We start from the raw sequence: 124,470 nt of genomic DNA on the forward strand, positions 1-124,470 counted from the left end.
CCACTGATTTACATGCTCCTTATATCATGTTCTAAGATATCATCTCCCATTTAATAAAAACACACGAAAAATTGAACCTATTATGTGTTGCTCTCCTAGCTAATATAAAATGTATCCAAAATCAAAGATGTGGAACATATTCTATCATAATCATTTGGTAACCAATGCAATAAGTGTGTCATGCCCGTCTTGAACATAAAAACTAAATATAAAATAAACAACACTCCTAATGCTCAGGTTGGTTGTCATCCTGCAACACAGTTAAACACCATATAGGAAAAACATAGAACTACTTTTATTATAAAACACTGTCAAACATCAAAGCATACTATCCACACTCATCTGTGTCCACGCTTGTTTGTTATATCAAATTAATAATTTGTTATATCAAATTAATAATTTGTTATATCGAGTTTATAATTGTATGTGGTGAGACTTTAATAAACTATTGAATCTGAATCTATATCAAATTGTAAAAAGTAGACTAGCATGGCCCTAAAAGGCTTCCGTACATTCTACTTTGTAACCAGAGGTGTGCCTTTGTCAGGAAGGATGTTCACACAAGACAAGACAATGGCAATGTGTAAAGGTTTGCCAAATGACAACCTACAGGTCACAGGCACTTGTTTCTATCCATTGGAAGACCCACTATCAACGTATATTGCACTTGTTTCTATCCATTGGAAGACCTACTATCAACGTATATTAAATGTACGTTGATAGTGGGTCTTCCAATGATCTCCAATGGATAGAAACAAGTGCCTGTGCTACAGGTGTATGGTATCATCTGGGACATGTAATGTGATAGTATACTTTTCCCAGGTATCCTGCAACAGGATAATTCTCTGGCACTGGCTATGGTTACATTGAAATTTGAAATTTTGTTATATTGGAGACTGATCTCCGGAATGCAAGCTACCATTTGATTTTTATTTGTTGGATAGGATGACAAATTTTGACCTGCTTTATTATTTTTTACTCTATTCAGTCCTGGCTTTTTTTTACTAGTTTATCCTGACTTTTATACATCATCTGTCATTCAGCCTTTTTTAGTGTCAAGTTGCCTATTCTACCCTTTTTTAGACTTTCATGTGTTTTAGCTCACCTGGCCAAAAAAGGGCAAAGTGAGCTTTTCTCATCACTTGGCATTCGTCTTAGTTGTCTTCAGCTCACCTGGCCAAAAATGGCAAAGTGAGCTTTTCTCATCACTTGGCATTCGTCTTAGTCGTCTTCAACGTCATCCGTTAACTGTTTCATAAATCTTCTCCTCTGAAACTACTGGACCTTGAATCAAACCAAACTTAATTTGGCCTCAATCATCCTTAGGATATTTAATATAAAAATATCAATCAAGATGGTCACCATGGCTAAAATAAGAACAAGGGGGATGTAGTTTTTGGCTTATATCTCTGAAACTAAAGCATTTAAAACAATCTGACCTATGAAAATGTTCACATCATATCAAGACCTATCTGCCCAGAAATTTTCAGATGCATCAGACAACCTGTTGATGGGTTGCTGCCTCACAATTGGTAATTTTATGGAAATTTTCCAATTCTTGGTTATTATCTTGAATATTATAATACATAGAGATAAACTGTAAGCAGCAAAATTAGATCTACAAATAAGTCAACATAACCAAAATGGTCAGTTGACCCCTTTAGGAGTAATGGCTCTTCATAGTAAGTTTTGACAATTTTTGTAATCTTACAAAAATCTTCTCCCCTGAAACTACTGAGACAAATTTAACAAATCTAAGCCACCATCATCAATAGGGTATCTAGGTAAAAAGTGTGTCAGATAACCCAGACAACCAACCAACATAGCTGATATATCTATAAAAGAACATAGGGGTAAAAACTGTTTGATAAGGGACTTTCCGTTTTGAATTTTCCTCAGAGTTCAGTATTTAATTTTTTGTGATTTTACTTTTTTTGTTATAGGAGTTATTGCTCATAAATGAAAATATTTATGATTTTATTTTTCATTTGATCTTCATCATGAAAACTATGATATGTAGAGAGAAACAGATTTTTATGCCCCACCTACGATAGTAGAGAGGTATTATGTTTTCTGGTCTGTGGGTCCGATAGTAGAGAGGTATTATGTTTTCTGGTCTGTGGGTCCATTTATCCGTCTGTCTGTACCGCTTCAAGTTATAGTTTTTGGTCAAGGTAGATTTTGAAGAAGTTGAAGTCCAATCAACTTGAAAACTTAGTACACATATTTCCAATGATATGATCTTTCTAATTTCAATGCCAAATTACAGTTTTGATCCAAATTTCATGGTCCACTGAACATAAAAAATGATAGTGTGAGTGGGGCATGGGTGTACTATGGACACATTCTTGTTTTTTTCTGTTATGCCTCTTGATGAAAGATATGTAAACAGTGTAAATTACAAAAATAGATCAGCAAGGTAAGATCTATTAATAAGTCAACAAAAATAGAGATTTTTATCATGGTCTATTCTCATCTACCATGTTGGAGAGTGTCCTCTGTTTTTGATATTCCTATAGACCCAAGTGAGAGACACAGGCTTTCCAAACTAATCTGTCCTTTTTTTCCAAATGTCACCCTAGCCCCCCCCCCCCCCCCCCCCCCCCCTCACCCTTAAAAATCAAATGGTAGCTCCCTAAGGAACCAATTAATACAATTGTAACATAACATAATATTTGCCATGGAAATTACTTTAAATGCTGTTTTCTACTACAGTTAAAAAACCTGATGCTATCATGAATACCAAAGTATTGATACTATTGATCACTAAGAGATTGATCATAAGATTTTGACCAAAATAAAAATTACAGTCTCAATAATTTACCTGATTTATTATTAAACACTATTATGTGTTGCATGGACATCGGCATGCTGATAATAAATACTATTTTGTGTTCATAGACCACATGATAAAGAAACTGGTCATTAACTGGACTCAGGTTTGATATCCTCAGGATGATGATGCTTCATCATGTTGTAGGAAATAATAACCAAGGAAACAACATTGTTTGAGACATAGGAGACTGACCTAAAACATAATAAGGAAAGTTTAATCTGGAGCTGACTATGGGGAAAACCTCACAATTAGATGCCATCTCTGCTGTGTGAGAGACTTGATGCGCTAAGCCTATTTGTTGTATGATACTCTCCTTTTGTGCTTTTGCAGATACTATTTTATATATTAAGTTGACACTGCTTCCTTGCTCAACTTTGGCTATACTTTGTCGTCCTTTTCAGTTAATATCTTATTTTTAATAAGCTTTGGATTTTTTGAGACATTGATATTAATATGATTAAACCTCTTTATAAATCAGTAGAAGTTAGATATCAAAATAACTACAGAGGTATAGCTATTTATAGTTGTCTAAGTAAGTTGTTTGTAAAGATCCTATGCAACAGATTAGATTTATTTGAAATTAACAAGATACTATGTAAAAATCAAAGAGTCTTTAGAAGAGCTAACAGAAAAACCTACGATGTTTATACCTTTAAATCTATTGTGAATAACTTATGTTTTAACATAAGGGCAAAAAAGCATTTATATTGTTGTTTTGTTGACTTAAGGAAAGCCTTTAACACAGTACAGAGGATTTTTCTCTTTTCTTATATAACACCATCATGTGTTAAAAAAAGGTGGTACATGATATCCCATAAATGCTATATTTTCAAGATAACCCTGACTTAATAAAGTATTGAATGCAGTTCTAACATTTGTTGTGTTTGAGTTATGTCCCTTGGAATGTATATTACAAACTTTGTTTTAAACATGTTGTTAAATATGTCAAAGTAAAAATAACCTACTGTACATAGAATAAAATTGTTTAACAGAGATGCATAAGGAAAACTGGAGAACTACATGTGGGAATTTAGGGAGAAAGATTTTGTAATTTAATACTGGTTAAAATGTTTTGTCTAGCATGTGATGAAAGTTGCAGTATGTAAGACAAAGGTATTACAACCAGGCCACATATTTGTATAAAGCTTTATATTTGAGGAGGTAGAACATATGGATACTTCATATTTTGTGTGAAGATACATGTACCTAATGTTAGGAAGTTTCCATCAATTATATGTCCATTTTCCTCAACCTTGTGAACCTCATTTCCATGGTTCAGCAACTGCTTGAGAAAAAATTTGATTTTTTTTGTCCTTGGATTTTCTCACTTATGAGGTATATGGATTCCTTGCAATGTCTACATTTCACTTGGACCTCAACCTTATTTCATGGATCAGTGATATAGGTTAAAGTTACCTGATAAGGTCTGTTTCAAAAATGTTATAAGCAGTAGGTCAACAATACGGAATGATTAAAATGGGTACATGTCAGACTGGCAGGTATCATATGACCTTGACCTCTGACAGTTTCATGTTTCAACAGCAATGTTAAATTTTTGTGTTTTGGACTGTTTTCAAGTAGTAATAGCAATTAATCTGAATCAACTATTTTTGTTCAATTAAATAATTGTAAGATTCACATGTCTGTCTGGCAGGTATCTTCAGACCTTGACTTCATTTTCATGGTTCACTGGTCAATTTGAAGCTATTGTGTTTTGGTCTGTTTTTCAATTAAGCATATGCAATAAGTCTCTTATATTTGGTGTATAAAACAATTGTAAGGTAAACATGTATATGTCTGTCAAAATCTATTTATCTGACCTTGACCTTATAGTCATAGTTCTTTAAAATTGTTAAGTTTCTGTAATGCTTTAAGTAAAACCACATTTAACACAAAAGCATTGGGTTTTGTATAACAAGTGTTCATTTTCAAATCACATATTGATTAACTTATTCCCTAGCAGTATTTGCCACTGGATGTTAACCACATACACAACATAATCAATGTTACCATTGATCAAGTGCACTTTGGTCTAGTTATTCAAAAGTTTTGGAGTAAATCTCAAACATTGCATTACATGTATCGAAAAATGTATAGATATTTTCATTTCACATATACTTCATATTTCTTTCTTTTCAGTTTGTAGATGTAAGCTGCAGTGGTAACTGTTATGGAAAGTGATGGTGAAATATAATAAAAGACTGGTTCCCATGGTATACTGGTACCAGAGAAAAGACAGCAGCATGATTCACAGTAGAGTAATTCGATATATATGAATGATTTTAAACCTAACTACTTTGTTGAATAGAGGAGTGAAAAATATTATATTTATTTTATTTCAATTAAAAAGCCAAATTTTAATACAGTCACATAGTAAGTTACATTTTAAAGATATAAATTTTAATAGTAGAAAATTTCACAGCAGTTTGTATATTTTCGTTGAGTTAATAAATGTCAGAACTGTTTGTTAATTCTATTTATGAAAGGTTGACTAGCTGAGACTGACCACCGTTGACTCTTTGTAGCGAGTTCATCCTGTCAAATTTTTGTTTCTTTTTCCTGATAAGAGCCTTATAATAAAATCTGTCATATAGAGATGAAAATAGCTAATGGTTTGTCTAACAATACCTATATAATTATATTCTATGTGTAACATGTCATTATGGTATATCACATTTCTCTCTCTCAGTCAACTTTACATATTTCATTCTTTTGCAGTTAAGAATTCATCCGTACCGGTGTTATTTGAATCGGTGGGCCGAGACAGCTTTAAACTGTTTGATGCCAGGGTTTCATTGGACCATCCGTGCAAACACTGATGAGAAACAGATTATACTGATGAGAAAAGAAGCCAAGCAGAGACAGAATTGTGTAAAGTTATAATCACCAAGGTAGGTCAACGCTGATGAAAAAATTTAATATGGATGTACCCAGCTTACAGATGTGATACCTAATATACTTATGGTAACAGATGTTCCCAATTTAAATTGGATTTTTTTTTTTAACTCAGACAGTTTATAAGCAAATTACTTAGATTTTTTGTAAGCATTTCACAGATTGACACTTGCACTGCACATTAAATTACAATACCTGTTTAGTTTCTGACTTTTGAAAGAGAGGAAGGCATTAAGTTTTGGTTTGATAACCATACCAGGAAAGAAATAAAAGTATTTAAATCACTTTTCACTTCAGTTTAAATGCTGTCAAGTTTTTTAATCAGTGAAAGTTGACAGGACTTCATTATTTAGATACTTAGATGGTATTGATAGATAACATTCAAATTCACATTTTACCAGTTAAATTTAATTGGTGCTTTATAAACTAAATCCAAAAGTACCAATTGACTATATACAAATTGCATGTTAAAGATTTGATACTTGTTTCCTTAATTTTATAATTGAGATAATATTACATGAAGATTTTAAACTCCTTTGTCATTTAGAATTTTATGGAAGACTGATATGAATTTTTTTTTTAATCAAAGTCTTATATTTTTCAAAGCTTAGAAACTTGACTATATTTTACCCATCATTTAGGGTAAACTTGCATTCTGAAAATTAATAGAAAATGGTGATTCTTGTAGAATTCATATAAATAATGTAAGAATAGAAGGAACACAATAAGTTGAAAACACCAGTAAACTAAATTTCATTATTTACACATCATGGGAAGTGACTTGTGAGACCATACAAACATAGTTTTGCCTGTCCGATAGATTATAGATATTATAAACTGGTTTAACCATATGTTGTGTCCAGTTCGATAGATTATAGTCTATATAGACTAGTTAAGCCATAGCCAGTTTAGCCTGTCTAATGAGTGACTGTTCTTATAAATTGGTTTAACCATATGATAAATGATTTTGTCTCGTTGATATATTTGTTCAGCCAGTATCTGGTTAGGTCTAGTCTAATGTACCAATGTACAGCATTAGCATCTTGTTTCCTAATGACTCATTTAGAATTTGCTTTGGCATTGATTTTTTAAGAATAAAGGAAATGATAAATATCTTTTTTTATGCCCCTGCTGTAGACAACATCAGAATTAAGTGTTACCCTTGACCATTCTTCTGTCCATCTTTCCATCTGTACTTCCTTCAGTCTCATTCTCATTTCCACACTTAAACGTTAGTTTGCCTTACCCAAAGTTCATGAAAATTAAAGATATAGATTCAATATGGGCAGTAAGTCACTTACCGTTGTAGAGTTATGCCAGATTAAATATGGACAGTAAGTCACTTACCATTGTAGAGTTATGCCAGATTAAATATGGACAGTAAGTCACTTACCATTGTAGAGTTATGCCCCTTTATAATTAAAAAAATTGCAAAGTTTGAGCATGGGCATTTGTGTCCTCAGACACATTCTACTTTTTATGAAATTTGACACATTTTGTGTCCACTCTGAGAAACAATTCATTTCAACTGAATAATGAGATTTATAGAGAATTATACACCCAATAGTGGACTATGCAGGTGATAGATTGAATATCTGTTGGAATTGATCAAAGATTTAAACATTTTATTTTTTTATTTTAATTACTTGCTTTTTATCTTGTTTGGAATGATGTGTATCAGCTAACACACCTGTGATAAGCTGATTGTCATCTATTTGATTGGTTGATTAAAATCTACATTGTGTTCGTAATTATGAAATCTTTTAAGTTCAAAAACTTTGAATTTGTTTGAAATAAACAAATTAGTGCTGTGGAATTGTGTAAATAAATGTACCATTTATGATTTTATTTTTTAGAATTTTAAACAAACTAGAAATCAATGGAACTTTGCGCATTTTCTTTTTTACAAAAAATACTGACTTCAAATTCTCTTAATTGATTTATGACTAGAACAGTGGTGTACTACTCCTGTCTTTATTCATAATAGAAACTTCCATGTATTTGAAAGTTCCTGATGACAGGTACTGTCTGACTTTTAAATAATGTAGAGAATAAATCTATATAAAGATGTCCTACTGAATAAAGTAAGAAAACCAACTACATGCATAAACTATTGAAAGCAACTTGTACAAAGGGGAGGTTATTCAAAATTGTGGAGACATCATGATACATTTTCATATTCATGATAGAGATTCCATATATACTGATTTGACTAACAGCTTCTTATTTATGACTTTCTGTTTTTTTAGTTGATTAAATCATATCCTTAATTGAAGAGCTATATTCATATTTTGTTTACATCCGTTTAGTAATATAAATAGTTACAAGCAGTTTGTATTGTATAAAAAAATCAATGAAAATACTTAAAAGTCTGCATTCCAGAGAGATGTGTTATTAAAACATGTGGGTCTAAATTAAATGCAGAAATGTTATTTTATTTTATGTATTATGAATTATAACTTAGACCTTACATTTTTAAAGTCCTTTAAACTTTGATGTTACTATTAAATGGTAAATTATTCTTTTTTTTCTACATTAAACTGGTGTTTCTACATTTGCCCATCCAAATTTGTAGGTCTTTTAAAATATTAAAGTGCAATTCAAAGAATCATAATAAATGATTAAAGCACAAAGTTAAGAGAGAAAAAACCAATAATGATAATTAAAATACTTTGTGTCTTCGTTACTTCGTTAAAAATGAAAAATTGTGCATTATGATTCAATGGTACAAGTTAATGAAGACTAGGTTCATCTTTCATCATGATACAAATTGACACGCAAGTTATAAAATCATAGATAATATTTGACTTAGCCCTTTTAACTCCTGATGAAAGAGATCAATTATAATGGAATATTTTCTATAACTGGAAAAATCAATTATATTTTTTATTTTATTTGCTGTTTGGGAATTAATGTCTTATTTTGACGACAAATGTACAAGGGTAAACTTAATGGAAAGACCATTTTCTGTTTATTTTATTTATGTGTTTTCAGAGGGGACAGTATATTTTGTTATTGGCTGTGATATTTTACAAGATAAAAGAAAGAAAAAAGACATTTTATGGGATTTTTTTCCATCACTGTTTTTAAATCTTATAATCAATTTGGTTTAAAAGGCTTTATTAAAAGGAAAGACTTCAAAGTCATAACTTTATAATTATAAACTCTATTTGGTTAGAAGGTTTAATACTTTTTATTTAGTTCTTTACAATAATGTTTATCATTAAAATTCACTTTTGTTGAAATTTTTGTAAAATTGGTTATATTCCTAATAGAGATCTAAGATTCTTTTCCTGTTGTTAATTTTCCTTTCCCCAAAGTTTACTGTTCCATTGATGTTCTAAGAGTGTAAATTTCACAGTTTTACACTAACATCATAGTTATCAATTCATATAATAGTTACACTATTGAAAGTATTTTACAACAAGGATGTATGTGTTAAAAATTCATATTTATTTCATGTTATCCAAATTTGTAGATTATTTTAAAATCTGATTTGATTCCCACTCCTATGAATGAAAAACATGATTTCTCTCCTAGACCTTTTGATAATATGGATAAAAGGAGTAATCTTCAAATAGACAGTAACCCAACAATACATAATAAAGAAAGACATCTAAAGGTTAATAAACAGTCTTCAGCTATAGACTGAAAGGCTTAACCCTGATTCAACTAGAGTGGACAATATCATGAATGAATTTTAGTCAAACTATCAAAGAATTGCATTCAATGCTGAGTCCCTGACATAAAACATTTAGATAATAAGATAGTCAGCCACTGAAAAGGTTCCATATGTTGGAAGTTTATTGACAGTTTCTGGTAGTAGGTATCCTTATTGGCACAATTCACACTCCTTAAGGTTAATAGGAGATTTGTTATTAAAGTATGGTTATGAATCACATTATATGGCCAAACTCATTAAAGATTCATTTAATATTAAATAACATCTATTACTAAATAGCATTCTCCAGTCATGCTGAAGAAAACTGACTTCCATAAAATCGAATGACAACAGTTAAGACTCCTTTCCACTATAAACAGGTCTACTAATTATTTAATTTTTTTAAGAAGGGGATTTTTAAATGATAATGTTGGAGATATGAGAACTAGAAGAACTGCCCTTGAAAATACAGGAAATAATTGTGCATTAAATGTCAGATTCAAGCTAATTTTCTGTGTCTTTTCAAGTGGTATTGCTGAAATGATCTTATTTGGCTACCAATTAGCCAGCTCATTACTTAAAGACAAAAAATGTTTCAAGATTATAATAAATAAACATACAAGACAGTGAATAAGATATAATTTTATTGTACAAAAATTAAGGTCTGTACAATGCCTGTAATAATTAATAGATTAATATATTTTTTTATGAATATCTTGACAATATTTATTCTTAACAAACAGTAGTAAGGCTTTTTTCGTGATTTAATGAAGAGTCAACATGAATAATTTGAGTAGCTGCAAATGTCACCCACTTTTACACCATCGTCCTAATGAAGTTTACCAAATGACTTTTTTTTTTTAATTGTCACCTAAAGAAGCAATTATACAGCAAACAGTCATATACAAAGGCAAAATACATGATTTGATTTTATTTCATTTATACAAGTGTTTTGTCCTCTGTAACAGTTGAATATTTCAATCTCCTTCTGAACTTAATCATAACAAAACCATTACACCTGAATTACATGTACAGACTTTTACTTGTAAATCGTCATAATGTACCGACACCTCTTGAAAGTAAAATAAATTTCTATTTCTGTAAAACTTTTTGTTGTAAGATTTGTGTTAAAAGTTGTATTCATATGTTTGAATAGCGGGGGCATCCCTATCATTATAATTGTTCCTGGGTCAATATTTGACCAAGTTCGACGAACATTTTCTTTTCAATCTGAGTTGGTAAAATTATGTATAGCGACAGAGTTAAGTGGTTATTTATTTACTTTTGTAACAAGTATAGCTTGTTGTTAAATTGCTACTGGCGGCATAAAAAATATCTTCAAAAGTCATAACTATTGTAAAAATTGACAATTGATCTGGCGGTTTTTGTTCACAACAATCAGGTTTTATGGCATGAGAACCACAACATATCTTTTTATCACAATATAAGATCTGTTTAAGTTTCCGATGAAATCATTCACGACAACATAAGAAATGGATTATAATAGTTTTTAACTACTTCTTTCATTTGTGTAGGTTATGCTCTTGTAAATAATTAAGTTTGATATGGCGGACCAAACGTAACACAAGGTTTAGGGGAAAATTATATATAAAATTAGAAGATGTGGTATGATTGTCAATGAGACAAATCTCCACAAAAGAGACCAAAATGACACAGAAATTTACAACTTTAGGTCACCTGAAACAATAAAATTTGAGTCTTCTAAGTTTTTATAATAGCAGGTTATTGAAATCCTTCATCTGTATATATATATAGTCTCTTCTAAATCACCAACTAGATTTCATTAAACTTTCAAAAACTATTTCCTACATGGAGCTGTGGTGCCCTCTTAATTTTTCAAAAGCAGTCTTTCAATCACCCCGTTTTTTTGGATTTCTCATAGCAGAATCTGAATTTTGCATAGTTGTTGGCTTTTTGATAGTCCCAATTTATTACATACCTAAATAATACTAATTTCAGTAGAGGGCTTATAATGAAGGGTAATGTCCTTAGATGGTTTTGGTTCCTCGTCATGCTTCTTCATGTAGAATTGTTACTTGCCATATTATTTTGCATGTTTGCCTCTCAAATATTTGCTCTGTGTGTGTCAGATGATGATTATTTCATGAAAATATCTTTGTTTTTACACAAAATCTGTTTGGTTTTACTCAAATTTTAATTGACTATGATTGCCAGTTTTTCAATACATGATGGCTGCCACGATATACTAGTAGTCAAGATTGATGAGAATGATGTTAAACACCAACATCAATCAATCAATCATATTCATACTTTTGCTACCAATAGTTTCAGGTGTGATAATTGTGAGGTATTTTGTCTCTTTTCTGCTAGAATGATTCATCCAATCCTTAGCAAGCTTTCTATTTAAAAAGGAAGTTCTTGATGTCAGAAAAATGTACTGAGTTCATCTACTGTCTCAACAACCTCTCAATTCTGAGGTTGTGAGTTCCAACCCTGCAAATGGCATGTTGGTTCAACTCCAATGTAATTGACTATATAGGCTTGCAAATTTTTCTTCCAAAGATGGAGGTTCTCTCCATGCTTCCCTGGCTTTTCCCACCAATAATAGGCTACCTGACCCCAATAGTGATCCAAGTAGTGTTAGACATCAAAATCTAAAATATATCTCCTGCTGTTATATTAGTTATGTATCCAGTGGCAACTTGACACTTCTGGGTTTTGTTGGAATTTCTTCAATATTAAAAGGGCTGTCTATATTTTTTTCATATATAACATATAAAACTTGGTAAATTTTGTATTTTTTTTTGAGATATTGACACTGTTAATCTTCCATAGTTTTTACAATTGAGACAAGATAAAATAAATGGACAGGTTGATTTCCTTTGATGTTACTTTTTATGTACAAAGTCAGGTTACCTGCAGAGATGTTAGAAAACTTTCATTCTGTTTGTAACATAATTGGTTAAGTGGGGTCTAATGTTGAGAGTTGAGTAGAGAATAAGATATCTTGTCTTCTGTAATTTACAGAGTTTAATTGAGTCATTAGTAAATACAGCTTAAAAGATAGAATTGATCTGATGGTATTTAGACATACCACTTCAAATGATCAATGGACAAAAGTTAAGTTTGAAATATTAATGAGTCAGTTTTTCATTGTTAGAAGATATTTGGTCTTTATTTTTACAGATCAGATTACTAATTGCTTAGGATTCTTACTTTTTTCCACTCATTTTCCACTATTTTGAAAAATAGTTCTACTATTGCACTTGCATGCACTAGCTGTGCACACCTCATTATGTGCTTTACCAAAAAAAATCTTATTAAAAAAAAATCTTCAATTTTTGATGATTGTATTTGCATACTTTGTGCTACTAAATTTTTCAGTCGATAAGATATTGTATTAAACAAAATATCAGATATCTAAACTGATATAAATTATTAAGGATATCTCATCAAGTATATAAGATACCTTTGTTAAAGTTAAGATATCTTGAAAAGAGAACTAATAAAAAGAAAGGTGTAAGTAAAAGGCCTCTAAACTGGTGTCATTCATAATAGCATAGGCTTATGATCTCTCTGAAATAGAAATATTAGACCAGCTGGATTTCCATTAGAATTTTGAATATTGCTTTCATATTAAAAATTTAAAACCTAAACCTTAACTTAAAAATAAAAGTATTGTCCTATACCGGTACTTTTCTCTTGTTAAAACTTGAAATTGTGAATTGTCATGCAACCATCCCGTAAAATGAATATATCGTAGATATTTTGTGTTTTGTGATAATTAGCTGTAAGGAAGAGTGTCAATGTTTATAGTCAATACATTTCACTGATTATTGATCAAATTAGCTCCGATGACATGATAATTAGAAGTGTGAACAGGTACGTCCCTACAGGTAACAACTGTATCATTCAAACATATGCTAATTCTTTTTAAATAGTTTGGTGTATTTCTTTTTTTTAGTGAAAAGATGTCAAAATCAGATGTTTAATTTCTTTTATTTACGCTCAGTTTGAATGTGATATTGCATAAATCTTTAATTTTTGTCAGAAAATAAACCCCAGATGTACTAAGAAATTGGAACAGATTACAGATTTAAGGTTTCGTGAAAATTGAAATAAAAATTATCACGCTATGACCTTTTGTTTCCAGTCTTTACTTTATATGCATACCAATGTGTGCATACAAGTCTGGTGTATACCCAGTCACATTTGTACTTGTACCAAGTCAGACCCTCTGGACTCTGGGTTATTTATTCTAACTTGTGTTTGTTTGTTAGTCTTTTTTCATCAGAAAGTCTGGTTCTGGTTGTTGGTGTAGTCTGTTGTGTACTTTTTATGATACTTCTTAACTTTTGATATATATATGCTGATTTTCATAAAAGGTCAAACTCTATCCCATGCAGCTCATATAATGAAACAATATAAACATTATAATAAATATGTGCTCCAAAGTTTTAAATAATCACATAGTTTATTACAGGACCCACATTAAGATGCATCAAGCTTTGCATGACATAAACACATTCAATACTATATGTTTAGCAGTTTATAACAAAAGGGTACAAAATCTTGTCAAAACCATCACCCTAGAGTAATTGTCAGGTTCATATACTCCAAAACTTATCTCTTAAATTGTCAGGGTTTTATGTATTGTGACCAGTGACACATGTAAAATATTTAACCGTCATTTCTGTTGAATATGTGACAATCTTTGTATCTTAAATGTTTTTTAGAAGTGTTCAGAGATAAAGATCCAATATACTTTAATATCTTTTAAGATCTATCGATACTTTATCTTTAGAATGAGTCAGGTCCCTTCCTTTGACTTCTTTATGTTTGTTGTTTATAAGCCACAAATCGCTACAGTTCTTTGAGGAACAATAGCGTAGACCGCACGAGCACCAGTTGATCACCATTGATTTATTGAAGCTGTTCAGTACTTTGGTTTGATATCTACACAGGGAACGACACGGTTGACATAGTATAATCCTGACTTTAGATTAATTGATTAACGAATATCTAATTAGTAATTTATATTTGAGATACAGGGTCATTTCTACATTGATTTAGCGTAGATTGAGGGGAGATAATATTTATTTGTTTGATTGTTGTTCCAAACTGTCACAGTATTGTTAGAAATAGAATATTAGAATTCAGATGTTTAGGGAAGTTTTTTGTGATTCATAAAGCAACAAATAGTTTGGCAGGAATATTATTCATGTCTTTAACTTTTCATTCAAATTTATTGTGAGTATTGAGGAATCTTGATTGAAACTTTATAAAGGTTAATTCTGAGAATTATATAAAAACAAGATCTTCTTGTGTGATCTTTTTTTTTTTAATCATTTTCCTTAAGGTGTCAGAGATTGCATAGACTTCCATTTATAAATTAATTACTTATTAATTTATGATTAAAAGTTTAATTTCATTCTAAATCTATTAATATTTATGGGTTATATATCAACTAAGTAATTGCTGTAAAAGTTGCTGACTGAATATTGGAATTTAATAATTTATTGTTACTTTTGTTAATTTGTCTAAGTTTACAATTTAGCATCAAATTATAGAAAATATGTATCCTTTATATGAAATTAACATGGCTATATATCAATTATTAATTTGATAATATATTTTGCATTTTATCTGTTTTTCCTGCCAATTATAACTACACTTATAAGGGTACTGTTGACGATTCCATGTGATTGTTTGTCAATAGTTTTTAGAATCGTCAAGTTTATTTTTTTGGTAATGCATTATCAAATTTGTGTGAAACGTACTTCACCAGTATCATAAACGATAAACTTAACTTTGTCATACAAGGACATATATAAAAAATTATCAAAGAATATCAGAAAATTGACAATAGGTCTTTCTTGGCCTCTTGTTCATGATACTCTTTCCTACTTTAACACTATTTTTAAGGGATACAGAATTCTTTCTTATATCTATATGCGAAAACTTACTCTTCATGTACCGTCTCGCATATAACATATATTGGAGATCTGCATATGCATGTTGAGTATGAAAGTTGTTGCAAACTTGTTGCTTGTTATATTCCATATTACTGATAATCAGTTAAAAAAAAAAAGTTAATTAAATTAAACCAACCACAAAGGAAGATTTTAATTTCAAGATGTTTTGTTATTGCACCTGTTTTAGTATCAGAGTATAGAAGTATCAATTTTTAGGTTTGGTACTTTTCAAAAGGAATATTAATAAAAGCACTTGTCATGTCAGTTTACTGTTTCACTTACATATGAGAGCATTTCGTGTGGTGACGAGATATCGTAGTAAATGCACACCACCACAAGTATATGGAAGACATGTTTTGTTTGTTATTTTGTCACAAAGTTTCTCCTTGGTATTTGAGGTTTGGAATTATATATGACAATTTTCCATATTTTGAACAATATCATTATTAAAACTTGCAGTTGAATGTGGAGTCATCCTCAGGTATAGACAATCTTATTTTACGTTTCATGGTTTTGGATTACGCCTAATGATTTGTTGGTGTCTACTTGACTGATTTCTAAAGTAAAACACGCCATTCGTTAACCAAATAATTAATTTCTGAATAGGATAAGTCCGGCTCAAATGACTGACCTCTCGACAAGTGCAGGGGATAAATTACCTTAAACTGAGCTGAACACTCACGTTAATTGAATTAACAACTACGACAGTTGGATTTATTTTGCTTTCCATAAGTGGAACATTACAATCACATGTTTAAACATAATCAGTATAGTACATCTAAGATTACTTGATACCAAGGACCTTGGATGGGACTGGTTTTACTTGATACAGGGGTATTTCTTTGGGGACTTGCATTCCTTCAAAGAGAGGTCCATGGTATTCAAAGCCTTGTGTTACCTGGAAGAGAGGTTCCTTCTACCTTGTTTTGGACTGATATAATTGAGGGAGACCCATGTTTGGATAATTTCTTCATTCAGAGTCCTTGTTATGGAGACTAATATAACTTGATAGATGAGTCCCTTATTTGTGATCTGGTATTATTTTGAGACTGAGGTCTAAACAAGTATTGTGAATAGGTGAACCATGGTATTACTTACTAGAGCCTCAAAGGAACTCTGGTCTGTTGGACTAATGAATAACTAGTTAAAGAGGTCCCTTGTTCTGGGGACTGATGTTACTTGATAGAAAGGTCCCTTGTTCTGGGGACTGATATTACTTGATAGAAAGGTCCCTCTCAAATTGGTGACATATAATTGTATCACCAAGGACTTATTAAGTTTTTGTTTTATTTCACATATATTTGAATAAACATAATGGCTATAGTTGAGATAAGAGACAAGGTATGCTTTTATTTTCAAGTAAGATTACCTTTTTTGGCAGCTGTCAACTTTCTAAAAAGTATCAAGATTTAAAAGAACAGCAATTGAAACACTTTTTCTGCAATCTACAGTAGACGTCAACATACAGTTAAAACAATATACCAAGCTCTTAGTCTTCCTTATTCTGTATATATTGTAAATAAAAATTCACCATAATTATCAGAGATATGACATTGATCTCAAGTAACTGTCTTTTTTTGGCCAAAAAAAAGGGGGAGGGGGTCTTACATTTTATTCAAATTAAAGAACAAGGTTTTGATGATAGAACATGTTGATATGAAAGCCAACAATATGATGCAGGAAAATTTATTACTCTATGAGAAGTGTTAAAATTTGAAATAATTTTATAATTTTAAACTATATGTTATGGAATTTAATTTCAAATTAAACTAATAACCATAAGTGTATCAGTATAAAAGATTTTATGGTATACTTTGAGTCATTTGTATAAATTTTGAAGTAAGCCATAAAATTGTTCCTGTAAAATTCCTTTCTTTCATAATATTAAAATATATTCCACAGCTATATAGTAAATTTGAAATCATAACCATAAAAAAGGTATTTAAAATGAAGAAATTAATTAATAAGAAAATAATATTGTTGTTCTGGTTGGTGAAACAGGTGAATCATGACACCTGTTACGGAGTTAACCACACCTGAATAAAGCAGGTACAAATGTTTACATTAACGTGTGCGGTCAACACCATTATAAACTGGCACCATTAAGATCTACCTGTCCGATAATGTCCAGTCCCATGTCCATCTTTCATTTAAATTTTATGTAACACTAAAATTAATTTCTTTATAAAGTCACTTTGCCCTGGTTGTGAACTTTTTAGGTCAATGGTTTGTTTAAGATGTTGTTAAGGTTAATTGGTATACAAATTATTCCAGGTCATTTTGAATTGTGAACTAATGTCATTTTCAATTAAACCTTATGGTTTAATAATTGATCCAGCATTATTTTACTTTCTGGACAAACTGTAATCATAGATATAAATAGAAACATCTATTTCTAGACTTGTTTTTTAGGCAAAAGCATATATTATATTCCAATCTTCAATCAGCTTGGGATTAGAAGTCTGTAGAGAGATTCATATTTGTAAGACCTGGCCTCTTCAAGTTGATATTGCATAATTTTAAGATCCTTTACTTCTGATTATAATTACCTAATTTTCAGTACATTAAGAAATTATACATTTATTCTTTTCTCAGAAGTACTTAAATAGAAATAAAACTGCCTGCATGCAACTGCACATTTTAAAATATAATTTAAGGGGAAATAATTTCCATGCCTTAACCTTAAATGCAAATTAAAGGCACAATTTGCTGTAAGAATAAAATTTTGTGATTTAGATTTGCTGTTCTATTGACCAATACACTTCATTGTCTTTATAATTATTCCCCTGCTTTAAAAAGGTGGGGTATACTGTTTTACCTCTGTCTGTCTGTCTATTTTTTGGAGGTGAATTGTCTTATAATAATTTCTTGCTATGATAACCAGTTATAATAATTACCAATTTTGTAACCTAAAATAATGTGGGAAAGCAAAGTAACATTTAAAATTTGTGATTGAATATAGCATAAAGCCAAGAATGGATGACCACCAAAATAAATCATATTTGTTACATTGGACTCTAGTCAGATATCTTAAATCATTATGAAATGTCAACTCCTCTAAAAAGTTTTGATTTAGAATTCCAAACTGATATCATTGAATTTAGAAAAAGTTATTGATAAGAGTATTGAGGTTTGATTGGTTGATTTTGGTTCTTTGAATTTACCAATATTGGTCAGAATAGACTACAGCTGCTGTACCATCAATAACTCATACTAGATATAGTAATTAGATGTTCAAAACGTCCGATAAAAAAAAAGATGGAGAGACAGCTGACATATTCCGGCAGATTACAATAAATATTCTAAATTATGCTTTTATTCGTGTCAAGCAGTAAGGTTTCTTCAAATCTTTGACATGCCTTGAATGTTTTAAGACTAATTGAAAAAACATTTTGTGAAAATTAGCATAACTCAAAATTGAAATTTAAAAGATAATTTAAAGTATCTAAAAAAAGCCACCACTTAGGTGACATTAGCTAATATTAAACCAATATCCAAATTGATATTTCATAGATTTATATTGTAAAAGCAAGAAGGAAAAGAGTCATTATTTTCTCATAAAATTAAAATTTGTAAGTTATGGAAGATCTGACAAATAAAACCATCCCATATGGTTGTTGACATGACTGGCCTGAAGACTGGTACAATACTACGCTAACACAGCCGAGCAAAGAGAAAACTAAAACAGTTATTAATCATAAGTTGATAAAATCTGACCGGTAAAACTTTTAAAGGGCTGAAAAATGTTATAACATATCTTAATCAACCCTCCCATCTTAATGCAGGTTGTCAAAACTTAATGACTGTTTGCCTGTGGCTTATGTATCTATCTACTGTAGTACAATATGTTCATTAAGATTGCATGTAGTACAATTATACAATATTATGCCACTTTTTACTGATGACAAAGTGTGCCATAACAATTTGTTTTCATGTAATAATTATCTTTGAATTATATTTTTTTGAATTTAGAGACAACAGCATGTTTTTAATTGATTGTTTGGGGAAATGAGAAAATAAATCATCCTTCAAATTGACGATTTTTTAAAGAATTGAAAAAGCGTTAGGGTAAAGTTGGCAGGATTGGGAGGTTGTTATTTTGTTGTTTTATTTTACATGCTTTAATGTGAACACTGAATTATATGAAGGTATATATGATATAAAGTGCCTAGAAAATCAAACTAATGATGTTAGAGTAGATCGGATTCGTAACTTCCTCCCCTACATGGGCTGGACCTGTACTTTTTATTTCTAACTTCTACGACAACACCGCCTAGTATTGCACAGAGACCTTATCCCCTCCTCTAACTCTAGCTTATAAAAATATGCTTTGGTTTCGGAAGGTGTTAACTTCTCATTGGAATTAAACAAGGATCTTTGATACAATACACAAAGTATTTTTTTAGTATACAGAAATTATCATCTCCTCATCTCTTCAGTAATAGCAGGATATATGTTCATTTGAATACTGTTACATGTATTATATTATTCACTTTTGATGTTCAGATCTAAATACATGGATCATGGTGTTGTACAACAAAACATATATGGAAATAAACAGCCCAGATCACTATTTTCAGCCAGTAGCTCTATTTGATATTCACCCATGTCTAATTTTCTATAAAGAAAGTATTCAAACTTTAACAATATAGATCAAAATTACAGTATTTTTTTTTAATAAAAGATGTAATAATGAAACGAGGCATGGAGAATAATTCTTCATTACAGGCCAGCTGGACCAATAAGCAGTAACTTAAAAATAAAAGTCCTTAGTGAGTGGCCTGAGTAACTTTGAATCTACCATTTGAATAGACCACTTTGGAGTTCATTGGTCACCGGGAAAACTTGTCAATTATGCATGCCTTTAGGATGTTATTTACCAGATAGAGGGGATCGCTTGTATCCCTGTACTATTAACATTCAGTGCCTCAATGATCGTTATTGTGCAGGATAAACTAGAAATAAAGTTTGTTTTGTAAGTACTTTATCACAATCCCCTAATGACAGCAGTGCTAATTGTCAATTATAAGAATTTAATTTGCCAAATAATTTGTGCAACATAGCATTATAGTTTTCCAACCAATAGCTCAACATTGAGACAGAAGTGACGATGCCCCTAAACGCACAAATGATGCTCTAAAACCAGAGTTTTTGACAGAAATGCATCAAACTCAAAAGTTGTCTATTTATATGCATAGTGAAAGGCATTATGTGAATATATCATTGCATGCATGGTATATTAAATAATTCTTGCTAGTTGCTGACTCTCCTGTAATACACATGCTGGTATTTCTAATTCTCAAATCCTTTCAGTTCTAATTCTAGATCTTTATGATATCTTAGTAATTTTGTTTCTACTCCAACTTCAATGTTATGATATTCCATCATTTACTTTCCTGCCAGAGTTTTTATACGCCCGTCAAAATTTTTACAGGACGTATTATGTTATACAAATGTCCGGTGTCCGTCCATCTGTCCGTCTATCCATCTGTCCCGCGTAAACATGTCGCACCATAACTTGAGAATAACTTATCCAAATTTCATGAAACTTATTATAGTTGTTTCTTATGATGGTCAAATGATCTGTATACTTTTTGGTGAAAAAAAGATTTAAAGTTTTTGAGTTACGGCAGGGGTGTGTTTTTTCCCATGTCGCACCGTATATCAAAAACTATTTTTGATTATTGCTTAAAACTTTACACACTTTTTAGTTATATTAATCTTAAGATCTGTATACTTTTTGGTGATGATTCAAAATTTCCTTTTGAGTTATTGAGTATTTTGTAAAAAAGGGGGAGGGGGTTTTTACATGTCGCGCCGTATCTCAAAAACGATTTATAATTATTGCTTAAAACTTTACACACTTTTTTGTTATATTAGTCTTAAGATCTGTATACTTTTTGGTGATGATTCAAAATTTTATTTTTCAGTTATTTAGTATTTTGTAAAAAAGGGGGAGGTTTTTTTTACATGTCGCGCCGTATCTCTAAAACAATTTATGATTATTGCTTAAAACTTACACATTTCTTTGTTATATTAATCTAAAGATCTGTATACCTTTTGGTTTTGATTCAAAATTTTATTTTAGTGATATTTAGTTGGTTTAAAAAAAAAAAAGAGGGTGAGGGTTTCATATGTCCCAATGTATCCCAAAAACAATATATGGTTATTGCTTAAAACTTTGTCAGAAACTATTAATGATTATTGCATAAAACTTTCACACAAGACGACAGGCTTATCATGTGCTCATGGCGCAGCTGTTTATTACTCTGTCATATCATTGAACAAGCTTCATAAATTATTCCTAGATTGTTTGTGATAATTATTAACTAAGGACTATTTATAGACTACCATTCCTCCAGATTTGTTAATCATGTGTTCCGATACATTGGTGACTTGGTCATACATTTGCATACAGGATGCTTACTGTCTTAATTAAAAAACAACATAACAGATTTTTTATCTTGGTTATTTAAGGAACATATGTTTGGGACAATATGTTACAGAATTGAGGCCTTTTATCGTCAAAAACATTTTAAAATACCCTGTTAATCTGCAAAGAAACCTGGGATTGCATGAATAGTGTCATTAAAATTATCGCATCCTATCTTAAAGAGGATGACCTGTATGAATCAGAAGAAAGAAAAAAACAATTATCGTCTAAGTAACACAACTAAATGTGGGTATCAAATATGTTTTTAACGTGTCAGCAAAAACATGATAATCCAGTAAGTCATTGAAATTTAAAGAATGAAAAGATTGTTACCTAAAGATGGGTATCTTGTTATATCATGATATCAATATGTTAAGTCAGTATTATAATTAAAGAAAGAAGAGAAAATCTATAATAACATCTAAAGAAAGATTCTATTTTTATTTGAATAGAAAGCAAATCTTTCTACCATAAAATTAACCTCATTAAATGACAATTTATCATTATGATTATAGCATTATCTTAGGGTTGATAATTTAAGATTTGAATATAAATGTAAGAAAATTCAGTTTTCTTTGTGATAAGGGGGACTTAAAATTCATTTAGGTTATAATATCGGAGGTCTTTCCTATGTTGACATTATGTGTATAAATGTCAAATAAATAGTTCAGATATACATTATTCGAAATTCTGGTCACATATGTATACCTAGGCCATTAGTATTGATATCAGTGTTATTGTCCACAGATAACCATTGATTCAGTTTGTATATAACTTATACCGTGATAAAACCTTTCAGCTGGTGTAAGCGTGAATTACTCTGGTTACTGGGTACTTACATGAATTAAGTGATCTATTCTTTATATTGTCAATGAATGTTGTATATTATATAGAAACTCTTAAAGAAACTGTCTCCATTCAGATAAGGTTGGCCTATGACTATTTGGCTTTTCTGTTTTGGTCCTTGTTGGTTTTTGTACTCTGAAATGCTTGATGCATTTGTATATTGAAGAATTTTTATTTTGAGAGAACACTAATATTAGTATGGCTGAACTAGTAAAACATTAATTCTGTCATACATTTGTATTGCTATATAGATAGTAGCAAAAATTAACATTGATGTTTCATGCTGTATACCCTCTGATTCCTGTAAAATGTAGGGTCTCTCGACTCTTGGTCTGTTTTTAGACTTTTTAGATGTCAAATGTTAGTTTCAAGCTGTCAGAGATATCAGTGATACACTGTAGACAGACTATATGAATGATCTTTCCGAATACTGAAAGCATTATCAAAACAATGAAAACAAAACTATCTTATTTGTGTCACATCTGATACTTAAATTTCCTCTTGACTTCTGTTTATTTTGTTTTTGGCTGACTTTCAATTCTAGACACTATTTCCCAACTGCAATATAAAAAGTCTACTTGTAAGTAAACATAGGATGAAACATTTCAATTCTCACTTATTTGGGGTATAGAATGTTTTCAATGATAGTGGGCCTGTTGACACCTTCATGAAAGAGAACTCATTTCAGATGTTAAATACTGTCATATTGTTGTACAATAGACTTAACAGTACTGGTCATTTGTCCAGTAAAGATAGTCCAAAATGTCATCAATAACTATAATTACATCTATTTATAAAATCACCTGATATTATTTTTACACCCAAACTAAAGAATATACCTGATGGTTAAAATGGGGTTTGTTTTCAATTTACGTGTACTGGTCAAAATGATTCACCAATAAAACGTTCTGTGTAAACAAAGGCTGTCAGAGATACATCTTAAAGAACAATAGTTTTCAATTATATTAAGAAAATACTGTACCAACAATTGGTGGTCATTTTGGCCCTCCAGGTAATTTGAAAATTTCACCCTTTCAAACTGACCACAGCTAATTTCCCATATAGATAGATATTTTGGTTGGTTCCATTTCAGTGATTTAAATTCTGATTTCAGAGAGTAAACAAAATATGTTCATGCATGGGTACATTGAAAATCACCGATACTCTCTCTCCCCTCTCCACATTTGATAAATGTATACCTTGTGCACAAGAAGCTTTACAGGGATTTAATTGATTCATTTTTTCATGTTTTTTTACCTAGACTAAATTTTTATTCCTGTAATCAGCTGATCAGGTATGTTTGCAATATTCGTGTAAAAGGACCAGTAAATAATACTGTTAATTTATATATATTTAAAAGATAAATGTAGACTGAAAAGTGTTTTAAATTGAAAATATTTTGGGCTTAAACAGAAATCTATTATAGACATTTCAATTGGTCCTAGAAAATGTTATATTTTATTTTTCATTCTATTGATATTATTTTTTCTGTTTCAAAAATCAGTTTTTATATTATCAACATAAAATCGTCATTCTGTAATGGGTGTGTTATATTTTAGGTTAAAACTAAATTGAAAGTTAATCAGATAAATGGCATAAAATGTATTTAAATTTTAAAAGTTATTTAAAAGGTATATTAAAAACATGTCATAAAATTGAGAAAGGAAATTGAAAATGTGGCAAAGACACAACAACCCAACCATAGAGAAGACAACAGGAGAAGGTCACCAACAGGTCTTCAATGCAGCGAGAAATTCCCGCACCTGGAGGCGTCCTTCAGCTGGCCCCTAAACAAATAAATATATATACATGTATGCATAGTTGCTGTGGAGAGAAGGATAAGACACAATTTTTCATTTATTTTACAAATTGTTTTGTTTGTAAACTTTGCTTCTGTTATCAAAGTTGTTAAAAGATTACAATTTACTTTAGTTGAAGCTGAATTTTGAAAAGAAATTTTTGGTCTTGCTTGAGATTAATATTTCCGAGTTACAGTCAAATACTGGATTTATTTATTGACACAAAAAGAAAACAAAAAAAAACAGCATATATAAAAAGTTTATATAGTAGTACAAATCATATCTTTTAAATGCTTGTAAAATAGCACTTAAAATTTATTAAGAATAGCTGCATAAAAAGTCAAGCTAGCCTAAGAAAAAAGAAAATATTTCTCAAAGTTTTTTTCCAACTTAAATACATTTAATGAATTGTTTGTCTCACATACTATTTATTTAACAGATTCTATTTACATGATTTAAAATGATATGTATTTAAAAAAAATTGAAAAAAGTTTGAAAAAAATTGAAAAAAGATTGGCGTTTTATAAAGTGGTTGGGAATTTGATCTATATATATCCTTTTTCAATTTTATTTACTCTAAACCCAAATCATTAACCATAAGTTTGCCTCTGGCATTTTTGTTATGCATTCTCGAAAACATAATCTGCTTTGAGTTATGATATTGTCCTAAATTTCAGCACAGAAACTCTTCACACAGAATATGTAAAAAGGATAATGGTTCTATTGCTTTCAAAGAATTTTAAGTTTGCTCATTGTTGTAGACTAGTTAGAACTTTGAAATTTTTGTAAATTTTATTTGTACAAGTATATGGTGAAAGAATGTGACTTGTTTAATGTTTTTGTTCATTGTTGAAGGTGGTATGGTGAATTATTGGTGTTAAATTCTATTTCATTTGGTCTTTGATGGATAATTGTTTCATAGACAATCACACCACATCTTCTTATTTTTATATGTCATGTAATAATTTATCCAGTCTGAAATGGACTACATTTGATTTGATTTTGACCAAATATATGTTTCCTTTGAAGTTCTGTTGTTTACATGATTACTGACCCCTGGTCACCTTTCAATGGCATATTGTGGTAGGACAATAACTTTGTATAGTTTTATAATTTTGGATTTTTTTACTATGGCTCCGAATAGGATTTAATTTGGCTTATTGACTTGAGAATAAAGTTCGAAAATCATTTCTTTGAACAAATTAATTAGAGATCAGCATGGCCAGGAGCATGGCCGCTATCCTGAAGGAATAAATGACTAACATGGTCCTTGTTCTTTGAAAAGAAAATCAACTAAATAAACTTTTAAAAAATAATTTTGCCGCAAATGGATTACAAAATCAGAGCATTCGGTAAATCTAAAACTGCCTTAACCATTACAAAGTAAAATTTGTAATCTTCTTTAAGACTTAAAGTTTAAATTTGAAACTTCATAATTTAAATGATTGAAATTAAATCCTTTTAATCTTTGATCAATCTTATAACATTGTCATTATACAGATTATCCGTAATCTGTCGGGTGCTGGCCCTTCTTTTTACTTTGTTATATTTAGTGAACCTAGGATTTAGATAACGACTATATGAGTGTGTTTTAAATCTATGATTGATATTTCAATTGATTGTTGCATATAGCAGAATTAAAAGTTTTATAAAGATCACAAATATGCACAGAATCATTGATTTTATTTCACACTTTGTTAGGGTGCCTAACGTGGTGAGTAAAATATTTAAATGTTAAACAAATTACTTGTTATAACTAGGAAAATAATTTTTCTTTAAACATGAAATAATCATTATGCAACAATAAACAAAATAAATGATAATTAAGAACCAATTACATAAACGCAGAGGGACTTGAATGAACATTTCTTTAGGTAAGGTCTTTAGATAATTAAAATAACCATAAAGATTTTAATAATTTGTTCTGACCATACTAAAGACACTTTGTTTTATGATACAAATTATTCAAGAAATATTTGACGCTGGACATTCAGGGAACAAATATTTATCTTTTGCATCAATTTGATGTCTCAATTTTCCCTGGAAATACCCAGTAAAACTTGTTAATATTGTAACCTTCAAAGGAATGATATACATTATGTAAATTAATACATTTGTATATATAACTTGAGTTGCTTCAAGTCTATTTTGCACTCTCATATTTGTTGATTGTTGCCTTGTGAATCGCTTTTAATTATGTAGAGTGTAATTCTCTTTGAAGGTATTTTCATAGAACACCTGAGCAATAAAACAAATTTTTCTGATTGAAAACCAAAGTCATTAAATCCACATTTTCATTAGTAACAGTTCACTTCCTTTTTCAATAATTGTATTTTATGCAAATCATTTGCAGAAATGTATTTTTTCATTGTTATATTTGGCATATTGAACTTGTTGCAGTGTCGGTCAGTCTTGTCTCTAAATAGTTCACAAGACAATACCATGGTCAAAGTTCCTTCTAAATTGCACCTTTTCCTGACAGGCCTCAATTTTGAAGTTCCCGTCACGATTCATAAATATTGTATTGTAACAAACGATACTGTTACAGACTTAATCATCCTTAAACGACAACAATCCTTCTGACAGCTGGGAAATTTATCTTCATTTGACTCAACTTAAGGGCATAAAGTCTCGCCTTTTCATCTATATTATTTTGCAATAAGTGGACGGAAATTATTTCTTATTAATTGATGGGTTTAAAATAAATTTATGCTCAGTTGAGCACTTTCTAAAACGGTTCTGTCATAACGATGAATATCGCCTTCACTAATATACGAAATATTTGTCACGAAAATCTGATTCTTATTTCACCATAGTGATGATGGTATGAATAAAAGATGGTAAATATGTAGAGTAGATTTTAACCACTTGGTGCGCAGTGACAGCATTTTATATTAGAAATACCTTTCCAATTTAATATAAATCATTGTACAACCTTAAGTTTAATTAGGACTAAAATGTGTTAAATCTACGATTATATCATATAAAAGGCTCCTTAGTATTTCACAAGTCACAAATGTTTGTCTGACTTGGAATAACATTTCAAATTCTTCTTGATTGTTAAACATTCAAAATTGGATATCAAACTTGCATCAGTATGTTTTTTGTTACATATTTTGATAAATTTGCATGTTACATTTTCATTGAAGTAAAAGTTGAACAACAGAAATTTCTTTTTGATCTCTTATTAGAAAGTGTTTAAATTGTACAATGTATATGTATTTAGAATTTGATGGGGATAACTTTAAGAGGAATATAATATTTCAATCTTAAATTGATATATTTGAAACTTGGCAATATTTACAGAAGATAAATTAATTTGATTTTAATTGACTACTAAAGAAAACTTAACTTTGATCACTCTTTTTAAAAAATTCGAATTTTTGAAAAATGAAATATGTTAAATGAAACTAAATTGAAAAGATTTAATAAATGTGAGAGAAATTTGTTAAATTCAATTAAGATTTAAAATCTGTTTATAAAACTTATCAGCCTACTAGTCATAGATCTTGTATACTATAAATTTGATTGATTTATGTTTGCCTAACATACAGTGGTGTAATTTCAAGCATATTCCAGACAAAACCAATAGGCAATAAATCAGTATACTTTGTTTTGTGTTACACACATCAAACCGAAACTGACCTGTTAATTGTTTTGTGCTAGAGGTATCAAACCAAAACTAATCCGTGATTTTGTGTACAAGTATCAGGCCAAAACAGAACATGAGTGTTTTGTGTACAAGTGTCAGGCCAAAACAGAACGTGAGTGTTTTGTGTACAAGTGTCAGGCCAAAACAGAACGTGAGTGTTTTGTGTACAAGTGTCAGGCCAAAACAGAACGTGAGTGTTTTGTGTACAAGTATCAGGCCAAAACAGAACGTGAGTGTTTTGTGTACAAGTGTCAGGCCAAAACAGAACGTGAGTGTTTTGTGTACAAGTGTCAGGCCAAAACAGAACGTGAGTGTTTTGTGTACAAGTGTCAGGCCAAAACAGAACGTGAGTGTTTTGTGTACAAGTATCAGGCCAAAACAGAACATTAGTCTTTTGTATACAAGTATCAGGCCAAAACAGAACATTAGTGTTTTGTGTACAAGTATCAGGCCAAAACAGAACATGAGTCTTTTGTGTACAAGTATCAGGCCAAAACAGAACATTAGTGTTTTGTGCAACAGGTATCAAGCCAAAACTGACCAGTGATGTTTTTGCTACAAGTTTCAAGCTTAAACTGACCAGTAATGTTTTGTGCTACAAGTTTCAAGCTTAAACTGACCAATAATGTTTTGTGCTACAAGTACCCGTCAAAACTGACCATATGTGTCCTATAGGGAGGATTGAAGTCTTAAAAACTCTGTTTAATAGAGATATTTCCATTCAAGAAATATTGGCATTGTATAATCAGAGTAATTGTCTAGTTTTCCAGCTGGAAATCTGGAATAACCAACTAGAATGTAACACACTACAGTAACCTCACAACTATCCTCTCAAGTTGGCTTACAGGGGAATTAATTAACACTTGGACAAGGGTTCTGGTAAATACTATATATATGTAAATCATTGCATGCTAATAATTTCTCTGTAAACTTGTATTTAGGTTTTAGAGAATAAATTAGTATCTATTTTAAACAGGCTATTATTTGAACTTGGAATTATTTTTTATTATGGAATTTGCTTGATTTCTTGTTATTGAAATTTTTAATAAATTCCATGATTATTCTGTACTGAAATGTTCTGTGCTGCGCACAACACTTTCTATTACAAAGAAAATAGTATATTTTCAATAGAATGTACTGTGCCGTGCACAACACTATCTAACCAAAATACATTGTATGAAAAGTGTTATTAACCGTTCAAAAGATTATAATACCAAATAAACATGGAATTTATTAAAAATTTTAAACACAAGAAATTATGCAAATTCCATAATTAAAAATAATTCCAAGTTCAAATAATAGCCTGTTCTTAACTAATAGTTGGGTTATATATGGATGGAAAAGGAAGATGATAGTTTGCCTACTTGTAATATAAGATATTTCACCAGTGGCCAAAGCTACCAAGCATTCACAATAAGCATCTGTAAATCAAACATTTAGAATTTTAAAGATTTTCAGTACAGGAGACAAACCTTATAGAATAGGCACTTTTTACGTATAATTGCAGAGTTTGAAGTGTGATCCCAAAATATCTTTGTCTTTTTCAGGTCTCTGAATCCTAGAGAAACAGACCAGAACACAGCAGCCATTTTTGATTCAGTTATTAGTATTTAAAAAGGTAAAGTTTACGTTTGGTATTTACTAAATACATTATTATACTGGTGTTAATATCGTCACTATGCCAGATCTCTTTAAAGTCTGGGTTTTAGTTACATCACAAAAAGAAAACTGATTTCAAATAAATTAAGAAAAGAAGCCATATGTATTTGTATTATGGAATTGTTATATAAATTGTAAATATTTTAGTTTATTTTACAAAGGGTGTGTTTATGGGCTTATTTGAAGAATTTCTTTCACACTGGAAAATACTAGATAGTTGAACAAGTCAACAATATAATTCATTCATTAATTTGAATAAAGCCGTGTTTATTTCTCATAATGTCTAATTCTTAGTCACACGAACTTCAAATTTTTCAATTTTGGAAAGAATGTAGAAAAAGGGTAAAATAAAACGATGGAGTTATTATTATTAATACCTTATTATTTAAAAAAGCAGTAAGTTTTACTTTTAATATTTGTAAAGAATTTTTACATGTACAGACATCTTCCTGTGACTATGTAGATACAAAACTTACTAATTTGCTAGTAAGTAAACTTACTATAGCTTCCACAAAAAGAAATATCTTTGATAAAAAACAAATTATGTTGACCTACAGATATATTGTGCAAGAGATTTGAACCTAGACAAAAATCTTATATTACTCAGATGTCATGATTTCAAAGTACAGAACAGAATCAAATTCTCAAAAAAAAATATTGCAAAAATTATAAAAAAATTATAGCATGTATTATGCCATTTGGAGAATTTTATATCATCATATTTTAATATTGTACAAAAAAAATAATGTATCAACAATATACCCCCCTTTTTTTCTTTGACTTGTTTGCAATTTCATTATCATGATATATATTTTGGATTTCTTGTTTCATAAATTCTTTATTTTTAAAGATTTTTTTTTTTCTTTTCAAACTTCATATCGATAAAAGTTCTGAAAATTATACACAAAAAAGGATAAAACAATGTGTCTGTGTAGGTGAAAAAAAGGTTGAGAATAATGACAGAGCTGTATGATATTTTAATAGATTATGTTGCAATTATTTGTAGGTGCCAATCTTTTGGATTACATGCTTCTAGTTGACCTTAAGACATTTGATTTTCAAAATATATACAAAGAATAGATTATAGTAAATTTCAAGGAAGAATGACCTTAGTAAATCACCTGAAATAATCTAATAAATAAAAGTATGCTGATTGCTCATTTTTAATGTGTTCTCACACTTCTGCTTTAATGTGTGAACTTAAGCTTTTTTCTTGTCATATTTTGGGGCATACTAATAATTCCTATAAAAACAATGTTGATCTTTTTTATACAAACAAAAGAAAGGTGTAAATGTATATTTTAAGGGTTACCCAGAATTTATAAGAGTATTGTCTGTTAGCTTTTATTTTTCTAATCCACCAGAGAATTTGTCAGATTATATGTGATAGAAAGAAAATATTTTGTATTGTTTTTTTCTCCCCAAAAATGGAGGAACAGAAGTGAAATGTAGTCTATTGTCTGTGTTTTGATAAAGATGAAAGATAGATAAACAATAATGTGTTATGATGAATCACCTTTGAACTCCATTAAGACTTACCTGATAATCTAATTATCATACAGGTGTTAATGGGATCTAATGATCAGGTGAGATAACGAGATTAACAATTGACTTTCAGGTAACTTTATTAAGGACATTCCTTATTAGGGTGAGAAAATCTTTCACTTTCAACTACAAAAGACATTTTTCTTTGTTTCTTAATCAAAATCTTAATTGCTGTGGTATTTTTTTTTATATTCTTCTCAATTGGGTGACATGATATGATTATGTACCTGAAAAAAGTATAGATCAAAGTTAAATCATAGTAATAAAATTATACTTCCAGATGAAATTTTTAAGTATTTTCTCTGGTACTTTCTGAAGATTTAAATCAGCCATTTTGTTAAAAATTGCCAAAGGAATAAGTTTTAAACATACAAATTTTCTTTCAATTTGTCATCACAAATAAAAACCAATAAAACAGATCAAACTCCCTCAGTTCTGACAGAGTTAGACTTTGATCGCCATAAATGGTCCGTAAAATATCATAGTTGTATACAATTTTTATTTTAAACAAACGGAAGTAAACGGTATGTTAGGGTTTTTCTTTTAATTTAGATGTTTTCTTCTTTTTTCCTGATCAAAGTTGAAACTGTAATTATTTTGAGAAAAGTGATTGAATAAAAATTATAAAAAATTGATTGTAATATAAAAGCATGAATCGACTGTATTGACAAACCATAAAAAGAAAATATTTATATAATTGGTTTATTTTGATGTAAAAAATAAAGGCCCAACTTTCCAAATTGTGTACAAATGTTTATAATATAGTATTGATTTTTAACTTTAATGTTGTGAATTTGAAAGAAGATGTTTTTTTTAAGGTTGCTGTATCTTTGGATGTGTTTGTATCATTTTGTGTATGCAAATTTTGGTAAATCGATTTTCAGATGTGTAACTATTTTAATGTCTAGAAACAAATTTATGTAACCGGTTAATGTTTTCAACAAAAATTTAGTGCAACAATAAAGCCAATAGTTATGAAAGTAGTGTTAAACAACAACAATTAATCAATCTATATACCAGTAGAACAATTTTTATATTTGGTACGCCTATCTTTCTTGATATGTAGCACTGCGCTATAAAACAAATATGAATAACCTGCTGTTTGGTTAAAGTATCCTACTTGTTACAAGCCTGACAAACTTTTATTTTGTGAAAAGGAAAGGAAAATGAGTAAATGTATGTGGACATTTGTTCACAGCATATCTTGTTTATATATTCCTGTTTTAAGGGGAGATAATTACGAAAGCTGAGGTCCACTTTACTGCCAGTGCCTTATCTATACACCATATCTTTTATCTGACTTTTAAGAGCAATAATGATTCCTTTTCTCCCCATACCTAATTAACTTTTGTCACTAAATAGCATGTTATAATAACCTTTTCCGTACACTTGTCGGTGTGGGCTCTATTCAATCGTGTGTCTTTTCTACATTTCTTCGCCTGCAGGCTAAAATTTTATATAAATGGTAACTTTTTCACCATGACAAGATAGTTGATCTGGTTTTTAATGACATCTTGATAATGGAAGGTGTATTGTCCATCGAAATAACTGACCGCTAACTGCCTCTAGCGTTAAGGACATCTTGCATCTAATTAAGTCAAGGGTTGTACAGAGCAATTTTCTTTCACAGCCTTATAATTAGCCTTTAAAAGGTCTGACAGATTTAGAGAAATTTTATTCCAATTTTATTCCAACATTTGTGCATTTCTTCTATTCTATAGATTGTGACAAGTTATTTTGCTGTGTAAAACGGTTATTTATTATTTGTCTATTACACCTTAAGAAATGCCGTGTTTTACTTGTTATGTTTTGATGGGTCACAAAATTTACTGGTTATAACCAAAAGAATGGGTGTGCATCTTTCACATTATTTAAGATAAATCTGCCAATTCGAAACAGATGGTTCTCCTTATTTAGGAGCATTTGTTCATTTAAAACATTTGACTTGTTTGTAATAAAAAAATGTTAAAACTCTTTCTAGCTTAGTAGATTTCCATGTTAATTTGGCCTTTGATAATGTCTACTTCGAATGTAATTTAATTCCTTTTGCATTTTACAATTACGAACAAGATAAAGAGAACTAATTTATTATACAACCACACTGTAACTTCTAATGAAAATCTAATGTTTCACACAAAATGGCATCTTTTAATCACAAAGCACAGTGACCCCTTGGTAGTCCTTTCAGGCCGTGTAGCTGAGGTTACTGTGTCCCAACAAACCATGGTTTAATACGGCGTTCATTATCACTAAACTAGTATATATATTTGTTTAGGGGCCAACTGAAGGACGCCTCCGGGTGCGGGAATTTCTCGCTACATTGAAGACCTTCTGTTGGTGACCTTCTGCTGTTGTCTGCTCTATGGTTGGGTTGTTGTCTCTTTGACACATTCCCCCATTTCCATTCTCAATTTTATTTAATGGATTCTGTAGCATCATCAAATCAGATCTGGCATTTTGAATCAATAGTTAATACATATTAACCTACAAACCTTGTTACTGTATATTGGTTAAGTATAGTGACAACAGAGGTATACTTGTTAGTAAATGGACACGTGTCTTATTTAGTTTTGTACATAAAGTTGTAAATGTAGCCAAATGCAGATTTTCAATATTTAACAATCTTTGTACATTTATTATTGGCACTGTGTTTTGGAGCCAACATTCGGGTTAGTTATTGATGATTTGTTGAGGGGTTTAATCAGATCCTAAAGGTATGGACTTAAAAAAGACAATTAATTGGGTTTTGATCGTTCATTTACCCAAACATTTTTGCTCATTTTTGAAGTCTGTACAGAGACCTAATAGCTGTTAATTTCTATATCATTTGGTCTTATGTGGAGAGAATTTTTTTATACAATTTTTACAATTGACAGAAAATCACCATAATTAATGTAGATTGTAGCCCATGTACATTGCAGAGAATACCAGATAACACCATGTAGTATATCTCTATATTAGACGTACATAACAAGAATAATACTTTTAAGAGAAAATATAACATCTTTATATAGGAAGAGTTTTCTTTCTGATCTTTTTTACTTGATTATGTAAGAAATTAAAGCTTAACTAAATGGCATAATATTTACTAAAATCAATGTCGCCACTAGTATATGAAACTCAAAATACTATTTAAAAGAACCTCTATATACTCAACTAAGGCAGTAATCTCTAATGTTTACTGTAAACAAGGTTATAACAGTGTGCAGTAAGATCAACACATTAATAAGTCAGAAAACAAATTTAAGATTTAAAAAAGTTTGCATTTGTTCTTAGACGAGTTATCAGTACATGTTGGCTTGTTTATAAATCTATTTAATGTCAAGATGACTGGGGCTGAAGTAGATAATTGGTGAATAATCCTGTGGATAGTATAAAGAAATATTAAATAAGGATTAGTAACAAGATGCTAAGTAAAGGGTACTAAGTAAACAGTACTATCACTACTTTATCATAACAGGCATTATCTCTTAAACCTCTTTTAAAGTTACCAAACGTTAACCACGGAAAAGTAGCCCATTCAAATAGTCAAAGTTGATAAAAGTTTAGTAGCAGTCCTATTCTCAAATTGCTCTGAAATCTTCTTTTATGTTTATATCTATTTATATTTATCCATAATTGTCAACCTTTCTCCAACCGTACAAAACCCCCCTCTGACATTTTTTTCTTCAATATAATAAAATGACAACTTATCGAAAAACTTAAATATAGTAAATAAGTGGGATGAATGCTGTTGATGATTTTCTTACTTCACAATGGAGTGCACTTTGCAAACTTTGGAAATAGTTGGCCTGCATGGATTATCCATTAAATTCATTGTTGATTGCTGAACATCCCCTGACAAATATTCTATTAATATTCATGCAGGACCTTTCTAAGTGGAAAGACAATAAGTTTAAGATATCTTGATTGATTTTTTAAAAACACTATGTAATTGAATGTACCTAGAATATTTATTGAACTAACATTTTTTTGTGTACTTGATACAACTTAAACAGATGCCAGACTTCATGTTGATCAATATAAAAATAAAGAATTGATTCAGTTTGTAATATTAAATATCACTTCTAATATTGTTCAAGAATTTATGAAAAATAAACATCTAAATAATATAAAAATTTAAGAATTTATAGCTGTAATTATTTTTAATTGAAATATAGTTTTGCTTACAATTAGAATACTTGACATTCAATGAAATTGAAATTTTATCGATAGTATAGAAAGTATACTATGTTCCATGTAATATTTTTCTTGTTTAAATGAATTCAGACTTAGCTTATCTTTTAACATATTTAAGTTTCTAAAGTAGAATTTATGTGTATTATTTATTATTAAAAATTTTAATTTACTTTTCATGCTGTTTATTGACAATTGCAAATGTTTAAATTGTCGATAACATGATCTTAAAGGTATATTTGAAAGTTGCATTGTGTAAAACATTCAATTGATTAAGTCATGCCTTCGTCTCTGTGCTGATTCCGTCAATCAAACATATTGGAAGTATTGAATCGGTGGAACATTTTATGTTCTCCGTGTTTGAATAATTAATTAATATTCTTCAATTGTCACTTGTAACTGACAATCCTGAAATTATAACTGAAATAGTCAGGTTTAAACTGTCATAAATGTTCAAAAATACAATATCTTTTATACTATACTCAGAAATTGATTTCTTGTACCTAAAAATGCAGAAAAATAAGTTAATGTGTGCATTGATCTGTTAGTCAGATGTTATGGGGACTTTTTGGTTTCCCTGTCTCCCATGTCAATGTTGACACGAGGAAGTCAAGTTTGAGAAGGTTATCATTGCAATGTTTAAGCTTCTGTCGTAAAGGAAATAGATTTGTTCTCCCTAAGATATTTTGTCAATCTTTTAACTTCCCAAGATAAGTGTTGACATTTGTTGAACCAAAGAACTTCATACATTTATAACGATTATAGTTTAGATACTACAGACAGAATGGAATAAATGTACAGTGGCAAACCAAGTAATTTTCAAAAGGGGGGACCACTGACTGCTTAAGAGGGGGTCCTGACTCCAGTCATGCTTTAGTGATTCCCTAAGTTATCAACCAAATTTTTCGAAAAACAAAATGGGGGTCGGGCCCACTGGATTTCCCCCTTGATCCACCTCTGATTCGTTTGTGTTTTTTTATTCATTTAGAAGTACTTAAAGTGGATGACTTTAGAAAATCAGCTTGTTCTTTGGACCAATATCTAAATTTAGAGTACTATTTTGGCGTTAAAAAAATACAGCATATTTTACTGAATGTTACTGGGATTGTATTTTACTTATTTCCCCACCTACATAGGTCTAATTTTACCAAAGACTAGAGATCAGGAAACAAATCGTTTGTACTTGAGTCACATTGAAATTAATTATCTTAATGTTGTGGTCATTTGTTAAAAGATTGCATCTCTGGTATAAAAGCTATGTCCCAGTACAGAAGGATCTCACCATTTAAATGTGAAATTTGTCATTCATTTGTAACATTCTGATCCTAGACCGCTAATGTTCATTTCATTGACTTGAATCAGATGAAAAAAATCTACAAATTGAAACTGTTCTGTGGGTCACCATCCATATCATATAGACAATATCTGGTTAAAGGCGTATTACTTTTGTAGTTCTATGTCATAAAATCTTTTTCATGGTTCAGAAGATGAAATAATTTCAGAGAAATTAAAAATGTTTCTGGTTGATTTGACGAGGTTTGGATAATAAGAGGCATGACATAGACTATCGTATGACATGTTTATGTTGACGAGTCGAGAGTCTTAGATATTGACAGTGGATAAACACAATTTTGGTCAAAGAAAAACGTAATTAAATGGCGAACAATGCTTCCAGCGGTAAAATTATAGGAAAGGACTGATTCAGTATCAGATAAATTATAGTACTAAGTACCTAGGTGAAAATTGATACATGATGAGATGATGTTTTGAGACTATATATTATATATAATAAGGAACAAAATCTGCCATAAAATTAGCCTGTATTGTTTGACTGTGTTGACTTGGGTTTAGTGTTGGTGATATATTGTTTCCTTAAATGCACACCTTTAGCAGAATGTAATAAGTTTGCATAATATGTTATTTTTCTGTAATTATATGGTACAACAGTTAACTTTTTATGTAATAATACAGATGTCTGAAAGTTGAAAATGAAGCAAATACAAAACTCATTATTTAAAGTTCAGTTTTTATGTGTAGGGGTAGTGAATTTGTTTAAAATATTAATAAAAATCTACAAAATTCTTTTGTTGAAATATGAAACTTATATTTAGCTTTCTATATTATATAACAGAAATTTGAGTTCCAGAAACAAATTATTAAAACCATAACCTATTTATTGGTATTTATGATATAAGTGGGAGATTGCTAAATATTTATAAGGAGCAATACATAGGCAGGGTTTTTTTTTGGGGGGGGGGGGGGGAGGACGTAATATGGATTCATCAATAGGAATTATTCTTGGCAATCTTAAAAGTTTGAGATCTTTTACAGAATTATTTAGACTAAATTCCTTTAAAAATCAGCAATAAACTTAAACATTTCATTCTGTTGATTTCACTTAAACTTTTCCACAGTTTTACATACCATGACCATAGTTTATATTTAGATTAAATTTTGTTTAAGCAGTTCAAAGATGATATTTGTTAGATACATGAAAATTAATGTAAGAAAACTGTGGGCAATCAGAATGATTTCTTTACTTTATTTGCATAAATTAGTCGTCAAAAATTGATTCATTGTGAAGTCAGCAATGAGGTCATTTTACATAAACCTCTTAAAAACATTTAATATTGGGTAAAATTAATCTTTTCCAATAAATTAAATGTCATGTTAGAAAGTAGATTTGCATTAATAATGAAAAATATTTTAAGAAGATCCCGTTATTTCTTACTGTGCGTTCAGTCAAATGTAGCTGAATTTTAATGCACTTTATTCTGACAGTTTAAAAGAATTTTTCACAAATTAAAAAGTTGTCACGGTCATGTTTGTATCATTAAATATAAACATTCTGAATTAGGTGTGAATATAATGGTGTACAGAAGTTTAATGTGGGACATAAAATATTTTACAAATAGGCTTTCGTAAGGAAAATTTGTTATAATTGAATTTCCTTTCTTCAAAAAAATATTATTTCATAACAAAATTAAATGGAACAAAATCCTAATTTTTAATAGGAACATTAATTCTTGCATAAAGTGTAAAATTTAATGAGAGTCACACACATGACTATTTCAATACTATTTCCGAAAGGTTTTTCTACCCTTAACTCATGAACTATTTTATTTCTTTCCCTCAGATAATTAAGGACAATAAGAGAATACTTTTTCACAGATAATTAATGACAATGTGTAAAAACTTCATTTTAAGGCTGAGAACGGTTCAAATGTCTTCTTAAAAAGATTAGTATCATTTTATGGCCAACTTTTCTCCAATTTATTGACCATTTGGAAATAATTTAAACATAAAATTTGTCTTTTCCATGTTAAATGTGATCCTGAACTTCATGCTTTAGAAAGTGGCTATTTTATATTTTTGTTTATTCTGCTTTTAAAAGAAAGTAGATATTTTTATTTGACATCATGTGATTCTGTTAAAGATAGATGATGTGAAATTGTTGATGTCAACTTCTTTTGGTGATAACAATATATTATTCTCTTGGTCAGTTATAAAGTAGTACATGTACTAACACATAAAGTACTTATGACTTTTCAGGATCAGTACATACAACTATTAAAATCTGAGGTTAAAATACTTCAATATACAACTTTCAATATGTATCATTCTGAAATACATAGATTAAGGAACATTTTGCATGAAAATGTTATAAAATACTTCCTTCTGATTTGTAAATAATTGACCTTTGACATTTACTCTCAGCAAATGTACATCTATGTCACAGTTGACATTTCTTCTTGTACAACTATGTAACATATTGCATTCCAATATTGAGCATTTCAATATGTACATTTCACTATTGAACACTTCACTTGTAAAGCTATATGTACAGCTATGACCACTTGACATTCAATATGTACAACTTTGGAACACTTGGTATTCAACAAGTTCAACTAAGTCTATGGAACACTAAGCATTCCATATGTACAACTATTGAACACTTGAATAGCAGTATGTACAACTATTGAACACTTGACATTCAAGTTGTACAACTCTGGAACACTTGAAATTCAATGTGTACTACAACTATGGAACACTTAGTATTTTGATATGCACACTTTGGGAACAATTGGCATTTTGATTAAAAAAATCTAGAACACAATTAGCATTTCAATATAAGAAACACTTGGCAAAACGATGTGTTCAAGATCAATTTAGGAACACTTTGAAAATTGACAAACTTTTGAACAGTAGGCAAATAAACATGGAAATATTTTGAAATACTTTGCCTTTATTTAATGTTTCAGGTGCTTTCTCTTTTTATGGTTTATTGTTCTGTCTTGTATAACTCAAATAACTCTATGCCATCTAATGAACTATAGCCTACAGCCAAGTTAAGGTCAGTCAGTAAAAGGCGTAATATAAGGACTGACATTATTCAGGTTAGTTTTTATATCGATTTTCATTACTTATTTGTCTAAAGTAATCTGTCCTAGTTATCATTTGTAATTCTTGCTAAAAGAAAGATTACACATCAAATTTCAAAGTGAAATAAATGTCAAAACATTCAGGTCTTGACTCTTGATATCAACAGTTAGATACTATCATTTATAAAATAGGAAAAAGTTTTGATATCTCATTATATGTGTTATGGAGGCCAAACCTCGATTAATTTAAGACAGAAAGTGAAAACATGCAGCTTTTATCTTTATTCACATTTAACCTTCATTTCATTAATTCACTTGAAAATATTTAATTCATACCAATAGAAGAATACTTATTTCGTGCAGACCTCAAATAACATTAAGTAAGACCTAGTCTAATTATATCTGACTTGAAGCTTTTTTTTTTATCACATTACCTTTCGCTAGTTCCTTATTTGTGGTGCTATATCATTAAAAATTTGTTTTTACTGTCGCTTTTTTTCCTTTGAAACAATTGTTTCAGAGATAAATACTGATTAAAATCTTCTGATTTCATGCACAGTGACTAGAAGGTTAGGTTCAATGACGGCCAGATACAATCACACTAATATTCAAATTGGAGTTCAGTTTAAATAGAATTAATTGTAAAAGAATAAGATATTTGAGTAGCCCTGTAGTTTTGGCATATGCTACTGTAATCCTCACTATCAGACGGTAGTTTTAACTTTAGGTTGACATGTCAAACTTATCTGTAATCTCATTTGTTAATAGGCAAAATATTGTACGATTTTAATTCCTAGATATAGTCAAGTTTTGCTACCAAGATAAATTACAACAACAACGGATAAGAGGAAACAATTAACTAACCACTAATTTAAATGAAAGGTAAAGTTTATCAATTAATGGCATTGAGACAAGGTAAACATATACTCCTAGTTTGTAACAGGCTGTTAAGGTACAGGGTAACCGTATACTCCCAGTTTGTAACAGGCTGTTAAGGTTCTCATAGAAAGCTACTGGCAACTTACACTAGAACATATACTCCTAGTTTGTAACAGGCTGTTAAGGTTCTCATAGAAAGTAACTGGCAACTTACACTAGAACATATACTCCCAGTTTGTAACAGGCTGTTAAGGTTCTCATAGAAAGCTACTGGCAACTTACACTAGAACATATACTCCTAGTTTGTAACAGGCTGTTAAGGTTCTCATAGAAAGCAACTGGCATCTTACAATGGAACATATACTCCCAGTTTGTAACAGGCTGTTAAGGTTCTCATAGAAAGCAACTGGCATCTTACACTAGAACATGTACTCCTAGTTTGTAACAGTCTGTTAAGGTTCTCATAGAAAGCAACTGGCATCTTACACTAGAACATATACTCCCAGTTTGTAACAGGCTGTTAAGGTTCTCAAAGAAAGCTACTGGCAACTTACACTTGAACATATACTCCCAGTTTGTATCAGGCTGTTAAGGTTCTCATAAAAAGCTACTGGCAACTTACACTAGAACATATACTCCCTGTTTGTAACAGGCTGTTAAGGTTCTCATAGAAAGCTTAAGGTTTGTATCAGGCTTTTGTTATCAGTTTGTAACAGGCTCATAGAAAGCTACTGGCCACTTACACTAGAACATATACTCCTAGTTTGTAACAGGCTGTTAAGGTTCTCAAAGAAAGCTACTGGCAACTTACACTAGAACATATACTCCCAGTTTGTAACAGGCTGTTAAGGTTCTCATAGAAAGCTACTGGCAACTAACACTAGAACATATACTCCCAGTTTGTAACAGGCTGTTAAGGTTCTCATAGAAAGCTACTGGCAACTAACACTAGAACATATACTCCCAGTTTGTAACAGGCTGTTAAGGTTCTCATAGAAAGCTACTAGCAACTTACACTAGAACATATACTCCCAGTTTGTAACAGGCTGTTAAGGTTCTCATAGAAAGTAACTGGCAACTTACACTAGAACATATACTCCCAGTTTGTAACAGGCTGTTAAGGTTCTCATAGAAAGCTACTGGCAACTTACACTATAACATATACTCCTAGTTTGTAACAGGCTGTTAAGGTTCTCAAAGAAAGCTACTGGCAACTTACACTAGAACATATACTCCTAGTTTGTAACAGGCTGTTAAGGTTCTCATAGAAAGCTACTGGCAACTTACACTAGAACATATACTCCCAGTTTGTAACAGGCTGTTAAGGTTCTCATAGAAAGCTACTGGCAACTTACACTAGAACATATACTCCTAGTTTGAAACAGGCTGTTAAGGTTCTCATAGAAAGCAACTGGCATCTTACACTAGAACATGTACTCCTAGTTTGTAACAGGCTGTTAAGGTTCTCATAGAAAGCAACTGGCATCTTACACTAGAACATATACTCCCAGTTTGTAACAGGCTGTTAAGGTTCTCAAAGAAAGCTACTGGCAACTTACACTAGAACATATACTCCCAGTTTGTATCAGGCTGTTAAGGTTCTCATAAAAAGCTACTGGCAACTTACACTAGAACATATACTCCCTGTTTGTAACAGGCTGTTAAGGTTCTCATAGAAAGCTTAAGGTTTGTATCAGGCTTTTTTTTATCAGTTTGTAACAGGCTCATAGAAAGCTACAGGCCACTTACACTAGAACATATACTCCTAGTTTGTAACAGGCTGTTAAGGTTCTCAAAGAAAGCTACTGGCAACTTACACTAGAACATATACTCCCAGTTTGTAACAGGCTGTTAAGGTTCTCATAGAAAGCTACTGGCAACTAACACTAGAACATATACTCCCAGTTTGTAACAGGCTGTTAAGGTTCTCATAGAAAGCTACTAGCAACTTACACTAGAACATATACTCCCAGTTTGTAACAGGCTGTTAAGGTTCTCATAGAAAGTAACTGGCAACTTACACTAGAACATATACTCCCAGTTTGTAACAGGCTGTTAAGGTTCTCATAGAAAGCTACTGGCAACTTACACTATAACATATACTCCTAGTTTGTAACAGGCTGTTAAGGTTCTCAAAGAAAGCTACTGGCAACTTACACTAGAACATATACTCCTAGTTTGTAACAGGCTGTTAAGGTTCTCATAGAAAGCTACTAGCAACTTACACTAGAACATATACTCCCAGTTTGTAACAGGCTGTTAAGGTTCTCATAGAAAGCTACTGGCAACTTAAACTAGAACATATACTCCTAGTTTGTAACAGGCTGTTAAGGTTCTCAAAGAAAGCTACCGGCAACTTACACTAGAACATATACTCCCAGTTTGTAACAGGCTGTTAAGGTTCTCATAGAAAGCTACTGGCAACTTACACTAGAACATATACTCCTAGTTTGTAACAGGCTGTTAAGATTCTCAAAGAAAGCTACTGGCAACTTACACTAGAACAAATACTCCCAGTTTGTAACAGGCTGTTAAGGTTCTCATAGAAAGTAACTGGCAACTTACACTAGAACATATACTCCCAGTTTGTAACAGGCTGTTAAGGTTCTCATAGAAAGCTACCGGCAACTTACACTAGAACATATACTCCTAGTTTGTAACAGGCTGTTAAGGTTCTCAAAGAAAGCTACTGGCAACTTACACTAGAACATATACTCCCAGTTTGTAACAGGCTGTTAAGGTTCTCATAGAAAGTAACTGGCAACTTACACTAGAACATATACTCCCAGTTTGTAACAGGCTGTTAAGGTTCTCATAGAAAGCTACCGGCAACTTACACTAGAACATATACTCCTAGTTTGTAACAGGCTGTTAAGGTTCTCAAAGAAAGCTACTGGCAACTTACACTAGAACATATACTCCCAGTTTGTAACAGGCTGTTAAGGTTCTCATAGAAAGCTACTGGCAACTTACGCTAGATGAGAAATTCATAGGATGTTCATACAGTGTGGGGATAAAAATGTTGTATGGCGTTCATTATCACTGAACTAGTATATATTTGTTTAGGGGCCAGTTGAAAGACGCCTCCGGGTGTGGGAATTTCTCGCTACATTGAAGACCTGTTGGTGACCTTCTGCTGTTGTTTTTTTCTATGGTCGAGTTGTTGTCTCTTTGGCACATTCCCCATTTCCATTCTCAATTTTATTTTGAAGGTAAAAGTTGTCATATGCATATAAATCCTTATGCTTAGTGATTATACAAGTTGGAATTAAACTATTATTCTGCAATGTCAGTAGGCAAGTCAGTCTGTTGGTAAGAAATTTATTTCAAATGTTCTTTTGATTTTTATGAGTTTGTGGACAGATCCATATGCTGACCTCTTCTTGTGTATAATACCCCATCTTATTTTTCTATATGTTCAGTGATTTGAAGATGACTGGTAAATTATTGCAGCAGAAGTTAAGTAAAAACAAGAAGCAAATGTTGCATTATTTAAATGTAAACAAAATAAGAAGTAATCCATGCATTTTTTGCATGTAGAAACAGATATATTTTGTAATGTTTCCGTGGTATAAGTTTTCCATATTGATATTTCTTTATACAATAATCCTACCTCCTGTTGCTTGAGGCTGCCATTTTGGTGATATATATATGAAGTACAGTTACTTATAGATAATTGTATATGATTGTTTGTCATGAAAACAGACCATAAATTGTTTATAATTGTTTAAATTTAATTGTGATTTTTCCATCTGTTGTATGTCACCAGGTTGATTACAAACAGACAGGTAACTTGTCTCTACATTCTTAGGTAGATTCAAATAGAGATTTATTTACTGTTGGTCAGAGTTTGGTCAGTGTTTGACTGTTTGGCCAATTTTAGCCCCTATGTGACACCAACAAACACATTTGACTTATTTAAGTCCTATACTGAACCAAGCAAACAAATAATTTGTACATGAAATTTTCCCTGTTTGTCTGTTTTTACCTCACGATTGCAGTGTTGTAAAAGTATAATGTGTTTTAATAGTTGCACAATCACTAATTTAAAATTTTAAAATTTTAAAATTTACTTCTTTCAAATTTATAACCATATACATTTTGAAACCAACAATGAAGTAAGTTAAATTTTGTTTTTAGAAGATGTTACATGTTTGATCTATTTAAACATAACTTTATATAATAACATTTGATCTAACTAAAAAAGTTTTTGAAAGTTAAAAAAAAGAAGGAAAGCAGAAAATATGGAGAGCTTTCCAAACAGAAAATGTCAAATTTGAAATTTTTGAGTAATGATTGTAGGAATTGAGTGTAATTAGTCACTCTGATTGAGTTTTCAGTGTCCATTTCACCTTACTAATCCTGAGTAAATATTGACCAATGTCCAGTAATTATAAATTTTGTTGATTTACTAATTACCAACTTTTAATCCAAGAAGCCAGACATATTATCAATAATTGATATATATGATTGAAAGTAAAACACCTGTGTATTAAGGATTATTATTGTTAAGTTAAACAGTTCAGTTTACAAGCTGTGTTATAACTAGTGAGTAAGATATTTGTCTTTTTTATGCAAGTTTTAGTAAATTATTAATCTTTTACAAAATGATTAAGCATGCAAATACATAATTTATGAGAAAAAATGACTAATGTGTTAAACATGAAATATTTTACCAAGTTCTTTAAAATATTAAATGTTTCTATGTAATATTATAAAATTTTAAAAGTTTTGCAATTTATATATGTATATGAGTATCTTTTTTTTTTTGATTGATAAGAAAATTTTAAATAGACTATTCAAATTTGATTCAAGTAAAATATTGAATCTTCTTCTTGAATGCTCTACAGATTATTTTCCTTTTAATGAACATAACATATTTGATATTTATTGTAATGGATTGGATTAGAAATATTTGGTTAAAAGCCATATATTAAATGTTTCTTGCTTTTAAAAATCTTGATTTTAGATAAGATCTCATAACACAAATAAATAAGTGTTTTCTTTAATTGACTTGTGTCAAATCAGTCAATTTTCAATTTCAATTATTATGTCACAAAATTCTTTTATAAAATACATGACATTTGAAGAGTAAAAACATGCAAAACAGGTACTCAAAAACCACTATGACATTGTCATAACTGAAAAACTTCTAAAAACATATCTGATAAAATCATTGATTTGAGCATAAGATATTGTACTGTCATCACTCACTTGTAACGGACAATCTGATTGGTCTGCAGACCACCCTATTATCAATTGAAAGACCATTAAACAGAAATACAGGTATTTTTCATTAAACACACTTGGAGGGTACAGGAGTTAAAATTTTTATCCTCGGATTTATGACAACAAGATTTAGAGATTATATGTTTATAAAAACGTGAAAGTGAATTAATAAAAGATGTATGTTTCTGACGGAAAATAAAACCTGATTTAAATGGATTACTAAAAGTGAAGGTAAACATTTTTATTTATTTTAATTTCTATATGAAAAATAATTGTTTAAACTGCAATATTTTTTTTTTAACCCAGCAAAAAAAAATAAAAATATAACAAGTGCTTAATAAAAGACACAGCAATGACAATTATTATATGTATATTGAATGTTTTCCTCGTGAATTTGCACTTACAATGATCACAATGTAGATGAAGATTCAATAAACTGCATTTTTTATTTAAATTTTAATGTGAGAATTCAAAAGCATTTCAAGTATTAGTATATACATATGAATATCTTATAACACCATACTTATTATTTTCATTATTTTGTATTAAACACTTTTTTAGCATACCAGTTTCCCTAAGAAGGTATTTGTGAAATGAAAGCTAATAGTTCAATAGGACAATCACTCTTATATCATCTGTTGAATAATACATAATGTAGAATACATTTTAATTTTAAGTTTTTTTAAAACATATATTTTTTATAGAATAAGAAATGTTAGACACATCGAAATATAAATAATTAAGATTATTCCATATTATAAAGCAAGAATATGTTTTAGTAATGAGAATTGTGGTAAATTTTAGTTTGAATCTGGGAGACAAGTCTGATATTTTATTAGTTCATATTTAAACTATACCAATATATTACAATTTAACAATTTGACCTCAAGTATTTAAGAACCATTTAGTGACCAATTGTGTGAAATTCAATCTATGATTCTTATTTTCATTGAATTGGGTTGAGGTTTATTTTAAAACTTTTATATTTTATATTGAGGGCAAATTTTTAAATGAAACCAAAAAAGGAAAAGCTGGTTCTAAGTTTTTTTTTCATTTCAGAATATTTTTATTCATAGATAGAACACAACAATAGAGAAATGATAAAACAAAGCTGTATAATCTTCGCTCAAAGTAATCAATGTAAAAACTTAAAAGGAATCATATTATTTTGGTTTTGTTTTATATTGCTGGGGACTCTGTCCAATATTATAATTTCCTACTTATTATTTGTTAATTTAAGGTAGCACAATACAAAGATTTTTTTACTTCCAATCACTAACCTTTGAAATGCTGTAACTTTCTTATGAATGCATAGAAAATAACAAAAGAGGTATATATAGATAGATAACAAATTAATCTTTTAAATGAATGCAATATTTTTATTATGCAATCATTATGAAATCAATTATTATGTAATTAGTGGCAAAATCTGGGTAAGTTCACTTGAATGAATTTAGCTCTATCATTTCTTTAACTATACAGAAAATTTAAACGAAATCTTAATCAACACATCATGGGCTTCAAAAGGGTGTCTCAGATTGTCTCTATGGTATTCCATTCTCTCATAAATCTCTAATTAGTGTAAACATCCTAACCACATAAAAGAAGATAATGTTTAATTAGCTGTAAAATTTGTTCTATACATTCTATCTGAAATCTGAGACACCCTTTTGTAGATAATGGCCATAAGAACAACATATAATAAAATCAATCCTCTAGGGATACCTATGAAGAAGCTAATTTCATTTGAAAGTGGAAATTTGGTGAAAAATATGTTAGACACAGTTAACATTATAATTGGTTACATAATTGTTGTATAATACTAACATTGCATTAATTTGAAAGAGTAATCTGTTAGCTATCCAAAACTACCACTTTTATAAATTTTCAAGCATTATTGAGAAAGTTACAGCATTTTAAAACTTGGGAGTTGGAGTTATAAAATCTTTGTATTGTGCTACCTTAAATGAAAAATATGTTGTATGTCTGTTATATGACAGAAAATATTATTTTTTATTAACTGTTGGTATTCCACTGTTACTTTATCGTATTTAAATATTTGATATTTTGTAATAATTTTAAATTGGGACATTATCAGATCATTAACTATTTTCATGAACATTTTCCCAGAGTCTAGATTTTTATAAAGGTTATGAAGATCTATTAGTGAATTTATACACCAGGATTTTAAATTTGTTGCACACAACACTTGTCTCTAGAATGAATTGGCCGGGTCTTGTATTCTAGATGCCAAAAGTTTGGAAGCCAATACTGCATATTTCTGGAAGAATGAAAAAATAAAGGTTCTAAACTGTACTATAATGATACAGATTGCATATATTTTTGATAAAAAGGTTAAAAATAAAACTTGTGTAAGATTGTTTTTAGTCTGTGGCAGAAACATTTGGTCCTAAGCCAGATTATAACAGTCTGGTACTAAGTATATTTTTCAATTAAAAGGTGATTAGTGTATTGAACATACACAATGTATAGTTTATTAATATCTACAACTACAGGTACATGTATTACATACACTTTCCTAAAAGTAAAAAAAAGAAATAAGGAAGAAAGTGTATTACACAATCTGATTAAGACGGTTGATATAAAAAGGAAGATGTGGTATGATTGCCAATGAGACAACTCTTCACAAGAGCCCAAATGACATAGAAGTTAACACCTATAGGTCACCTTACGGCCTTTAACAATGAAAAAAACCCATACCCCATAGTCAGCTATAAAAGGCACTGAAATGACCAATATAAAACAAAACTTACAGCCTGATTTATGTACAAAATATGAAAGATGTTTGATTCAATTATGATGATGGGTAGAAAGAATATCGGTTTTCTACATATTGTTTGATATGTATATTTTAAATTTTAGTAGGTAGTTTTTTGTTTTTTTTTTAATTTGATCTAGAGAAATATTTCAATATTTAGAATTCATTTTAATATTTCAGTATCAGAAAAAGGAATACGCACTTTGCATCTTAATCATTTGATAATCTTGTTTTAATTTAATACTCATAGATCTATGAATATCATACCATGAATATTTGTCCTTTAGAAGTCGTGTTATATTAATATAAAAGCCTTAACTTGCAGAATAAATATATATAAAAAGTAAAAGATAACAAAAATAAACTTTCTTTTCTTAATTCAAATCGATTATAAGTTTCTTAAACAGTAAAGTCCAGATTAAATAAATGTCCATTGAATATGTTTGTGCAAGGGACAATACAGGCGCAAATAAATCTCTTTATGGACATGAGATTAAAACGCATACCCTGTAATTTGTCTAAACACTTAGTATCGTTGTTTGTACGACTTCAACAGATTTAGAATTAAATGTTGGTATACCGTATCATTATACTAAAACCTAATCAAAAGGAACCTATGACTGTGCTTGATATACATTTAAACAAATCGTCAATTTAAAGTTCATTTTATTGTTTAATTTCAGACTGAGAAATTGAAAGTCGTCCGTGTGGGTAAAGAATCCATTTCCATATAAATGATGTGAAGGATAGAAAAACACATTTTAAACATCTTTGGAAATACTTAGACAAGACAATGGCAATGTGTAGATATATAACTGTTATAATATTATCAACAGTATTTGTGTACATCAGAGCGGCAGATATCACAATATTTTACCAGATATTAGAAGAACAAGAACCACCATTATATCTAGGCAATGTTGCCGGTTCAAGTAATTTAGCTTCCATAGCTACAGGTGATGAGTTTGCCAATATGCGATATAGCTTTCTGAAAACAGTTGGAACATATTTTACAATAAATGAAAACAATGGTGCTCTTTCTACAAATTCTAAATTAGACCGAGAAACAATTTGTCCTTTCCAGAAAAGTTGTGTTCTTCAACTCCGTATTGGTGCTAGTAGTGGAACCTTCTTCCAGCCAATCAATGTTAATGTAACTTTAAAAGACGTTAATGATAACAAACCAGAATTCAGCGAGTCATCTATTGTTTTAAACATTCCAGAAGATGCAGATATTAACACTACATACCCAGTTATAGGGGCCGTTGACAAAGATATGGGTGATAGCAACTCTTTACTAACGTATGAACTTTTACCAGATAGCGGAACTTTTGGTTTAAAGTTTGACGATAGTTTATCAGGAAATATTGAAGTTTCTATCCTCCTCAAACAGACAGTAGATAGAGAGGTGCTGAGCCGTTATCAAGTTTATCTGGTGGCTAAAGACGGAGGTACACCACAGAGAAGTAGCATGTTGACAATTAACATAAGTGTAACAGATATAAACGACAACAAACCCATATTTAGTCGTAAACAATATGACATCACAGTGCCTGAAGATATATCTGTACCCAATAAAATTCTAAACATCACAGCAGTGGATCATGATGCTGGTTTGAATGGAGAGGTAGAATTCACTTTGATATCATCACCCTCAAGTGATGCACAAACATTCTTTGCCATTGGTAAAACAACAGGTCAGCTGTCGGTCATAGAACATCTCTCTCACACCAAAGGAGCACCTCTAAGTCTTATCGTTCAAGCTTCTGATAAAGGGACACCACCCAAGAGCAGTCAGGTTGCCTTGACAATTGCTGTTACTGATGTGAACGACAATCCTCCAGAAATTAACATCAATTTGTTATCAAGTGGCAGTACAGCTAGAGCTAATGAGAACTCTCCAAATGGAACTGTTGTGGCATACATAGGAGTCACTGACAAAGATACTGGTAACAATGGTATTGTCTCTTGTAGTCTCCGTGACAACACATTTAGACTTTCTAAACTATCCAGTTCTCAAACAGAATATAAAGTCTTGGTTAATAAAGTTCTAGACAGAGAAAAGGACATTGAAGTTGTTGTAACAGTTGATTGTCAAGATTCTGGTAACCAACCACTTAAAACAACCTCAAGCTTTATTGTTCAAATTATAGATGAAAATGATAACTTTCCTGAATTTCTCAAAAGTTTTTACAATGAGTCAATGGTAGAGAGTGATCATACAGGGATCTTCATAGCAAAGGTAACGGCATCAGACAAAGATGAGGAAGAGAACGCTCAAGTTCGGTACTATGTAGAACAGGGTAACGCAGACAAGTTTTATGCTGACCCAAGCACTGGTGTTATTAGAACCACTGTACCGTTTGACAGAGAAATGCAGGATGTTTATACATTTCAAGTTCTAGCTGTCGATGGTGGACAAACGAAAGCATTTACATCAACTGCAACAGTAGAACTTCACATTCTTGATGAAAACGATGAAACTCCACATTTTAATCAGACCAGTTATGAATTTAAAATTCAAGAAAATTTACAATCAAAGACTTTTGTGGGAATTGTATTTGCCACTGACAATGACATAGGGGATAATGGTAAAATAAAATATTCCATTAAGTCAAGAAATGGTGCTGTACCATTCCACATCGATCCATCAACCGGAACCATTCAAACAAACGGTATACTGAACCGAGAGTATAAAAATCTATACACGTTTGAAGTAAAGGCTGAAGATTTTGGAGCACCATCTTTAAACTCGACAGTAAATGTACAAGTAATGGTTCTGGATATAAATGACAATTCACCACAGATATTGTATCCAGTACAGGGAAACGGTTCCATTAAAGTCTCACATTTAACACCAGCTAATTCTGTGGTCACCAAAGTGGAAGCCTTTGATCCTGACAATGGACCAAATGGTTCCCTCAGCTTCTCAATTCGATCAAGAAACGATAATAATTTATTTTTTATTGAAAGCAATACTGGGAAGATTTTTCTCTCTCACAGCATTCAAAGTAGTGAAATAAAGGATTATTTATTAGTCGTAGAAGTACAGGACCACGGTGTAACGCCACGGAGTAACAGTACAGAGATTAAGATAAGGATAGAATTAACAAAAACATCCGCCTCATCAGAAGCAAGTATTGGACAGAATGTTCTCATAGTAATTACAATAGTGTGTGTGACAATCGTTTTATCATTAGCCATTATCGTCATCATATTTCTCATACGGAGAGTCGACAATAATAAATTAATGAAAGACTATCCACCACCAGGGAAGGAAGAATTTCAAATTTCCGAAACTATACACCTAAACACCAATAAAAAATCCATATTGACAAAAGAGACCAATTTACCGAATGGATATAATACCAATACATTAAGTAGTGGAGATAGAAAAGAAGTGAGTTTTTCGTTAGATGATCATAGAGACTCTGGAATATTTATGATAGCTAATTCAGAATCGGGTAGTCCCAAACCACAGCCATCATTAAAACAGGTTTGTTTCCTTGCCTGTTATAGTCTCCTAACATCTAACAAAACGTTCAAGGGGGAACAGTCTAGGCATGTTTGGCTTCACTCCTAACATCTAACAAAAGGTCAAGGGGGAACAGTCTAGAGGCATGTTTGGCTTTACTCCTAACATCTAACAAAACCTCAATGGAGAACAGTCTATAGGCATGTTTGGCTTTACTCCTAACATCTAACAAAACGTTCAAAGTTGAACAGTCTAGGCATGTTTGTTTTTTCTCCTAATAACTTACCAAAATTTGATTTTAAAATTTCTGTAGGGTTTGAAATTTTATTAACGGTCCTTGCATGAAGTTTCATTCTAACCTATTCTTATGCGTGTAACTTTAAATTCAACAATTTTTTAAAGCATTTAAAATTTGCAGAAAATGTGCACTACTAGGTGTAATTTGAACTTACTTTTATAACTATGTGAATTTAACAGTTTTTTTGCTCTAACAGTAGACAACCATTTACTGTGGTAAAATAGCTAAGTTCTCACCTATCAACTTTAATAAGATTGACCATTTAACGAGACCTTTTATAGACTTTGTCAGTCTGGTATCTGGTGGCCTAATGATGGTAATAAAACTGTAATATAAACTTTTCTCATTAAGGTGAACTTTTTCCTGTCAGATAGTTACCTTGCTGCTGCTATCAAAGATTATTTCTATGTAACCTTTGACCTGTCTTTAGATGCAAAAAAAATTTATTTTCACCATTAAAATTTCCATAAAAAGATTTTTAAAGTTGTTTTTAACTGAATGACCTTTGGAAAAGTAAGTTTTTGAATGAACTTTTTATTTATACACCTGGCGGGACAATCATAATTATTATATAGTATAATGTGTGGAGTTTTGATCAACAATTAGTTTTAATTAACCAATTTTTAGGTCATTTACTTATGATAGAGTAATTTCAAGTAAATCAAATTTGATTGAGTACCAGTTCTCTTGTTAACTTTGTGAAAAGAAAAAAAAATAAGTGTGAATGTTTAATTCTTTAACAATAACTAAGTTTTTATCCAGCGTTAAATGAATCCAATTTCATATCTCAACTTTAAAATTAACAAGCAAATTCTGTCAACTCAATCTTAAAGTTAGGCCACCAACATTTACACTGGAAAATCATTTTTTAAGTGATTAAAAGAGTTTGATATTTCTAACATAAGTGCCAAGAGTACAACTGGCCTTGCATCCTACCAATTTGGACAAGATTATCATACTCAGAATCAGTACCCAACCAATTAAAAATCTGGATTTGGTGTTTCAAGCACAAATTTAGTATGAATTGAGCATTGAATAAAGTTCATGCATGACCTAGAACCCTAAGCTTATTACAATGTAGCATCAGATGACTGAAATGATGAGGATAAGATATCTATAACAAGAATTATGTATCTCAAATGTTGTGGTTTGAAGAATGGGCTTCTGTCAAAATAAAACAAAAATAAAAAATTATTTCTGTGTAATTTGAATTATGACATAAAGGGGTTCACTAAAAGTTAAGTTTTTCTTCAAAAAAGTATTAAATTTTAACATATAAGTAATTAGCGTCCTATCAAATACCCCTTGATATTTTCTCCCTCTTTCTTATGTACAATACAATAACTTGAATTAGATATATATAAAATCTTTCCTTTAGTGTAAAAACATCAATTACAAAGTGACCACTGTGTTGATAACAAAATGAAAATTGCCATTATATTCTAACAATATGATAGATAGGAACGTTTGTTTGCCAGCTGTCTAAATGTAAATTAAAGTTTGATTAAACGATTTAGCTTTGAAAAAGACCCCAGAACGTTACCTAATAGTTAGTTTTGGAGCCATATGATGTTTATATATGCTAATCCTCTTTAGAAATATCAACGGGAAATCGTTCCTAGATCCCAGCCTGTTACACGATACGGGGTTGGACAAATGAAAGTTTTTGTTGACAAACATGTTGGTTATTACACAAATTATCATATTTTATCAAGCAAAATTTTCTCCACAATAGAAATAAGAGGATTTAAAATATTTGAATTTAGCAGGAAGTTGTTGGGAGTTTGATTGAAAATTAAAAGATTGTTCGTCTTTCAAAAGAATGTAATTGATTAAACATAGATTGCTAAATAGATTAAGGAAAAAAATTATATGTGAAAACCTTACAAGTGCAATATTCAATAAAGTAATTTTTCATACTGAATAGTACCATTCATCATTTTTATAAGCATGATAATCGTGTGATAATACCATACTTTGTCAATTAAGTGATTATAAATTGTAGCTTTCACCAAATTATATACCAATAAGGAAAAGCCTGAAAAATGAGAAAATGACATATTTTTCGTTGTTTTGGTAAAACGTGCTTAACCTTCTTTGTGATCAATATGTTTCTTGTAACACAGCTTAATCATTAAATTACATTAAGAAAACATATATACATGTACATATGTTACCATCAACCATCATTTGGCTTGAAAAATTGTCATCATCAATTATGAAATTTGTTGGTTTCATGGCAAATATTGTTTTATTGTTGCAATACAATGGAATTTTTATACAGTTGTACTTTGTTTCTAGCTAAGCAAATTTTATTTTGTTTGATATTCATGTAAATCTAATAGTCAATTAAATCGGTGAGAGCAAATCAAATTGTCTGGAAATAATTAAATATGATTTTCCAGGAATTTCCAATAGATTATTTACATTTTGTTATTTTTGGAATTGATAAGACTTAGAGAACAATACAGTGGTACATGTATACAAGTTACTCAGGTGTTCTATGCAGGAATATATAGACCATTTACCATGCTAGCTAGACAATGAAAACTCCTCTATAAAATTTCACATATTAAATTTGAAAAATCAATCGGAACAATACTAAATGAGCAAAACACTTGGCAACCAGAAATGTAAGATATATGTGCTGAAGGGCATTCATCAATGAGGACAAAGATATTTTTTATACAAACTGAAAGTGCATCAAAGAATTAGAATTGCCACCTGTATAATACAGTATTTCATTCTAAAGCAGAAAATATTGAAATATTGATTGGGTAATGTTTGTAAGGCAATGGCTGATTTCAGCTTGTAATCATGTTAATAATAAGCTGACAGAATTTTACAATGTTTTGACTTTTCTTTACTTTCAGATTCATGAATCTTCATCAGATCCCCTCCCTCATGAAGAAGAGCATCATAGAATGGCGTCCATTCGTCTTCATCAGAAATTACTGAATTCCTATAATAAACCATTATTATATCACCCAGATGATGTAAGTTATATATTAAAATTAAATATTATCTTATTATTCTGACCTGAGCAGAGGATGGGAGTTATTGTAGTGAACGATCTGTCAGAATATACAGAATTTACAATTGTATTCAGAGGTCAAACCTGTTACTAGTATTAGAAAATAAACTGTCTTGTAAGTTTATCCTATCCTGTTGTCGGAATACCTATATATTTTTAACTTCAATTCATAGATCATCTGTTTTATAATATCCGTTTTGTCTAGTCCCCAGGGGTGACCTTTGTTGGTTGAGGTAATGAAGTCTGTACATAACGAAATATTATTTAAATCATTTTAGTGATGTTGGGTTGGTGTACTGTTTGCATCTTACCAGAATTTCCTTTTCTTCCTTTAGAATTACATTGTAATAAGTGCAACTAAATTTGGTGTTATATTTGGTATATATAAATTAAATTCATTAAGCTTTTTTAAATCTTTTTCTTAACAAAATATCTTGAAATTTGACTATTTGTTGGTTTGATTGTTAGTCAGTTTTTAAGGTTTTTTTAGTTAAAGCCTATCTTTAGATGAGAATTAAGCAACCTTGTGTTTCTTTTGTTTTACTTTCCAGTTCACTAACAACTTTACCGATAAAAAAATCAAAAGATTAAAATCAAAAACAAAACAATAACCACATATTCTTTTATTATTAAGTTACAGTTAGTCATCATTTTAAAGGTAATTTAGTTCATTTTCACATCTTATTCTTTTCTAGTGTTTCTCATTCTTTAAGTTAAATCTTAAATCCAGAAATTAGAATTTAAATTTTTAATCGTGGTAAAAATTTGCTATGAATAGAATGTCGATGTTAAAGAATTTGTAAATACCTATTAATCACAGATCTTTACAGATTGTTTAAAATTTAAACCAGAGTGTTACAGCCTATACAGATGGCTAAAAAAGTATGCTATTACAACAATAAAGAATGCTGTTCTCTTCCCCTTCAATACATTTCAATTCACATAAATAGGAAATCCTGCAGTTACATGAGTTTTACTAAAGGTTATTTTAGAAAACGGCTTGAGATTTTGTAAATATTTTTATTGGGTTTTAGAGTAACAAATGACTAAGATTTTTATCCAAAATCTAACCCTTCTAGTTATTTATTTGACAGAAAGGAATTGTTTTAATCCTAATTTTCTTAGTTAGTGTAGCTTATGTTTTTTCATAAGAAATTAATTTTTATGAAATACTATGATAAGTGGAAAAAAATAAACAAATGAAAACATGAATTGCATATTAGTTGGTAATGATAGAGAACTATATGACATAAAATGTCTTGACTGTTGGCTTTATTTCCATTGATTGATTGTTTTTTGTTTAATGTCCAGTGCACTAAAGGTTACATTCTGTTGAAATAAATGTAAAAAAAAGTTTGCAATTAGTTTTTTTAACAGCAGAGTTTCCCTGTCTATCTTTTCTTTTGAAAATATCTTTTATATTTTATTTTATTATCCTTACTCCAATGAACTCTTAAACTAAATAAATTCTCAGATGGCTATCATAACAGTAAACAATATTCAGATAATTTCACAAAGTTAAAAAGATACATTGTGTTTAGAATCAATACAAAAGTCAACTGTTAATATAACAGATATTTATTGATATATACAACATTTATCCACGTAAATATTTAAACAGATTGTCCTATATTTATTCATAATCCTTTTATCTTTGAAGTTTTTCTTCTTTCTTTCGTTTCTTAGAGGGGAAAATGAATATTGTGCTTGTTTCTGTGTTGAGCCTTATTGTTAAAAGTTCAAAGAACATTTAATCAAGGGATGTTAAGTTTTTATTATGAGAAAAACGGGGGCGTGTCTGCGTACCTTTCTCTCACTCAAATGTTGAAAAAACGGGATTAAATATACGTTAAATAGAAAGACTTTCTCGGTGGGAGCTATGCACTTTGACTACGGTTCAAATGAACTGAACATAATTTGATTAAATACAGTTTTGACATTGTAATGTGAAATTTCTTTTATTGTCAAGAGGTACTCGATGTAACATTTAGGGCTGATATTCCTGCAGGGACGTCATGGTGTGGTTTTATCCCGTCAAATAAAATATGTCCAACCTCTCGGTATTAAGATGTCAGGATAATTCTTAACATTGTAATAAAATTGGACTAATTATCGTGATTTTATTTGAATGTCATTGGGAAATAATAGTCGTAGTAATAGAATTATATGGTGCCCCCTATTTACACCTGGAGTAGGACTTCTGTGACAACAACTTCTGCAGAAATCTTTTAAATTTAATTGTTAGATATGTCCGTCTACTGACATTAAAATTGTCACTTGCAGTTCTTTTTTTTCTATTGAGATTTGCCAAAGTAGATACTTTTCAAGGTTACAGTACAGTGATTTTGTTGGGACAGTATTATTTTTTTTTAACAATTTTTCATGTTTGAAATAATGGGAAAAGTTTACAGTGTAAACAATGTATTGTCTTACTATCTAAAAAGATTTTAGAAAGAAGATGGCATTTAACTTTTCAACTTTATGTTTTCTGATATTCACAGTAAGTTTGCTTCTTGTTGAAGAATTGACATATAAATGATTTTTTTTGCAGAGACGACAGATTTGGAGTAAACGTCATGGCGATGATACACATAGTGATTTAAGTGAGGATTTGACTAGTGATAGTGGCCGTGGTGGCAGTGTGGAGAATGTCCACCACCATCAGATGTATCCAAGGAGTGGCATTGTTATATAAAGTTATGGTAAGTGTTGGTGTGTACAAGAAATAAAAAGAATACCAGTTAGTCAATGGAATATGCCAGCAACCCAGCACAAATATAAATACAGAAAAAAGCATCTAGCAGTCAACATTCTACCCTCAACATTAGCTCATACTATATGTCAAGCTCAAAATAACACTTAGTCTAGACCGGTCATAAATGAATGAATGGAACTGAGACTTGCACATCTCTGTCATAAAATAAAACCTATTCCTAAAAAGATGAAGACACTAAGATCTGAAGATGAAAAAAAACCCCAATCTAACGGATAATGTTTCTGACATGAGTTGAGAACTTCAACTGTATTATACTGTTGACTAACAAAAAACTGATCAAGCTTGAAAATTGTTGTCATTGTTTTGCATACATGTCACTTTAAAAACCCAAATCAAACCTGAAATAGTAGATGTTAATTTAAGATTGTGGTTGTAAGCTTAGTTAAGTTTATGCTTTATTTCTATATTTTGTGGCAACTCTACCTTAGAGTTGAACAGGTTTTATTTGTTGTGATAATTATATGTTTAGATTGCTTGTAAAAAGTCATAAATCTTATGGTTAATCAGGCTAAAAAATGCACATTTCAGAAGTAATAAAATTAGATTTAGTGGACAGGGTATCTTGGTTCATGATTCTAAGGCCTTTAATTGACCAAATCGTACATAAACCTGTGATTACTGACTTAATTATAGATCAAGAGAAAGTTTGAACTTGTTAAAATGATTATTAATGAAATTTTGACATGCAATTTGAACATTTTTAAATCCCCTCATAAATCTGACATGGTGGTCACAATGATTTAATGGACTAAGGGAGATAATTTGATTATTTTTATTTATTCCTACTAATTGTGACAAGGGAGATAACCACAGATTTATTAATCATGGAATGGACAACATTGTCCTGTTATGTCCAGATCTTTAATCAAGTCTCTATTAAACTTTTTTCTTTTATGTGCAAGATTTTTTTTGGTTAAATTTGTGTCATTCTTTGTGTCAATATTGTTTTGAAAAATTTTATGTGATTTTTTTGGTTCTTTCATTATCCTGAAGTAGGATAGGTTATATGACAGATCTTATTTTTACCATTTTTTTTAGAATTAGGTTATTATTTGTGTCTATCTTTTAATATTTTATATTTAGTGTCCATTATAAGGTTTACCATCCAAGAAATAACTTAGAATACTTTATTTTTCAGATTATTACAGATTTTTCTTGAAAGCAGTATTTTTAAAGACTTAATACCTCATTGAGATTTTTATGACTCTGATATTACCTATATGAATCCACCTGTTAGATACAGAGAGACTTACAGAGCTACTGATATACACTATACAGAGCCAATGATGTCCACGATACACTGCCACTGATGTTACTCTGCCACAGATTATATCCTCACTATATGATGTAAGTATACATAGAGATCAAATATTCTGCTAAAATTTGCATACTGTATGCAGTATTGCTTAGTAGATCAACATTCCTAAACATTAAAGATTTTTTTTAATATTAAGAAATTCTTTATTGTACTATGAGTTGTTACAACTACCCTATAGAGTACAACTTTTCTATGTAGTTGTTACAAATCATTTCCTGTGTATTTTTTTTTTTTTTTTTTTTATATTTCTAGATTTGTAAAGAGACATATCTAAAAAAAGATGCAAAACGTGAAAATGAATAAGAAATACATAGTAAACCATTACAAATTTATACGAGATAGTTACACTATTGTAAAGAAAGTTGGGGACATACACTAGAATATTACTGAATGTTAAGCAAGCATCAATTAATCATCATATGATAGAACAAAGTTGATTTAAAAATGTTAGTCATTTAATTGTTTTTCATTAATTTCTGTTTCACTGAAAGGTTGAAATTCATTGATATATGTCAATTTACATATTTCTGAGTAAAACGTCAATTACCTATAATAAAATCCCATTTACAGACATTAAATATGGTATCTATTGTAAATTTACTTCACAGAATAAACAGTTCTAAAATAAGTTAAAATTGTTTTACAGTTTTAATGCTACTATTAGATTTATATTTTTACCATTAGATATTAACTGTTAATCTCCTTTGATATGTTATTTTAATACCTATATATTTATTTGCAGGTTTGTTCACAAATGGTGCTAAAGTCTTCAAAGGGAGTTAATCCCTCTTGTTATTGAAGGGGAGATAATCCTTCTTGTTATTGAAGAGGAGATAACCTGGTGCATACAATTCCTTGAACTTTGATCTCACTACAAACTAAGCTGTGAATTCCATGTTATCAATTCTTGCTAGAATTTATCTCTAGTCTTATCACATGTTTCATTGTAAATTTATCATTGATATAGAAATCCTGTTATTTATGATAATGTTATTTGTTATTGTTTTATATTTTTTTAAAGATTAAAAATCTTGATATGTAAACTTATTCTTCTTTTTATTAACCTGTTCAAAATGTATGAGACTATTTTGTGTAAAAGCAAATGGAACGAATATATATGAATCGGGTATTATCTCAGCAATACTGCTATGCCCTAAGGAACAGCACATATGAAAAACAACGTTTTCTGTGTAAATATAAAATATGAAGATGTGGTATGATTGCTGAAGAAACAATTCTTCACAAGAGACCAAATGACACAGAAATTAACAACTATAGGTCACTGTACTACATCTTTCAACAATGAGCAAGGCCTATACTGCATAGCAAGCTATAAAAGATCCTGAAATGATGACCTTATTTATATACCAAATAATGTATGAAAAACAATTATGTTACACAGCCACAAACAACAATTACTGAATTACAGGCTCCTGATTTTGGACACGCACATGTAGAATGTGGCGAGGTTAAACTAGTTTGTTGGAACCAGACTCTCCCAAATTCTGGGATAGTGATGAAATTGAAGACTGGTAGATCAACATATGTATAGGTTTAAATAGTTCTTTAAGATTTTAGCAATCCAACATTACAAAGAGAGTGTACAAAGACATAAGTACAGGAAAACACTTATGTGTTTTACCAATAACAAGAAACACACAAATTTCAAGCATTACATAATACAGGAAAACGCTATCCTTTATATCCAAAAACAAGAAAAACAGAACATTCAAACAATAAACAGTACAGGAAAACACTATCCTTGATATCCAATAACAAGAAAGACAACATTCAAACAATAAACAGTACAGGAAAACGCTATCCTTGATATCCAATAACAAGAAAGACAACATTCAAACAATAAACAGTACAGGAAAACGCTATCCTTGATATCCAATAACAAGAAAGACAACATTCAAACAATAAACAGTACAGGAAAACGCTATCCTTGATATCCAATAACAAGAAAGACAACATTCAAACTATAAACAGTACAGGAAAACGCTATCCTTGATATCCAATAACAAGAAAGACAACATTCAAACAATAAACAGTACAGGAAAACGCTATCCTTGATATCCAATAACAAGAAAAACAGAACATTCAAACAATAAACAGTTCAGGAAAACGCTATCCTTGATATCCAATAACAAGAAAGACAACATTCAAACAATAAACAGTACAGGAAAACGCTAGCCTTGATATCCAATAACAAGAAAAACAAAACATTCAAACAATAAACAGTACAGGAAAACGCTATCCTTTATATCCAATAACAAGAAAAACAAAACATTCAAACAATAAACAGTACAGGAAAACACTATCCTTGATATCCAATAACAAGAAAAACAGAACATTCAAACAATAAACAGTACAGGAAAACGCTATCCTTGATATCCAGTAACAAGAAAGACAACATTCAAACAATAAACAGTACAGGAAAACGCTATCCTTGATATCCAATAACAAGAAAAACAAAACATTCAAACAATAAACAGTACAGGAAAACGCTATCCTTGATATCCAATAACAAGAAAAACAGAACATTCAAACAATAAACAGTACAGGAAAACGCTATCCTTGATATCCAATAACAAGAAAAACAAAACATTCAAACAATAAACAGTACAGGAAAACGCTATCCTTTATATCCAATAACAAGAAAGACAACATTCAAACAATAAACAGTACAGGAAAACACTATCCTTGATATCCAATAACAAGAAAAACAAAACATTCAAACAATAAACAGTACAGGAAAACGCTATCCTTGATATCCAATAACAAGAAAAACAGAACATTCAAACAATAAACAGTACAGGAAAACGCTATCCTTGATATCCAATAACAAGAAAAACAAAACATTCAAACAATAAACAGTACAGGAAAAAGCTATCCTTGATATCCAATAACAAGAAAGACAACATTCAAACAATAAACAGTACAGGAAAACACTATCCTTTATATCCAATAACAAGAAAAACAACATTCAAACAATAAACAGTACAGGAAAACGCTATCCTTGATATCCAATAACAAGAAACACAAAACATTCAAACAATAAACAGTACAGGAAAACGCTATCCTTTATATCCAATAACAAGAAAGACAACATTCAAACAATAAACAGTACAGGAAAACACTATCCTTGATATCCAATAACAAGAAAAACAAAACATTCAAACAATAAACAGTACAGGAAAACGCTCTCCTTGATATCCAATAACAAGAAAAACAGAACATTCAAACAATAAACAGTACAAGAAAACGCTATCCTTGATATCCAATAACAAGAAAAACAAAACATTCAAACAATAAACAGTACAGGAAAACGCTATCCTTGATATCCAATAACAAGAAAAACAAAACATTCAAACAATAAACAGTACAGGAAAACGCTATCCTTGATATCCAATAACAAGAAAAACAGAACATTTAAACAATAAACAGTACAGGAAAACGCTATCCTTGATATCCAATAACAAGAAAGACAACATTCAAACAATAAACAGTACAGGAAAACGCTATCTCTTATATCCAATAACAAGAAAAACAAAACATTCAAACAATAAACAGTACAGAAAAACGCTATCCTTGATATCCAATAACAAGAAAAACAGAACATTCAAACAAGAAACAGTACAGGAAAACGCAATCCTTGATATCCAATAACAAGAAAAACAAAACATTCAAACAATAAACAGTACAGGAAAACGCTATCCTTGATATCCAATAACAAGAAAAACAACATTCAAACAATAAACAGTACAGGGAAACACTATCCTTTATATCCAATGACAAGAAAAACAAAACATTCAAACAATAAACAGTACAGGAAAACTCTATCCTTTATATCCAATAACAAGAAAGACAACATTCAAACAATAAACAGTACAGGAAAACACTATCCTTGATATCCAATAACAAGAAAAACAAAACATTCAAACAATAAACAGTACAGGAAAACGCTATCCTTGATATCCAATAACAAGAAAAACAGAACATTCAAACAATAAACAGTACAGGAAAACGCTATCCTTGATATCCAATAACAAGAAAAACAAAACATTCAAACAATAAACAGTACAGGAAAACGCTATCCTTGATATCCAATAACAAGAAAAACAGAACATTCAAACAATAAACAGTACAGGAAAACGCCATCCTTGATATCCAATAACAAGAAAGACAACATTCAAACAATAAACAGTACAGGAAAACGCTATCCTTTATATCCAATAACAAGAAAAACAAAACATTCAAACAATAAACAGTACAGGAAAACGCTATCCTTGATATCCAATAACAAGAAAAACAAAACATTCAAACAATAAACAGTACAGGAAAACGCTATCCTTGATATCCAATAACAAGAAAGACAACATTCAAACAATAAACAGTACAGGAAAACGCTATCCTTTATATCCAATAACAAGAAAGACAACATTCAAACAATAAACAGTACAGGAAAACACTATCCTTTATATCCAATAACAAGAAAGACAACATTCAAACAATAAACTGTGTGTTTACAAATTTTTGATTTTTTTGAAATACTAAGGCTTTTCTACCTCAGGCATAGATTACCTTAGCTGTATTTGGCAAAACTTTTAGGAATTTTGGTTCTCAATGCTCTTCAACTTCATGCTTTATTTGGCCTTTTTAACTTTTTTGGATTCGAGCGTCACTGATGAATCTTTTGTAGATGAAACGCGCGTCTGGCCTATATACTAAATTTAGTCCTGGTATCTATGATGAGTTTATATATCTGTATACAGGAAAAACACAACCTTTATATCCAATTACAAGAAAAATAGAGCATTCAAACAATAAATATTACAGGAAAAGGCTATCCTTTATATCCAATAACAAAAGACCATTCAAGCAATAAACAATACAGGAAAAACACTAGCCTTTATATCCAATAACAAGAAACACAGAATATTCAAGCAATAAAACAGTACAGAAAAAAACACTATCCTTTATATCCTAGAACAAGAAACACAGAACATTGAAGCAAGAGACATTACAGAAAAAACGCTATCCTTTATAACCAATAACAAGAAACATGGAACATTAAAGCAACAAACTGTACAGGAAAAACGCTATCCTTCATATCCAATAACAAGAAAGACAGAGCATTGAAACAATAAACAGTACAGTAAAAACGCTATCCTTTATATCCAATAACAAGAAAGACAGAGCATTGAAACAATAAACAGTACAGTAAAAACGCTATCCTTTATATCCAATACATATAACAAGAAAGAACATTCAAACAATAAACAGTACAGAAAAAAACACTATCCTTTATATCCTAGAACAAGAAACACAAAACCGTCAAACAATAAACAGTACAGGAAAAACACTATCCTTAATATCCAATAACAAGAAACACAAAACATTGGAGCAATAAACAGTTCAGGAAATAGCTATCCTTTATATCCAATAACAAGACACACAAAATATTCAATCAATAACATACAGTATAAACACTTCTTGTGATAATAGAAACTGAATATTTAATTGAAAATGAGCTCGATACATTGAAATTTGCTGCTTTATTCAAGAGGTCTAGACAAATTGGGAGCAGGTTGCTCATCAGTTGACATATTAGTACAAACAGTCTATATACATGTTCCAACTACTTCATTAATTGGGGAGTAAGCTGGACAAAGTTTTTCACAGACCTTTAGATATCCAAGCTTATAGACAGCAAGTAGAAGGTTTGTTTTCTGTTGTGGTTGTTTTCCAAAAGAGAAAATATAAATAAGAGAAAGTTTATCTCAATGTTCAAAGTGAAATGGTTGGGATATTGGTGATTTGCACTTAGCTCTGGTCATTCATCTTTTAGGGAATGCAGGTGTTTTTCATATTTTTTATAAGAAAATAAACTTATTTTGGCTCATCTTGGCCAAAGGGCTACTATGAGCTTTTTTCGATCACTAGGTGTCTGTCATTACATGCTGTCTGTCAACCATTAACTTTTACAAAAATCTACTCTGAAACTACAAAGTCAAACTTAATAAATCTTGGCCACATTATTATGGGAACATCTACCTGTTTATAATGTATCTGGTGACCCCACCTGCCAATCAGCATGGCTAATAATAGAATATAAGAGTAAAATACAATTTTGAAAAATGTCTTGAATTCGTTAAAGATAAAAAAAAAATGACAATACATGTACAATCATTTTGAGCTTTCTTTTTGGATTATAACTGTCAAATGACTTCTTTAGGAGTAAGTGCACGAATTTACTATTTTTATTTTTACATTTTCACCTTTAATCTGGAAAAACATATAAAAGATAGATAAGATAAGATAAGATAAGATAAGAATTTTATTAATCTAATCAAGAACCCATAAAGGGGATCATTTTACAACACAATATGATTGGAAAAAGAAAAACAGAAAACTAATACCATACTATAACGTTATGGACAGGATCTGAGCCTAACACAACATGTGTTTTATATAACTATTATATTAAATCTTATAATAAAATTTTATATTATTTCATATATTTTGTTTACATCTGGATCTTATTTCTAAACCTTTAGTTATGTAATTTCCTAGGCACATGAGAGTTGGTAAATGCTCATTTGTGAACAGCCAGAAATATTGAGAGGTTTAGCTAGCTATAAAACCAGGTTCAATCCACCATTTTCTACATTTGAAAATGCCTGTACCAAGTCAGGAATATGACAGTTCTTGTCCATTCGTTTTTGATGTGTTTTGTTATTTGATTTTGCCATGTGATTATGGACTTTCCGAATTGATTTTCCTCTGAGTTCAGTATTTTTGTGATTTTACTTCTTATCATTATTATTATTTTTTTTTTTTTTTTTTTTTTTTTTCAGAATATTTTTTTCTTCATAAAAATATATATATATATATAGAAATTTAAAAAGAATGATCACCAAGAAAAGATTCATGGCTGAACTCGTCACTCGTCTCCGTACTGGAGTTGTTGCCCTTAAATTGCGATTTTTATCATATTTGCATTGATGCCTATTACTGTAATTATTATCTTGAAAAACAGTCAAAATGATCAGCATGACAATATCTACAAATAAGTCAAACTTGGCCAAAATCTCCATTGCATTTTTTGTAGGAGTTTTTTACTTTAAATGATAATTTTTGCGGAAACTTAATCATGAATTATATTCTAGCTGAGACTATTATAACATTCATAATAGTCTCAGATTCTAGTCTAAGAAGACAGAATGTCAATTGTTGGAGATGCACAACTAATTGTTTTTCATTACCATCCAAAAACAACTCAAAATGTTTAATAAAAAAATTAATCTGAAACTATAAATTTTAGTCCATGCTGAAGGACTACTAGTTTTTAAAAATAGTATTAGTTGAAATAATTTAGGGTATATTGGCCCAACTTATTGACTTTATTGTATTTGGGCTTAGAAGGGTTAGACTTCATTGGGAATGCTTAGATCAAACATTGTATAAATACCTTTGGGTTAATGTAACCAATAAGAAGTATAATACATTAGTGTGGCTCTAAAAAACAAAACCTACTACCATTAGTTGCAAATTTAGTTATGATGAACATTTCACATTTATTATAAGTGTAGAATAGATCCCTAAAGCAGACAAAAAGAATACATTTACCTGTATTACAATAACTACTGAAAACAATGTATACTGAAAGTCCATATCAAAATCAACAAACAGACAACAGAAACACTACGTCGAAAAATAGCACTGAAAGTTCTCTATACGAATATAGATGATCCTGTGTACATTTTGTCACAAGATCCCGTTGTAAGGTTGCACAAGTCTCTGTTATCCTTTCAATATGACCGAGGTTCTAACAATTGTAATTCAATATGACTAAATACAATATCTGCATATATTAGTTACCATTCAACCTAGCATAGATGTGTACCTAAACTTTTATCAGAAACGGACCTGTCATATTTATAGAACGTAAACAGCTGGAAACAGTAGATTCATTTAATTATCTAGGCAGTTGTACATCAACAGAAGAGGTGCTGAAAGAGATATAGAGATCAGAATAGTTAAAGTTTGATCAGCATTCCTTAGATTAAGCAACATCTGGAAAACAACAGACTTTTCAAAGAAGACCACGCTCATACTATATAACAGCGGTGTATTATCTGTACTTCTATACGGCTCAGAGTGCTGGAGAATGACTGATAAAGGCATCAACAGACTCTCCAGCTTCCATAACACTTGTCTGATGAAGATAATGACAATATTCTGGCCTAACAAAATCTCCAACAAAGACCTACATGAGATGACCAGCACCAAGGACATGGAGACTTTGCTGATACAAAAAAGATGGAGGTGACTTGACTTGGTCGTGTTCTACGCAAATTATCTGATGGCATGACCAAGGTAGCCCTTAGATGGACACCAGAGGGGGGAAGAAAGAGAGGTCGACCTAAAACAATTTGGAGACGCACCATAGAAAATGAACTAAAGGAAAGAGGATATACCTGGGGCACAGTGGAAAGAAAAGCAAACAACCGAGAAGGGCGGAGGAAACTTGTCCTTGTCCTATGTACCATAAGGCATAACAAGGACTAAGTAAGTAAGAACGTCCAATGACATAACAAAAACTACCTACAATCCCTGACACAGACCCAAGAAAAAAAGCCACGGTCATTTGATTCATAGCGAACAGGCAACTTTACCTTTCGACGAAATAATAAACAATCCATAGCCAAACAGAAATGGATTTGAGCAAAGAAAATACTTGGATGATGAAACGCGAAACTGAGATCAGTCACAGTCTTATAGCCTCAGTCAGGCAGACATATACTGCATACCTAATTAACTAAGGATGTGGTTGTAACACTAAACATAGCATTTACTACCACTTTCAGTTTGGATATGTTGGCAACATCAGATGTCTCTGGGTAACAGGAACTGTTTGGGCGAGTATGGTCTTGAGAAACGATGATAGTCCATCGGCAGGGGACGATAAATGGCTCAGTGAATATATAAAATGCACTCTCAAGAGAGATCTTAAATTAATGGTCTTATAACACGGTCTTTTGCTTAATACAGGTGGTCTCTTAAGCAGGTTTGACTGATTTCATTTATAAAGGTAAAACGTTTAAGCGTTGGGCTCTCAAAAATGTTTAACACGAAAATTTATGACTTTTCAAAGAGTATCACTCAGTTTAAAATTATATTAGAACACCCCCGCGAAATCGAGGGCATTCAGAGCGTAGTTTAAAGTATGTAAAGTGTTGTTTGAAGAATTTTGTGAAATATTGAATGACTGGAGAATTTCAGCAAAAGTATCATAAATCATAGGTTATTGGGGACAGGAAAATGTTTTTTTTTTTCCTTTATTTCCAAAATTCCCAATTTGTGGTTTTCTATCAATTTCAATATGAATATACATTTAGTATGTTATGAACATTTAAGTAAGGAGCCTGTAATTCAGTGGTTGTCGTTTGTTTATGTGTTACATATTTGTTTTTCGTTCATTTTTTGTACATAAATAAGGCCGCTAGTTTTCTCGTTTGAATTGTTTTACATTGTCATTTCGGTGCCTTTTAAAGCTGAGTATGCGGTATGGTCTTTGCTCGTTGTTGAAGGCCTTACGATGACCTATAGTTGTTAATTTCTGTGTCATTTTGGTCTCTTGTGGAGAGTTGTCAACATGGCAATCATACCACATCTTCTTTTTTTTTGTAATCAATGAATTTTGTAAAAGATTTAATGACTGGAGAATTTCAGAAAAGGTATCAAAAGTGCACATGAATAATTTTAGCGCTTATCTGTATCTATATATATATAAATAAAGTGTATTTACTTTCAATTCTAAGTATTCTAATCGATCCATGGTGGTCATTGATATAGTATACAGACCCTCTCTATTTAATAAACTCTGTGACTACCGTGGATAGTAAACTTGAAATGATAGCAGATAGAATTCTGAAAATACACTTTATTCGTAGTATATGTAGGTTCAAAGTATACAGAAAAACGCAAACCGGAAGTATAATCTGACTTAAAATTTTGTCCAATGACGGAACAATATCCGGATGCCCTTTTTCTCGTTTCTCGTTTTTCTCCCAAAATAACTCAATCTGAATAATCATATGAATGGATGACAAATGCGACTATGCACTGTACCTATAGGACACAGAGGCGTGTTGATTAATTTATTGTGGAAAAAAGAGAAGCGACACCCAAAATGAGGTCTTCTCGTTTAGGCAGCAACCATTTGATTTTCTGGGGGGGGGGGGGGGCTATGGTTTTTTTTTCTGTACAAACTTTTTTTTTCGCCTGTGGCGAAAAACAATCTATTTTTTTCACGACAAGTCGAAAACAATTTTTTTCTTTCAATTTTAGCATTACATATAATGGCAGCTGAGGGTGAAACAAACAATTTTTTTTTCTCAGAATCAAAAACAAATTATTTTTTTCTCCAAAAACTGGAAACAAACTTTTTTTTCCAAAAAAAACCATAGCCCCCCCCCTTTGAACTTTGAGAAGTCTCATTTAATTTATTCCTAATATTTATTGGTTAAGACTGTATGCTAAACTCGAGATACATGTATATGTGAATATTTGTAACGTTGATTTGCTGTTACAATTTGAGTCCTCGTTGAACAACTATTAAAGCAGTGTAATAAGGGCGATAACTATAAAATTTAAAGAAAACAAATTTTAGTTAAAAAAAAAATTGGATTATCTTTCTTTGTTTAGTTTTACAATATATTTTTTTCATATAACATATCTTTTTCGCTGCAACAAATTCAAGCTAAGCGGAATGCTATCGTGACATGATGATGATATCGATGATTCGGCGAAGGCAGCGGCGAAGTCGGAAACAGTTTGATTAAAACTGTAAGATCTCATATTTTTAATTCAGATGCATTAAGTTCTGAGGTTTCTGTGTAATATGTCCGTTTTCACCGACCTTCTCTTTATTATTCAGCGTCTGCTTCAAAATTTTAAGAATCTTTGCAAAGTCAACGTCAGACAGGGTTCATTTCGCCTTGGCCTCATCTCATGGCTCAGTAATTAACGATAGTTTTCCTGTTTCGCCCGACGTTTTTCAAATTGTGTATGCATTAAGTCTGAGACTACTATAACACAGTGTTATAGTAGTCTCAGATTAGGTCAACTATATAATGGAATGATTGTAAGATGGCAGTACACAAGTATGTCCATCTGGGAGGGTTCAACTGAACTTGACCTCATTTCATTGGTTCATTTGTCAAAGTGCAGTTATTATGGAGGGACCTACCATTCAAATTTATATGACGATGAAATGACAATTCCTTAATGACGATAACTGACGACTTTGGCGAATCACGTTAGATTCTTTGAAAAAACTATAACGATTAAATAATTGAGGCCTCTATAAACGAATCACGATAGATTTTACCTAACGGTAGCCAAAAATGACCGTTTGACGGTCAGATGGCATTTGTATCACACATCCCTTTTTTGTTAAGTTCTGCAATTGACTTTTTTTGTTCTCATAAATTAGACAAAAGATTATTTAACCCTTATCATTCTCTCCTTTGAAAAATAATCGGTTAGATTTAATTGAGAGAACTCGATTTTACAAAAGCATTCACAAAAGAAAGTGCATTTTGATAAGAATTGCCAAATCAGGACACTAAATGAGGTGTGCAGTCTGAAGGCGTGAGCTTAAGCATTACCTTGACTGTGAGATGAATAAGCAATGTTCCTCTGTTTTGGCAGATTGTCAAGTATGTCACTTGAGTTTGTCTTACACTTATGTCCCTTCTTTACCATTCAAAAAAAAAAAAAAAAAAAAAACACGTCGAAAAAACCTATACAGCACTGCTACATGTATGAGGATTTTCATTTTTTGTTCAAAGGCATGAATGATAAGTGCTAAATCACAAATAGCCTTTACGAAAAAGTAAATACTTACTTTCACATGGGTTAAACAATATTATATTTGGTTCCAGAAGAACAAACACAATACTAAACCATAGGAGTAACATAATGTACAATAAAAGACATACAGATATATTGGTTAATAGTTGTGGTACTTTAATTTTCTGAAGAATTTGAACTAATCTTATACCGTGTGAGAAGCATATTTGTGTGTTGGAAAAAAGGTTTTATTTCTATTATCAATTTCTATTTTCTATTTCTATTTATATGTTTTATGGTTGCTGTCTCTCTGACATCTTCCACAAATATATCTGTGACATGTATCCAACATATCTGTAACATATTAACCACTTCTCCCTCTGACATATATCCCTCATCACTCAGTGACATTTAACCCACATCTCTCTGCGACAAATTACCCACATCTTTCTATGACAAATATCTAACATCTCTCTGTGACATATATATATCTCCCACATATCTCTGTTGCATATACCCCATATCTCTCTGCGACAAATCAGCCACATCTTTCTATGATACGTACTCCACTTCTCTCTATAAAATATATCCTACATCTCTCTATAAAATATATCCTACATCTCTCTGTGACATATACCCAACATCGTCCTGTGACAAAAAAACCCACATCTCTCTGTGACATATAACCCACATCTCTCAATGACATATTCCCAACTTCTCTCTGTGACAAAACCTCAAATCTTTGTGACATATACCCACATCTCCGATGGTTTATATCCCACATCTCTCTATGACATATATACCCACATATCTCTATAGCATATACCCCACATCTCTGTGACAAATACCTACACATCTCTATGAGATATACCCCACATCTCTGTGACATATATACCCACATATCTCTATAGCATATACCCCAAATCTCTGTGACAAATACCTACATATCTCTATGACATATACCCCACATCTCTGTGACATATACCTACTTATCTCTGACATATACCCCACATCTCTGTGACATAAACCCACATATCTCTATTTTTATCCCACATCCTTCTATGACATATAACCAACTTCTCTCTATGAAAAAACCTCAAATATCAGTTACATTTAACCAACATCTCTCTATAACATAAACCCTATATCTATGTGACATGTAACCCACATCTCTCTGTGACATATATCCCACATAAATGTGATATCTAATCCACATATCTCTATAAAAATATACCCCATATATCTCTATGACATATACACCACATGTCTATGTGACAAAACCTCAAATCTCTGTGACATATAACCCACATATCTATGATAAAACCTCAGATCTCTAGGACAGATACCCCACATCTATCCTAGACATTACCCCACATGTCTATATTACATATACACCACATCTCTCTAAGGCATATACCCAACTTCTCTCTGACAAAACCTCAAATATCTGTGACATATAACCCACATATCTATGACAAAACCTCAAATATCTGTGACATATAACCCACATATCTATGACAAAACCTCAAATATCTGTGACATATAACCCACATATCTATGACAAAACCTCAAATATCTGTGACATATAACCCACATATCTATGACAAAACCTAAAATATCTGTGGCATAAACTCCTCATCTCTATGTGCTATATACCCACATCCCTCTATGATATGTACCCAACATCTCTCTATGGCTTATACCCACAATATCTCTATGACAAAACCCCACATATCTGTGACATACACTTTACATCTCTCTGTGACAAAAAATATACCAAATTCTCTCTTTGGCATAAACTCCACATCTCTATGTGACATGTAACCCGCATCTCTCTGTGACATATACCCACATCTCTATTTGACATATACCCCACATCTCTGTGTGACACATTACCAACACATCTCTACGACATATACACAAAATCTCTGTGTGGCATATACCCTACAACTGTTGGTGACATATACACAATATCTCTTTTGACATATACTACAGATCTCCCTGTGACATACTCGTGAAAGCTCTCTGACATATACCATACATATCTCTGTTACATATACCATACATCTCTCTGTTACATATATACCACACATCTCCCTTTGACATATATCCCACATCTCGGTATGACATATACTACAGATATCCCTGTGACATACTCGCCAAAGCTCTCTGACATATACCATACATCTCTCTGTTACATATATACCACACATCTCCCTTTGACATATATCCCACATCTCGGTATGACATATACTACAGATCTCCCTGTGACATACTCGCCAAAGCTCTCTGACATATACCATACATCTCTCTGTTACATATATACCACACATCTCTCTTTGACATATATCCCACATCTCGGTATGACATATACTACAGATCCAACTGTGACATACTCGCCAAAGCTCTCTGACATATACCATACATCTCTCTGTTACATATATACCACACATCTCCCTGTGACATATCCCACATATCGGTATGACATATACTCCAGATCTCCCTGTGACATACTCGCCGAAGCTCTCTATGACATATACCATACATCTCTCTGTTACATATATACCACACATATCCCTGTGACATATCCCACATCTCGGTATGACATACACTTTAGATCTCCCTGTGACATAAACCCCACATCTATGTGTTACATATACTCCACATATCTAAATGGTATTTACAATAAATTTCCCTGTGACATATATCCCCCAGTCCCACATCTCTATATGACATATACACCAGATCTCTCTGTGACAAAAACAATACTTTTCCCTGTGACATATAACCTACATCTTTCTGTGAAATTGACCACACATCTTTCTCTGACATATACTCCACATCTCTGTGTGACATATACCCCACATTTTTTTATGACATATACCACACATCTTTCTAACATATACCCCCACATCTCTCTGTGAAATATACCCTGCATCTCTTTGTAAAATATCTGTCTGTGACTTCTCTGACATATACTTAAATATCTCTTTGACATAAACTCCACATCTCTGACATATAATCATTGTTTTTGGACATACACACACATTTCTATATAGCATATATCCCACATCTCTCTATGACATTTACTCCTCTTTATAAAATGTTTCCCATATCTGTCCGACTTCTTCAGCATATACCCAAATATCTCTTTGACATAAACCTCACATCTCTGACATATACACGTCTCTTTGCGACATATCCCCAACAACTTACTAGAACATATCTTCAACATTATTTCCATAATTCTCTTCCACACTATCCCCACATTTTTGTCACATATACCCATCATCTGAAACCTGGTTAAATATCCCATACTTTCACTAACAAGAGTGTACTACTGAGATATCTTGTCTGCTTTACTGATTATAATTGCATGTCATGAAGAAATTCTTAATGTTCCAACAGGTTTGTCCATCTCAATAAAATTCAGCTGACTACTGTTTTGTCACCTCTCTAACATGGCAACAATCAAAAGCCATGATTCATTATGAGTTTTTGATGTAAAAGGGATTCAAGCCCTGGATAGCAGAAGACATTGATTACTGGAAGGGAGTGAATTATTCTGGATATTTCTTTTTTTGAGTCACTGAACCATAACAATGAGGTCAACTCAACAGACATATGCCAAATGAACAAATTGTAATTCAGTGGTTGTTCTTTGTTGATGTGTTACAAATTTGTTTTTCATTTATTTTTTTGTACATAAATTTGGCTGCTACTTTTCTTGTTTGAATTCTTTTACATTTGTCATTTTGGGGTCTTATATAGCGGACTCATAATGCGGTATGGGTTTTGCTCATTGTTAAAGTCTGTATTAATGGTTGTTAATTTCTGTGTCTTTTGGTCTCTTGTAGAAGATTGTCTCATTTGCTACCATACCACATCTTTTTATATATATATACTTCAGCCCATTTGTTAACAAGATATGCTTTATGTGTATAAAGCTAGTTTTTGTATCTACTAGTTTATATAGCTTTATATGACTAGTACATGCTTCTTACATTCAATGCAGTCAGCTAAATTCGTGCTTTGCCTTCTTTAAAAGTGTAACAACCTGCAAAGCATGTATTAAATATGACAACTGGCAACTAATAAATCTATACTAAGGTTTTCATATATTTATTTTTCTTTATCTTATGAATATTTGACTATACAAAATATTTGTGATTGAAAAATGTTCAAATAATCTTAACAAACAGATTCAACAAAAAAGTCCATTTTAATGGACAACATCACAACAGTGTTACCATGACAACCCCCCTGGCACTCAGGTGCTAGATTATAATTTACTGTACACACAGGACAAAACACAAACAATTAATTGAGATCATTAAATATGGATTTCAATGTTACATAGCAAGTTTATTTAATGGAAACTTTTGTTTTAGTATACATGTAGCACACATCAGAACAATGTTTTGGTATACTAAATTAAAACAGACAAGGTCTATTTAGACAAGACATCACATTGTGCACTCAGCTTAAAGCTCATTACTTCCAAAAAAATGTATCTAATATTTCAGGATTATTTAAAAAGAGAATAGTTTGTTTATTAATAAAAACATATTTTGTAAATTATTTTAAAAAGATTGGTTGCCAAACAACATGTCAGATATTCTTTTTTCCAAAAGACAAAAATATGAATGTCAATTAATTTTATTGTAAACGAAAGCAGCAATGTCTTAATTCAAATTTTTTAATGACTGGATATACAGAACAAATATAAGGAGCTTTTTTGTCATTAAATGGTGAAGAAATATATGTATAGCTGATCGCTACTGAATGAATACAGCAGTAAGTGTTATGTTTCGTTTCAAATGATGGAATATTAGGAAGCCCAAAAACAGCTAATCAAATGGCTTATGATGATCAATGAAAGATGGAACTTTTCAAAAATCACTTTTTGATAAATTTTAAACGAAAGATATCAAACAAAAAATTTAGAGAATATTCTTAGACTTCCATAAAACTTATCCAACATGTCAGAACTTTCTATTTCTTGAAAACAAATACCTCTATGTAATGTAACCTTTAAATTTTATATAAAAAAATAGAGGACTATGAGAATCATCATGTGACCTTCATATACAAATATTGGCAGTGGCGAAGTATTTATGCACTATTCAATTCTTTGGCAAGACATGGAATTAATTTCCTTCAATATTCTCTCATACACACATGCTGTATAAAAATATTTTGTTCACTTACAAAACCCTCTTTCTCTCTCTCTCTCACAGAACCTTCATTCATTCATTCATTCATTCATTCTATGCTATACTACTGTATCTCCACGATCTCGAAAAAATAATTCATCAATTTCTGTACAAAGTTCATCAGGATTCACTGTGTAACTTCCTGACGTTGTCGTAGCTCGGTCATCCTCGTCTCGAGGAGAAACACAACTGTCACTTAATGTATCTTCGTATGAACGAGTCAAATTGTTATTTCTGTTAGCTCTTTGAAGATCTCCATGAAACAGATCCCCCGATGGCACTCGTGGAATGTCAATGTATTGTTGATGAGGATGAATATTCTCTGAATGAAGTCTTTGGATTTTTGCACCTTCATAGTTATTATGATAATGAGGGTCTCTAACATTATGAAACATTTGATTTTTTCCCTGTGGATTGCGTGGAAATGTGGACATGCCACCATTTTGTGGATGTCCAAATGTGGATAATATAGGTTTTGTAGCACTGAAGTCTTTAGATATAGCACTATCTGTTGTAGAGTGTTGTCTTGGAGATACAGAACCAGGGCGACAACCTGTAAAGTACAAATAAAAACTGGTTAAATATTATGTTAAATTCTGCAGAAATAGTAAATCTTTTGACAATAAATGTACCATCTCTTTTTTTTCTAAGACTGAAGGAGAATGGACATGGAATTTCAACAACAAATATTTCTTTTTCTTTTTCCTCAGACTGATACCACATCTTATATCTATGGATATCTTGTACTGACTGCTTGTTAACCAGTGTTTACCAGTGTTTACCATATTCCTTTCCAAGTGAGAGTTTTAGCCAGCTATAAAACAAGGTTTCATCCACCATTTTCTTCAGACAATGCCTGTACCAAGTCAGAAATATGATAGTTTTCTATTCTTTCTGATGTTTAATGTAGTCAAAGAGTTTAGTTGTGTCAGGTTTGAAGTACTTCCCATTTTAGTTTTCCTTTAAAGGTGAATCAAATTCTGTTGTTACCATCTAATATCTATTAAGACCAGGATTTTGTTTTTGAAAAGTATTTTGTGATGTAAGTGCTATCTAGTTAGCATATTGGTTACTTAGCAATACAATATTTTAGAATTTTTCACATCAAAGAATCTTGAGTAATTTCTCCCTGTTAATACCAACCTGATTCTTGTGGATGATTTCTAACATCTTCATCACTGCCACCATTGCCACTGTCGGTAGTGGACACGGCAGACATGTCACTGTCCTCAGACTTAGCCACAGGAGACAACTGTCTCTGTTGCTGCAATAGAAACAAAATCATAATTATCATTGGGTTAAATTATCTATGAATTCATGATACCTTAGAAAGCATGGTATTGTAGGAGAAAAGGCTTAGACTGATAAAATCTATCAAAAATCTTAAATGAACAAATATAATAAACATATAATGTCAATTTATTTGTTTTATTTGCTCAGATTTTTGAGGATTTAGGAACAATCATGGTTTTTTTTTATTCATGAATTTGTGGATTTAAAAAGTTCTGTTATACAAGCCTGTTGAAAAAAGTTTTTTTTTGTTTATTAAACACTTCAATCTGTAGTTAAATTATAAACAAATCCACAAAGATTAGTAGCCACTTGTAAAAAATAAATCTCCAATAAAAAGAATCTGAATATGTCTTTATTCTAGTACATATTCTATATCTGTGAACAAAATATAATTTAAAAAATTGTCCTCACCATAACTTCAGGGTAAATATTAACATTTTAGTTCATTATGACTTCATAGACTTTATTATATTTTTTACTATTTTGGTTTCACCACCTTTCAGCTAAAGGCATATCAATATTATAATATTTTTTGAGATATGCATCTTCCTTTGTCACCTGTGTCTACCTTGGCCTTTAAAGTACATTATAATTGTCTTTGATACAAAATAATATTTATCTTTCATTATTCCATTATTTAAATAAGACATCAAGATCATTTCTAATTTACACCTTTTCTGTCAAAATCTACTTTTTTATTCTTAATCTACCATTTTAATCTGAATAAACTAATGACATTACATAATAATTTAAATATCAAATAGACTTCCTCAAGCTATTAGTACTGGTTTTTTTTCTAGTTCAGATATAGCCAAAAGGAAGAAAATTTCCAAACGACTTGTTTATCTTCTATGAAACCAAGATTTTCTATTTCCTTTGTTCTCAGACCACCATCATTTATCAAAAGTTTCATAACAATCATTCCCCATTATGAGGTACGAATTACATAAACACCTTAAGTGAGGGAAGTATAATTATAAATTTGTAATCGAATAACCTGGTCATCAAAAAGTGATTGGGACACGGTTTGTACTATAGGAACTGCCTGTGGGTTATTAAAATATTGGTAATCGTGAATGATAGTGGTAGTTTACAGAATGGATACAGAAGGAGGATGATTAAATATTGAGTATACTGAAAGTTGTGGTTAATTCAATCTATCATAGCTTATCAAGGCCATTATTATAATATTGGATCTGATGTCACACACATGGGAGACAACTCTAAGTATTTAAATATAAAAATGAGAAGATGTGGAATGATTGCCCATGAGATAACTATCAAACAGGGACCAAATGATGAAGATGAGGAACTCCCCCCCCCCCCCCCCCCACCCCAAGTGATTATTATAAGAGATTAATACAAAAATGACAGACAAAGCAAATGCATTTATGCAACAATTTGCATGGCTCTATTTTATGAAGTTGCTAATATCAAGTAAAAATATCAAATTTAAAAAAAAAAACTTTTTTTTAAAATTTACCGTCTTAAAGGATATAAAATCATAAATTATTTAAAAGTTGTTAATAAAGATACAATATGATTTTTTCTTAATATATTTTTATTTGCATTTAGTCTTGGTTCCATGAAACAGTACTTCAAACAATATAAACAGAAACATAACGTAATGTAAATACCTGTTGTGACTGTTTCCATTTTTCTCTACCATTTTGTTGTGTTTGAAGATATTGCTGTTGTACCCTTAGAGATGTCATCCTATGTAACTGTTGCTGAGTACTATCGGTCAGACTGTCGTCACGGCCATGGTTAGGTACATGTCCATTTTGCTGTAACAGAAGAGACAGGATTATTAAAATAGTGATTTTTCTTACAAATTGCCTAGTGATTATTTATTTTATACATCTATATTAGTAATCTGTAGTAAAAGTATTTAATTTAAAAACAAAAATATATTCAAAATTAAACTAGCATATATACATGATTTATATGCCTACCAACAGGTATACAGTGGATTCACTTTAATTCGTGGATACCAATTTTTCGTTGATTAAGAACAACTTGCCTATACAAGGACATGTGATTTCATAAATTTGACATAGTCTACATACAACCCGATAGAAAATTTGTAATTTGTTGAACAGTTAAATTTGTTGTTCACCAGTACCCATGAAAACCACGAAAATTGGTATTTAACGAATAATAATGAATCCACAGTAAATTTTAACTCATTCTTATTATCAAGCAATATTTTTCAAAGCCTTGAAGATTATTTAAATAATTTTGTATCTGAATCAAAGGGAAATTAAAGGGGCCAACAAAAGATGTGAATTTCTTGTCAACAATAGGCTTGCTACAATTTACTAACGTCAGAGGAAGTTTTTACAGGAAACCTCTCGTAAACTACCAAGCAGCAAAAATAGCTGTACGATAATGGTCTTAATGGAAATTGTTTGAGCTTTTGTCCAATCCATAATTTATGAGGTTTTATTATTTTCTTATTACTATATTATCATTACCAAATTATCAAATAAACACAAAACTGAAAAGTAGGTCTTATCTACCCTTATAACCGATCTTCATTGAGATCTATGAACGTTAATATCTTAATATCCTATAATTACTTCTGAGCAAACACTTACTTTACAAACAAGGGGGATTACTTTTGTTTGCAGATCTTTGCTATTATTCTCTTTGGCTTGTAAGTCAATATTTAGGATTGTTATTAACATAAAGATGGGAGATAGAATCCCGAGCGACTGGAGTTCCGTTGTGACTAAGGTCTGTCGTGTGAAGTGGTTTATACATAAATATTAGGTTTAACGGTGAATACATCCCATCAGCCTGCCCTCCACTGTCACCAGCCCAAGTTTACTCAGACAATTAAATTGACAAATATTTTACATAAAAGTGGGTTGACATCAATGTTTTAAGGACTATTACAACTTTCCCATAGTTTGATGAAACTTTGACATAAAAAAGTGAATGTACTCAGTTAGGTATATTTATAATAGGGTATTAACAGGTGAATAGCTTTTTGAAGGTAGCCATGCATGGACTTTAAAACAAATATGCTCCCCCACCCCCAAATAAAAAAACCCGATACATTTTGATTAGCTACTTGGAAGAGGAACCAAGACTAGCTTTTTTTTATTATTATACGGTAGAAAATCATTACATTAATAAAAGAAACTATTTTTAACTAAAAATAAAAGACGATATAAGTCTTTACTGTAGAAAAAAAAAATTGTCATGCATTTTGCTTATTTCAAACCTTTTCAGAAAACAGATAGTTTAATAAGAAAAATATGTTCCACACCTTAAAATTGTTGCTTAAACTAGTTAGTAAAAGTTTGAAATTCAGCAGAAAAATTGGTATTAAAAATGTCATTCAAACACTGAAATCCTACATCATTCTGTTGAATGTTTTCAAGTTTGCAACTGATAATCACGCTGCAACAAACTTCTACATTAGACTATTATAAAACGTACCTGAGTATTTAATGAGCTGTTTGATTTGAAGGTGACCATTCCCGACCCTGATGACAGCGTGGATGGAAATGTCATAGATAATGTATTCTCCTGTTCCTCGTCTATTGAGAAACTCACTTCCTTTTTATGTGGGAGTTCGTATACATCCATACGGTCCTGTGAACCTTTGGACGAGGATGATCGATTACTACTGCCTCTCTTCAGATCTACAATTCTCATATGTTCAGCAGATTTGGCACTATATATATGTTTTCGAGAATCCATTTTACGAATGACACAAATTGTTATAATTATCAAAATGGACAAGAGTGCAGTTATACACCCGATAATGATAGCAATGATAATATTCTGTCCAGCTCCAGCATCGGTTAAACTAGCAACTGTCGTAACATTGACAAATCTGACATGAATCCACAAAATTTCATGTGTAACTTCCTGACGCGGACTTCCCTGATCCTCGGCAGAGACAGTCATTTCATATGGTTTGATTTCATAAATGTGTAACTTTCTAGATAAAAATATCTCCCCAGAATAGTTATCCAAGTAAAATAAATTATCTTCATTCCCAGAAATAAATTTGTAAGTTACTGTCCCATTTTTACCAGCATCGCTATCTTCTGCTATTAGTGTTGTCACTAACGTATCAGGATTTGCCAAATACTGTATATTAACAGATTTATTTGTAGAATTAGGGAATATAAACACAGGAGCATTATCATTAATATCCAGAACATTTACTGTTACAGTTGTGACATTACTGTTTTGTTTTAAGTTACCCAAGTCTTTGGCAATGACTTCAAATGTGTACTGATCCTTGGCTTCACGATCTAACTTTTCAGTAGCAGCTATACCGCCATCTAGTGAAACTGAAAAAGGGACGTAATTTATATCTTCTTTTATATGGAATGTGACGACACCATTGTCCATTTCATCAGTATCATTAGCTTCAACACGACCAACCTGCACTTGTTGGTTTTCCGTTATTTCAAAAGTATAATGCTGCTTTGAGAATTGTGGGTAGTTATCATTTTCATCTTCCACGGTAACATCCACAACAACAGATGAGGTGAGGGAACTACTCATACCATTATCAACAGCATAGACAAAGAATGAGTAAAATCCTTTCTTCTCACGGTCCAAAGATCGCTTACTTTTTATAATACCAGTATTTGATTCAATTTGGAAATCATTCTGCACATCCTCACCTAGTTGATATCGGACCTGAGCGTTATTGCCCTGGTCAGCATCTGTAGCACTTACTTTAGTGATATATGTAAATGGTGGTTTGTTTTCCGTGATTCTTGACTTGTACTCTGTATCGGTAAATACTGGTTGGTTGTCATTCTCATCTTCTATCTGTATAACGAAACTTTTGGTGGCATTACGTTTAGGATTTCCACCATCCAAACAAAACACAGTAACTACATGTTCATAACGATCTTCACGGTCTAATAAACCATGCACTGATATCTTGAATTCATTCTCAGCGAAAGTTTCTAAACGAAAAAAATTGCTATTTATAGAACATGTAGCTATTCTGTTGACACCTTGATCTGCATCTTCAACATGTACAAATGCAACCACTGTACCATTTGCACTATTTTCTGGTATTAATGCATAATCAGTTCCGTCAACAAATGTCACACCAATAATTGGGTCATTGTTATTAATGTCTAGAACAGAAATAGTGACGACGGCTTGACTACTGAGTACCTTAGTAGTTCCACTATCAGATGCCTCAACGATGATTCTATAAGGTGCTTCAGGTATAACTGTTAGGGAAGTCTTTACAAATATTTCCCCTTTATTTCCAGAGGGTGTGGTAACTGTATTAATATCAAACAGGGAGAACACGGTAGAATCAGTCTGGTAGGAGCTGAATTTGTAATGAACTTCGCCATTGGTTCCGATATCTCTGTCAGTGGCCGACAATGTCAGGAATACTTGATTTACTGTTATATTCTCATTAATAATAACATCATACTGTTCCTTAGTAAATGTAGGCTTCTCATCATTTACGTCTGTGACGGTTATATTGAGCATGAGCATACCCGTTTTTACAGGGTTTCCTCCATCTTTAGCTTTGATAAATATTTGATAGTAATCCCTTGTTTCACGGTCTAATGTTGTCAGCACTCTCAAAATAACCTCAGAAGTCCCGTCAAGTTTCGGATGAATATCAAGGGCAAATATATTTAGAGCTGGAACGATTTCATAACTTTGAACAGAGTTATTGACCCCCATATCAGGGTCAGTGGCTCCAACCAATGTAATGGTGGTATTAACGGGAAGATTTTCTGCAATACTCCTCGCCATAGACGTAACAGGAAAGGATGGCGAATTGTCATTAACGTCCAAAATATCAACATATATAACAATAGTCTTGACATCAGGTCCACTCATGGCTGTCACTCGAAGATGTTGTTTACACGAAATTTGATTTGGACAAAGTGTTTCACGGTCCAGTTTACGAACAGTACTCAATATTCCAGAGTTTTCATCAATCTCAAAGTTGTCGTAAGTTGTTATGAATCTGTATGTAAATGTATCGGACAAGTTAGATTTCTGTCCTACGTTCCCAACAATGACTTGTGGATCTAATTCCTCCTTCACAGAGAACTGTAATACTATTGGTGACTGACTGGATACAACACTAACTAATAATGTTACAATTATAAACACCTCCATATTTATCTTCTTTCTCTGGCTCTCAAACCATAGCTTGGAAAATCTTCTTTAAAGTCCTGGAATTTGTTACATCTCCTGAAAAAGTAAATAAGAACATTAAATGGTGTATTTTATTCAAATTCTGAACTGAAAAAGTAAAAAAAATGAAATTACAAACACTCCCCCCCCAACTCCTAAATTTTAAAGATAATTAAACATAAGAAGTGAGAGAAATAAACATACAAAGCAAAGAAATAAAACTTTGAACACATGCTCAACATCTTATTTTTTCTATCAACTTCTGATTTGTTTCAAATTTCAAGGAGCATTAAAATCCTATCCATTTGAAAAGGAATTAGTTCTAAAGTCAAAACACTATTATCCTGTCTTTATGGTCAATACAGTACTAAGAATGGATTATCCTGGAGAAGTAGAATTGTACTGTGGCGGTAATCCCAATATTTAGCCCTTCCTATTGAATCTAGGCTATATACCAGCAGTTCTTGTTAATACAAATACATTTTAATCTTCTAGACCATTTTAAAACTAGAGGCTCTAAAGAGCCTGTGTCGCTCACCTTGGTCTATGTGAATATTAAAGGAAGCAGATGGATTCATGACAAAATTGTGTTTTGGTGATGGTGATGTGTTTGTACATCTTACTTTACTGAACATTCTTGCTGCTTAAAATTATCTCTATCTATAATGAACTTGGCCCAGTAGTTTCAGTGGAAAATGTTAGTAAAAATTTACAAATTTTATGAAAATTGTTAAAAATTGACTATAAAGAACAATAACTCCTAAGGGGGTCAATTGACCATTTCGGTCATGTTGACTTATTTGTAAATCTTACTTTGCTGAACATTATTGTTGTTTACAGTTTATCTCTATCAATAATAGTATTCAAGATAATGACCAAAAACAGCAAAATTTCCTTAAAACTAACAATTCAGGGTCAGCAACCCAACAACCGATTATCCTATTCATCTGAAAATTCCAGGGCAGATAGATCGTGACCTGATCAACAACTTTACTTCCTGTCAGATTTGCTCTTAATGCTTTGGTTTTTGAGTTATAAGCCAAAAACTGCATTTTACCCCCATGTTCTATTTTTAGCCATGGCTGCCATCTTGGTTTGTTGGCCGAGTTACCAGAAACATTTTTTTAACTAGATACCCCAATGATGATTATGGCTAAGTTTGGTTAAATTTGGCCCAGTAGTTTCAGAGGAGAAGATTTTTCTAAAAGATTACTAAGATTTACAAAATGGTTAAAAATTGACTATAAAGGGCAATAACTCCTAAAATGGTCAACTGACCATTTTGGTCCTGTTGACTTATTTGTAGATCTTACTTTGCTAAACATTATTGCTGTTTACAGTTTATCTCTATCTATAATAATATTTAAGATAATAACCAAAAACAGCAAAATTTCCTTAAAATTACCATTTCAGGTGCAGCAACCCAACAACCGATTATCTGATTCATCTGAAAATTCCAGGGCAGATAGATCATGACCTGATCAACAACTTTACTTCCTGTCAGATTTGCTCTAAATGCTTTGGTTTTTGAGTTATAAGCCAAAAACTGCATTTTACCCCTATGTTCTATTTTTAGCCATGGTGGCCATCTTGGTTGGTTGGCCGGGTCACTGGACACATTTTTTAAACTAGATACCCCAATGATGATTATGGCCAAGTTTGGTTAAATTTGGCCCAGTAGTTTCAGGGGAGAAGATTTTTCTAAAAGATTACTAAGATTTACGAACTAGAGGCTCTAAAGAGCCTGTGTCGCTCACCTTGGTCTAGGTGAATATTAAAGGAAGCAGATGGATTCATGACAAAATTGTGTTTTGGTGATGGTGATGTGTTTGTACATCTTACTTTACTGAACATTCTTGCTGCTTAAAATTATCTCTATCTATAATGAACTTGGCCCATTAGTTTCAGTGGAAAATGTTAGTAAAAATTTACAAATTTTATGAAAATTGTTAAAAATTGACTATAAAGAACAATAACTCCTAAGGGGGTCAATTGACCATTTCGGTCATGTTGACTTATTTGTAAATCTTACTTTGCTGAACATTATTGTTGTTTACAGTTTATCTCTATCAATAATAATATTCAAGATAATGACCAAAAACAGCAAAATTTCCTTAAAACTAACAATTCAGGGTCAGCAACCCAACAACGGGTTGTCCGATTCATCTAAAAATTTCAGAGCAGATAAATGTTGACCTGATAAACAATTTTACCCCTGTCAGATTTGCTCTAAATGCTTTGGGTTTTGAGTTATAAGCCAAAAACTGCATTTTACCCCATGTTCTATTTTTAGCCATGGCGGCCATTTTGTTTGGATGGCCGGGTCACCGGACACATTTTTCAAACTACTAACCCTAAAGATGATTGTGGCCAAGTTTGGATTAATTTGGCCAAGTAGTTTCAGAGGAGAAGATTTTTGTAAAAGATTAGTAAGATTTACGAAAAATGGTTAAAAATTGACTATAAAGGGCAATAACTCCTAAAGGGGTCAACTGACCATTTTGCTCATGTTGACTTATTTGTAAATCTTACTTTGCTGAACATTATTGGTGTTTATAGTTTATCTCTATCTATAATAATATTCAAGATAATAACCAAAAACATCAAAATTTCCTTAAAATTACTAATTCAGGGCCAGCAACCCCACAACGGGTTGTCCAATTCATCTGAAAATTTCAGGGCAGATAGATCTTGAACTGATAAACTATTTTACCTCTGTCAGATTTGCTCTAAATGCTTTGGGTTTTGAGTTATAAGCCAAAAACTGCATTTTACCCCATGTTCTATTTTTAGCCATGGCGGCCATCTTGTTTGGATGGCCGGGTCACCAGACACATTTTTCAAACTACTAACCCTAAAGATGATTGTGGCCAAGTTTGGATTAATTTGGCCCCGTAGTTTCAGAGGAGAAGATTTTTGTAAAATATTACTAAGATTTACGAAAAATGGTTAAAAATTGACTATAACGGGTAATAACTCCTAAAGGGGTCAACTGACCATTTCAGTCATGTTGACTTATTTGTAAATCTTACTTTGCTGAACATTATTGCTGTTTACTGTTTATCTCTATCTATAATAATATTCAAGATAATAACCAAAAACATCAAAATTTCCTTAAAATTACTAATTCAGGGGCAGTAACCCAACAACGGGTTATCCGATTCATCTGAAAATTTCAGGGCAGATAGATCTTCACCTGTTTAACAATTCTACCCCATGTCAGATTTGCTCTAAATGCTTTGGTTTTTGAGTTATGAGCCAAAAACTGCATTTTACCCCTATGTTCTATTTTTAGCCATGGCGGCCATATTGGATTGTTGGCCGGGTCACCGGACACATTTTTTAAACTAGATACCCCAATGATGATTGTGGCCAAGTTTGGTTTAATTTGGCCCAGTAGTTTCAGAGAAGAAGATTTTTGTAAAAGTTAACGACGACGACGGACGACGACGGACGACGGACGACGACGGACGCCGGACGCCAAGTGATGAGAAAAGCTCACTTGGCCTTTTAGGCCAGGTGAGCTAAAAAGAAATCAGTAAAAATTATAATAAATTGTATAATCTGTGTCAATCATCTGTTTATTGATATAACAGGGTACAGATTTAATCATTAAAGGTGTAAGGATAAGCTGATAAGTCATTAGAAAAAACTAAACCACAACTAATAAATCACGATAATAATGCCAATATCAAATAAATAAATTACAAATCAATAATTTAAGTTTTTAAATTTAGAAATATTACAATCAAAAGGAAATTGACTTGCCAAACTCCACTTTTATGCTGATTCAATATAACAGAATATCAACTACTTGAACCAGATCTTCTTTAATGCAAATAATGAATCATTTTATTTTTTTTATTATAGAAATTATTAGTCAGAGTATCTCAAAAACTAAATTATTTATGTTATTATCATGTCTTTGATTTTTTTAATAAGTAAAAAAATCACCATACATTTGAACTATTTACTTACAACTTTCTGAAATAATATAGCTGCCAATTGACTTTCCAAGACCACAAATTATGTAAACATCACTGAATGATGACCTTTAACTAATGGCCAGTTTATTTTTCACAGAAAGTTTTGTATTTTTTCAGCTTTTTACAAAAATATCTTATAGGCCATCAAATACATGTATTTGTATTAAACTGTTAAACCTACTGTGTAACATCAGAGATAACACACTGACCAGGTCCATGAGATCTCTACAGTGGGTCTAATTAATTTGTTTGCAATTCATTAGTCCATGAAAGGGAGACTTTATTTTACAGTGAACATGGTGTCACTGTCCTGCTGTGATCTGATTAGGGGCAATTTTGTTTATTTAACAATATAGTCTTAATTGTAGCACAATTAAAAGTTTTAAAATAATTCTAGGATAAAATAGATGTCAAAATTAGTTTTTTCACTAATTTTCTATATATGTACTTATATATTTCTGAGGCACATTACTGTCAAATTTCATAGTAAATATATGTTAATTGACACTAAACATTTTATTTTTGCCACAATAATGTTTTGTTTTTTTAAGAATTAATTTTCTATTTGTTCCTGGAAACATTAGGAAACTGCAAGTTATAATCTCCTGGAGAACTTGAAATACTAAGAGATAACCCAGAATTAACACTTGGGAGACTTATTAAAAAGATTATATTTAATGTTAAAGTTTGGTCAGAAACAAAATCAAGGAAATTGCTGGACCAACGCCACATCATTTCTACTGTGGATTTTTACAACGCATCTCCATTAAATGCGAGTTAATCAGGAAATAATGATGATTATTTCACCATAGCCGATACATCACAACTTTGTCATAGTAACCATGGCATACAGCAATAACAATGGTTTAATTAAACATGTGAATTACTGGCAAATGGTCGGAGGGGTTACATTGACATATTAATCCAGTCTGACGGAGGTGTTCCATTGTCAATGGTCAATTATATGATCTTAAATACTAAGCTTGGAAGCCAATTATTCTTATACAACATACAAAACTATAATTCCCTCTCAAGAAAATCATTCATTCTTATATTTCTCAAAACCTTGAATGCTCTTCTTCTCTTTATTTTCTTCATTTATTTGTTTTTCAACATCATTTTTTTCAAAAGCTTAAATTTTCTGCTCTTAATATTTTTCCTCTTTATTCTAAAGTTTTAAAACCTTCATTTTTATCCTTCTGATATCTGAACTTTACAGCATCTTTCTTTATTTCAATCTTTAATTCCTAATTTTAATTGAAGAGTCTGTAGAGGACAGAAGACATATATATAAGACTAAACCACAGATCTATATCCCCTTCTATATCAAAACTACAAGATTTTGACCCTTTACAATACTATATATATACTGCATAGGCGGATCCAGGGGGGGGGGCCCCTTTTTGTGCGAAAAATTTGGTTGATTATATAGGGAATCATTGAAGCATGACTGGAGCGGGCCCCTCCTTAGGTCAGTCAGCGGGCCCCCCTTAGGCAAAGTTCTTGATCCGACACTGTACTGCCAATCATTAGTGTATCAATACTTTACCATTACTTAAAGATGGTAAATTTCAGGTTTAAAGGTCCCTTTTGAATAAAACTTGAACAATACTACATTATGACTGAGAAAAAATTGTTATAAAACTTTGGTATTTAAAAGTTGGAAAAAGTTAACAAACCACCAGCATGGGATAAATAAAATTACTATAATTTTCACTTGTTGACGTCCCCTTTAACTGGATGAACTAAGTGTAGACTCCAGGGTGATCATTAAAGTCACCCAATAATAATAGAAATAAAGGTTAAAATAACTTGTTCTTTATAAGTAAGAAGTGCAACAAGGAGTCATGTGATTTCAGCTAAATCATCCGCTAAATATCTTAATAACAAGTTGTCATTATAATGTCTAGATAATTTCTCATGGTAATAAATAACATATAAATATTGAAACAAAAACACATTCATCAACAAATTTAATTTTTGACATGATAAACCAAAATAAAGTTCAGTTATTTAAACATTAAATTTCTATAATGTATTATAATGTTATAATGTTGAAAATCATACAAAAAAACATACAATAAACTAAAAATCTAGTTTCTTGTAAAAATTTCAAGATTTTTATATTATTCATAACAGGTTCTTATTAGTAATAAGGAATTCCCCAATTATTTAAAATATTTACATATAGTTAATATCAAAATGCATAAATTCATATAAAATATATTTTACATTTCCTTGTCAATCTAATTAAAATTCAATACCATATTTTCTTCTCCCTATTAAGCATTATTATTATTTTACCAGTATCAATTATTAATCGATTATATTGATTGACAGATGGCCTTGACATACAAACCACAAAATATAAAACATCATTACAAAACATGGATTTAAAAATGTTAATTTCATGACAAAGGGGGATAACTCACTAATTTCATCTTATCTTTTTAATAATATTCTGTATACAAAATTTTGGTCATATTAATGAAGGGTAATACAAAAAAAACTCTTTAGCATATTAAATAGTATAACTTATAAAAAGCACATTCATTGCCAATTTGACCTGAAGATGACTTAAAAGATTTTTTTGTACATAAAATTAGTATTTCTCTTATGGTTTGGGCCTGTTATCTATTTCTCACATGAATAGATAATTCTCGTATCACACTGTCCGGAGTGTGATACGAAAAAGTGATACGAAAAATGCGTTAATTTGATTGGCCAACGAAACCTCCTGAAACGATATTGCGGCATTTTCATTGGCTATTCTTTAGGTCATTGTTGACAGTTAAAGGTCACAATGATGTACATTTCCTCCATTGCAACGGAGATAAGCGATTTCTTCAATAATATAGAAAATACGCACACTTTTCACCTTATTATATATTCTTATTCAAATATTATTACATTCTGAAGCGTACAAAATGTTTAAAAAAGTCTTATGTTGAAGATTGACGACGAACAGGACATATGACGTCACAATGCAGTTATGTTCAAGCGACTGGGTCGACGTTTCGCGGATTTTTTTTATTAAGCACAAAAAGCATGTTTACCATAAGAGAAATAGGTTTCACAACTCGTGAGAATTAGATATCGTTTGATATCAACTCTCTTTATTTAATTTAAATAGTAATAACAAACTCGCCACAGGCTCGTTTATTATTATATTGAAATTAAATAACTCGAGTTGATATCAAGCGATATCTAATTCTCACTTGTTATGAAACCTATAAATATTATACCATCAGTCTAACTGGTAAAACATTGTGGTAAAGACAAAGACCTGAATTTCACAAAAAAAAGCCCACCATTTCCCAGGGAAGTTAAGACTGCAAAAAAAGTGACAATATAAAAGAGTATATATATCTTTTAGGTGACTAATAAAAGTCAAGTTTTATGACAGAGTTTTGCCTGAGAAAGGATTAAAGAATATAAAGTACAAATAATGATAAATTGTTTAAGCATGACCTGATCAATGAGGATCAATGAGATTTAAGTCCCATCATATGGTTATTATATGACATATAGTAGTCAATTGCCATTTATCATATACTTTGTTGAAATAATCCACAATTTTATATCAAGTTCATTTTACAATATTTATTTTAGATCATTATAACCTAGGAGATATCATGTCTTGAGCTGTAGGTGTCATAATTATGTCAAATTCTACCAATTTATCTCCAACATTTTCTTTTTGTTCTGAGCATGAATTATTGACAGGGACCATGTAAATGATACAGGCCGAAATTGATAAATTCCAAACTCCAGCATGGAATATTAGTCACAGAAACAAAGAAAGCTCAAATTCTTACTGTACCTTTAATCTTCTTCAAAACTATTTCATTATTTGATGTAAATCCAATTTTTCACAAACTTTGTTATTTGTTTTAAATCTCCTAAAGTTCAATATCGGTATTATCAGTATTTTATTGGTGGTCAGTTTGATACTGGACCATGATACATGTATCACCTGTATTTTTCACCTGAGAGGTGTGAATATTTAACGTTATCTACGATCTAATCAACATAACTCCATTAATTTTATTCCTTTGTCAATATTAAATAATCTTATGTCAATCGTAGAAAACATCAAATAAAAAAAATTTACATATTTAATCTGGAACAACCTGATTCTTTGTAAAAATAAAATTTCTTGTCTTTGTTTCTCTCAAAGGAAATGTACACTTGACAGAAAATTGTGAAATTGTAAGTCCATGAGATAAAAGTGAAATTGATTGGGTCATCTGTGTTTTATTACCTATTATTTACCTATGCTAATTGGAATATGGATTTACATAGGGTCATCACAATTGATATAGGGGGATATCAATCTTAGGTTATAAATGTTTCTAAATGACAGAACTAAAGGGATGGAAGAAGGGCTGTTAAATAAATAAGTCCATCCTTAGGTTGAATCAATTCAGAATTCTTAAATAAAATTAGTCCCATTAGTGATATATAATTTCTGTTTTTCACAAAAATAAATAAGTTTCTATTATCGGGTACATTTAAAAAAAAATAATCATGATTTAACGAAAATTTAAGATTCTAATGTAAAATGTAACATACCAAAGCAATAGGTTTACATCCACAGTAAAGGTTAAAATAACTGTAATTTCAGTATTGTCTGTCCTTAAATAAATTAAAAGTTATCCCGAGTGACAGAAGGGTGGGTTAATGAAGTGTAGACATCACCACATACAATACTCCATCTGATCATTTGTCAATTAAATTTAAAATGATTATGAAATCTTTTTATCAACCATGTAATTAAAACTTAAAATTCATAAAAGATAGATAAATTAGAAATAGGAAGTCCACTGTGATGGACAATGGTGTGGACCGTGATAATGACCAGAAGGGACATCCGCTTTATTGGCAAGAAAATTGGACACAAGTCATTTCAAAAGGACAATTGTCAAAATTAAAAAGGATGGCAGTTGAATTTGTTAAATTATCCTTTGGAAACTTATAAATGAGTTCAGAAGTTAAGTGAAAAGTCTGTCATCATTAGAACTATTACTTCACACTTAAGATCAACAAATTGGATCTCTTATTGTTATGTAAGAATTAAAAAGTTGACTAAATTTTTGTTTCACATGTTCTTACCACTTGCTTTGAGCCATTGCAAACACTTAAAAATATAATTTAAATTGCTTGTACTCCAAAACAGGTTTAGTGCATATCAGTACATTGTCTAAGAAAAAAAGATGTAAACTTTTTGGTTTAGCGATTTAAAATAACATGTATCTGAAACCAAACAAATCTTGATATTCAAATACTTAAAAAAACTCCTATAAACTTTAAATGGTCAGCCAATAAGAAGTTATTTTACTAAACCCAGCATCAATGTACTTAACTATAATTTAATAAAATTCTTCCACCAATTATATGAATACATGCTTCATACCAGAACATGTCAGAATTACAAATCTGATGTCTAATACATTAACAAATCTAAATCTCCCCTAATACAGGTACTTCAGGGACTCAAGTGTTTACGTTAAGTCTACTTTATCCGTTACAAGGACCCAGAGAGTGAAAATAGCGACAAAACTCACAACCAAGTTTTTGCTTGTTTGGACCAAATAAGACTTAGTGAAATCTGTGTTTAATCTTTGAAGTATAGTTGATGTATACAAAGTTGTTAGTCTCACAAAATATACAAGCACATACAGTTTAACCCATCTTAATTTCAGGAGGCTCCTGACACATCGTAAAAAAAAAAAAAAATATAGTACAATATTTATATACTTGTTAATCATATTAGAAAAACCTTCAACAACTTACAAGTTTGTCATAAACTTATGCAATATTGTTAATTCAACTTTTGATTGCAGGCTAGCATGGGGTTTTAACACATGGAAAAACTATCTTTTTTTAACACTGTAGAAAGCTGAAAATAATTAGGTTTTTTTAAAATTTTAATTATGTTTTTGCATTGGAAATGACTGGAGGGATATTAACATGATATGAAAATAATTAACATGCTATGAAAACACGTTTAGATTACTTATAACCCAGAGTGTTTTTATGTAAGCAATGACTATGACATTCAAGGATCTAACTGCTCTAATGAGAATACTTTATGAAAATCATTCCTGAACATTGGAGAATATAGAAATTTGCACACCTATTTGTTCCAAATAGGATCATTTGTTCCAAATAGGATCATTTGTTTTTTTTATAATTACTAATTGAGTTTATTTTATGTGCTGGCCTGATTGTTAAACCTTATATATTATAAAATTTATTTATATAATTCAATGACCCAAAATTTTATATAGATATATTTGAAAACATAATATTATTATCGTAATTTCTGATTCAATGTAATATTCCGTATATTTAATGCCTCCCCTGATGTACAGAAGAAATATCACTTTAACAATTATTATATACAAACGGTAAATAAACGCTTCAAATTTTTGGTTTAATTAAGAACAAAACCCCATTAACAACTTACCATATTTTGTAATGAAATAATCTATAGCAAACTCCATTGCACTAAATCAGATAATTTACAAAATATTCTCACAAAAATTATCTCAGCATTGTTTCGGCCAAAATGACCAACTCTGTGTTATTATAAATGTCCAGGATTACTCATGCTGTGTTGAACTTTTGAAGAAGATAAAATAATGTCCAAACAATTCTACTGAATCAAAGTCTCAAGTCTTAAAAGTTCCTAGTTTGTTGGTAAAACATGACAAAATTACATCCAATCTGATATCGATGAAAACTTTTAAAGTTTAATGGTAATTTAACCTATTAAAATTCTTACTCAGTTATATCCAAATTATACAAAAGTCTGACATGACCATTGATGAACAGTCAGATACTGACCCATTTAAATGACCGGTAAAATTTTAAAATGATTACAAATTTGATGGATCAATGGTAGTAGAAGTTGAAATAGACAGATTATATTTAATTTGGAGGTAAATTTGTGATTGATCATTGACATTTTACTAAGTAAACAAATGTGTCAGGTAGAAAAACCACAGGTAAATTAGTTTTTATAATTAATAAATATTAAATACCAGAAAGTTGTTTAAACTAAATAAATATTTCAATATATAATATTAGATTTAATCCTTTTTGTTTGAGATTCTACCATGATACCTGCTTATAATTCAAGTTATTTGGGAAAAAGATTATACAGAGATTTAGCATCATCAGTCTTATAGATTTCAACCAATCAAAACCTCTTTAAGAAAAATTAAAACTAAATGCTTACTTTCATTTCAGGTCAAATTATATTTTTCTTAATAGATATTTTAGCTTAAGATCTTTAAGACCTGTACAATTTTTTTAAAACATTTCTTAACAACTCTCTACACATACACAGACCTATAGTTATTCCTTTAAGGGAATCCTCACTCAAAAGAGGGGGAGGTAGCAATTTTGTTGGTACTGATTCCCAACTTTAAAAAAAAATCTGTAATCAGGAACATGCTGATCAGGAAGAAAGAGCGAAGACTATTATCTATTTGAAAAAAAAGCAATACCCCCCCTCCCCCTTTTCAAAGTTAAATGGTTACAGGTTCCCTAAATAGTCAGAATAATTAACATCCTATTGACACTGGACATAATAAAACCTTATTAAACACTAGTCCTTTCCTCTCCCCCAGGTGTTGTCACTGGTCAACTTGCATAAAATGACCACTTCAATACAAGTTGTCCAAAGCTAAAGCAAACAAACAGTAAATTTACTGACAGTACCCCAAGTTAGCTCATCTATCGCTCCACCTTTTTGTGACAATGTTATTCTAACCCTGCTGGGAGTATGATGGCTGACAATGAATGGACGGACAACCATGAAATTAAACAATATTGTTATAATGTCCGTCACATCCTGTTGACTGATTGACAATGGTCAAGGATTTTAGTCATCAGTTTTAAAACCATTCTTATTTCTTCAAGCCATGATATAAAAAAAATGTCATCTAATCTCAAAGGAATATTATTTAGTAACATGTCTTTTCTTTTTCACCACTTTATGAAAATCAATTTTTGCATTAGTAGAATGATGCTTGAAGCATTATATTAATAAAAGTAGATTTCGGATCAGAAAAAGAAATAAGACGAGGATGCCAGCTTCTTTTGTGTTGGTTATTTTATCCGAAAATAATCACATTAATATCTTTAAACGTATAAAATTTTATAATAAAACCATTTTAACTGTTGAATAATTCTTTTAAGACAGATTGCAGACGAACAGCAAGAGATGCTTTAATTTTACAAATAACTGGCTTTGAGAATTTTGATTAGCTAATGAGGAGAAGGAAAATCTTATAGGACAGCTGAGTAAGCAAGGCTTTAACAACTAATCAAGCTTAGCGCCAAATATGGATGGCTGACTTGGTGAAAGAAACGTTATAATATAGTGAATCAAAACTTGAGACTTTTCATGTGGAGAGTATTCAATTGATAAAATGCAAAATGATAACGCTTAAATTAAAAAAGAAAATAACATAATACGAAACAGTTTAAATGCATCACAAAGTGTTGAGAAATAATAGTTTCAAGGTTCAAATTTACCTTCGTATATTAACTTCAATATTGTCAGTATTTAGTCCATTCCATATACAATCGTACAACACTAAGACTTTTTTTTGGACAATTTCAGAAAACTACAGTATATATCCTTCTGTTTACTGATTTAACAGTAGGTAATTACCTATCAAGTGATGATTATAGGTAAATAATAAGATTACAGGTATAATTACCTTGATCTGTCATACAAATATTGACTTGAAATGTACTCTGTAACAAGATTACCTACTTATCTCCCCTTTGATCAGTCAGATTAATCAGTTACCTCCCCTGATAGGTGTTAATCATTTACCTTAAAGTGCTAAAATTTAATTTAGGGTGACAAAATTCAGTTCTTACTTGCTATTGTCATAGATGATTGGATTTCCAACATCAAAGTTTGAAAATAATCACTATAGTATAATGTTTTAAATATAAATCTGAGAAGATTATCATGTTAGGAATTAATATTAGTTTTATCATTATTACCTTTCCTGAAAACTGATGTTTTCATTGGAACAATATCCCCTTTATCTAAGATGTAGGAATTAGAATTAGAAAAAAATTGTTTACAAAAATCATTGTCTACGTTAAAACATTACAGCTATAAAATATTATTCTAATGGAATAAAGACATTTCTCTACAACTCAATTATCTCCAAGACAAAGAACTATAAAGTCAAAGATTAAAACTCATCTTTAAGATATTGAAATAATTCATCAAAATTTCACCACACATGTGAGTTCCATTATTGCTCAGCTCATCATTTTAATAGAGATTAAACTACTACACTTCAAGATTTGTGGGGATTTTTATTTCATTTTATTAAGTTTTTCCTATTTATTATTTGGCTATAAAAACTAATAATATTAGAAAAAATGAATATTTAGGAACTTGAAGCATCAGATCAGAAGATCCTATTTCACAATCTGTAGCAAAACAAATTAATAACTATGGATATATTAAATTTCCATTTTTTTTCCTTTTTTATTTGAATCATATTTGATATTTTTTTTTATATATATAAAACAAGAGTTAAATTGGTATTATTTCAATGAGACAGCAACCCAGCATTACAAAAACACTAAAGTCTGATGACAACTTTTAAAAGAATAATTTCAGCATTTTCTACATTAAACAAAGTCACCATACGAGCATTTGAGTGAGCTTGTTTGAAGTGACTTATGCAAGGTAAAATATGGCCTATTAAGGACAAATATCTTACAAATTAAACATGGAGAGAGAGAAAAAGATAAAAATCTGATTTCTTCGGATAAGATTTAAATGATGATATCATCAGTAGGGTGTATAATAACTTACTACACAGGTGTTGTACTACCAAATGCCACCTGTCTGGGTGTTGTGGTCAGTTTTATAATGTCATTTGGTCCTCAGTAGGCTAAAGTAAATACGATTAGAAAATGACCAATGCTTATAGAGAACTAAATCTTTTGCTAGGGTTAATGGATTAATTCTTTTCGATAACAAAATGAAATTAAAACAAACAGATGAATCGTTCTTTCATTAATAGAAAAATTCTTTAACTGTTCAATTTTTTTTCTTTCCAAAAAGAGATTAGACTTTCAAGAAGATCTATAGTGCTTATTTATCTGTGTTAATCAGCTTAAACCACGTCTCTCAACAATAGAAACATCTAGTGGAGATTTTACCATTCAAATAAAATAAACATGATCAGATCTTTGTAAAACTTTCACCCAAAATGTATTAATACATATATTAAGACGCTTTAATAGACAACTTAAACAATAGCTGAATACAATCTATATATAAGGCTGATTTCAACAAGTAATTGTATCGTATGTCATGATAAAAATACAGAAAAAAAGAATTAAAAGAATGAAAACCATGATATATTTATTTTTCACTTTCTATAACCTTAATAAAAATCTGTAAGAAACATTTTTTCAATTGCAATAAATTATACTATGAAGTTTTTATTATACCGGTACTGAAATTCATTATTGTATTTTTTTCCTGTTTTTTCAAACCATTTCATGTTCAAAGGATAACAAAATTTGTGATGGAATAATATTTCTAATTAAAATTGGATTTTAACCACATTAAAATGTCAATCTATTCCAGTACAATTAGTTGGTGTCCCATTAAAGGCTAGGCTTACCTTTCTTTAGAAAATAATACTGTTCCACTATAAATTATATGCAATATATATCCTATTTAACACAAAAATATTCCTTCCATACTACAAGTGTAAACAAATTGCAGATGTCCTCTTATAAAAATATCTTCCAATTTCAATATAAAACTCATGTGATACATATGATCTATATTCAAGAAAAGAGAACTTGTCCCATTCTGAGTGAAAGATAAATTCATATGGCTCCAAGTCTAACCTTTGATTTTTGTATTAATCATGCCTGTTCATTTCCTCTACTTTGTTTTTTTACCTTACCACCTAATATGTTTCTAAATCACCTTTGTTTAATAGGGTAGTGAGTAAAGCTTGGTTAAGATTTCTATCTCCAATCTGATCGTGTCACATCAACGGTCAAACGGTCTTTAGGTACAACTTATTTAATTGTTTCATCAACAATCTATTTTGTTTATTTTTTTAACTTTAAAAGGAGGGAAATTATTTCTATTAAATTATTCTGTGAGGTGTTTTTGTATAAACTAAATAGATACTTTCCAGTATAAGTCACACACTTTGAATTTTAATGACACCAAACCCAACCAAAAGTTGTGACAATGAAATTTGGTTTCTTATACTTTTTGTTGTTAGTTAAAATTATTTCCGAATATTGTTTTAAATTCTACTGTGGTAAATATTAAGGAATTCGATAAATATTTCACCAGCTACATGGAAATCCTTCCATTATCCAAAAATACCCACACAATTAGATCGTAATCACTGTAATGAATACAATCTATCTTTTAATTATTATCAATTATACAATTAAAATACCTTTAATAACAAACACAGGTTAAAGACTGAGATACTTCAAATTTTAAACTGTCAGTCTAAGTTAAATAGGTATAATTGAAAATATATCTTTTACTAATACTATAAACTAAAAGTTGTCTAAATTGTCAATAAAAAAAGAATTTACAGTATTTTCTAACATCAATGATTAAAAGGAACTCTCAGGCTTATAAACAATTCTATATGAAACTGCAACTTTAGATCATTCTAAAATGACTAAGAGACTAAAACATTTGATATTTTTATCTACGATCAGAAATTTCATTTTCAAGCTTTTTTTTTCCAAATAGTTAGAATCAACAAAATGATCTTGATTTTTGTAATTTTATTGATTTGTCATGAACATTGTTATACTATGATAAAATCATCAGAATAATAGTATATATATGGTGGATTGCACACCTTTGTTTTACCTGTCAAAAGAATGCATGACCATTTCATTAAAGGTTGAAATGTTTGTAAACCTACTAACAGTTTCTTTTACTACACTTAAGTTATAAAGGAGAGCTATCTTTATATTTTAAAGAGCTTGAAGTGTCACAATAGCATTGTATCATCAAAAAGGAATTTGCATTTTATACATCGAAAATGTTTTAAATTCTACACTTTTCACATCTTTTTATTATCTTTATGGTCAACAAAAGTTTTCAAAATCACCCAAATGTCAATATTATATATAATAAAAATGTACTAATATATTAACAATATAAAGCGGTAAAAACTTTCTTTTGGCGGAGAGAAATTCTCCCATGTTCACATGTTCATCAATTTGTAATTTTGAGTCAATATGTTTTTGTAATGGCACCACCTTACATATATTTGACACGATAATGTTTGTGAAGTAAGTTGCTCAGCTCCTCCCAATACAGAACTCTTCTATTGTGAAGGTACAAAAGATACACCGTAATATTGGGAGATGCATTTATTAATGGGAATTAAATTTGGAAAGTTTTCTTTACTTTACAAAGGTGAATTGACAAAAATGAAATAGAATTGAGTACAAAGTGTTGAATAGGGATGACTTATGACTTTACCATATGGCAAGCTGGAATTGAAAGCTATATTTATTCATGAATACAGAATAAAATGTTAAAATCAAATATCATTTCAGCCCAGACATATTATTTGGAAGGAAAAACACTGCACAAGCTTTAAACTACCTAAATTTCATGATAAAACTTGGCCCTTATTTCATTTCTATATATACCATATACACAGCTGCATATACATGTATTAAAGTTTAATTTTTCTAGCACTTTAACATTAAATTTTTCACTTAGAAAAAAGTACAGATATCACAAACACAAAATTGAACAAAAACCCATACTATATGCATTTAGTAGCCAGCTTCTGTCTTTGCTACTGAAACCTGACTTAGGTGGACAGCTACTGTACTGAGAGACCTGACTGGCATTTTTTCAATATAAATTTAATTTCCTTCACACATTCATCAATTTGTCATTAATGACAGAAGAGACTGCAAAATTGTTCAGAAAATTCTCAAATAATTGTATTATTGTCCCTTTATAAACATCTGGATAATATAAACCATGGATTGCCATTCAGTGCCAACATACAAGATATCTACCAAGGGAGATAATCTATGTCCAAATGTCCAAAGGTCGTGTGTTACATCAATTTGATTCTATTTATATTGATGCTAGAAGATACTATGAAACAAAATCTTCTGATGCTATTGTTACTGCTTAATTCAATAAAATTCTGTAGAACTGAAATGATGTTGGTACCATTGAAGCGAACATCTCCTATTATCATCTCAAATTTATTTATTTATTTCCGTCTCATAAAAATAATAATGGTTAGATAAAAAAAATTAAGCAAACAAGGATATATACAATTCTTAAAGTGATTATACATCTAACTATTAAGTACAGATAGCAGCTAATGGTCCATTTTTAGAGTTGTTTTTGTTGATGGCCAAACTCAGAATTGAAACAAAAATGAGCAGAACTTACATTGGAATGGAATTAATTTTAGAACTGGAATCTCAATTTAATGTCCCTCTATTTGTTCTTTTAAAGAGCCGATAGCAATATGTTCCCTTTTGTAGACGATTTCTCCATTATACTATCTATAATTGATAACTATTTGACCTGTTCTGAGACAGATCTATACAATTTTAAAGACCTGCAGTTTTGCATCTTTCTTTTGTACAAAACGTGCATTTGTAATAAAAACTTTTATGGCAGGAGTTTTCATTAGCTGTTTGCCTTCAAACCTCTCCTTAGTCTAATTTAATGAAATTTTGTATAATGAATACAGAAAAGCAGATTCTTTGGATTAAAACGCATCAGGTGTATAACAACATTGACAATATGGATTCCAACTCTCTTCACATCATGGTTGTCAAGGACTGGAGAAACAAACACAAAAGAAATTTACTTCCCAGGTTCATCATAAAAAGTTTTATGTGTATTTTATATCTGGCAATTACAATGACCAGAAAGCAGAATTTCTCTTATTAGATGCAGATTTATCTTCAGACAGTAATATGGTGTGTTTTTAATCCTAACATTTATGAGCTATAAAAACCAGTATCTACAATTCTGTATTTTCTCTTTCTATCCATTAGAGCCAGGGGGAGACAATCTCACCAGCACACATCTCAAACTCATAAAACCTCATGAAAATTATAAACTATACCATTAAACTGTCATACAATATCAAATACAAATTTACCAGTTGGTATGTCTGATAACCCAAGAACAAAATAATAAAGATTATAGATGATAATGGTCATGTATTGTCTCCACATCTGTACCCACCCAGAGGTTCAAATTACTTTTACTTAAATGTGGAATCAAATATCGTAAGACAACAGAGTACCTATCTGCCAATGGTTTCTTTATCACCTCCTTAGTACCAATCTAAACTGGCATTTATACCCTACCCTCATGCTGCAGGAGAAACCCCATTAACTAAACGTTCTGAGTATGACAGGTTTTATACTGGTCACTTTATAAATCCATTCTGACTTTAAATGTTATCAAGGTATGCTGACAATGCATTAAATTCCAAAAGAAATTACAGGAATGTGTATTGATTTAGTCCACAGGATTACAACAATGTCCATCTAAAATCTTTCAAGTTAGCTATAGATATTATGTAATGAGCACATGATCCACCTCACATCAAATAACTGTCTACAAGACCTTTTAATCAATGACAAGGACCATGCAATAAAGTTATTGTTGTATACTTTTAAACTATTTTATACCCAGCAGTCAAATGGGAGCTATTAAAGAAGCTAATTTTGAAACAGATTTTTCTGGTCTGCAAGATTAAGATTTCTTTTTGCTGTAAAACTTCAACAGGAATGCTTAAAGCAATATAAGCTGTCAAAATGACTATGTATGAACAAAAAGGTAGCAAAAATAATGTTTTTTGCAAATTTCATCATTGATAATTTGTGTATATATGTGATAACTGGCTTACCTTCTATAAGTTATAGCTCCCTGGTTCTTGTACTGTCTGTCTCATCATGCCATGCCAAATTGTGTTCAGACCTGAAAAATTACACAGTCCATTAGATAACAATTAAATATAAAGACATATTTCATGCTTAACAATTTCATTTGACTTTCTATTGTCTTTGTGCTGGGTAAGACAATTGAACACTTTCACTCTTTACTATAGGGTCAGTCAAGTTAAACGTTTTGGTGACTGCTGAAATATAATGACCACGCTTATGTTTTCGTCATAGACAATAGTAATATGATATTTGAAACGTTCTGTTTTAAAACTTTATAAATTATTTTAATAAAAGACAACATTAAGGCTTTTGAAAAATATATAAATATAAAGTTAATTTTAGATCCATGCAAGTTAATTTGGCCATTTTGCCTCATTTTTAACTTATGTCTGCATATCTGACCATGTAACAGCTACTGTCTGTGTACTGGTCATTTGAAGCTTACTTGTATATCAAGGTCAAATTGCAGGCTAAACATTTTTTGAAATACATGTATATTTTAACACCATCTTATATAGGGTCAGAAAAACGTAAACCAGATTTTAACTTTTGTAACTCATTGCCACTAATCCAATATTATACAAAGATCCAAGTTGAGGATTAGAAATTTTATACAACTTTTCTTCAATTTTTACTTTACCCAAATCAATTAAAATTATTGATAAATACATTATATTTTCATAATAGTCATAAAAGATTTATTTCTAATGTTTTGTGGTTGAATAAATGCATTTTCCTGACAAGGAATATTGACTGGGGATACATTTAAAATTAATTACTTATTTCCTTAAAGTCTGGGTATTTACCATAAAAAAATCAAAAGCTTTGTCAATATCTGATTATATATGACACTCTTTCAATAATAGAAGTTGAATCCCTAGAATGGCCATAGCACTAACTATTCTTCTTCAAACAGGGACAGAATTAATTACCTGAAGTTGAAGGAGTCCGCTGTCAAAACTCAAGTCAAAGAGAAAGTGATAAAGCCATTGCAAAATTATTTCTATATCTTATGATGAATCTTGATTTACTTCTTATGCTTAATAGACTTTTCCAATATTGAAATGTTTAAGGAAAAAAAAAGGGGGGTGTTCCAACATATGTCCTCCTTCAAATGTATCGATCTTCTAAAAAAGAAGGAGGGGGTTCCAACCCCTGGAACCTTCCCCCTGGATCCGATTGGGCCCCTTATACATGACATTGTTAAAACTTGGGTCCCTTATATACATGACATAATTTTAAACCTAACAGAGAGCTCTAATAAAAGTCTGTATCAGGATTTGTTTAAGTTTTACTATACAAATCTATGATTGAACATTGCCACCAGTATCAGGTCAACAAAAAGATGACAGCTAGGTGACAGAGTTTGACTTATGACTATAATAGGATTAAATATAGTATCTATGATCAAGTAATCAACTAATTACTGGAAAATTACCTCCATAATTCTCAGTATGATACAAATTAATCTAACATTAGTGATAAATATCCTTATATCCTAGTTACTATGAGGTTACAGTTCCCTAAGGTGTCATTTGAAACACTTTTCATCAAGCACCTGTTCATTCAGTTAATTTGACCAGTAATTCAGAGAAAACAGCAGAATTTGTGGCTTGATATTGATATATTCTATGAATAAAAGGAACTGTAAGGCATTCATCAATGAGGCAACAACCCAACAACCCAATAACACAAATATTGTTAAATAAGTGGAACATAATGAGTTCCTGTCAATATAATACTTCCCTAAAGTAACTATCCCACTAAGTTTTTTTTGTCTCCCCAAAAAAATCCCCTTACCTAAATCTAATCATAAAGGAAATCTGCTGAAAATATCAAAACTTTAAAAGCATCGAATTAACAGGTCTTGAAATATATGGCTTTGTAAAAATAGATCACTTTACAGTTTAACCAGAAGAAATGATTGTGTAATATTGCACCTTTTTATGACTTTAAACTAGGAGCCAACTAAGGACAGGAAATAATTCAGATCTTACTTACAATTTTAGCTCTGCAAAGGCAAGAGAAATATTCAAATATTTTCTACCTAACTCAGAGAGTACACACTTTGTGCAATGCAGATCCAATAGTTGTCATCTATTGTATAATTATTAATAAAATTCAGGAATATCAATTTTAAAATATGAATTCCTTGCTTCAAAATTAATAGAATATGTCTATCAATATTAATGAATATTACATAATATTGTTATGAGTTCTACATGATACCAATTAACACCAGACTATTATTATTTCTATTTCTTTGTTTCAGAAGTACCTTGAAAATATAGTTTCATGTTGTTTTCTAATTGATTTTCACTTTATTTTAAAGGCTCTATTGCTTTTGAAGGACAGTACCCTGTAAAATAATGAATAATTGAAATACCTCATTAATAAAATTGATAATTATGTGTTATGTAAGTGATGTATGACAATCTTGCCAATAGGGAGAACAAAGTTTTTTTAATGTCACCCTGCAAGCATGACTATCATCTGTTAATGTCTAATTTGCATCATATCTACAGCTTTTTCTCTTTTTAATATTCATATCATATTTCTAAATGAGTCATAGATCAATGTCATGGGCCGGGTACACTGGAGCATTTTTTATTTTCTTTTGTACCAATTTAGCAAATGTAAGGAAACATACTTATACATACAGTCTGAGAACTAGATGTCATTTTATGGCTGTCTCTGATAATAGATTATAGTTTATTGGATATTTTTAATTGTCTAACATGTTTTAAACATTTCTAATTGTAAGAATTTAAAAGTTTTAAACTGGTGCTGCATCCCTTTGGTAAAGATTGGGAAAATTTTATCTGAACAAAAGCTGAAGAAAAGCTGAGCTCACCTGGCAATTGAAACAGATTTCCAAATTTTATCAGAAAATCACAAAAAAGTCCCCGCCAGCACAGACCTGCATTTGTTGTATGCATAAGTTTACAAAAATACAAACGTTGTTTGAGTCTGTTTTTGTTATCGTAAATGATGTTCGATCACCCAGAACACCTTTGGATGTAATATCACTCCGATATCAAATACTGATAATCTTATCTTTGGAACTTTACCGAAATATATATTCTATTAATACTGTAGTACCGTGTGCCAGGTTTTTAATTCTGTAATTTGGATCGATTGCTGATCATCATCTTATATATGTTCTGATCTTAATCTGATAGTCTATCTAATATGCTTTAAACTATGTCTTAATACAATCTTATATTCAATGTATACATCTATTTAAATTCTGGACATGATCCGAGAGCAATGCTGACCCATAGCATGTCATATAATAAAAGAACGATCGAAAAGGTCGAGTAAGGTAGAATTCAATGCATCTGTGATATAAAGATAGGTTTTAAAGCTCGCTGAACTGTAATACAATTCCTGTCCACCTCAAGTAAGACCGCAAATAGTGCAGTAGTAAAACTATGATGCATATCTAAACATTGATTGAATGACTGATGCATTGAAGTTATAAAGGTATAAAATATCTGATGATCTACTGTCAATATTAGGTAACTGTAGAATGATTATGTAATCCATAAATGATTATACATATTTACAAAAGTTTGATCAATTTTATAACTTTGCCAACAACTGAGACTATTATAACTCAGTGTGTCACTGACTGTTATGGTAGGCTCAGCCAATAATTATCACTAGACAAACCATTTCTAGGTATTGATAATACATGCAAATAGACTATTCATGTAAAACATTTGAAGTCAATAGGGAAAGGGGGGGGGGGCATTTCTAGAAAAATATGTAATAACCATGGAAGTTTTTGTAGTTTCAATTCGTTTGACTATATATACATGTATATACAGAAACTTTTGATTTTGATGACCTTCATTTAACCTGAAGATGAAAGTCTTATATTTGTTTGTTTGCATCATTTGGCTGTTGTCTGATAACTACTGCATCTTATTCTATTGAAATCAAAATTTACAAATGTTATATATAAATATTAAGTGAGATGGAAATTAATCTTGATAAAATTGTTTGATAAATTAACAACCATGTGGTCATTATTCATGCTAATTAACAAATCATCAGAATCAAACAGCTGATCAATGAAAATGAAAGTAGATATGAATGTGAAGTGAAACTAGACTCTGTTAATACTTAAAGATAGCATCAGTTCCTTATCATACAGATTTAAAGACAATGATGACAAAGGAAGATACATGTTCATTAATTAGAGACAATGATGACAAAGGAAGATACATGTTCTTTAATTAGAGACTTTTAGAGACTCCTTTGATATTCTGATATCATCAAACAAGGTTCTTTACTGATTAGCTTTTATACATTTGTTCACATGTACAGTGTTGGCAATGAGGAATATTTAAGATGGACATAAGACAGCAATTTCTTACATCCACTTCATTTGAACTTTGAGGGATAGTTGTTTCATTGACAAGCATAACACATCTTCCTATTTTTATGATCAGACGGCAACCCGGTGACACAAATAACCAATAGTCATCTAGAGAAACATATTTTGTTAAAAATCGTTTCTCATTTTGAATTAAGTGCTGATTTTTAAGTATTCAGCAGCAAGTTTTAACTTCTGAATTTATATTTTCAGCTTTTCTGTTTAGTTAAACAAAGGAAATAACTGAAACTTTATAACTGATAGTAAAAGAGGTTGCAAAGACACATCTTCATCTTTTCCAAAAATATAGAATTATAATAAGATCGTGAGAATTTTGCCTTGAAATGAATGATTGATATATAATTTTAACACGTCTTTAATCAAAATACAAGTTAACTCACAGAGAATTTATGATTCTAATCAGTTGCCATAAATTTTGACATCTAGATTTGTGAATGTGAAATATCAAGCATATTTAAGGACCACTTCAATATTAATAGAAGGTGTTGGTCATTCAAACAAATACTGGGGAACTTTATTTACCTGCTTCATGCATGCAATATCGTGGCTTAGGGACAATTGACATTTATGGACCACATTCTTTACATTTTTATATAACACATGTAGCCTCATTTTGATTACATTTATTGTTATGTAATTGCTGGTAACTATCCGTTTGTTTAGTTTTTGCTTTATCTTTAATTGATATTAATTGTACAAATTTCAGTGAAAATTCGGTCAATGAAGGCCCTGCAAATTTCTGCAAGTTCCTTCCCAACAGTTTTTAAAAATGTTTAGTTGTTTTTTTCTCACAAAATGTTTACTGCAATCTTCATACCCTCAATGATAGAGGTTTCAATTTCAAACAGGACAAAGAGTGAAAATGAAATGTTTTGGCCAATTAGCTATCTAAATTAGTTAAAGGAGGATTTCTTTAGATCAGTATTAGATTATAAGATAAGGTAATTCGTAGAAAGATAAGAATATCTGATATGTTTAATGTAAGATTATCTTGTAAAGATTAATCCTCAAACATATGGGTGCATTCTGACACATGTGTCTTCATGAATATCACAAGCCAATATGGTTACATTTTGTAATCAAATCCCTAACTACAGACCTTTTTAAGATATGCATCATAGCTAGACTTTCTTACTAATTTAACTGAAAACTGGCAGTATACTGTGATAGCCCTTGGAAAAAGTACAGTATAACTATTTTCCTATTTGTAAACACTTTATATCTATCTTGTCCAGAGGGAGCTTTTGATTTCTTTATTTGCATGCTCGCCAAATATTATTCTAAAAATAACAAAGCCATCTATCTATCACCTCTAACTGAAGAAAACAAATGTTTTTGAATTTTCATTTCTTTGTTATATATTATAAATAATTTAAAGAAAAACAATTGAATAACCACTGCATTATAACAACCAACTGTTAATAAACACATAGATAGCAATAATATGTTTTTGGATGCCTTTGGCATAGTTTTTTTTTTTTTTAACAAATCCAATATATATAAAAGCACATAGCTGAGAGGATGATGAACAGAGCAGATTGTTGACTGGCTGCATAACCTTAGCTCTTGTTAAAAAGAATATACATTGTAAGCGAAACCAACTAGCCAAGCCCTTCTCTAAACTCAAACCAAAATCATCTAAATTTTCCATAGAACAACATTGAGATGACAAATGGATGAACTCCATATAAATCTGGATTGTTGAACTTGAAACCCTGTAAGAGTGATTAATAGGTGTAACACTGAGGTGCGAGTAATAAACTCTCCATTGGTATTTTATTATTGGTGACCCTTACACTGGTAATAAATTCTGCAAAGGAATTCCAACTGATGGATATTGCTTCTTTCTTACTTTGACTTCAAAAACCAGGTGTGCTAGCATTTATATATAGATTTCTACTACAAAAACCAACCAAATATTTTCTATTGAAAATAAGATGAACAGTTACAAGATCTTACAATGTAAAACTGAAAAGTACTGATATGAACATCGTAAAATTGAATAATAAAAGTGTCCCACATAATATCGACCACCCTTGTCCCTGGCGTAGGTTTGAAGAGACTAGTTAAAGAGGCTCATTCACCCATAATAAACTACAAAATGTGATTGATTATCCTGTGTTGAAAGGAGAACTCAAACATCTACCATGATTTATACACACTGTATTGTATTAAATGGCCGACATAAAATATCCTTAAATGGAACACTTTAACCTTTGAAAAATTAATTAAATTAAATTGAAAAATGATTAAAAAGTTTCTCAATAATGTTGAGTTTTTAATTGAATAATTTAATAAATGTCAGACAGTGCCAAGTATTACATCACAAATTTGCACCATAGTGGAAAAGTGGTGAAAGAAAAGACAGCTCATTTTCTAAATAATTAAAGCCTGTCGACAAAGTTGACAATAAAATCCTAATGTGATAAATTATAAGGCTTCAACAGAATGGGAGCAGATCTTGTGCAATGTTAGTCATAAAAGATCATAAAATAGGAGACAACATTTGGTTTTCACTATTTCAAAAATTAAAATTTAATCATATTTTTAGATTTTTCAAAATGTTGATATTTGCAAGCAGTGCTTTTGACCAGAAATAATTTGATTATTTAACTAACAAGAAACACTAACTAACGTTTCCACATATAACTGTGTACATTACAATTAACGATTTATAACTGTTTTTTTTTTTAAATAGGTCTATTTTTGCCTTAAATATTTCTTTTGATTGCAAGGAATTTTGGAAATACTTTTACTTTAAAGCAATAACTGATTTATGAACAAGAATAGCTTGATTTAATAAATGGCAAGTTTTATCCATTCATGTTTACAGTTGTGGTTTATGTATAAGATTCCATAATTGAATTAAAAAATCATTTTTCAAATGTTGATATGTGTAAATGTAGACTTCCATTTGAACTCGTAACTGCATTCAATAGCAAAAAAAGTTAAAAACCAAGTCTTACATAACAGGATTTACATATAGTTAATGTTGATATAATTGAATTCAAGAATATTATATAAGAGATGATTTCATACTTGTATAGCCGTCCTTGGGTTGCTATATCTCTTTCCCACACCTATTTTTATTTGAATTCTAATTTGTGAAAAAAAACCTAACAAAAACAGCATAGTGGAATATTTCCTTGTAATCAGATCTCATTGCATGAAAAAAAGGGCAAAATTTAAAAGTATATTCATATTATAATTTAGCTTTTGTATTCATACGAGATATATATTTATGTTATATCTGACACAACAAATATTTTTGTAACTGAAGATCCTAATAGACATATGCCTTAAACTTTTGATGTATAAAATCTTAAATGTCACTTTTTCATCATCTAAGTGTTGTGTGGACTAATCACATCTTCATCAATATCCTAATTTTTGGATATAACCAGATTCAGGGATTAAAATCTCCGACACAAATCAATTTTCATTAAGTCATTATATGAATAATTTCACATGCCATAATCCTACAAAATAAATCGGCTTCCCTCACCAACCCAAGTGATCTTGTATGTTATATTGACAGTAATGAAAACAGACAGTATTTTTTCCATTGCTTTTAGGCACAAAGTTAAACTATTATTTGATTAGTAAATTTTCTGGTATTTCCCACCATAAAAACATTTCTTCTGTCACTAACTTGCTTTTTGACGCTAATTTGATTTGCATTAAAATTTGATAACATTTGAATAGAAGAAACATTGCTTCAGCTACAATGTCTTGAAATCTACAAAAATCAGCTTGAAAAATTAATTTGTAGTTGTCAACATTTAAGCGGATATGTGGATTTTATTCTATTTATCTTATGCAAGATATTTGAAATGACATTAGTGAAAACATGGATTTCTTTGAATTTGATGATGAAAATAAAAATTGTGTGTGCAATAGCTTGCAATTTTTATTAACTTCTAAACGACAATTTAAATGGACATTAAACAGCCAAGAAACCAGTTGTTTAACCTGCTACTGGAATCTTAGAGCACACTGTATATACCGGAATTTATATGAAAAGTACAAACTGATTATTTCTGTACATAAGGATTTTGGGGTATGATAGAGAAATGTGTGTTCACTGCTTTTAAACTTATTGCTGGGTATCTTGGTTTAAATCCATCGAAAATTATCAACTGTTATACCATAGATTAAAACCTTTAAATAAAGTAAATTAAAGATTTCCACTTCAATTTTACGAAGCGACACAATTTAAAAAAAAAAACCAGTAAAACAGCACTACAATTGGTTGTCCGAAGTCTCCAAAGTCCTGGCAATGGAGATATCTGGATAATTCCAATTAGCTGACCAGGTGATATCTAAATTGATTTGAGGTGGATTAAAAGTTAGAGAGAACATGATACATCTGTCATTGCTGAGAGGAAGTCTACCCATTAAATAGACATCAAATTTCAATCTAGTCTAATCAAATGGCTGTAAAAGTGTAATAATCACCCATGAAAACTAGGCTGTTTATACTACCAAGACTGCTGTATCAATCATATACCTAAACTTCTCTGTTTATTTTAGATCTGATTGATATTAAACATTTGCCTGTCATTTTTATATAGAAAGATAAACCACAGGTGCCATATTTGTCTTAGATGTAATTAGGAGTTAATTTGTTTATTTCAAAAACACTAAATTATAACATAATTGATTTAGCATTGCCAATTCCTTACATTTTTCTCAATTTTGTGTTATTTTAATGTTTTTGAGATGCAACAAGGATTTTAGATCTCAAGCTTTCACTTTTGATATTAAATGTTAAGGCAATATTTTTTTTTCTACAGCCTGAGTAAACTGAACATGTTCAAACTATTATGGGAAGGACAATAAAATACTGGTTAAAAATTTTCAACTCTTTAGAAATATTGTATTGCAAAGGGAAACATTTTGTCCCAAAGTGTCTCTAAGTGCAGAAATGTCCCGAAGATGTGACTTAATTTTTCTAACCAAATTTAACCTATTATTTTTAAATGTTTTCTCAAATGCCAAAGTAACATAATATAAGTATTTTATATAATAAAACAGTTTCGTTTTATATTTTATAAGTCTTAAGTCAGATACTGTACAAATTTATTAAAATTTGACCTATCATGTACAAAATATATTTTCTTTCAGGCACTTTAATTAGATTTCAAACATTTAATTCAAAATATTTATTTAATTTAAAACTTTTAGTTTATTTTGAACAATCATATATAAAATGAAGTCTCGTCTTGAAGAAAATGCTTTTAAAATACTCACATAAATCGAAATCAGAAAAAAATCCAATGGCACAAAAAACTTGAATATTGATTTAAACTTTTTTTTCAAATCCTTCAAAATCAGTCATTCATCAAACACTTTTTCCGAGCATCAACTAAAAACAAACTTATCACTATCTTTTACTATGATTTTCTAATACATTTGTCATAGCTGAACAACTTTTCACCTGGGTCATGTGATCTAATGAATATTAATGAGATCTGCCTTATCTGTGATATCTGTTTCAGTGTCTTGGGGAATAGAGATAAATCAGGACTTTTTACAATAAATCTGTTTTATTGAAGATGCAGTGAAAACAAAGACAATTGTTATCTTTTTATCTTGATTGCTTACAACCAAGTACTTCAAATATTTAAACATCTTTATTATTTTTCTTTTACTCTTACAAAATATATCTATTATTCAACTAACATTTTTTATGTGCTCATTTGCATATATGTAGAAAAAGAGAATTAAGTCCAATATTTGTCAACAGAGTATTATATTTCTCTGATGTCAATGAGACAGCAACCTGAAAACAAAATTTAAAAAGCACATAGATAATGGTACATGAAATATGGATAATTAGATGCTGGAAACAAATTTCAATTTTTAGAGGAAAATTTAAGAATTAATCAAATATTTCTGAAAGAATCTTATAACATAATCTTCTAAAAGCATATTTAAGAATAATTTTTAACTCTTGAATATCTAATACTAATTCAATTTCGAAACTAGCCCAAATTAAAGAGGGTTTGTCATGTATGGTTAAAGGGGGGAGTAATTTCTAAATGTACTGCTATGCTCACAAAATGAACGTTAAGCCCTGTTTAGTTTGGTTAGTATCTCATAGACATATAACATGTATAGTACAGAAACTAACATGATTTTCTATGATCAAAATTGCACCAATTTATATTTATTCCCTGTTTAAACTGAGAAGCCAGGAAAACAAATGGAATCCGACCCAGATATTTACTGTGTCTGTGACTTGTATATATATGCAGCAAAGGATAATTCAAAATCACCAATAATTGTGTGAATTCTATCTTTTTCTTCAAATATTTCTCTGGAAATTTGTTTCAAACTGTATTTTCGAAAAACGCACCTCAACAGAAATTAATGGTATCCCCCTTTTTTCTCTTCCAACAAACAATGACTAACCAGCTAAACATGCTACATGTAGATAAAAAGGTTGAAATAAAGTGTTATTCACAAATATTTTAATTCAAGGGATAACTCATAATGCTTTTTTTCACAAATTTCTTCTAAATAGTTCTCATTAATTTATAATGCTGAAACACTTAATTATTACATTAATGAATTTATCAACTGATTTCCATACTTCAAAGTTTCCAGAAAAGTTTCATTAAGTAACACAGTAATTCATTACAATCTCACATAAATAACTCAATGTTTATATGTTAACTTAAACAAGCATAAGTTTGTTTTCCTTATCATATAAACACAGGAAAAACTTGTTTCAAAGGTCTCCTAAGAACATGTTCCTCATCAAAGGTTTTATGTTAGGTTTTTTTTAACTTAATGAAATTTGCAGACATCATGATCTCGATATTACACCCAACTTTAATCATTATTACAAAATTTGTCAAAATATTTTTGAAATTTCAATGGTTTTCTTGTACTGGATTGAGCTTGCACTTTGTAAATGTATATAATAAATGTGTTATTTGAAGTATGTGTTATATAAACATGTGCTTCTAACTGTAACAGTTCTATAAACAACATGAATTTTATAGAGAAAACTAAATATATTATAGATCATATAAAAACCCATGATTCTTATGAAGAAAAATGATCACAGAAAGGCAAAGACCTGCCATAATACATTTTGTTAAAAGAAGTTTTCAAATCAAACTACGAGTTTAAGTACAAAAAATTAAAGACAAGCATCTTTTTCATCTAGTTATTAATTTCTGAAAATTTAAAATATCAGAAATAGACGATATATAGCTTGCTGTTCGGTGTGAGCCAAGGCTCTTTGTTGTAGACCGTACTTCTTACCCAAAATGGTTTACTTTTACAAACTGTGACTTCGATTGAGAGTTGTCTCATTGGCACTCAAACCAAATCTTCTTATATTTCTATATACTAGTACACAATTCACCTTTTCAGAATCTAATGAATTCTGGGTAATATTTTCAAAGCATGCACCAAAACCTTTATTTGTCAAAAAAGGTCCCAGACAATGGAAATTCAATAAATGACAAAATCTGTTTCAATTTGGGTGACAAACAATTAAATTACCAATAGTCCTCTAGTTCTGAAATGATACATGGAAAAAATTGAACTTCTGATCTGGAAATTAAACAGGATTCCTGGACTGCCAAATACCAAGCAGTGTACCATCTCTTAAGAGTACTGGATGCAATACTGTAACTCTACACATGGTGTCTACAAGATACGAATGGACATATACAGTAAGGACAAATGGTGGAATAATAAATTCTTGCTGAAAATTCAAACATGGACACTTTTTTTTACCTATACAGGACAAATAAATGAACTAACGAAAGCTACTTAATCAACATTATTTACACTGCAAGTTTGTAAGATTTGTTCTTATCATTTTGATTTAAATTTTTCTCAGTAAATGTAATGACTGGTGCAGCCAATACAATTTTATTTAAAAGTAGACTAAGGAAGTAAATAAAGTTACCTATACAGACTTTATAATGGCTTTTATTTCTACTGACCAGTGCAGACAAGTTAATTAAGTAGACTTAGGAAGTATAAGTTACCTATAGACTTTATATAAACCTTTATTTCTACTGACCGGTGCAGTACAAGTTAATTAGTAGACTATAAGAAGTATAAGTTACCTATAGACTTTATATAAACCTTTATTTCTACTGACCGGTGCAGTACAAGTTAATTAGTAGACTATAAGAAGTATAAGTTACCTATAGACTTTATATAAACCTTTATTTCTACTGACCGGTGCAGTACAAGTTAATTAGTAGACTATAAGAAGTATAAGTTACCTATAGACTTTATATAAACCTTTATTTCTACTGACCGGTGCAGTACAAGTTAATTAGTAGACTTAGGAAGTATAAGTTACCTATAGACTTTATATAAACCTTTATTTCTACTGACCGGTGCAGTACAAGTTAATTAGTAGACTATAAGAAGTATAAGTTACCTATAGACTTTATATAAACCTTTATTTCTACTGACCGGTGCAGTACAAGTTAATTAGTAGACTTAGGAAGTATAAGTTACCTATAGACTTTATATAAACCTTTATTTCTACTGACCGGTGCAGTACAAGTTAATTAGTAGACTAAGAAGTATAAGTTACATATAGACTTTATAAAGACATATAAGTTACAGATGATCCACTGATATACTTATCTATCTCAGATAAAGTTAGATCTGATCTGGGTAATAAAACATGTTTAACTAGGGTTTTAACATCCCTACCTGGCCACAAAACAAATTTACCTGATATATAAACCTATAATTTGTTTATGATGTGGTTGGTAGGTATTAAACTGTCTGTTTAGCAAAGTATTTATTATAAAACAGTTAAACAGGGTGCAATGCAGTTTTGTAGAACCTATACCTACTTATTAAATAAGGAAATCATAAATTATGAAGTTAAGCAGGCTTGGTAAATTTTCTGCTACATTTGCAGGTAAACAGAGTAAAACATTGTTACTTTGTATTTTGTAGATTACACCTGGAAACACGGAAACTATAAATCAGATGTTAAAGCAGGCTGGCTTATAAGTGTTTCTCGTTTTTTTATATAGATTAGACCGTTGGTTTTCCCATTTGAATGGTTTTTACACTAGTAATTTTTAGGGGCCTTTGTAGCTTGCTGTTATGTGTGAGTCAAGGCTCCTTGTTGAAGATCGTATTTTGATCTACAATGGTTTACTTTTATTTGCGACTTGGATGGAGAGTATATTGTTACAATACTTTATTCTGTAACTAAAACAGAAAGGGGAACAAAATTGTTTCAAGTTGCCCTGACAGACCCTCATCTAACTTATTCTTTTAAAAAATTGCAGTTTTTGAAATAATTATTATAAAATTTTAAATTGTCATTGACACAACCATCTTCAAACCTAGTCTGAGATTACTCTGACCTCCAACGATTTTTTGCCAGACAAGCTGGGGCCGTTGGACGTCAGAGTAATCTCGACTACTTCAAACCTAAATGATCATAATTTTTTTTAAATTACTGTTAAAATTTGAAAATACATTGATATTCACAAAGCTTTTCAGCTATAATCTACATGCATATTTGCCACTATAATTAGGCTTCATTTCAAAACCTAACTTAAACTGTATAACATTTAATATATGTATGCCAGTCCATGGCCTACCCCTTACATCTCCATGAAGGTTAAAAAGTTATTATAATTTTTGTGGCTTGTGGGTAAAATTCAGGTGGTTTTCAAAGAACATAAATCAACTGGTTAAGTATCCTTGTTCAAAAGTTAAGCAACCCAAAGCATAAGTGGGTTCAGGTAACCTGTTATTACCTGTAATCCAGGTAAACATGTAATTAGCATGTAATACCTCACCTTATGATGAGTTAACAAGGGTACAGTAACATGAAACTCAGTGACAAGTTAGTTAACAATTTACAGGTGCAAGTTGTACAAGATTTAATTTCAGAAATAGTGTAATTATTTATCATTTAATGGGTACCTGCTGGTTGGTTAATTTTTTTAAATTTCTAGCAGCATAGTTCTTTCTCAATGTCATTTTCTGCTTCAATCTGTTAAGCTGGATTATTAGAGATGACGCTGGAACAAAAAAGAGTCAATTTCAAATCTACAATAAAAATAAATAATAAAGTCAAAAACAAATTGCATAGTGATGTGAATGTGATATCCACTATAATCTATAAACATATTTTAATTATTTCAATCAAATATGTATTTTTTCGAACTCTACAGATAATAATAAACAAATTTCTCAGTCTTCAGATTTTTTAAAAAGTGGTGGTTCTGAGGGATTTTACCATTAAAATATGCAAAGGACAAACACAATTTTAGAATTTTGTAATAAAAATAGAGGTGAGGAACAGCAGATATTATTGAGTGACCACCAGCTATAAAAAAAATTGTCTCTTGGGTCTTGTCTGGTATTGCCTTAATTATGTATACAAATATAAGAATCTTTGACATCAGCATTTTTTCCATGTTATCCTAAATACCTGTATCTGTATGACAGGAATTTATGTAAATTCAATGACATGATATATATAAATCTAAGGTGGACATATGGTGCATGTCCAGCCATTAATTACCATTAATTAGATTTTAATTGGATGTCCATACTCAGACATTCCTATGATGGATGAATCAGGGTGTCTGAATGTGTTTACATTCATAGATAGGCTCCATGTACTTATCACATTATATTAGATCTCAACAAGGTGATTATAACTGGACATCTTAATATCATTGATAAAATGTGGAGTATAACTTAAATTGAAGATTTATCCATATATGCATATTCAACGAAATAACATGGATTAAATTTGCTATTGACCATACAGAGTTACTAATTTAGAAACATGACTTTTAAACCATCTACAGATCCTTCAATAAAATACAAAAATTCTGCAGATAGATTCAATTTATAAATATGTCTCCACTAAAGATATCAATTCTCAGCTTTACTGCTAAACTAATCAGCAGAAGAGATAGACTACTTTGATTTCAATGCATATAGTTTGACATGTCAGTCAGAGGCCAAGAGTTGCCAAAATTGCCAAAAAATCAGACAAACAGCAGCAACCTAAACCTCAAGCAATATAATCTGTTTTATGATATACAAAACATGTGGGAGTTAATACATTTACTTTGCCAATACCTATCAGCCAGTGGCAAATACTACAAGCACTTTCAAGAGAAGGACAAACTATATTTAAGTTAGTGTACAGGAAGAATGGATGGGAATTCTCTATTCACTTTAGTTTAGTGAGTAAGTGACAGCTGGGTTAGAAGTTTTCCAATCAGAACAGCTAGGCCATCTAAAAAAATGCATGGAAAAGCTAGTGGTTCTTTGCAGAATATCAGGGATCTCAGATTCAATGTCCAAATGATAAGCTGATTTGATCATTTCTCACATTGCCATGATTTATAATTTCCATAACTATTCATAGTGCAATGAGTATAGCCACACCACTGCTGAGGGGTGACCATGAAGCTCACTTAGGGTCACAAAGTTTTCAACTGTGGTGTTAAATAATTATCATGGCTATAACTGTGACAACAAATCTTTATCTTTGGATGAATATTTATCAATTGGAAAATGTGTTTCATTGAAGATGATTTTGCAAGGACAAATTACGGATCTTTGATAATGATTTAATGTAAGAGATCATGGCTTGGAACTATATACTAGTATTATCCAGCAATTTAAAAGAGCATGTGCTCTAGATGTTTTTATAGCGGTTTTGGTTGCTGTCTGATTGATGATTTAGTCTCTGGTGAAGAGTTAGTTGACTTGTTGGCAATCATTCTACATCGTCTTATTTTCATAGTTAAAAAACAATATTTAAATATTTTTCCAAACAAAAAATTACATGTAACATTCACACAGCTTTTAGAATTGTTACACACTTGCATGTTGGCAAACTTTACAGATCAAAATCACGTTTTATTGAACACATAAAATGAATGCACAATTTCTGCATGAAAGGACCACCCACATTCAACTTTTAAAATGACCAATATTTGCAAATTACAAATAGGACAAAACATGATTCTACAAAGAATTATCATTAAGTCACAATTTGTCCAGTAAATTACTGGTCTTTATATTCTCAACAGATGTCATTTCAATCCAATGGTCATCACGTTTGCATGTCCATTAGTAATACAAAATTCCACCACAAATTGACCAATTTTTCTAATTTAAACAGAAAAGTGTGAACTTAGTGTGCATTGCATGCTCAATTAGATTGCAACTAATGATTACCTGCTTACTGAGAAAACATAATCTGTTAAAAAAAATTCAATCTTTTCAACTCTCAAACAAAATGTGTTAAAATTTAATCTCAGCCTATCACTTATTCAATTATTTTGAATTTTAATGGCTTCACCTCTAAACAATTGTGATCGCAACCCGTAGTTGGTCTAAATACTGGTATGAAATGAAAGTTAAACAATCCTCCCTCCGAATAAATATCTAATGGGGTAGGTATGCACAGGCTCACCCTGTGGCTAGAAAAATTTAATTAACATATTTACTTTACAAAGCTGGTGCATATTTTCAAATGATCTCAATAACCTGCGAACAGCACACGATTTATAGACTGAGAGAACCTGTCTAACACCTTAACATAGTTTTAATATCTGTTTCCAAACAAAAACCTCCAGAGATCAAACTTCAAACTATTTATGTTTCTAAGTGAATCGCATATTGTAATTATTTGTACAATAAAATGAAAATTTAAATACTTCTCATCTTATCAAAGACCTTTCCACCATTTTTCTATCAGCCCCCAGCACAGACATGGTTTGCAATACAAACAATGCATTTAAAGATTATTTCTCTTCAAAAGATATCGCCATCATTCTGCCTTGGATGACGAACAGATAAAAAGATGATTCAAGACTAACATTTAATAAGATGAAATTAATTGAGAATGTCCCTAAAATTGCACATTCATGCAGAAATATTCAAGAGCTGCATAACAATTATTGTAAAAGCTTCCAGATTTTCATTAGTTGATGAAATAACAATTGCATTCAAATAACCAGTTAAGTTTTTTTTGGTATGGCGTGGGAACATTATTTCATTTTGACATGGAAATTTATCCTGCATACCAAAGTTACCAAACACTCTGCTTAATCTCAAGGAGCAACAAAATAATGGAATCATATATTAGACTTATATTGACACACAAAGGAGTAAATGAATTACTCTGAAAAATTGTGCATTGCAATAAAGCCTTAAACTAAAATATGAACCTGCATTAATGGGGTATATGTAGAATAAATTAGAAAAGTTTAATTTTCAGGTAGAGAATATCTGTGGCTTTCCTATGAAATATATTCAAAGAAATAAATGTTTAACCTTATGAACCTGATTATATAAGCCTGCCTCCTTCATTTTCATTACAAGTCTGAAAATATAGAAAGCACTACCTAGAACATTAGGTTTCCAATAAGGCTACAATGTATTAAGCAGTATCCTCCAACCTGATTGCCCTTTTATATGCTGTAGCATTACTGTCATGATATATCTATGATGAATCCATGTCTTTTTCTTCTGTTGTCTTTTCTTTAAGTGGGTATAAACTTCCTCCTTACTGTTAATATATTTTTGTCTTTGTATCAAAATGGAGGCCATCTTCTACCCAGGCTATGATAGGTTAATGGGATGTGATCAAACCGAAGGCCTTGCTAAAAACTAAGAAAAATAGAATTTATTTTTAATTGGAAATAAGAAAATTTGGCATGAATGCCAATGACACAACTCTCTACCCAAGTCACAATGTACAAAAAGTAAACCATTTATTATCAGTTTAAAGTATACTGAATTCAAAAGCCAAAGTGATTTTATGTAACAATTTTGATTTTTTTCTCCTGAAAACCTCACATTTTTGTCTGATTTGAATTCTACAAAAAAGTTTCGTTTGATTAAAATAAACTTCTAAGTTACTGGTAAATTATAAGATACGAAACATCAATTTACACTTTCTACATTCTGTAAGCTATAAGATGTACTTTATATGACACGAAAAAAACACATCTGCATAAATATTTAGATAAAAGATTGAAATCTTTTGACAGATATCAGATTAAAATTTAAAACCAACAATGTCATGGCTTCATCTTCTTTTACAGTGGTCATCCTGAGACAAAGGTCGTCAACTCACCTGACCTCATCTTCACCTTAACTCCTATTTAATTATGATATAAGAAATGGTAACTGTATTCAAGTTACCTTCATTTAATTTACTGTCATTCTTGCTCTAGGAGGAAAATGGATAACACTTCATTGTACTCAATCACATGTAAAGGAAATATGATCACCTCTCTGGTTTATTAAAAGGAATATTGAAGGACAAATTATTGAAAATTTCACAAACCAGCTTGGTCTCGGCAGAACTTATGTCATAACCTTGTTTATATAGATCCTAAAGGCTAAGAAACAAAACCATTGGGACCGAATATGCCAACATTATTTTGACATTGATTCTGAAAGTAAGAAATTCATCACTGCATTAAAAGAAAATGTACTTGATAAACCAGTTTTAACTTTAATTCCACCACTTAGGAAATCAGTTTCTCTGTTCTTTTGTCTAAGCTGTTGTGTTTTATTCATACACAGTCTATTTGTGTCATTCCATTTTGATCATTTTCCTTTTGAAATTTGATTCAATCGACATCAAACAATCTTAGACTCACAAAGAACAATTCAAAAGCTTCTCCAATTCTAAAAAATCTTTGTTAATGGTATTTGCATATTTAATTAAAAAAAGTTCTCTTTTCACATAAAAATTATGTAAATTTTACAAGGGTTTTTTCTCATTAGTTTTTCCTTGATGATAGAATAGCAGTGTAACTTTTTAAGCACATCTATCATTAAAGGCTAATCTAAAGTGCTAATACATCTAAACAAATAGAACCAAATCCTGTTGATAAAGACGTGATCTTATTTTAGCCTGCATTTCCATAAAACTAAGACAATAACTAGAAGGAATTAAATCAATGAGGCAAACACATCTATAGAATTTAATAAGAACATAAAAGCTTACTTTTAACAAACATCGTAGACTACAGAAATTAACAGGTCAGCAAAAGTTGAGGAAATGTGAAGGGAATTATATTCCAGAGATCAATAAAACATTAAAAATAAAGTATTAACTCTTCAAGGTCCCACATGTACAGGTTCTTAGGTGTTCTGGACATTCTGTTGTTTTCTGCTGAATATGATTTTGAAGGAATAGCAAGGTACCTGAGAAGCGGACAAGTTAATCATAATTTGGTTCCATTTTACGAATCTATATAATATATAGAAAAGGATTAATCTTTCAGCCATCTTAACTTAAAGCAGCCCTTACTTGTCTTAAGTCTCTTTTATTGTCTCTCTCCTGAAGATAAATCTTAAACACCAATAAGAATTTAGAATTCATGATTTGTACATGTCAGATCGAAAAAATTCTATATCATGCAGTGCTTTATCCGGAAAAACAAAATCATCAAGTATTATTTTCATAATTTTAATTGTTTTACAGCTTTTACATTAATGCTAGCAAGACAAATCTTTGTTTGACTTGCTTGCTTTGCTTGTATCAATGTTTGCTCAAGCATGGCAATTAAGATAGGCGGGGCTTCAGCTTGTATACATCATACTTAAATTTTATTGGACGTTATGTTTGAAGTTAAGGACAGTCACACTAAATCACAAGATGAAAAATATAAAGCGCAATCGTAGAAATGGAAGCCAAACAATTGTATTTGCTTTTTTCTCGAAGATATGCATTTTTTATCATCCAACTGAAAAGACTGTCGTCAAGTACTTTTATTAAAACAAAAAAGCTATTCGAACACACCTACTCTGATTTCGAGTGATTCATTACATAGGTATTTCATTTGACCCATTCATTTCATCTTTTAGTACGGGAATTTTTTTATGTTATAACGTCAACCTGTAGCTTTGCTATATAAAAATGATAGAATCTGAAGCGAGATGATGTATCAAATATTCTTTCTTTGTACGTTTTCAACACAAAATATTCATCTCAAACACACCCTAACATAAGAAGGTGCACTTGATTTTCTAATAAAAGGGATAAATTAATTAGGGGGGATGACTTAATTATTTTATTTATTATGTCTATTGTTATTGAATATTGCGCACTTTGGATTAATTTTTGCTTGTAAACCTTCAAACTGATTATTCTTTGTTTATAGAGAAGGCGATAAGTGCTTTCTGTTATGTTTACTTTAGTAAGAAATTTTTTAAAAGTGAATAGAAACAAATAAAATTACAATTTTCTTCTCAAATACGAGTGTTTTATTGTTAAAAACAACCATTTGCATAAGTTTTTAATTTATCCATTACATAGTTAAGTAGAACAGTTAGATATCATGTCGACGACATGGTTATCTATCAAGTTGGATGAAGAAAATTCTTCCCTTTTTTTTAATTAATACAGACGGAGAACATATCAATCTATAAGTTTACTTATTTCCGTGTCTGTCCTTCCTTTACGTTACTCAAGAAAAAAAATCAAAAAATTGGAAACAATTGTATCAAAAAGAGAAAATCGAGCGAACCTCCTTATGTTAGGGTGTGTTTGAGATGAATAATTTGTCTAAAAAACGCACAAAGGAAGAACATTTGATACATCATCTCGCTTCAGATTCTATCATTTTTATATAGCAAAGCTACAGGTTGACTTTATAACATAAAAAAAAAATCACAGTACAAAAAGATGAAATATATGGGTCAAATGAAATACCTATGTAATGAATCACTAAATCAGAGTAGGTGTGTTCGAATAGTTATTTTGCTTTTCTAAAATTACTTGACGACAGTCTTTTCAGTTGGATGATGAAAATGCATATCTTCGAGAAAAAACAAATACATTTTTTGGCTTCCATTTCTACGATTGCGCTTTATATTTGTCATCCTGTGATGTTTAAAATTTAGTGTCCTTAA

The 124,470-nt window shown here is 30.7% G+C and overlaps 2 protein-coding genes across 6 annotated transcripts; one reads left to right on the top strand and one right to left on the bottom strand.

The window, feature by feature from the left end:
• Positions 1-5,574: 5,574 nt before the first annotated feature.
• LOC143085016 (protocadherin-9-like) lies at positions 5,575-60,672 on the top strand. Of its 5 annotated transcripts, none has more exons than XM_076261140.1 (7): positions 5,575-5,727; positions 29,627-29,697; positions 49,412-52,224; positions 55,375-55,497; positions 58,087-58,237; positions 59,450-59,658; positions 60,372-60,672. In XM_076261140.1, the coding sequence occupies exons 3-5, from the start codon at positions 49,522-49,524 to the stop codon at positions 58,228-58,230; spliced, it is 2,970 nt and encodes a 989-aa protein (XP_076117255.1). In that variant the 5' UTR covers positions 5,575-5,727; positions 29,627-29,697; positions 49,412-49,521; the 3' UTR covers positions 58,231-58,237; positions 59,450-59,658; positions 60,372-60,672. The 5 variants fall into 5 exon arrangements, with proteins under 5 accessions (XP_076117255.1, XP_076117254.1, XP_076117256.1 ...); XM_076261139.1 differs by lacking the exon at positions 5,575-5,727 and adding an exon at positions 23,812-23,922; XM_076261141.1 differs by lacking the exons at positions 5,575-5,727; positions 29,627-29,697 and adding an exon at positions 45,188-45,268.
• A 14,928-nt stretch (positions 60,673-75,600) lies between these two features.
• LOC143085015 (protocadherin-11 X-linked-like) lies at positions 75,601-115,218 on the bottom strand. The gene is made up of 6 exons (XM_076261137.1): positions 115,072-115,218; positions 103,109-103,179; positions 81,454-84,216; positions 79,641-79,790; positions 77,854-77,974; positions 75,601-77,263 (listed from the first exon to the last, which is right to left on the bottom strand). The coding sequence occupies exons 3-6, from the start codon at positions 84,139-84,141 to the stop codon at positions 76,770-76,772; spliced, it is 3,453 nt and encodes a 1,150-aa protein (XP_076117252.1). The 5' UTR covers positions 84,142-84,216; positions 103,109-103,179; positions 115,072-115,218; the 3' UTR covers positions 75,601-76,769.
• Between the last annotated feature and the right edge of the window lie 9,252 nt (positions 115,219-124,470).

Source organism: Mytilus galloprovincialis, chromosome 8 (assembly GCF_965363235.1).
Source record: "Mytilus galloprovincialis chromosome 8, xbMytGall1.hap1.1, whole genome shotgun sequence".
Lineage (NCBI taxonomy): Eukaryota > Metazoa > Mollusca > Bivalvia > Mytilida > Mytilidae > Mytilus > Mytilus galloprovincialis.

What these genes read in the sequence shown, in the direction of transcription:
- LOC143085016 (XM_076261140.1), top strand. Translation starts at nt 49,522, where the DNA reads ATGGCAATGTGTAGATATATAACTGTTATAATATTATCAACAGTATTT. An exon ending in CACAGCCATCATTAAAACAG is followed by an intron (nt 52,225 to 55,374) that starts GTTTGTTTCCTT and finishes CTTTACTTTCAG; the next exon opens with ATTCATGAATCTTCATCAGA. An exon ending in TATTATATCACCCAGATGAT is followed by an intron (nt 55,498 to 58,086) that starts GTAAGTTATATA and finishes TTTTTTTTGCAG; the next exon opens with AGACGACAGATTTGGAGTAA.
- LOC143085015 (XM_076261137.1), bottom strand. Translation starts at nt 84,141, where the DNA reads ATGGAGGTGTTTATAATTGTAACATTATTAGTTAGTGTTGTATCCAGT. An exon ending in AATGGAAACAGTCACAACAG is followed by an intron (nt 77,975 to 79,640) that starts GTATTTACATTA and finishes TTTCTATTGCAG; the next exon opens with CAACAGAGACAGTTGTCTCC. An exon ending in AAATCATCCACAAGAATCAG is followed by an intron (nt 77,264 to 77,853) that starts GTTGGTATTAAC and finishes TGTACTTTACAG; the next exon opens with GTTGTCGCCCTGGTTCTGTA.